This window comes from Urocampus carinirostris, chromosome 20, assembly GCF_059441175.1.
Source record: "Urocampus carinirostris isolate Australia breed hairy pipefish chromosome 20, RoL_Ucar_1.0, whole genome shotgun sequence".
Classification (NCBI taxonomy): Eukaryota; Metazoa; Chordata; class Actinopteri; order Syngnathiformes; family Syngnathidae; genus Urocampus; species Urocampus carinirostris.
In genome coordinates this window covers 20,378,904-20,523,082 of record NC_142368.1, presented here as the reverse complement: position 1 = coordinate 20,523,082, position 144,179 = coordinate 20,378,904, and the positions used below count along the sequence as shown (strand labels likewise).

At 40.8% G+C, this 144,179-nt stretch overlaps 5 protein-coding genes and 3 long non-coding RNA genes across 15 annotated transcripts in view; 6 read left to right on the top strand and 2 right to left on the bottom strand.

Annotated features, from left to right (window-relative positions):
- Positions 1-26,317: 26,317 nt before the first annotated feature.
- fam49a (family with sequence similarity 49 member A) lies at positions 26,318-50,128 on the top strand. Of its 4 annotated transcripts, XM_088324778.1 has the most exons (13): positions 26,318-26,450; positions 38,540-38,593; positions 42,715-42,794; positions 42,861-43,067; positions 45,028-45,149; positions 46,117-46,222; positions 46,284-46,420; positions 46,486-46,563; positions 46,632-46,748; positions 48,527-48,606; positions 48,716-48,842; positions 48,903-48,973; positions 49,113-50,128. In XM_088324778.1, the coding sequence occupies exons 4-13, from the start codon at positions 42,995-42,997 to the stop codon at positions 49,174-49,176; spliced, it is 975 nt and encodes a 324-aa protein (XP_088180904.1). In that variant the 5' UTR covers positions 26,318-26,450; positions 38,540-38,593; positions 42,715-42,794; positions 42,861-42,994; the 3' UTR covers positions 49,177-50,128. The 4 variants fall into 4 exon arrangements, with proteins under 4 accessions (XP_088180904.1, XP_088180906.1, XP_088180903.1 ...); XM_088324780.1 differs by lacking the exon at positions 42,715-42,794 and having other exon boundaries at positions 42,988-43,067; positions 48,728-48,842; XM_088324777.1 differs by lacking the exon at positions 42,715-42,794 and having other exon boundaries at positions 42,988-43,067.
- On the bottom strand, positions 47,648-53,654 carry fbxo16 (F-box protein 16). Of its 2 annotated transcripts, none has more exons than XM_088324775.1 (9): positions 53,491-53,654; positions 53,234-53,344; positions 52,013-52,048; positions 51,745-51,951; positions 51,519-51,680; positions 51,199-51,452; positions 50,754-50,868; positions 50,406-50,652; positions 47,648-50,277 (listed from the first exon to the last, which is right to left on the bottom strand). In XM_088324775.1, the coding sequence occupies exons 1-9, from the start codon at positions 53,521-53,523 to the stop codon at positions 50,207-50,209; spliced, it is 1,236 nt and encodes a 411-aa protein (XP_088180901.1). In that variant the 5' UTR covers positions 53,524-53,654; the 3' UTR covers positions 47,648-50,206. The 2 variants fall into 2 exon arrangements, with proteins under 2 accessions (XP_088180901.1, XP_088180902.1); XM_088324776.1 differs by having other exon boundaries at positions 50,406-50,574.
- A 966-nt stretch (positions 53,655-54,620) lies between these two features.
- fzd3a (frizzled class receptor 3a) lies at positions 54,621-79,542 on the top strand. The gene is made up of 9 exons (XM_088324432.1): positions 54,621-54,790; positions 55,852-56,249; positions 73,799-73,995; positions 75,291-75,753; positions 76,811-77,110; positions 77,910-78,161; positions 78,226-78,374; positions 78,810-79,040; positions 79,099-79,542. Exons 2-9 carry the CDS (start codon positions 56,049-56,051, stop codon positions 79,304-79,306), a joined length of 2,001 nt encoding a protein of 666 aa, XP_088180558.1. The 5' UTR covers positions 54,621-54,790; positions 55,852-56,048; the 3' UTR covers positions 79,307-79,542.
- Positions 79,543-84,433: 4,891 nt separating this feature from the next.
- Positions 84,434-102,053, top strand: LOC148346531 (uncharacterized). Its single transcript, XR_015848198.1, has 5 exons — positions 84,434-84,644; positions 87,197-89,628; positions 98,409-98,432; positions 98,839-98,910; positions 98,981-102,053. It is a non-coding gene; the product is annotated as an uncharacterized LOC148346531 (long non-coding RNA).
- cdc42bpab (CDC42 binding protein kinase alpha (DMPK-like) b) lies at positions 84,921-133,519 on the bottom strand. 3 transcript variants are annotated; one of them, XM_088324429.1, is made up of 44 exons: positions 132,483-133,519; positions 120,264-120,355; positions 116,956-117,039; positions 116,743-116,838; positions 116,043-116,191; positions 113,478-113,571; positions 113,193-113,393; positions 112,984-113,125; positions 112,770-112,879; positions 112,423-112,502; positions 110,650-110,828; positions 110,454-110,579; positions 110,232-110,365; positions 109,998-110,119; positions 109,694-109,814; positions 109,386-109,496; positions 108,986-109,233; positions 107,522-107,627; positions 106,552-106,676; positions 105,773-105,878; positions 105,534-105,682; positions 105,367-105,458; positions 105,025-105,101; positions 104,875-104,922; positions 104,400-104,438; positions 103,975-104,094; positions 103,391-103,474; positions 103,221-103,326; positions 102,988-103,124; positions 102,777-102,916; positions 102,620-102,701; positions 99,944-100,163; positions 99,813-99,875; positions 99,485-99,738; positions 99,288-99,412; positions 99,004-99,218; positions 98,830-98,927; positions 97,907-97,991; positions 97,708-97,831; positions 91,753-91,870; positions 89,496-89,613; positions 89,281-89,432; positions 86,954-87,028; positions 84,921-86,119 (listed from the first exon to the last, which is right to left on the bottom strand). In XM_088324429.1, the coding sequence occupies exons 1-44, from the start codon at positions 132,658-132,660 to the stop codon at positions 85,988-85,990; spliced, it is 5,457 nt and encodes a 1,818-aa protein (XP_088180555.1). In that variant the 5' UTR covers positions 132,661-133,519; the 3' UTR covers positions 84,921-85,987. The 3 variants fall into 3 exon arrangements, with proteins under 3 accessions (XP_088180555.1, XP_088180556.1, XP_088180557.1); XM_088324430.1 differs by lacking the exon at positions 104,875-104,922; XM_088324431.1 differs by lacking the exons at positions 86,954-87,028; positions 104,875-104,922.
- Positions 102,346-104,484, top strand: LOC148346530 (uncharacterized). 2 transcript variants are annotated; one of them, XR_015848200.1, is made up of 4 exons: positions 102,346-102,944; positions 103,007-103,133; positions 103,229-103,369; positions 104,417-104,484. It is a non-coding gene; the product is annotated as an uncharacterized LOC148346530 (long non-coding RNA). The 2 variants fall into 2 exon arrangements; XR_015848199.1 differs by lacking the exon at positions 104,417-104,484 and having other exon boundaries at positions 103,229-103,470.
- On the top strand, positions 105,086-108,392 carry LOC148346529 (uncharacterized). Its single transcript, XR_015848197.1, has 2 exons — positions 105,086-105,492; positions 106,568-108,392. It is a non-coding gene; the product is annotated as an uncharacterized LOC148346529 (long non-coding RNA).
- Positions 133,520-144,021: 10,502 nt separating the features above from the next.
- Positions 144,022-144,179, top strand: part of lft1 (lefty1) — a 2,989-nt gene continuing 2,831 nt past the window's right edge. The window contains exon 1 of the mRNA XM_088325159.1: positions 144,022-144,179. This exon is cut by the window's right edge and continues 113 nt beyond it. Within this exon, the coding sequence (XP_088181285.1) occupies positions 144,028-144,179 (152 nt within the window). The 5' untranslated portion in view covers positions 144,022-144,027.

Below are 144,179 nucleotides of genomic sequence, written 5' to 3'. Positions count from 1 at the left end.
ATTTTAGTCGACACTGAAAATATAGCGGGAAGACATTACTGGATTTTGAACTTCCACAGAGGACCGCGAGAGGTGCTCTCAGATAAGAACATTCCATCTTTTCCCAAAGCCCTCCTCTGAGCCTCCTGTTCTTATTAAATATTCAAGGTTACAAAAAACAGATCAGCCCTAAAGGGTGTGCTATCAAAGAACAGAAACATGCTTGACCAATAGCGACAATGATGAGATAATCAAAACAACTAACAACAGTGACTCAAAATAAAGAACTGGCACACCGTAAAATATTTATTGCACTCGTCCAACAGTAAAAACAGAACAAATATATCATTTATTTTATTAACCTACAAGTAAAACGCGCAGAATTATTTGAAATGTACTGTGTGTGAATATTGTGTGGTTTCAAACAATTTGTTTACTAAATAAAGAACGTTGGAGGATTATCCATAACCTAAGTTTGCCCTGCTTTTTGTAAGGGCAGCCATTTACTATGTCACAACTGTATTGACTCTCATTAGATAATGTGAGTGATTTCTCAAATTCTCGCCGATGAGAGCAAAAGAGTCCTCCAGAGGATAACAAAATCCTCCCCGGGTGGCCATAATTCTCTCTGATGAGGCTGTAAAAGCAGCAGTGAGTCAGACTGTGACTCATTTTAAGACCGTCCCAACTACTGTATGACTAAATGTCATAAAACACAATGTGCTTTCCCTCTGGTGTGTTTTCCAGGACGGTCATGTGAGCGGCGAAGATCTGCTAACTCCCTGATGGCACTGTTTGTAAACAGTCTGTATTTTTACTTCAAGTAAGACTGTGAGTATCTTTTTTTACCATGATTACAGTCCTGCACCAATGAAAATATAATCAAGAATATTATAAGGGGTATCTTATCTTATTAATAAATAGAGAAGGAAAAATAATTGATAATAAGAAACTGCTCAAGTTGAGTGCCCCTGGTAATTATGATCAAGAACATTATAAAATGTATATTGTTAATAAATAGGACAGGAAAAATAATTCATCACAAGAAATTGCTCATATTGAATACACAGACAAATAAGTCATGAAGAAAAATTACTTCAACTCTGCAGATAAAAAAGAAGCATGCCTTTGTGCACGGTTATACATTCGGTCGTCGCAAATCTGTCACGGTCGCCATGACGACCAGTATGCCACGCCCCCGAACTCAAGCTGAAGCAGATCAGCTGATTGCTGTTCTGCTATTTAAGGCTGGATTTTGGGTTTGGCGGGTGCTGGTTCATTACTACTCATTATTCACAGTCCCGGTCTGTTATGTCTTGTCCTGTTTAGTCTGTTATGCCTTGTCCTGTTTTAGTCTGTTATGCCATGTCCCGTTAAGTTCGTGCCGGAGGAACTCTGTATTGTTCTGTTTTGCCCCGGAGTATTGGGCGACTTTTATTTTATTAAATAAAACTTATGGATCGTCAACGCATTTGAGTTCTCCCTTCATGCCTCCTGCCTCCGTTCTGGTCCGGTCACCTTCCACGCCACCACGTCTCGTGACAGAATGAACCAGCCAACAATTGAACTCAGCGAACGATCCCAGCGCGACTTGGGGAGAGCTGGAGTGCGCAGTTTGGCAGGCGCCTACTGAGTTGGCCTTCCCTGCCCGTTCGAACCACGGCCCCGCCCGTCGTGGCCCTTGCTGTGCCTCGAATGGGGTCCCAGGAAGAATTGACGCCTGCCTGCCCGACTCCCGTGCCGATTGCCTGCTATTCCCTCTCCCCTGCGTGCAAGTCCGACTCCGACTCCCAAGCCTGCCTGTTCGACTCCCAAGCCTGCCTGTTCGACTCCCAAGCCTGCCTGTTCGACTCCCAAGCCTGCCTGTTCGACTCCCAAGCCTGCCTGTTCGACTCCCAAGCCTGCCTGTTCGACTCCCAAGCCTGCCTGTTCGACTCCCAAGCCTGCCTGTTCGACTCCCAAGCCTGCCTGTTCGACTCCCAAGCCTGCCTGTTCGACTCCCAAGCCTGCCTGTTCGACTCCCAAGCCTGCCTGTTCGACTCCCAAGCCTGCCTGTTCGACTCCCAAGCCTGCCTGTTCGACTCCCAAGCCTGCCTGTTCGACTCCCAAGCCTGCCTGTTCGACTCCCAAGCCTGCCTGTTCGACTCCCAAGCCTGCCTGTTCGACTCCCAAGCCTGCCTGTTCGACTCCCAAGCCTGCCTGTTCGACTCCCAAGCCTGCCTGTTCGACTCCCAAGCCTGCCTGTTCGACTCCCAAGCCTGCCTGTTCGACTCCCAAGCCTGCCTGTTCGACTCCCAAGCCTGCCTGTTCGACTCCCAAGCCTGCCTGTTCGACTCCCGTGCCGATTGCCTGCTATTCCGTCTCCCCTGCGTGCCGATTGCCTGCTATTCCGTCTCCCCTGCGTGCCAGCCCGACTCCGACTCCGCTGCCTGCCAGCCCGACTCCGCTCCTCCTGTTTTGCCGGTTCTGATTTTGACTCTCTCATGTCTTGTCTGTTTTGATTTTGACCCTCTCATGTCTTGCCTGTTTTGATTTTGACCCTCTCATGTCTTGCCTGTTTTGATTTTGACCCTCTCATGTCTTGCCTGTTTTGATTTTGACCCTCTCATGTCTTGCCTGTTTTGATTTTGACCCTCTCATGTCTTGCCTGTTTTGATTTTGACCCTCTCATGTCTTGCCTGTTTTGATTTTGACCCTCTCATGTCTTGCCTGTTTTGATTTTGACCCTCTCATGTCTTGCCTGTTCTGATTCCGCCTGTCCTGTCTGAATCGCCACTTCTGAACCTGAACCCCTGAGCCTGACTCTTCTGAATCTGACCCTCCTGAGTGCGACTCTTCTGCATCGGCCTGTCCTGTTTATCTGTCCTGTTTTTGCCTGTCCTGTTTATCTGTCATCCCCTGTCCAGTTGGCCACCAGACCCCCCCCCTGCCGAGCGCCGATTCCGATCCGCCCGACGCAGATGGCGTCTGCCTCTCCCCGTTCCTGCGTGTTCGGAGGAGGGAGCAGGGTTGCCCCAATCGCGATCGTCAACATTCCGGGGCGCGAGGTAGTAATTTTTTCTTTTTTTGGGACCTCGGGAGCTGTCCCTTAAGAGGGGGGCTCTGTCACGGTCGCCATGACGACCAGTATGCCACGCCCCCGAACTCAAGCTGAAGCAGATCAGCTGATTGCTGTTCTGCTATTTAAGGCTGGATTTTGGGTTTGGCGGGTGCTGGTTCATTACTACTCATTATTCACAGTCCCGGTCTGTTATGCCTTGTCCTGTTTAGTCTGTTATGCCTTGTCCTGTTTTAGTCTGTTATGCCATGTCCCGTTAAGTTCGTGCCGGAGGAACTCTGTATTGTTCTGTTTTGCCCCGGAGTATTGGGCGACTTTTATTTTATTAAATAAAACTTATGGATCGTCAACGCATTTGAGTTCTCCCTTCATGCCTCCTGCCTCCGTTCTGGTCCGGTCACCTTCCACGCCACCACGTCTCGTGACAAAATCCAGGTCAGAATGTGAAAATGTAAAGTGTTTCTCACAAACGTTTCTTGATTAAATGTTTTTAAATGTCTGAATTGAAGCAAAAAAACGGAATTGGCAGGGAGCCCAAGCCAATAGGGAAAAATATGATTTATTGGTTTGATTTTTTTTGTATCTGCCGATACAGCTGCCGGCACAGTGGTGTGCACAGTTCTGAGGTCATGGGTTCAAATCTAGCTACCAGCCTTAGTTTGAATGTTCTCCCCGTGCTTACGTGGGTTTCCTCCAGGCACTCTGGTTTCCTCCCACATTCCAAAAACATGCATTTGAGGTTAATTGACTGGTCCAAATTGTCCCTAGGTGTGAATAAGAGAGTGAGGTGTGTCTGTGTGCCCTGCAACTGACTGGCAACCAGTTCAGGGTGTCTCCTGCCCACTGCCCAAAGATAAATGTGACGGGCTCCAGCACTCCCACGACCCTTCTGAGCAGAAGCAGTGCAGATAATGGATGGATGTATAATCTATTAATAATAGAATAATAATGGTATTACCTTGGCAATGTATGAGGAAAAAATATATTCAATTTTTCCAACACAAATTTATGAATAAATGTTGTTTAATTTTAGAATAGATAGAATTTACTTTTATTGTCATTCTTTGTAACCATGCACACAGAACGAAATGTCGATACACCTGGCCCGTACAGTTAAACTGATGCAGCCGCAGCCAAACAGGGCGCCGCCATTTTAGACTCAACTGCTGTGTTGGGAGTCATTAGGTGACCAAACCCCCCAATTCCAACCCTTAATGCCGAGCACCAAGCAAGGAGGCAATGAGTACAAATGTTGTCAGTCTTAGGTCTGACTCGGCCGAGGATTGAACCAGCGACCTCCCAGTCTCGGAGCGGGCGCCCTACCATCTAGGCTACCGAGATAGTATACATTATTTCATAGACAAAAATCATATATCATGCCCCCCTTTAAGCCCTTAAGTTGACAATCTAGATAAAATAAACTATTTGATTTTGCATTACAGTTAAATAAATATCTTAAAAAAATAGCGCAAATTCAGAAAAATGTAAAGTTAATAAATGATGTTAAAAATTACACTTTAATTATTCAAAATGTACACAATGCAGTACATGTTTTAAGATAAATGTATTTTTTTGAGCATGAACCAGCGACCTCCCAGTCTCGGAGCGGGCGCCCTACCATCTAGGCTACCAAGATAGTATACATTATTTCATAGACAAAAATCATATATCATGCCCCCCTTTAAGTTGACAATCTAGATAAAATAAACTATTTGATTTTGCATTACAGTTAAATAAATATCTTGAAAAAATAGCGCAAATTCTGAAAAATGTAAAGTTAATAAATGATGTTAAAAATCACACTTGAATTATTTAAATGTACACAATGCAGTACATGTTTTAAGATAAATGTATTTTTTTGAGCATGGGGCCACAAAATGGACATTGGGGACCTAGGGTAGTACCAAAACAACAAATATTTTTGAATTTGTAGGTTTTTTTTTTTTGCTACATTTTTGTACAGTAATCCTGACTAAGAAGAGTTATAAGTTATTTGTCTCCCGCAGGCCATAGTTTGCTCACCCCTGTCCTATACTCAGATAAGGATAAAGGGAAATCTTTTTTCCGTTTTCTTTTGTGCCTCATTCTAATGGATACCCATTGTGTGTGCGCACGGTGCATACAAAACACAGAGACACGCAATCGAGAAAAATTTGCACAAAACAGCAGAGGGTGAAAAAAAGGCAAAGATGGCTTTGAATAATTGAGCCCGTCTGTTAAAAATAGGCAACAGAGACTTAATTAAATTTTCAAAGCCATCTCTAAAGAGTCCATGGTTGAAGGTTGAGAGCTGCCACATGCGGTTTTCAGACCTGCTTGAGCAATACCATTCGCGTTAAAATCGTGTTCATAACCTCAACAAACAGAACAGTAGTGGAATGTGCATAAAATGTATTAATCATTTAATTCATTTTTAATTGGTATGTTATGTGAGTGGCCCTGGATTTTTTATGAAAATGTTTATATTTTCTATATATCTTGTTAGTTTTTCATGGCTTTCATAAATTTAAATATCCTCAAGTTTGGTTCATATTTGTGATCTGTATTTTTTTCTTGCTAACCTAATGTCGCACGTTTTGGTTGTGTTATAGGCCAGATTTACGTCACAATTATCGGCCTTATAAAGAAAAAAAGACCTGATAATTAGTCACTGGACGCTAAGCTATACAGTGGTACCTCTAACTATGAATTTGATTCGTTCTAGGAGTAGCTTAGTTATCTGAAAACTTCGTAAATCGAGAGGCCTTTTGTATGCAAATGCACCAATCTGTTCCAAACCCCACAAAAGTACGGTTTGATATACAGTGGAACCTCGGTTCTCGACCATAATCCGTTCCAGAACCCTGTTCGAAAACGATTTGTTCGATCACCGAAATCATTTTTCCCACTAAAAATAATGTAAATCGTTTTAATCCGTTCCAACACCCTGAATGTTTACCTTGAATGTGTAACATAAACATAAAGCTAACCCAGGCTAATCGTACGTTCGCGTTATCGTAATCTTTTGAATAGGATTTCTTACCTTTGTGGTGGTCAGCAGAAGGCGCTCGCACACCTCCTTCATATTTGGCTATTATTTCTTTCTTAAATGCAATAGTTGTACGCACTACTTTTCTTTTTTCACCTGTAGCAACTTTGCTGCGTGCACTGACTTTCTTCAGAGGCATAATAAGGGGCTAAAACACCCGTACGCCGCTCAGCATCGCACCCTAGCGTACGCACTCACGCATTACCGGCGTTCGAACGCTGATTTTTTGACCGAACAGCGGAGCAAAAATTTTTCTGAATTTTGGGTCGGACACCGATTTGTTCGAACTGAGAGGCGTTCTAAAAGCGAGGTTCCACTGTATTTTGAATAAATCGTTAAAGGGCATCAGAACATAAAACAACAATAAATGTTGGAATAGGATTACTGAACAATAAATATAAAATGAGAAGCTTATAATGTAAAAAAACAAAGAATAAAGAAAATAATAACAAATATTAATTTACCTTTTTTCCTCATGTTTCTTGAAAAATCGATCCAATGACGTCTGCTCTTGCCGGCTTTTGCCAATCTGTCGAAAATGCACACGGCAGACATAGCAATAGCCTGACTTTTCAACACTTTGTCAGAGTGATTCCTTTCCACAAATTACAAAACTTTTGCTAAAAGGTCTTTAATTTGGGCTGATTGAATGATGGCTGTGTCTTGTCGGAAACCCTCCTCTTCCTCGTCTGTGAACTCTGAACTGTGACGGTGACAAGAACAGCATGCTGGGAGCACGCATGAGCACTGTTTGCCTGGCAGATTTGAGGCGATAGCCAGTGTTTTTATGTTTAGAAACCTCTGGGAGCTGCGAAGGGCAGCTCGTACTGTAGTGTAATTTTGACTTCCTAACTAGAGGCAATATTTTCCCATTTGGGTACTTCATAACCTGAAACTTTTGTATGTAAAAGCATTCATAAGTAAAGGTACCACTGTAATATTCAATCATCAGTTGTGTTAACTTGATTCTAAGCATATATGCTCCTCATTATAACATATTTTTTCTGCTATGAAAGACTTCCACAGACTTATTGGCTAAAAGTTATATTTGCCAAATGTAGTTTCCCCTTGAAGATTCAGCTTTTGTGTATTCTTTTTTTGTTGTTTTTTGTTTTTGCTACAATTGTGTGGAGCCAAGATAATGCCTCTTTTATAAGAATGATATCATTTTCTTAGCGAACGCATTTGTGACCTTAGTTGTATAATGTTTAGAAATTACGTATTTTTACATCATGAACACAGCTACAATCATGTTCACTTTCTTTATTTTTAAATGAGAGTGTTATGGTCAATGTTCCCTGTAATTTTCCACGGATCTGAGCGTTCACACAAAGTCGGTGAGCAACGCTTGAAACAACAGTAGGCAACAGCAATCCCAAGTGTGGCAACTAAGTCATTATCAAACATGTCCAAAACTTGACATCACGTTACATTTTGCTGAGTTTCCGGCAATGCAATTTTTTTTTTCATTTTTGAATGAATTGACTAATGTATTATTGCAAAGGTTGTACGGCCTACAAACGTCATTTGTTTTTACAACAGTTCTTTCACAAGATTTCCATTTCTTTTTTTTCCTGGTATCTTTTGTCGCATAATACTAACATTTTTGGGGGCTTATTTAGTCGGTTGCACGATACACAACTGTATTTAATCACATTTTTTAGTGGAAATACAATGTTGGCGACAAGATTGACTTGGTATAATTGGAAATTATTTGAATGCAACACAAACTTTTTCTTCTTTTTCCCTGTTTTTTTCTATTTGTTTTTAATCGCTTTAAAAAAATCTCATTGTGTTTATTTTTTCGTAGCTGTTACTTTTTTTCCTTTTTGTTCTCTATTTACTTTTCTTCCTTTGTTTCTTTCTTTTTTTCTGGCTTTTTTTCAGATTTTTTCCTTCTTTTTTCTCTTCCTTTTGTTTCCTTTTTCCTCAGCTTTTCACTACTTTTTCATTTTGGCATTTTTTTCTTTTTTGTTCTATTCCCCCTTCCTTTAAGTCATTTTGTGCATAATTTTACATAAAATTTGGTCATATAGGGATGAAAGAAGCAAAAACAACCTGAAGAGCCGTTTAGGACCCAAAGAGCCGGTTCCTTTTATGAGCCAAGCCGAAGAAGCCGGTTCTCGAAAAACTCTGTAAAGACTGACTTTACTCAACTTCTTTCTACTTCAACCTTGACTTCCAAATACCGCATTTAGAACACAACGTCAGGGGAACCCTTGTATTTTTACCTTCATGCACTGTAACTTTTACTTATTTCGCTTCTTAATTTGCATTTTCGAGCCCTGATTTTTGTGAGCTGGCTAGATTTTCTTGTGCGCGGATAAGCTCTGGGTAGTGTGCAGTTGCGCACACACGCAGCTTAGAGGGAACATTGCGCTGAATAGATTTTCTTGTGCGCTGAGAATGTGCGGGCAGTGCGCGATAGCAGCTTAGAGGGAACATTGGTTATTGTGCTTCTAACAATATCTTGTCGTTATAGTTATTACTGAAAAACAAGATAATTATTGGTTGGTTGGTTGGTTGGTTGGTTTGGTTGGTCGGTCGATCGATCGATCGATTGATTGATTGCAGTTCAAGCTCTAGTCTTTCCAACACTACTTTTTTTGTTGAATGTTATTGTAAACAAAAACAAGCATAAAACAAATTGGATTTTGCATTTTTTTTCTAACATATCACTCAGTTTAATAAAATTTATCAGTCTCGAGGTGCAGAGTTTTTTTTATTGGTTATTGGTATCGGTAGGTATCCCTAGTATGATGGCATACAGTGGAACTTCGGTTTTCAAACGCCTCTCAGTTGTCTGACCCAAAATTTCGAGAAATTCTTGCTTCGCTGTTAGGTCCAAAAATCGGAGTTCGAACGCCGGTAATGCGTGAGTGCGTATGCTAGGATGCTATGCTGAGCGACGTACGGGTGTAGATCGCTCTTTTCGTGACCAACTGTTATCGCGTGCGGACGTGCTTCGTTTTGCTTTCGCTTTTAATATAGGTGTACGAAGTGTTTTAGCCCCTAATTATGCTTCCGAAGAAAGTCAGTGCAAGCAGCAAAGTTGCTACAGGTGAAAAAAGAAAAGTTGTGCGTACAACTATTGCATTTGAGAAATAAATAATAGCAAAATATGAAGGAGGTGTGCGAGTGTCTGGTCTTGCTAGGGAATACCCCACCGTCCACCTACGCCTTCTGCTAACCACCACAAAGGTAAGAAATCCTATTCATAATTATTTTCTTTATCCTTTTTTTTATTTTTACACGTTCATGTTAGCGTAATCTTTCGTACGGAAGATTACGATAACGCGAACGTACGATTAGCCTGGGTTAGCTTTATGATTCGAGGTAAACATTCAGGGTGTTGGAACTAAGCCCAAAATTCAGGGTGTTGGAACGGAGCCCCCTTTCAAACAAACCGCTCACCACTTGTTGTGGAGACCCGGGGGCTAAATGACTTGTAAACGACCTGATTTTTTCATTTTTACACGTTCACGTTAGCGTAATCTTTTGTACGGAAGATAACGATAACGCAAACGTACGATTTGCCTGGGTTAGCTTCATGATTACATTAAACAGTCAAGGTGAATATTCAGGGTGTTGGAACGGATTAAAACGATTATATTATTTTTAATGGGAAAAATTATTTCGGTGATCGAACAAATCGTTTTTTTGAACAGGGTTCTGGAACGGATTATGGTCGAGAACCGAGGTTCCACTGTATTTGATTAGACTGAAGACTAATTACATCTCATATACTTAGATAATAAACTTATGGTTTACCTCGAGCTACTTTTTGAGACTTTCATTAGCTAGTGGTATGATCTTGCAAATGGCATATACTCTACTATTACAAACTTGTTTTACCTTCCTATACATCACAAGAATAGGTAAGGGCACGGGAAGGAAAAGAGAGAAAGATGAAGGTTGGCTGCAGAAAGGGGAATGCACTCAAAAAGATGGTATAGAAAATGGAATTGAAAGAAGTAACTGACAGCAGGGATGACGGAAGGGAAAAGCATACAGTAAATAAAGGAAACAAATAAGCTGAAGAAAGACTATATGTGTATTGGAGAGGAAAAGCCACGTGCAAGGGGGGTAGCCTGGCAGATCGTGTCTAGAGGGGAAATTGTATTGCTAAAGATTTATTGCTTCAAGCGTAATTGGGCTCAAGCAGTGCTAGGAGAGAAAATTCATTGAGGTCTACTCACCAGCGCAGTAGAAAGGATGCATGCCGCATGCAGCTCGGGTGCTTGCTAACCAAGACGTAAGAGATGCTTAGCAACTAAGCTATTTAAGATTTGGTTGTTTTGGTTGGTTTATTGTTGTTGATGGTTTTTTTTCTTACATTTTCCTGTACGTCAAAAATGGGTCACCCGTTTCTCAATTCCCGTCTGTAATAACGAACCACAGAGCTGCATTACCCTCCCACAAAACGTATCTCTTTTTGCTTAGTTTATCCGCTATAGGGCACACTAATGTCACTTACCAATAAAACCAACGCATTACCTTCAACTCATAATTGTTTTCATAATGTTTATTAAGGATTTTCAGATGACTCTGCACAAAAATATCAGTGGGCTGTTTGATTTTCGCTGGACATGTTATCAACCTGGTAATCGTCACATAACCCATATGTTCTCTTTCCAATAAGGACAAAAGTGAGCTGTAAAACAAAGGATGGTAACAACCAAACCCAAGTACAAAGTAACAAAAAGAAAAAGTGGCCTCAAAACATTTCACAAAAATATCAAAACCATGGCAATGGCAATGACCCAGTAAATAGAAGGCGCAGGAATAATGAGGTGCAAGTGTGGACACTGCTACCCAGCTGCTCCCCCCAGGTTGGCGCCCTTTAGAGGGTAAATGGTGTGCCAGATCCTGATACATTGTATTTACTAAATAGTATTATTTATGTTTTTTATAATTTATGTAGGCCGTGTTATGTCTAAAATTCTGCATATGAATAGAACTCACTTGCCCCCACACACACAGCAGTGTGTTTGAGAACTGCAAAAGGAGTTTAAAGGAAATCACAGTGTATACATGTTATTATCAAGCACCAACCTTGTAGAGTTGAGTTATAGGAATTTCATGTTTTATAGCAAGTCATTGTATTTCTCAGGAATGCTCCACCAGAAAAGAAAAAAAATGCATGCAAACTGTCTCTTTTGTGTCGTTCTAAAATCCATCTGTCAGTCCGTAGGTTTTGTGCATGTAGTTTGTGCCTCAAAAATAACAAACCTTTTTTTCTTATGCAGCAGAGAGGTTTCTCATATGAAGGTGTGCGTGCAAGCCCCACCCGCCACTGCAGTGCGATTCCACCTCTCTCCCTGACACGCAGCAGCAAATCCACACTGCAGAACTCGGCGGGCCTGGCTCTGCATACCAATCAGAAGCTCCGTGACTGGGCAAGACAGGATGCATGAAGCAAGGAGAGATGGGGAGATTGGGAGGTAATCAAAAAATCCCCATCACTTGTCAGCAGTTAGGCTAGACCGCTGCAGTTCATGAAAAGGGATTCTCCCTGGCAGGCTTTCCCTGTGTGGAAAAGTGGGGGTGATGAGAAGGGATTTACTCGCAGCACACGCCTGGTAGTCAGGTGCTTGCTGCTTTGTCTTGATAACGGCAGTTGCTGTTTCTAAAAATGGAAGCACCATTGATTGAAGTCTTGTGAGTGTGTCTGATGTTAGAAGCTTAGGGAGCGGTGACGCTCACCAGGAGCAAAGCTGCAATAACGATTGGCTTAATTAGTTTTTTGTTGCTATTTAGGGCCGGAAACCAAAGAACAGAATGTTCACTTTTAAGTCTGTCCGTATATATATTTTAACATTTATTCAGTAGAAAAAACTAAACGAGAAATTAGAAAATAATATATTGCAAAAGCGAGGTCAAATCACTAGATCATAATCCAGGGTAAGCAAACTAAGGCCCATAAAAAGAATAAAATTGTAACAGTATCATTAATAATGATAATAATATTTTACAGTGTTACCTCTACGTATGAACGTTTTAGGTTACGAACTGCCTGAACCGGAAAATATTGCCTCTAGTTACAATGATTGCCTCTAGTTACGGAGTCCAAAATACAGTACAGTACGCGCTGCTATTCCGCGGTCCCAGAGTTTTCTAAACATAAAAAAACGTACTTTCGCTTTAAATCTGCCCAGTAACCAGTGCGCATTTGTACTCCCAGCATGCTCTTTGTGTCACCGTCACAGTTCAGAGTTCTCAGACGAGGAGGAGGAGGGTTTCCAGCAAGACGCAGCCATCATTCAATCAGCCCAAATTAATGACTTTTTAGCGAAATTCCATGAAGTCTCAGAATTTGTGGAAAGGAATCACCAGGAAAAAGTTTTTAAAATTCAGGCTTTTGCTACGTCTGCCTCGCGCATTTCCGACAGATTGTCAAAAGCCGGCATTGGATCAGTTTTTAATAAACTCGAGGTAAAACGGTGAATTCATATTTATATTATTTCCTTTATTCCTTGGGTTTTTTTTACATTGTGTGCCTCTTGTTTTATGTTTATTGTGCGGTAAATTAAATTGATCATGTATTTGTTTCATGTTCTTAAATATCATGGTGTACTTATGAGTGGCTTGGAACGGATTTGCGCAATTACAGACAAAATGCATCTCTACTTATGAAGTTTTCAGGTTACAAAGTTCCCAGAAGCTCCCAGAACAAATTTAATTAGTAGAGGTACCACAGTATATGTGAAATGGTAAACAACAAAATTTATCATATGAAATGTGTTGATTTAGTGCCACTCTTGTCCCCAGTGTCCCCTACGTGTGTCCCCTACCATAGAAAATACAGTATATCGTATTTTCTGGAACTGATTATAAGGCGCGCCTTCACAATTTGTCTTTTGGAGGATATTTACATGAATAAGGTGCACTGGACTTTTCCGTTATAGGTCGGTGCTGTGTCTTGATCTCATTTCAGCATCATATTTGGCGCGATTCTTTGGCTCAAATCTTCTGCGCAAACCATTAGCACACTCACACTCAGACAAACCACAATGGATAAACAGGTTGCGGAGCTGTTAGTGAGAAAACACTGCAACACGTCAGAGTTTCGTACGGTAACCATAATTTCATCATAGTGTTCGTTGTAGCAAAATACTCAAACGCGACGCTATTTTAAAAATGGCGGGGAGGACAAATTGAACCTTTTTTTCTCTACTACCCTTTCTGAACAATCATTGGTTAGTGGTGCCCCAATGTAGCGCACCAATGAGTGGTCAGCAGTGTGCCAACATAGTGCAACAATCAGTGATCGGCAGTGATGTTATAAGTCCATGGTATAGAACCTCAACAGAGAGGGTTCTTAAGGCTGGGCTCCAAAGGACTAAGAACCAGTTATTTTTTTCATGATTGAAAACCAAAAAAGGCCAGGCGAGGCAAGGAAGGCCAGAAAGTGTAGAGGAAAAGGGGCATTAGAGCTCGGGTTGCATAGAAAAAAAAACCTGCAAATTGAAAAAAAAACCTTAACTAACATTAGGAAATCTGGTTTTACCTGTGAAATAAATTCATTCATTCATCAATGGCTAGTGTATGTAGTAGCATTTTATACTAATTTTGCATATCATGTCCTTTTTCCCCGGGTATACAAAGCGCTAAGGATTAGAAGATTCCTCTTCAAATTCATAGTAAATGTTTTACATGCGCCTTATAGTCCAAAATATTGTAATTTTCGTGTTCTTCACAAAAGGCAACATTCAAATAGTTGACTACATATTTTTGTGCTTGCTATTATTTTAACCATGTAATCATTCAAGACTGTATCGGCAGATACAAAAAAATCGAATGAATCCTTTTTTTCCTTTTGCCCCCACTCCTCTGCCAAATGTTAATACCCAATGCGTCCCATGACTCAAAAAGTTTGCCCACCCTTGCCATAACCCAATAGAACATGCATTTTACCTGTTAAAGTGGAACCCCTTTAAAAACAAACAAGAACTAAAATGGACAATAGAATTATCCTTGCTTTTCCAATACTTTTGTAGCAGACTATAAGATTCAACCTTTTTTTACCACACATAATAAAGTCAACAGCAATGCCGTCTGTATAAGTCAAAAGTAGAACTTGCTCTGTTCTTACAAGGTATCAATGCGTAGATGTAGATGGATGCTGACATTTGATAGCTAGCAGTTTTTCATGCACAGAAAACCAAGCAGAGTAATCCATCATCTGTAAACAACCAGGATGGCAGCAGAGATTCATCCTCATCAGCTACAAAGACCAAAAACACTTCGGTTGTGTTTTGCGAGGTAACTCTTTGCATAGGAAAGAGATGATAACCAATATGCAGTAGACCCCTGGGCACTACATTTATCTGTTCTGAGACAGGGATTACAAACTTAAATTGACCAATAGTGGGGATAGGAACCAATGCTCTTTAGCTAATGCCTTCCCAACCTGTTACCCCAGTTAAATTCATTAAAATAATACATAGATAGTATTGCTTACTGGTATTACTAACCCGCCATACCTACGAACACCACACACTTGGAAATTTGTTCCCGTGAAAGAATAGGGTGGCAGAAATGTTCAATTATCCCATACATTGCATTTACTTCTAAGCTATTTTGTTTGCCCTACAAAAATGTTTTTAGATCCATTTTTTTACTAAAGGAAGAAGACAAGTCTTAATTAAGACTTTGATTGCACAATTTGATCATAATCACAATCAACCACATGTCGTTTCATGTTTACGCTAATAACGGATAATTACAAACACATTTCGTGTAACGATGACGGATTTGGTCAACATATCATTGGAGCATGCTGTGCCCCTGTCACGATTTGGGGATGGACCCAAATGCAGGGAAGCAGGAACAGTTGTCACGGTTGCCATGGCGCCCAATTGGCCCCGCCTGTGTGGCGCCAGCTGCAGCTCGTTGACAGATTGGCTTTCCTCCTATTTAAGCTCAATGCTCTCACTCACCCTTTGTCAGTCCGTCAACCAACCTCTGCCCCGCAAGACGTGGGTTTTGACTCTGTCCGGTTTCCTGCCTGTGTTTCCTGTCTGGTATCGTTCCCATCTAGTTTGTCCTGTTTAATTTCGATATCCTGTTTCGATATCAATCCTGTCTGTCTCGTCCTGTCCGGTATCGACTCCATCCGTCCAATCTGCTCAGGGAATTGGTATCGATCTCCTAGGTCTGGCTTCTTGTCATTCCACGCCAGACTACTGCCTAAAGTGCATGACTCCCCATTTCCTGTAGAATAAAACGCTTGTGTGAGAAACTTCACCCATTTGGGTCCTGATCCTGTTCTGGTTCACAACAGACAATGTGTAATAAATCTTTAATCAGAATAAAAGGCTGAAAAAAAATGTTTTTACTACGTAGTGCTTAGAGACTGGCCTTAGTTATAATAATAGTGCAATGTTTGTGAATGGGAATCAAAAACAAAACCCCAAAATACGTCACAAGATATCTATTTACACAGTTTCGTGCAATAACATTTAACAGCAACAAAAACTAAAAAATAAAAATAAGTCATCCTTTTGGGGTTACATCAACTTACATAGTAAATCTACTCTATAACCCTAAAGAAGCCTTTGGTAAATGCATCTGTCTTTAGTTTTAGTCCTTTTAGGTACCCTTTATAGCAGGGGTGTCAAACTCATTTAAACTCGGGGGCCACACGATAGAACAAACATTCTGTCGGGGGCCGGACTAGTAGATTAAAGAGAAAGAAAAAGAGAGATGAAGAAATAAGAGAAAGAGAGAGGGAAAATGAGAGAGGGCGGGACAAAGAAAGAAAAAGAGAGAGAGGTTGAGAGCGTGAGAAACAAAATATAAAAAGTCGTGAGAGAGGGGGAAAAGAAAGGGAGAGGAAGAAAGAAATCCAAAGAGAAGTAGAAAGACAGAAGGAGAGAAAAGAGAAAAGAAAGCGCAAAGGGTATGAAGAGAAAAAGAGAAAAGAGTGAAAAGGAAAAAGGAAGTTAGAACAAAAGAGGTTAAAAGACACAGAGAGAAAGAGACAAAGAGCAACAAAGGAAGAGAAAAAGAAAGACACAGAGAGTGAAAGAGACAGAGTGGGAGAAAAGGGGTGGAAAAGAAAGAGAGAGAGAGAGAGAAATAGATACAAGTACAGTGTCTTCGTGAGAGGCACCTGGCTTTGGCAACATCAAGTTGACATATTTCAACCTGCAGCTTGTTTTTCTCTTGCACTTCTCTGAGTGTTGTCTCACGGGCCGGATTCAATCTCTTAGCAGACCTGATCTGGCCCGCGGGCCGCCTGTTTGACACATGTGCTTTATAGCAAGTAGAAGGATCGTAGGTCAAAATTATCAAAAACCTTTTTTTTTCCAATCACATGCAATTCACAGCCGCCACTTTACACCTGTGTTCTGCCTCATTTCTATTCATCCCTCGCAGCACCTCAGCACGGCTATTTTTCTACATTTAACCTTGAGAGCAAGAAAAGAAAACTCCGTGTTGAGGCAATTTTTTTTTCTGTGAAAAAACAACAGGAGATCAACCGCTGCCGCCGCTCTCCGTATTGTGGATTTTCATTTGATCGAACGGGGGCGGTTTGCCGCGGGCAGTTGTCAAGTGAAAATGCCATTTTGGAATCCGTTGAAAAAAAATGGCAAACTTTAAACAATTGGCTGGAATCAAGAACAGATTGGATCTAAATCAATACAATATTGCTTTCGAGTTCTCTTATTTAGAACAAATAAAATCCATCTATTTTATTTTTCAAATGAGAAATCACATTTTTGGGAGATTTTTTGTCAAGGTTGCCATGGCGTCCAATTGGCCCGACCCTTGTGGCGCCAGCTGCAGCTAGTTCACAGATTGGCTTCCCTTCTATTTAAGCTCAGTGCTCTCACTTTAACTTTGTCAGTCCGTCAAGGAACCTCTGCACTCGCAAGACGTGGGTTTTGACTCTGTCCGGTTTCCTGCTTGTGTTTCCTGTCCGGTATTGTTCCTGTCTATTTTGTCCTGTTTAATTTCGATCTCCAGCTTTGTTCCCGTCTAGTTTGTCCTGTTTTTTTTTCGATATCCTGTTTCATTAACTATCTTGTTTGTCCCGTTCTGTCCGGTATCAACACCATCTGTCCGATATCAACTTGGGCGATTGGTATCGATTTCGTCAGCCTCTGGCTTCTTATAATTACACGTTCAGTTATCTGATACAAGGGATAAAAGATATTTGAACTTGGAAAACTGGCTTGTATTCCAAATAATCAGGCAAAGTTAAATCTGTCAGGATCAGAACGGAAACAGGACCCACTCGCGTAACGTTTCTCACAAGCTTCATTAGAAGAAAGGGAGGGGGTTGCGCCCACGATCCGGGGATTGCCGGTCGCTCTGAACGCGGAAGTGGGACTTCTGTGGCGAGCGATGGCGGTGTCGGGAACGGAAAAAAGTCGCAAGCCAGGAGAGGAAAGTAGACGTGGTCGAGATCAAAAACGGATCGTTATTCGGGAGGGGAGAACATACGTGATCGAGATCAAAACAGGTCGTAAATCGGGACGAGAGAGCAGCCGTGGTCGAGATCAAAACAGATCGTAGCAGTAGACAAACAGGAGCAAAAAAACAGGACAGGCGAAAAAGGGCTTGCCGTGTAAAAAGAGAGATTCGCAGACGGACTGACAAAAGGGGACTGGTAGGACAGAGTTTAAATACTGACAGGGAGCCAATTCGTCAACAAGCTGCAGCTGGCGCCACATGGGCGGGGCCGATTGGGCGCCATGGCAACCGTGACAAAATCTTAGATGGTGAATTATTTATCATAAAATATTTGCAAGCCGGGCAGCACGGCGGCACAGTGGTTAGCGCTTGTGCGGCACAGTTCATGTCTCGGGAACCTGTTGTGGGTTCATATCCAGCTCCAGACTTCCTGTGTGGAGTTTGTATGTTCTCCCCGTGCTTGCGTGGGTTTCTTCCGGGCACTCCGGTTTCCTCCCACGTTCCAAAAACATGCATTTCAGGTGAATTGGCCGGTCTAAATTGTCCCTAGGTGTGAATGAGCAAATGAGCTGTCTGTCCCTGTGTGCCCTGCGACTGGCTGGCAACCAGTTCAGGGTGTCCCCTGCCCACTGCCCGGAGATGGCTGGGATGGGCTCCAGCCCGCCTGCGACCCTAATGAGGATAAGCGAGATGAGATGAGATTTGCAAGCCGTTCTCTCTGCTTTTCAAATACGGCGACTGGTGTTTGTTCGAAGAAATAAAAAATGGATCTCATGCTTAACTTTCCTTTCGCAAGAAATTCTCGATTCTGAACAGTGATTGGAGCCGCTTGATACAGCAGTTACATAATTCAATCGCAAAATGATATATTCCATGTATATTTCAAGCGTGATGCATTAATCACAAGATACAGTTGCCTATTACCGTTTCTGTCAGGGACCAGAACAAGCACTCGGATCCAATAGCGTCAGTTAAAGGATTTATTTGGACAAGGTTCGGTGGAGCAGGCTTGGGACGTCGTCTCTTGGTAGCTGAAAGCCTCTTTGGACGATATGGCAACTCCGTGGTGAAAACGCGTGACGAGTAACGTAGCAGGTAAGTCGGTGGCCGGGACGGAAGAGTAGATCGTAAACTTTTAACAGACAAGGGTCAGGCAACGAGAATCAGACTTGGAATACACAAAGGGATCGTGGTACCTTGAATGTTGGAGGCTCACTCAGGGAAACGAGGAGTACACTCGAACGTCCATCTCTGGACGCTGACAGCTTATGTAGAAAGCTTCCACCAATCAGGAAATCGTGTTCCAGCACACCAGCTGATTACCTCAGGTGGCTTCAGTTAGGTAATCACGACAGTTTCTTTCTTTCTGTTTTATGTTTTTAGAGTTAATGATCTCTGTAACGAGAAAAAAAAAACCTCCGATGAAAGACATAAGGCGTCTGTTGCATGAAGATAATGTAATTTTGTGAATCGAGATGAAGACAGGAATCTTTTTTTTTCTTCCACTCTTATCAGTGAGTCAGGATTGCAACACTTCCAAGTATGACAATGACTCCATGAATAAATATACATATTTTACAAGTGTATGTGTGAGCTGAATAATAATTTGCCCTAAAGATATCTCTCAGGCATCATCGTACGGAGTGATCCGATGTGGTTCAAAATTATTCACAAGGATACATAGCATTCTCCCCAAAAAATTATACTAATGATATTAATCTCATCCTACTGTCTTCCCTTGCCATTTCGCGGTTTGACTTTCGCATCCTTGGTGCAACGTGGATTTTTTTTTTCCAAATTATAGGTCCCACATATAAATATTCACTTCACAGAATGACAACCTGTCAGGACCAGAACGGAGACAGGACCCACTTGCATTGCGTTTCTCACAAGTTTTATTGGAAGAAAGAGAGAGGATTGCGCCCACGATCCAGTGATTGCTGGACGCGGGAAGCTGGTCGCTCTGAACGCGGAAGTGGATCTTCCGTGGCAAGCGATGGTGGTGTCGGGAACGGAAAAACGGGTCAGTAGCCGGGACAGGAGAGCAAAACGTGGTCGGGGTCGGAAGCGAGTTGTAAGCCAGGAAAGGAGAGTAGACGTGGTCGGGGACAAAAAGAGGTTGAAAGCTAGGACGGGAGAGTAGACATGATCAGGATCAAAAACGGGTCGAAGCCGGGAGCAAAAAAGTCAGGGTCTAGTGTTAACTTGCCTAGTGTTAACTTAGGTTCGCAGACTGACTGACAAAAGGGGACAGATAGGAATGGGTTTAAATAGGGACAGGGAGCCAATCAGAGTCCGAGGCAGTTGCCGCCAAAGGAGCAGGCACAGGTGATTCACATCAGTAATCATGACACAACCTCACTTTACAAGCGTCTTTACACTTAAACCAATCAGAGAACTGACTTTTGTTTCCTGGTTTCTGATTGGAGCAATCCTAATAAATTGTCTCCAAGACCACGGACAATCGACCAACCCTGAGTACATGTTATCTCCTAGCAATCTAATCGGAGAACAATCACAACCAACGTCATCTCGCAAATAGACGTCATTTCGACATTTGACTTTTGATGTTAAACAAAGGATGATTTATTTCATGTTGTTTACTAAAATCAACAAAGTACCGTGCTTGTCAGCCTCCCACACCTAAAGTCTGCTCCATTGCTTTGTCCCCACTGTTTCCAAGTTGTGCTCGTACTTGGCTTGCCAGAGGCATATACTTAAACTATGTATCAGACACGTCAAACTCAGCTCCAGATTCAGTCTTTATGTTCTCAGGTGGGTGGGATCACTAGAAAAGTGTAAATGCTAAATATTTAGTTTTGATTTTCAGTACTATGCTCATTCCACATGCATAGGGTTAACCTACCCTAAAAATTATAATCATGGTTGATAAGGGATCTTTTCTCACGACGGGACATTTATTCACTAACAATTAAAAAAATGATTTTCATGCGGGTCCTGTTTTCCTCTTGGTGTTTCCGGTCCGGTATTATTTCCATTTATTTTGTCCTGTTTAATATCGGTTTCCACTTTCGTTCCCGTCTATTTTTGTTCTGTTTATTATTCTCTCCAGTTTTCGTTCCCGTCTAGTTTGTCCTGTTTTATTATCTATCCTGTCTGTCCCTGTTCGATTCTGAACAGTGATTGGAGCCGCTTGATACAGCAGTTACATAATTCAATCGCAGAATGATATATTCCATGTATATTTCAAGCGTGATGCATTAATCACTAGATACAGTTGCCTGTTACCGTTTCTTTCTTTCTGTTATATGTTTTTAGAGTTAATGATCTCTGTATCGAGAAAAAAAAACGTCCGATGAAAGAGATAAGGCGTCTGTTGCATGAAGATCCCCAGTAGGGTCGCGGGGGTGCTGGAGCTCATCCCAGCTATCTTCGGGCAGTGGGCAGGGGACACCCTGAACTAGTTGCCAGCCAATCGCAGGGCACACAGGGACAGACAATTCGCTCGCTCATTCACACCTAGGGACAATTTGACCGGCCAATCAACCTGACATGCATGTTTTGGAATGTGGGAGGAAATACGTATCAACCCCATCTGTCCGATATCAACTCGGGCAATTGGTAATGATCTCATCGGCCTCTGGCTTCCTATCATTTCACGCCAGACTGCTGCCTAACTTGCATGACTCCCCATTTCCCGTAAAATAAAAGGCTTGTGTGAGAACGTCACGCGTTTGGGTCCTGATCCTGTTCTGGTTCATGACACTGGTGAGTTTTTTGTGTCATTCATCGCTTTACTAAAAGTACTTTGGGGCATAAAAATTCCCAAGGTGAGGGGAACTACGCGTGTTTATAGACAGTATTGAGCACAAAAATTGGGGAAATACTGTAATCTCATCCTCTTTTTATCCAGATGTTGCCCCAGAGGACGTTTGTGTCATGTTCATGGATGCTCTCGGCATCAAAGCGAAAAGGCGCGAGGGGTTATGACCCAGATAATTCGATGAAACAACATCAACACCCAACCATTGCCTCAAAGCTTCCCCGGCCTGCTAGATCTGAGAAATACTGGTTATTGTCAAGGCGTGTGCACGTGTGTGTCCATGTGCACGTGACTGAAGCCTAGAGCAATGTTTGTCTACAATACAGACAAGCTTCAATATTTTAGTGCTCAATTTCATATCATGTGAGGTATTATGAGATTTTTTTTTAAACATACCAAGGACCCCTTGGGGGGCAACCGATAATCGAAATATTTGTGTCATTATTGTATTGTTTATATATATTTTTTTACTTACTATCAAAGTTTTCGCCTCTCAGCGATAAATATTTACCTTTTTGTTAAAGTTCTCATCATACAAGATCAACTTTATGTTGAAATTAAATCAAATATTTGTTTATCTGACCTCAGAGATCACAATTTGATAAAGCCACAAATCCTTTACATTTATTATCCCATGCATACGTTAACCTTTATCCATTTAACCTTTTTTCATGTATTACTCTTTGTCCCTTTGGAAGACTTGGTAGTGTAGTAGTTTAAAGTCAGTAAGTCCCACCCAGTCAAGCATGCAGTAGGAAAACACAGAAGTGCGCTACTGCCACCTAAAGGCTTAAATTTATTAAATATCAAAATGTTATTATACAGAGAATAGATGCAGTGAGACGAATTTTCACCCAATAATTTACAGCAGTCCTATATTTTCGTGCATTTTTTTTTCATTTTTTCTGAGTCCTTTGTCCATCAAGAATTTGAAGTGTATTTGATCATCATCAATACCATTATTATTCTATTTTAATAGATTATCCATCCATTGTCTGCAACGCTTATCCTCAGTAGGGTTGCGGGGGTGCTGGAGCCCATCTTCGGGCAGTGGGCAGGGGACACCCTGAACTGGTTGCCAGCCAATCGCAGGGGAGACAGGGACAGGCAATTCGCTCGTTCATTCACACCTAGGGACAATTTGGACCGGCTAATCAACCTGACATGCATGTTTTGGAATGTGGGAGGAAACAAGCACGGGGAGAACATGCAAATTTCACACAGGTGGTTCAATCTCATGACCTCAGAACTGTGCCGCACACGTGGTAACCACTGCTCCGCCGTGCTGCCCATTAATAGGTTAATAAATGAATAATAATATAAGAATAATATTTCCTCCACTTGTTGCAGCAGTAATGAAGCACATCGATAGACATCAGTATTGTATGTCTAATTTTATCATTGACAGATCGGATGCTCTGAGCCGAATTTTGACCCCATTTTTACAAGAGTATATTTGTATGTATTCTTTTTCATAATGTGTTTGTAATAATCCTGTTTCAAGCATTTGAAAAGTAATATAACACATTATTATACATTTTAAAAGCTAATAACCATGATAATAATTTAAAAAATGTTTATACTGTAAGTTTTTATTATTAGACAAGCAGTACTTTTTGCCAGTAATAATAAAATACACCGCTAGGCGTCAGTATTGGTTAAACAAAAAAAAAACATTTTCACCCACAAGTATGCCATTTCATTTAAATACTATTTCAAACGGTCACAATTTTTTAAATCAGGAGACATACGTATTACTAACTCAAATTATTCCTTGAAAAGTAGGCAAAGTCTCAGGTAGCAAACACAATCGCCACATGGTTTTATTGTGTTGGAGTGTTTCTCATGTAAATGAGTGCTTACTTAGTAAGAGGACTATTTTATTTTGCTATTATGAAATGAAATGATCTGCATTTATGTAGCGCTTCCAAGTACTTCCCAAAGCGCTTTTCAGTGTTTTTCACATTTCCCAATAGCGGCCGTGCAGCCATGTAAGGCGCTAACCTGCTTATTGGGGCCATTAGGGGTTCAGTGTCTTACCCAAGGACACTTCGACATGTAACACGGAGGAGCCGGGATTCGAACTGCGATCTCTTGATCCCAAGACGAGCGCTCTACCTCCTGAGCCCCTCAAATGAACTTTTAAAGAAATACATCACGTAAGCTGTATGTGGCTGTTTTCTTTCTCACTTTGAGTAGTAGCACGCCACCGGCCACTTGGAATCACGCCATTAGATTTGGGACATTATGCAGTTTAATAGAAAAAACGGTTAGCTCCTTTTGAAAAAGCAAAGTCCCCATGTTTTTGCATTGCATACCCGATGGTAAAGTATGCACACACCATGTTCAAACATGTCCCCATTTGTGGGGGGTGGGCGATATGCTGCATGCCGATTGAAATTCTGACTTCAGCGTGAAGAATGGCAGTTATGCTGAGTAGAACTCCGCATGCATTTAAATCCTGAACACTGTTGGAATGCATTGCATAACAAAATGGTAAGATGAGGACAAATATGCCAATTATTGTCTTTATGGTTGTTATTATTCTTATCATTGTCTTTAAATATGAAAACAACCTAAAACAAAGATTAGCGGTCTCAGACAAGCAAATAAGACCATAAAAATATATAAAATGTATATTCAAGTGGTATTTCTTTATTTGTACTTTTGCACTATATTCCTACAAATTTAATTGCTCTATTTTCTGATATACATACACCATAGGCACTAAAATGTACTAAAATTGTCAGGACCAGAACGGAAACAGGACCCGATTGCGTAGCGTTCCACAAGTTTTATTGAAGGAAAGAGGAAGGGCTGCGCCCACGATCCGATGGAACAGGTCGGTAGCAGAGACTGGGGGAGCAAGGCGGGGTCGGAAACGAGTCGTAAGCCAGAACGGGAGAGTAGACGTAGTCGGGAACAAAAAAGGTCGTAAGCCGGGACAGGAGAGCAGGCGTGGTCAGGAATAAAACAGGTCATAGCCGGAGACAGACGGGAGCAAAAACGGGACAGGTGGGAGTCAGGGTCGAAAAAGCCTTGCCTAGTATACACTGAGGTTCACAGACGGACTGACAACGGGATTGACAGGACTGGGTTTGAGTGGGTACAGGGAGCCAATAGGAGCCCGCCGCGGTTAGTGCCAAATGAGAGGGCACAGGTGATTCACATCTGTAATCATGACAAAAATGAAATAAAAATACACTTAAAATAAGCACTTTTTTTTTTGCAAAATGGGTTGAGCCTTTTAAATTATTTTTTGCCTCGTTTTCTTTCAATTTGAATGATCGTCAACAATAACATACAATAAAATATTTATCTACAAAAACTTATTGCTTTAACATACAAAATTCTGGTTAAAAAAAAAAAGTCTGTCACGGTTGCCATGGCGCCCAATTGGCCCCGCCCGTGTGGCGCCAGCTGCGGCTCATTGACAGATTGACTTTCTGTCTATTTAAGCTTAGTGCTCATGCTTCCTTTGTCAGTCCATCAACTAACCTTTGCCCCGCAAGAGGTGGGTTTTGACTCGACCCTGTTTCCTGTTGGTATTTCCTGTCCGGTATTGTTCCCTTTTTTTTTTGTCCTGTTTGATATCGGTTTCCAGTTTCGTTCGCGTCTATTTTTGTCCCGTTTGTTTTTCTCTCTAGTTTTTGTTCCCGTCTAGTTTGTCCTGTTTAATTTCGATATCGTATCGATTCTATCTGTCCGATATCTACTCGGGCAATTGGTATCGATCTCGTCGGCCTCTGGCTTCCTATCATTTCACGCCAGACTGCTGCATAACATGCATGACTCCCCATTTGCCATAAAATAGAAGGCTTGTGTGAGAAACGTCACGCGTTTGGGTACTGATCCTGTTCTGGTTCGTGACAAAGACATTTTAATCACCTCAATCAGAAAGATAAAAGTCAGAACACGTGCCAAAACAGCTAGCCATAGCCAGTTTAGTAACTTATGTATAGCTATCAGTGTGGATAGCCCTCCCCCTGGTCTGTTTCCCCCCTTTTTTAGTCTGTGCCTTGCCATAAACATATTTTATTTCGGTTGCTATTTGTTACGCTTTTATTGTGTTTTGGCCATTGTTTATGTCTGTGTGTTGGATGTTTCCGATTGTTTAACTGTACACTGAATATGTTATACAGAACGTTTAAGCAGCAATTTGTTGCCTTGATAGTGATTTACAGATACAATTGCTGATCTTATTATCAGTATCAGCTTTTTATTATTGTTTGCACAATGTTGCTGCTAATCCTGGTAATCCTGGAAGAGGGATTACCTCTTGTGCTGTCCCTTCTCAAGGTTTCTTCATTTTCCTCATGTTGAGGTTTTTTAGTTTTTCCTTGACCTCATGTAGGTTTTAGATCAGGGGATGGTGTAATAATCGTCTGTGGTTGGCAATAATCTGTGGTTTGTGCAGCCCTTTGAGACTCCTTGTGATTAAGGGCGTCACAAATAAACATGACTTGACTGGACTTGACTGAGGTTTTTGAGTATTTCCTTGCCCTCATGTAGGTTTTAGATCAGGGGAGGCTGTCATAATAGTTATGTACTTTGCAATAATCTGTGGTCGGTGCAGCCCTTTGAGACTCTTTGTGATTAAGGGCGTCACAAATAAACATGACTTGACTTGACTAATGTCATTGCACTTTGTTCTAATGTATATATAACTTTGGCGAGTCTGCAAATATTGCCTGTATATCCTAGTACAGTATTCCCTATATATTACTGTATCGTCTCATCACGTCGTAAACAATGCACACAGCGTTGGAATTCACGACACTACATACTTCTTTAATCTGAAATCGACGAACCATGTGTTTTCTTGTGATTGCAGAAGAGTAAATATGCTTGCAAATTGGAAATTGAACTGAGAAAATCCAATTCCTCGGGGTGTGTAATTTGTGTTATGCGAATAATCCACTTGCACCCAAAGGCAAGCGAGCGGAATATAATTGGCTCATTCTGCACTGTCCCTATTATGGGCCAATCAAAACTTGAGTAGGCGGGGTTTAGTGCTCGGTCCCCCCCCCCCCCCCTATGTTTTCCTGGAGGCGGAGGGCGGGGCTTGTGCCGTGACTCAATGCTGCCCACACCGAGTTACCAAGGTCGCCGAAAAGGGCTACTCACGTACTTTTTTCGATTTTCGTACCTGCTTCAACCATACAGACACGGGCGCGGTGAGTTTAAGTTCTCTTTTGAGACACTTTCATTTGTGTTTGAACTATTAGGTTCGAACGAGCCGGCTATGTTTCCCCGCCTAGCCTCCTGCCTGTCAAATGAGCTCACATGGGAAGATGCCGGGCATGCTAGCATGCTAGCTTGCGCTAGCCTCCCAATGCCCTGCAGTAAATTTTATTCTAGAGCCCGATCGCTTTTCTTTTACTGATTCTGCCCTTTGATTACCTGTAACCAGGGTCTGTTATCTTTACAACCTTGTCACTGGGAAAAAGGAGTTCAAATATATTCATGTTTTTGATTTGTTTTGCAAATATTCCTCCTAAATCATATTTTTAATCTGATATCATTTAAAGCAGGTAATACTCATTCTAAAATGCTCGGTAATGGTGGTGCAGACGACCTGTTGCTGTGCATTAGAAAAGACTGCGATTTCTCAAAAGGCTCCAGTGTGTGGAGATGTATGACTGCAGCAGCTGTCTCTCTTTGTTTGTAAAAGAAACACATGCTTTTGCTACCTTCACGCTTCATCATTTGCAGCCCCTCGAAAAAGGACACATTGTCCATTTGTCACCATTTCAAAAAGTGTCTTCAGGTGTCAACGCTCCTGGACTCGACACACCCTTGCAAAGTGAGAAATTCCTCCACAAAATTCTCATCTGGCCTCTCAATGCCGCAGGGGTGACATGGAGCGCAGATTTCTTTACGGTGATGACTAAGAGGAAGAGATAAATCTCCAAGACAGCGTGGATTTTGGTTGTCTCAGCTAAATTACGCTTGTCAATCTAACTGCATCGGCCATGTTCTCTGACTTCCTCTCGCAGCCAGAGAACATGGTTGTTGGGATAGGTGCCAGTGATTTAAAGCTAGAGATGAACTAATTCATCGGAAAGCTTTTTAAATGGGTCTGAAAACCAACAGAAATAAATGATTGTAAGGCTCACATCACTCACCGGGCCAGAGCTTCGTGAACCTATTAAATCGTAGTCACCCGGACCACCAGGAGGCAACTTGAATCCATTCTTAGGTGCGGATTGCAAAGTTGAACTGCCACACAGCGGGGGACAGAAACCTATGGTAATTAACGCTTAACACTCAGTCCCCCAGATCCAAACATTATAATGACAAAATAGTTTTTCATAAGTAATATACGTGTATATGATTAAATAACATTATAAATAAACATACACATATAGAAAAATTAAATTTTATTTACCTTTGGTATAATTTGACTTGAGCTGGTACAGTGGAATGGATGGTGGATGCAGAGGAGGGAAGAAACGGAGGATTCAAAAATAAAACTAATATCTAAAACTTCTACTTTTGAGGATTGCCATGCCCGCAGAACACTTTGTTGCTTTAACTGCCTCCTTATACTTAATAATTGTCACAATCACAGATTGGTTTTAGGCATGCAACTCAATGAAGATTGCCATTTGTGTGCTTTCTTTGTATCCATGGTTATTGTGTTTTTGCTTCTCCTTTTAGCGTCATTTCGGACCTATAGCGAAAAAATGCAGTACAGAAAGAGTATTGTATCGCATACAAGATTATGAACTGAATGAGGAGATAAAGGTGTCGTGGGGAGTAGTTCAACAAACCGCTTATCAGCATTTACATGATTCCGGGGCGCAACCCAACACAAGCTCAGTATTTTATATAACCTCGACCAATAAAAGACTTAATGATGTAACTTGCATAATCATGCACGAACTCCCGACAGTTAGAGTTTTTGATCATGTGAAATAATTTGTTGTTGTAGGAAAAAATGCTGTAAAGAAGGACAAAAAACATCTTATTCCACTCCGTTAATTGAAAGTGTTGTAAGAAGGGGATGCCGTATCCTGGAATCTACTGTTTTTTTGTTGTTGTTTTTTTGCAGGTTTCTTTCCTCCTTTTTTGCAGCTCACTGTGAGTCTGCATCAGTTTTCTCACAGCTCTGAGTGACCATGACCAAAACAAAAAAAAACAGGATATAGCATTATCACACGGTCTCAAAGAAGTGATCGTTTTATCACGTTGGTTTTGTGTCTTGAAAAGCAGGGACTTTTACTTATCAGCACATTTATGACCATTTTCCTTTGATATTTTACTAATCTAACCAAATTAATCTGACATTTTGCAGTGTGCTCTTTTATTTTCTATTCCTTATTGAACAAAAATGTTCATTGGGAAGTCATGGAGAGATACTAGCATTAGCAGCTAGTAGCTATGTCCACTGTGTTCACATTAGAAGTTTAGGTCTGTAAAATTAGCACAAGCTATTGAATTACTTCCCATAAACTGCTAACGAGATGCCTGCTACAAGTGATGCTATTTGATAATGCGGCGAGCGAATTTATGACAGGGACCTGACAATGACAAGGGACCAGCTCGGTAGCCTAGATGGTAGGGCGCCCGCTCCGAGCCTGGGAGGTCGCTGGTTCAAGCCTCGGCAGAGTCATACCTAAGACTTACAACATTGGTACCCATTGCCTCCCTGCTTGGCGCTCAGCATTAAGGGTTGGAATTGGGGGGTTTGGTCACCTAATGACTCCCAACACAGCAGTTGGGTCTAAAAACCCGGCGCCGATCGAAGGCGACGAGTCACGTCGATAGCTTCGCGTGACAAAATGATTTCCGGTAGATATCATGTTGATGGTTGATACTGGCTGAATAATAAAAAATAAATAATCTAACAATCTCTTGTTATGATATGTTATGATATGTTTTACGTCCTTCTCGTTCTGATATTGATTTTCGGCCTCGCCTACTTCAAACCTTTCAAAAAACATAGGACCTATAAATATTATCTTGTTCCTTGTACTTAGACGAACAGGAACCCGTTCAATCTCACAATCTTCCAAGCAAGATTAATCAATCTGAGCTGCGGGTGAAGTTTATCTCATTAAAAGCTTAGTGTTAGTAGCTCTATAAATCAGGACTGGTGTTTTTGTTGTCCTGAGTCGTTTGTTATTATTCACTGTAGGCAGCCGTCTGTCACCTCCTGTTTCCATTCCCCTTCTGAGGAAATGACTCGCTGTAGTAAAGTGTGTGGCACTGTGACAATCAAACTGACTGCGTAGTGGCGGGTTTCTCTTTTACCCCCTCCCGAGCGGCTGGCCGCTTGCCTCGGCTTCCTGCTCATGTTTCACTTTTCTGCACCTTCTCGTCAAGCCGGACAACGGTTTCTCTTATGTTCTCCTTGTCCACTTGTGTGTGCATGCACTGCCATGTGTTTGGGTTCACTGGCTGCTTGGCTTATAGTCTACTTTGTAGAATTCCATGACTGGGTAGCTCAAAATTGGCTGCAAGAGTATTGAAGAAACTTTTCTTTTGTTTAATCATCCCATCCATCCATTACCTGCACCCCTTATCCTCAGTAGGGCCGCAGGGGTGTTGGAGCCCATCCCAGCAATCTTGGCAGGGGACACCCTGAATTGGTTGCCGGCCAGTCGTAGGGCACACAGGAGCAGACAATTCGCTCGCTCATTCACACCAAGGGACAATTTGGACCCGCCAATTAACCTGACAATTAACAGAGTGCCCAGAGGAAATCCACGCAAGCACGGGGAGAACATGCAAACTCCACACAGGAGGTTCGAACTCATGTGCTGCACACACGCTAACCACTGCGCCGTCGTGCTGCCCAAGAAAAACATTGATTTGAATAATAAAACATACATGAGTTATAGAAATCATCCCAGTGTAGTCTATTTACCGCACTGTATTGTTGGTAAATAGAGTATGCATGAAAGTATGCATGGGCTATAATTAATATGAATTCAACCCGTCGACCTCGTCCAATTACTCCCCTTATTATTGATTGCAATTCCCCTTATTAAGCATTAATGAACCTTACAAACGCAATGCGTCACCTATTTACTCACAGCAAGACGGACTGCATAGTATTAAAACAAAGATCTACCTATCTACCATGGTCATATCCCTCAAGAGGGGTGACCGACAGTAAGACAAACACATGCAATAACAAAGAAAATAAAAAATGGAAAAAAATAGCAAACACACTCTTCTGTTCAACACACTGTTCTGTTCAACAGCAGGGCCCGACAGTTTTCCCTGGTTTACCCCTGCCGCATCATACGGGTGCCCTACCCATCCCTTAGATCGCGCCCAAACATCCCACTATCCTTTCACAACACCTCTCCACTCATTCCTATCACCAACAACAAAGATAATTTGTGTAAATCAACAAGGCCGCAAAATACAGTAAAAAATAAATGCTTGATGGAGGATAACATTTTCTCTGCTACCAGTGAATAAGACAATCCGGATTAGACGAAATGAGAAAGACAAGATAAGTGTAAGAAAACAAAACAATTTTCCTTTTCTTTTTTAAGTTACAAAATTAGTACCAGTGAACATAATTTAAACTATATAACTTATAAATGTATAAGTTGACCGATATGTAAATGCTATGGATTTATCATTTCAGAAATCATCAATTTGTGAATTTCCTGTATTGTAGGTTAGAAATTTAAGAACTGATTTTGAATAACCCAAAGCTGGTTTTGTTTTCTTAAACTATAGTTAGTAACTAGTTAACAAAGTATTTACGGGTATTTTTTTTCTGCACACTTTAACTATCTGTTAAATTAGATTGAAAACTATATTTATTTGTGTGAAGATGTGATTTATTTAAGCACTGAAATTTTCTTTGAATACATGTTTTTCAAGCAGGAAAATAATAATAATCAATGAATGAATTCATACACCGTATACATATTTTTTGTTTTCTTTTTTCAAAAATGAATAATATTTCTTTGAATCGTGATAATATAGGGATCATAATTTTGTTTGGAAAACATAGTGTCATGCTATTTTTGCCCTACCACCCATCCCTATTGTGGGCCACTTTCTGATTGCGTCAAAATTAGTATTGCACATTCATATATAAAGTTTCTCTAAATAACATGCAGCAGAAACTCTTAACGCAATTGTTTTAACAGGTGTCACCCTTGTCTGCCAAGGGAATTGCCTATTTTGATTGTTAAGTCCCCAAAGTTTATTCGAGCAACAGTAGCTTGATGTTCTCATACACATGCATTGACTATAGCGCCCACCCCCCCATCCCACGTAGACATGACCCCCTTTGTATCTGCAGTCCTGTTGCCATGCACGACTCGGTGGAACACAAGTGCCATTGAGCGCCATCGGAGGAATTTTTATGCTGCAGTGGTCGCTAGCGGTCAGGCTAGTGCTCCTCCTCTTCAAATGGCAAACACCCGCCTTTACTTTCCCTCTCTTGCCGTGGGTTGTTTTCCTCGGTCTATTGTTCTATTCTGTCTCACCACGGTCTCCAACACACACATTTCTGTCCTCGTGTCCTAGCGCTGTGTTCACAAAAAAAAGCCATGCTATGTTGTTAAGGTACAACAGAATAAGTAGTCACCTATTTTCAAGATGGGAAAAGTAGTACAATAGGCCCTCGGGATACGGCTTTAATCACCACCTTAATTTTAATTATCTTCCTGGTTACGACCATGCAACTTAGCTAGGGCAGCGATTCCATACTTATCACATTTTTGCTACCCCCCTTTAGCATTACTGCAAGCCGTAGCAAATAAATACAGTACACTTATATTGTATCACCGACTCGTTAAGTCTTTACGAAGAAAACAGGATTTTTAACTCAATGAAAACGAAAAGGAATTGCGGGAGCGAGTTTATCCAAAAGCAAAGCTAAATTTTCATAATGCGACCAATAGTAGACAGGCATCTTAGAGATGCTGCGTGTTAATTTTAGAATTTTCTGGGCGTGCAAAATAAGTTGTTGTTAAAAGGATCTGTGTGGAATTTAGAACTTTTTTTCTTGCTATTGCCATCTCTTTGCAAGTGTCATCATTGCACCCTCTGTCAGCTCATTCATAATGCGTCTGCAAATACGTGCATTTCTTAGACATGCTCATATTGACTCTTTTTTTTCATCTTTCTTGGGGTTTGAGTGTGCGTTTGGAGTGTACTTAAGCAAGCTTTTTCTTTCTTTAACCATTTTCATCCTACACTAACAAATCTTTAAAAAAAAACACGGGGATGAGCATGACGTCACTCTTCAGCACCCTCCACCTCCTATTCCTCTTACTTAATGTGTTCTGCCCCGAGCAGCTTTCCTTAAAGTAAGATAAAAAAAGATAGGCACAGTGGAAAATAAAGCCTAAGAGCTTGTGTTGGGCATCGTTAACACATACTTAATAGAGAAAATGTTAATGTTGTATATTGGTAAAAAGGCTTTAAAAAGGAGCCATAAAACATCTTATTTCACACTGTAAGGTAAAACTTGTAAGAGGGGGGGACAAGTTGGTTGGTCCTTGAAAATAATCAAGCTTAATTCTAATAGATTATAATAAAAGAAAACAATATGAAAACATAATAAAGGTAAATGAAACTGTCCTTGCACATGGTTTAACAGCAGATTAAAATGAGATAGTAGAATACAGTAGTAGTACATGTGTCCTGAGTCATCACACCTGATTAACTTCTCTGTGATTCATCGAAAGCGTGTTATTGTGCATGAGTGTCTTATATATTCCAAACCTGGTATTAGAACTTTGCTGGGTGTATTAAAATTTTTGGCTGACTGGGGTGGCGTGTGAGAAAGATCGTGAGAGGAAATGATAGCGATTTCGAGACATGTAGAGCGGAGTAACGCCATTGTGATGTTGCAAGGCAGGTTTCCCTTTCTCACTCTTTCTCTTTTTCTCTCTCTTTCTATCTCACTTTCTGTCGCTAAAAAGCACCCTCCAAGCACCGATCCCGACCCTTGCCCATATTAGGGCAAAATGCAGGCAAACCTCTTGGCAAGCTACGCGCAACCCCCAATACGCCACGCTGTCACATTTGCTCCAGCAAGGGGAACCCAAGAGAGAGGTTCTGCTCCCCTAACCCAATTTCGTAGGCACACTTAGAAATTAAATTAAACATGACAAGCATTTTTGAGGAGTCACCACCTCATCATAGTTGAAATTCCTTCTGTATCCTCCAAGCTTGTGAGATGTGAACGACCAGTAAATGTCGACACGCAGACTTGTTCCTGTTGTCATAACAAGGCGTCCTCATTTTCTCACGGGAGCGCAACCGCCTTCCAGCCGATTGAGCCTTCATTCGATTTGACCCCTTGGCAACCCCTAGCCGTCAGAGTATGCATCTCGTAACGAGGCACATGGTCCTCTACTACCTAAACACCGGCCCACGCAATTATGTCTTGCTAGAGTATTGTTTACGCATAAAGAATCCCCTCGCGTGACCTAGAGCTCGACAGAAAGATAAATATAATGTGATTCCCTCCGCTGGATTTGATGCTCCATCATGTAAATAATTGATTTCAAACCTGAACATCCACAAACAGAACAGCTGTCACGCCATGTGACCACTATTCCCAATTCCAGTTAGTTTTACTTGGGTATTATTTCAATATTCCACAAAAAAATAAAGAAAAATATGTCCTCCTGTTGCTATTTTTTTCCCAAGTAATTGGAGTCCATACAATTTAAAACAATGGAGATAGATATTGCGCAATGCCACACAGGTTTGATCAAGGGTCTCAAATTTGCAGCCTGCAGGTTAATTGCAGCCCCCGGGATGATAGATTGAGGCCCCCGCCTTAAAATGAAAGTTTAACACAGGTGCAGCACTTGCAAATTATGGATTAATATGTTCCTGGTTGGGCAGCGTGTGCGGCACAGTTCTGACGTCATAAGATCGAACCTACCTGTGTGGAGTTTTCATGTTCTCCCCATGCTTGCGTGGGTTTCCTCCGGGCACTCCAGTTTCCTCCCACATTCCCAAAAACATGCATGTCAGGTTAATTGGCTGGTCCATATTGTCCCTAGGTGTGAATGAGCGAGAGAGTTGTCTGTCTCTGTGTGCACTGCAACTGGCTGGCATCCAGTTCAGGGTGTCCCCTGCCCACTGGCCGAAGACAGCTGGGATGGGCTTCAGCACCCCCGCGACCCTACTGAGGATGATTGGTGCAGATAATGGATGGATGTTCCTGGTTGATTTATTTTCATAGAAATAGGAAAAGATTTGTCTTTGGACCATGTTTTGAAAGGACATTGTAATAATTAGTGTCTCCTAGTGGTAAAAAAAATGCTTCATTCATTAAAAAAACAATGAATTGAAAAATGAGCAAAAAATACACAAACTATCATATTACCATTCATTTTTAAGTACTCATAGGTCAAGAAATGTGTACTTAGTTTACATAACATAAAGCTCACCCACAGGGAGCTAACATGATTGTCCACCATCTTGCTCCAATGTGTACCCCAGAAAACAAAAACATTGTGAAAGAATTGACAAAAAATACATGAGAAGGAAAAAATTGTGCAGTTTGGTCACTTTGAGTCACCAAGTTTGTAATCTCCCTTGTGCTTTGCAGCACTCATTTTTGGTTTCCCTACCCAATACAGTAAGATCTAGTGGTGAAATATTACACAGTGTCCTTTTAAAACAAAGTGAAATTAAAAAGTGCTATCCCGTAGTGCAAGAGAATAATATACAATAACATAAACCACCACATTCAGCTGTAATGGGTTTTTAAAAAAAATATCATGTAGACATTGTTAAAAGGATATTTGAGAACAGTGATTTGTCTTTAACAGAGGTTCTCTTGTGGAAAACCTATTTGGCCCAACCTCAACCAGACCCTTGCTCTGGTGGCCCTCAAGTAATTTGAGACAGAGACCCCTGGTGTTGATGAATTTATTTTTTTTCTGCCCGTTTCTCTTTTCGATGCACTCCAGATTTTGTCTGCCATTTTTATGATGCACCTGCTATGAAGACTGGCAGCTGTTCTTTCCTTTTATGAGTTTTTTTGTGTAGACGCTGAGTTTGAAAACTCCTCTGTTCAACTTTTTAGGAAAGTCATTGGCAGTCTTTATACAGGAGTAGAAGTCAAAGTGGAATATGGTACAAGGTTTCAGGAGTCAAACTTGCAATGATGGAGCATCAACTCGCTCCAATGCTCTTAGGTCCACCTGGAATATCGGTCGCAATTCTAAGAACCGAAGCGTGAGAGTGTGTGCTCCTCATCCAGGTGACATTTGTGAGACAACAGTGAGCAACTCCTTTTAAGGAGAGCATCCACCGTCCCTGTGGACCGTCTTCCGTTCGCGTGCATCTCATTTTTTCTGTCACAGGACCCAATTAGAAAGTATCTCCTGTGAGCGTTGAGAGGTTACCCTCTGCAATTAAATTTAAAACTACACAATCTTGCTGGTTATTTATGATTCATCGAGCTCAGTGATGGGCAAACCTTTGAATGGAAAGCTTTATTCAGGTAAAAAACCTGGCATAGGGGATGGACCAGGAGCTAATATAAGATGTATTTATCTGTCATGATTACCGATATGCATCACCTGTGCCCGCTCCTTTGGCGCCAACTGTCTCGGATTCTGATTGGCTCTCTGTCCCTATTTAAACCCACTCCGATATGTCCCCTTTTGTCAGTCCATCTGCGACCCTCAGTGAACACTAGGCAAGCCTTTTTTCTACCCCGACTCCCACCTGTTTTTTGCTCCCGTCTGTTCCCCGGCTTCGACCCGTTTTTGATCCTGACCACGGCTACTCTCTCGTCCCGGCTTTCGACCTCTTTTTGTCTCCAATTACGTCTACTCTCCTTTCCTGGCTTACAATTCGCTTCCGACCACGACCACGTTTTCTCCTGTTTCGGCTTTATATCCGTTTTCCGTTCCCGACACCGCCATCGCTCGTCACGGAAGATCCACTTCCGCGTTCAGAGCGACCTGCTTCCCGCGTCCAGCAACCACCGGATCGTGGGCGCAACCATTTCTCTTTCTTCCAATAGAACTTGAGAAAAACGCAAGGCAAGTGGATCCTGTCTCCGTTCTGGTCCTGACAGTATCTGCAGATAAAGTCTGGAAATCAGATTTCTTCGCAATACATAAAGAAAAAGATCATATAGACCTATACATATACATTTTTGGGGCATTTTTTTTTAATTTATACTCCCATTTTACATTCCATTCATGCAAAAAAATTGAAAAATAATAGCAACGACAATTTGTATCTATGAACCAATAAACATACATACATCTTTGTTTACAGTACATGTCATATTTCATTTGTATTTGTCTATAAACAGACCATTTAATCAAATTGATTTTGAAGCACTCAGAATTAAAGTCTTATCTCATCTCATCTTATGGGCCTTTTAAGCACTAAATTTGATGATATGCCTGAAAAAAGAAAATTCAATAGGACTTGCTTAAAAGTAATTTTTGTGTGAAATTTGATATTTTAAAAAATTCAATTACAGAAAATTACGCAGCCTTGAGGCAGTACACAGTGTTGCAGTGATGTCAAACTGGGTTTGGCTCTAAGGCCAGATTCAGACTTTCTGTTATGAGGCGGACCTGATCAGTGAAAGAATGTCAACTCCAAATTTTAAGCCTTGTTTTTCAGTGTTATGCTTTATCATTCAGCCTACATGAGTAACCTACCATACATTATATAAACAAGGATGACAATGGATCTTTTCTAAACACAACACATTATTCACAACCAGTGGGGGTAAAAACAATATTTTTATTTTTGGCATTGAATGTGTTAACTGGATTGTTTTAACAGTTTTATGCCTGAACCACCTCACGACTGTCTACTAGTGGTCAAGAGAGAGCGTTTGGTTTGCAATTATTTTAAGAACGATAATTTTTGATAGAAATTACTTAAAAACTCACGTCTTTTTTTGACATAATCCGAAATTAACCCATCTACCCTGTTCATATTGCTCAACCGGTGTGACTGGCAGCAAAAACACATACTCTGTGGTCTGTGCAGCCCTTTGAGTCTCCTTGTGATTAAGAGCTATACAAATAAACATGACTTGACTTGACAATAACAAAGAAAAGGAAAAAATAGCAAAAAACACAAAAAAATGACCATGGCCAACCCAAATGCCCAAACAAGTCAAGTCATGTTTATTTGTATAGCCCTTAATCACAAATAGTCTCAAAGGGCTGCACAGACCACAGAATATTGCAAACCACGGACTATTATTACACCATCCCCTGAGCTAAAACCTACACAAAGGCAAGGAAAAACTCAAAAACCTCAAAGTATCTATCTATCTATCTATCTATCTATCTATCTATCTATCTATCTAACAGTTAAGCACCTCGGCACCCAAGTCGGTCATGCTTTCGTCCCTCCCGATAAAACGGGACACAAGAAAGTGGCCATGTCACAACACACTGTTCTGTTCAACAGCAGGGCCCGACAGTTTTCACTGGTTTACCCCCTGCCGCATCATACAGGTGCTCTGCCCATCCCTTAGAACGCGTCCAAACATCCCACTATCCTTTCACAACACCTCTCCACTCGTTCCTATCACCTACAAAAGCTCTAGCTCTCACTATATTTAGACCTCTTTCCTCCAGTGCTTTCATAACACCATCCATCCATGTCATTCGCGGCCTTCCTCTTGGTCTCCTTCCATTTACTTCTGCTCTGTAGATCCTCTTGAACATTCGCTCCTCATCCATCCTCTCCCTGTGTCCGAAATTAATAGCGGGATCAAATACTCTAATCCAGCCTGTTTGACATTCCTGCATTATATATTTACAAGAGAAGACATAACTGTACCCCAGGGATGAGTGTGGCACCAAATTGACACAATTTTAACATATATGTATGACATTTTTGTGTGATGGACATGATTAAAGAGCCTGATAGGCACCTATGCGGCCCCTGGGCCGTAGTTTTCTCGCTTCTGAATTAGCTGCTATTGTCACCTTCGATGTGTCTCATTTCATCCCAGTGACCATTAGCAGCCCCACCAATTGATATTTGACACCCGTGAAGCCAGACAGGCTTAATCAGCTCTATTTCGGATACATCGGAGTCAATTTCACTTTTGAATAATTCAGCGATGTGCTCGTATGAGTCAGGAGAAAAAGGAGGAAGTGTGCACAGCTAATGCGGAAAGTCGATAGCGTAGCCACACTCACAGTCTGTGGGCGGCAGATACACACCAACTTGTTAAAGGCCCCCGCCGTGTGATTTGTTTTCTTTTCCAGTATCGTTTGCCCCCTTGCGACGCATTGATTTCAACTCTATTGTTTCGTTTCAGGGAAGGACCACGCGAATGGTATTGATAGCGACCTGAGTTCCTGCAGCAGAGAAGGTAAATCACTCATTACCCTGCAAAAATGTCCAATTTTCTGATTGTTTAAAGAGCAGGAGGTCTCGTGTGTATGTAAACATCCTTAACCCTCCACACTCAAATTTGTGGCTGTAAATAAAAGTGGCTAAGCTATCGGGTTCTATTTTTGCCGTCCGATGAATTTGGTTGCGGTTGCGCCATTTAAAGTGCTGTAGGGGATCTGTCAGGAAGGGATGATCAATTTATGCATAAGAAACATTATGCAAATATTTTGAAAATACTGCAATGGCATTTAGAATAGGCATACACAGGCAAGATAGTCTTTCACAGTTTTTTGTGCTTTGTGGCTTCATGGGAGAAACTGTTTCAAGCCTGTGAGTCTCGTCTTTTAAGGGACCTGTAGCATCCGCTAGCTGGCAACAGGTCAAAGAGTTTCTGGTAGGTCCTTATTACTGTTGTTGGCGATGTCCTCCAGACTGGGCAGAAAGCAGCCCAGGATTTTCTGCGCTGCGTCCATGACGCTTTCATAAGGTTCTCCTGTGTGATGAGTTGAATTTCCTTTTGTTTTGTTAAATGGGTCATATCACACTGAAAATTTTATTTTTGAAATGATTTTATTTTTCGATCCCCAGATACTCTACACTCCAAAATCTTATTCATGGTCACAGTGAAAAAACACATAAAAGAGAGCAAGTGATATGGTAATGTGGCGGCACTTTGATCCTGGGGTCAAAGTTTGAAGTCACGTTGGTAATTGATAATGAAAGAGGAACTGGTAACTCTAGAAAGTTCCCCTTGTAAGTTCGGGTGTCTCTCACGGGGTTTTGTTTGAAAAACTGTTGCCGATTGTTGATTTGATGCCCTTTCGAAAGGTTACGCCGCAAGATTGTGTCATGAGCTTAAGTGTTTTGTACTAGCAGGACAATATTGGAACTGATTTTGAGTTCAGGTGTTGTTTATAAACAGCAAAAACCACCACCTCCCTTTTTAAATCATTTGAGAATGCCTCCACAGACCTGCAGTGACATTGTTTCAGTTCCAAAAAGGCTGTTAATTTTAATTACGATTTTTAGGAAGTAACATAATAGCATTCCTATTTCGAAAGGGTGCGAGCCAAAACTGAATTTCGTTGCGGTTTGTTTTCCAGCCAGTTCAGTCAGATTTAGGGAAAGCCCAGTTGGTACCTTCTGGTTGTTAGAATAATGACGGGAAGTGCAGCTTCATGTAGCTTCAGGCTGTAGAGTACATTTGGAAAAGCACCATTTTTTTAAACAAACTTTATTCAACACTGCCCCCTTTAGTGTAAACAGACAGAATTGCATTATATATTGAATTTCCAATCCAGGGGTGTCAAACTTCATTTATAGTAGCATAACTGGCATCAAAAGTGTACCATCAGGCTAGGAATCTTTGAGGCTCACGATTTGATTATGACTCAGGGTGGTGTGATTTGATTATAAACCGATAATAAATGCTTTTTTTCTCCCCATTTCCTTTGCTTCCCTAAGATTTAACATCTTGGCGTGCTTGGTAACTGCATTTATTACTAAAGAAAACCAGAATATAATTAATTTAACTCCGGGAGACTCGTATGAATTGGATTGTCACAAATGTAAGTGTGCACGATGACTTCAGTAGCTGAAGCTTGTGCTCATTATTTATTTTTTCTATAAAAATATTCACCTCAATTTAAATTTGAATTACATGTCATGTTTTTTTCCAGAATAGAGCTAAAATATGTTTAAACTTCTGCAAATGTATTAAATCTGTATTATCCAGGTGCTCACCTTAAGTTTCCAATAACTGTTGGTAAATAAAGAACCTGAGTGCAATCGTACCGCCATAAACAGCGACTCTATGACTTCTATTATAAGTAAAATAACGTAGGAATGGTATCGCCTACCTGGGCTTTTGATGAATATGGCAGATTTCTTCAAACGCTTAATGGTTGATCAATGGTAGCCAGCAAATACAGCTGCAGTGGGTAGTTTGCCTAAGGAATAGCGCCTGACATTGCAGCATCCCTTGGACATATTTAAAACTGCAGTTTATTGGGTACATTAACACGCAAGCAATGATCTTATCGGGCCCTGAGAATTGCTAGTACTGTATTACAATTTTGTGAAGCCCTGTAAATGCGCACAGAAATCCGATTAAAGTCTTGGTCGGACTGAAAGTATTTAGATTTCAATGGTTGGTTTAGTCCTCTCAATTCCTAATAACATGTGCCTGCGTTTGAATAATTCAGTTGATAGTTTCCCTCATCCGGAAAGCCTCATATGTGTTGTTTGATTCTTCCAAGACATTTCATGGTTTGTTTTCTGCCCCCCCGGCAAAAATGACACAGGTGGATCTATCCATATACCTTGTTAGTTTATGTTATTGGCAGACCTACATCTTATGAACAGATTGGAAGCAGCAACGGCCAATTCTGGCATTGGACCGTACCTTTGACACCCCTGATTTTCATGGTAATCATATCCAAGATGCATCAGAAACTTGCAGAATGTAGCTTATTTGTTGCGTAATGTGAACGTGCGACGACTGAATAGCGAAGTTGATCCGGGTGGCGGCCCGCTGGAGGCGGCACACAGAAACACAGTGTGAGCGTCATGTGTGCACTGTAGGCACAGTGTCCCTTTTGTGGCAACATCTCACTATCGTTTGATTCTTCGCGGTTGTGAATGTGCAGTTTCATTCGGTCTCTTTCCATTCTAGTTACTCAACAGTTTGATCACCCGTCTCAATGACTCTCTCCACTTTTAAACCATGCCACGCCCGATATGACGTAGCGTCTCTTTCTGATGTCATGTTGGCGACGGTCGCGTCGAATTGCCACCTACTCACTTGTCTTTTTTTCACTTTCAACAAAATATTTATGTAGGTCTGTTTCTCTTTTGCTGGACTCTACTTGGTTTGGTTGAATCTCATGTAGTTTAGTCTAGTTGCCTGCAAGAACCACATGAGGTGCCTGAAGACCAAACATAGTGATGGTCTTTGTGATTTTCAAGGGAATTTGAAAATGAAAACAATGGAAAGAGTTCTTGTGAAGTTTGTTGTTTTTCCAAGAAACATTTTCTGAGGTTTTGTATAAATAATAAATCTTATTTATGAGGGGTGTCACTGAAAGCTTTTTATATGTATCCCATCAATTACCCTCTGCCTCATAATTTCTGTAGCCCAGAAGTGCACTGCAACCAAAAATATTGTCTCTATTGCCTGATTATTTTGATTATTTTCGTTTAACAATATATTTTTTCTTTTATAACAACATTTTTCAAACCTATTGTCTAGTAAAATGCAAAAATAATTCCCCAAATGAGCTAATTTATAGAGTAAAATAAAAGATTTTTCCTTATTTACATTAAGTCAAGTCAAATCATGTTTATTTGTATAGCCCTTAATCACAAAGACTCTCAAAGGGCTGCACAGACCACAGATTATTGCAAACAACAGACTATTATGACACCATCCCCTGATCTAAAACTTAATCGGGGGCAAGGAAAAACTCTAAAACCTGAACATGAGGAAAATGAAGAAACCTTTTGAAGGGACCGCACATGAGGTAATCCCCCTTCCAGGATGACCAGGCTGCAATGGAATTAGCAAAACTGTAACTATTGTTTTAAACAAATTCTAGTCATAAAAACAACCTGATTGGAGGATAATTTTTCTGTTATTATTATCATTATTAATAATATACATTTTTGTATTGAAGTACATTTTGTCTTATAGAGTTGCAAACAAAAGAAATTCCAAACTTTTTTAAAATCTATTTTTTGTGTATAACTCTATGAACTATTTTTTTAAGCAATTTGAAAAGATGAGTTTTTAATTTAGTTAACTTTATAAATATTTTTTATCTATTTTAAAATCAGCAAAATTACCTGCCATTATTTTTTCCTTTCAATTTAGGAGAGATTAAATTAAATATTAAAACATACTAGCTACACATTTGCTCAGTTTAGGAATTTACTAAAGAAAATACATATTACAGATGCTTGGATAAGCAAAATGATCGGCCAATTTGGGTAAAAAAAATTTAAACCAGTCTGAGAATTTAAGAAGTTAAATGTTGCTTTATTTGCTTCTTTTTTTTTTTTTGTTATATGTCATTTTTTCACCACTATTTTGCCCATCAGGTTGGCTGGAATGGGTAACCTGCTAAAAGTCCTAACAAGGGATATAGAGAACTATCCGCACTTTTTCCTGGACTTTGAAAGTAAGTCCGGCAGAACGAGTGATGCAGAACTGAGAAGGAGCCCTTTTTCTCCTTTTGTGTTTGCAGGTTTCGCTTTGGGCCTCCTCCGCTCTGACCCGCCGCTTCTTGCCGTTTCAACAATCCTTTTAACATAACTTATACTTCTTTTTCTTCCTCTGCCTGTGTGTCTGCTCTTTTTTTCTCTTTCTCGCAGACACCAAATGGGGAATCTGTTAAAAGTGCTCACTTGCACCGAGCTTGAGCAGGGGCCCAACTTTTTTCTTGACTTTGAAAGTGAGCATTGTTTATCTTCTTGCCTGGCCAAAAGTATATTTGTTTTATTTGCTTTTCTTCCAAGAGGTCACGGGTCAGCGTATTACTGCTAATCTCTTTATTTGGCTGATATATTTTTTTGGTCTGTTCATTTTGGCGTAACCTTCTTTTAAAGGTAAATTGACCACAAAATCGGGTTGACCCTTTACCTCTGCGTCTGCATATCCTCTTGTGCATGTGTGCACTAATCCAGTGTTTCTCAACCAGTATGCCACGGCACACGGGAGACCTTGTCTGGTGTGCCGCAGGAAATTGTCCAATTTAAATTTAAGCACTACAGTGAACATTAATTTACTGCGGGTTAGGGTCCAAAAGTCAAGTCGCATTATTTGCATATCCCCTAATCACAGTTTCAAAGGACTACGAATACCACAATTAGGTCTCTTAATCTGAAACCCGCATAAAAGGATCTGTGACTCGCGAAATTCATGTTATTTTTTACAGTTATTATAAAAATAAATACTCTTTAATACATTGAGACCAAAGAAGCGAAACCATCCATCCATTATCTGTACCGCTTATCCTCAGTAGGGTCACGGGGGCGCTGGAGCCCATCCCAGCTATCTTCGGGCAGTGGGCAAGGGACACCCTGAACTGGTTTCCAGCCAGTTGCAGGGCACACAGAGACGGACAAATCACTCACTCATTCACACCTAGAGACAATATGGACCTGCCGAATGTTAATTATAGAGTAAATAATAGAGCATTAAATGAATAAGAGAAACACATCATATCACCATTGTTAGATAAAGAGACTCATGTAGGATTCACCTTATACAGTCACAGGACATATTTTCATGAGAAAAGATAAAGTAAAATCAATGTGTAGCGTATAACAAAATCCATTTATTTCCTCTTACTATTGCTTCGAGCTGGTTGGTAATGCTGAGCGGTGTGACTAGGGAGAAGCTAGGGCACTCCTGACCTGATTTGACAAAAACGGGCTTGTTTCCCTCACTCATGTTTCCCTCTACACAGAGGTTCAGGAGTGTATTACCTTTTTAAACGTTGAAAAACGAACTGGACCAAAAAACAATTATTTTAAGATTAGCGTTGTTTAAAATCAAATTTTAAATGGGGAAAAAAAAATTTGCTTTGGGTTAAAAAAGGTTGAGAAACTCTACAGTATGTCACAAAAGTGAGTACACCCCTCACATTTCTGCAGAGGTTTCATTATGTAGTTTAGTTGAACAACAATGAAGAAACATCGCTTCGACACAATGAAAGTCTGCGTCAAGCTCATATAGTAGTGTCAACTTATTTTTTTCCCCTCAAAAAACTTGCTAAACCCCTGGTAACAAAAGTGAGTACACCCTTAGGTAAAAGTTTCTGAAGTTCTATATTTTGTGTGGCCACCATGATTTTGCAGAACCACTTTAATCCTCCTGGCCATGGATTTTGTTTACATACTTCTTTTTACTGTCAAATGAATGTTTCTTTAGTTAAACATTATAATGAAATCCCTGCAGAAATGTAAGGGGTGTACTCATCTTGTGACATACTGTAGTCATTGTCATCTTCCTCTTTGCATTTTACACATGAATAGAACTTGTTTGCCATATTGTGTTGTCTTTCGATATGGTTTGGCCAAAGATTGAAAATATTTTGAGACAGAATGACATCTCATCCATCATCTTTGTTTGGGATATGTTGTCATCATGGGAAGGGTTTTGAAATTAAAAACTAACTCTACTCACTATAGTCTGTGGTCAGACAGACCTTGCATTAAGTATAACTGTAATTTACAGCCGGATCACCCACAATTTGGGTGAAATATTTCCTGAAGTCTTTAGCAAAGGATGGTTATTATTCATCAGTTTTGATGACATAATTAAAAAAACTGTTTGGCCAAACTCAAATCAAAAACTTGGTTTCTTCCAACACCCAATATGCAGAACATAACACAGGCTTCAAATTTCAGATGCACAACCCACAGAAGGAGAGTGTGAAGTGTGGAACCAGGTAAATGCCGTTCTCCAGGACTCAGAGAGCATCCTGTCAGGTCTGCAGGCATACAAAGGAGCCGGGCAAGAGATCCGAGATGTGAGTACTTAACTACACAATATATATATTTTTTTTGTTTTTTACTGTTACTGAAGTACTTTTTGCCTATCATATCATTATAAGCCCAAGCAAGTAGTGGGCCTAATCATCTATTATAAATCAAAAGTGGCACAACTGGAGAGACTGCCATGTAGTGGTGAACTGTAGTATTTCAGCTTCCCAGTTCTTTATTGTCATTGATTAAAACATAGTGTATGTACATTGATTACAACGAAATTAGACATGGGACTTCAGGATGAACATAAAGATTCAATAAAAATACTTTAAAGTTTAAAATAAGATATAAAGAATTAAAATCGTTGGGTAATATTTTCAGGGTAGTAGTTGTATGTACATCAGAAAAAAAAGCAATTACATATGCATGCATTAATGCATTAGTAATAACACTGTGAGATAAAATATAAGAACAAAAAAAAATACATACTCGAGATGAGGACCATTAACAATGTTGTTGGCTCCGCTGTGGTAGTGATAGCCGGGAATGTCCTGGATAATAGGCAGAGTAGCTAATGATTTTCTGGGCTGTGCTGATGAATTAAATAATAATAATAATAATAATTTCCTTGTATTGTCATTCTGTGTAACAATGTACACAGAACGAAATGTCGATTGCACCTGACCCGTTGTAGCGAGCCGATGCAGCCGCAGCCAACAGAGGGCGCCGCCGACCACTTTTTAAGTCTTAGGAATGACTCGGCCGGGGCGCGAACAACCGACCTCCCAGTCTCAAAGCGGGCGCCTTACCATCTAGGCTACTGAGCTGGTCTATATGGATCCATGGATATTTGTGTTTTTTTTTTCCAATTGTTCTCTTTTTTTCTTCAATTTTTTAACTAATAAGATCAAAAGTTAAAGCTTTAACCCAGCTTTAAAGCTTTACCTTGTAGTTTAAACTGTTGCAAATTTCTCTTTCGGTCTCATTTGTTCTCATCCGGTATGTGTACAGGCCATTCAAAACCCGAGCGACTTCCTGCTTCAAGAGCGAGCCTGGAATTCGGTTTGCCCTCTTGTCATCAAGCTCAAGAATTTCTACAGTTTCTCCTTGAGGCTAGGCGAGTGCCATTGTCACGTGGTTTCGAAATCAGAAACCAACCATGGGGTTTTTTCGTGCAGAGAGGGCGCTGCAGAGTTTGCTGGAATCGCTGACGTGTCCGCCCTACACGCCCACCCAGCACCTCGAAAAGGAGCAGGCCTTGGCCAAGCAGTTTGCCGAAATCCTCCACTTTACTCTTCGCTTCGATGAGCTCAAGGTATCGCACGACGCACCTTGTATTTTGTCCTCAGGAGTTTGACTTCAGCCCTCATTTTATCTCAGATGAGGATTCCCGCCATCCAGAACGACTTTAGCTACTACAGAAGAACCATCAGTCGAAATCGGATCAACAATATGAATGTAACTCTTCCCAACCTACACCCAACACTTTTATTATTTGTTTATTTTCTTTTTTTGTGACTCCTCAGCTGGATATTGAAAATGAAGTCAATAACGAGATGGCCAATAGGATGTCGCTGTTTTATGCCGAGGCCACACCCATGCTCAAAACGCTTAGCAACGCCACAACCAACTTTGTCGCAGAGGTAAGTGAGCATTAATCGAATTATTTTTTTCAATTTGCAAATGATGTACAGGGTGTTTTGAAATTTTTTATATCCTTTGAGATGTAAATATCACTAAAAGTACATGGTTCATTATTTTGAAGATCATACAATTTATTCTTCCAAATCTGAGTGAGAATTTCAAAACATGCAGATTATGAGAATGATTTCTCAAATGTGCATCGCCTGAGACTCGTCATACGCCGAGTCGGTAATCTAGCTCCTGTCAAACACGCTGAAGCATATCTTGGGTAACGGTCTCCAGCAAATTTTTATTTTTATATCGAAATGATCTCCCTGTAAATTAGTACAGCAAGTGCTCGGGATCAAGAGGTCGCAGGTTCGATTCCGCTCCTCCGAGTTATATGTCGAAGTGTTCTTGGGCAAGAACCTGAATCCCTAACGCCCCCGATGAGCAGGTAGTTGCCTTGCCTGGCCGACGCTGCTATCGGTTAGTTGGTGTGTAAAAGGGAGTGTGAAGCACATTGTAAAGCACTTTGGGAGGTTCTCTTTGACTTGAAAAGCCCTATATAAATGCAGAACTTTTACATTTACGTGGGAATTCAAATATAGTTTACACTAATAAATTATAAATATTCAAAGTATACCACATTTTTTGAACCACTCTGTAAACTTTAGGCCTCACAGATGGTCCAGCGGGTACCAGGTGGCCCCCTAGCCTGCAGGTTCTGAAAAAAACTCACTCCTTTGTTTGATTTCTAACTGGAATGAGAAATCATTAACATGATCAGTGTCTTTCTATAGATGATCAATTCTTCCAAAATTATTTTTGAAAGTAGCTTATAAACTGTATGTGTAAATTACTTGGTGCCCTTATACAAGACAGAAGTTTTAGATAGATGGATAGATAGATACTTTATTCATCCCCGTAGGAAAATCACACTTCCAGTAGTATCCCTTGTTGTATGTTAACAGATTAACAGGATGGTCTGAGGGTGCTGTGTAGTTTAGCAACAGCGGAATGGATGACGTCACACGCTAGGCCAAAAGTTCGACGTCCCTGCGGAAGATGGAAATCTTTGTGCCCAAGGTTACACCACCTTGTGTTCACGTATATAGCGAGTCCACCTCCTCTCCGCTTCCCGCAAGCGTTTGTGTCTCTGCCCTAACAGCGCTGAAGCCGGGTAGTTCAACAATAGCGTCCGGGATGCTAGACGTCACCACATTTCCGTAAAACACAGCAAACTGCACTCCTTGTACGCTTTGATGTTTTTCACCAGCACAGCCAGTTCGTCGGTCTTAGCCCCGGCTCTGCAGCCACGATAGGGCCCCCTCATCACACCGGCACGAGAATTCTTCAGGGCAAGGAGTTGATTCCTCGAATAATTGCATTTTTGTGCGTTAAAACCCATAACCATAGGATAGAAAGTAATCCAAAGTGTTGTTGCCAAACGGCACGAAAAACACCGAAGATAGAAGCAGACAATTAAACCAATAAATCACAAAAAGAGCGAAATAACACGGAGCTGCTGGAAAGGCTGCCGCTCGCGGCGGTGCCTATGATTGTAATGATTATAATTTGTTTGTTGACTGAGCCTTTTATTACCCTTTTTCCAATAGTTACAAACTCATAATACCACAATAGTAACATAGTAAAAACATGATAACTTGTTACATTAAGAGTTATATAAAAAAAAAATAGAAGCCCTCCGCACTAATCAGTTTAAAAAAAAAAGAATCTCTTCTTTTAAATGGTGGGGAACCTTAATATATAATTTTTTTTTTCTTTACCTTTTTAGAACAAAACTCTTCCACTGGAAAACACGACAGACTGTCTGAGCACAATGGCCAGTGTCTGTAAAGTCATGTTGGAGACGCCGTGAGTTCCTTTTTTGAATTTGACAATCAAAACGCTAAAAAACCCCAAAAGTTTTATGTTTTTAAAAAAAAGAACACCCTCCTTCACGTTTCTACATCTCATCTTGTAGGGAATATTCTAGTCGTTTCAGCAGCGAGGACACGCTTCTCTTCTGCATGAGGGTCATGGTGGGCGTCATCATCCTCTACGACCACGTTCACCCCAACGGTGCCTTCAACAAGTCCTCAAAGATTGACGTAAGTTCCATGCGTCACTTTCAACGCCGCGAAGCCTTGACCATATTATTGTCCGAACAGATGAAAGGTTGCATCAAGGTGCTGAAGGACCAGCCCGCCGACAACGTGGAAGGTCTTCTAAATGCCCTCAAGTAGGTCGCTGTAAAGCTCATTTAAAGTCTGGCAAATGAAGAACAAATGGCGCTAAATTGATGTCGGGCCTGCCTATCTTGATGCATCTTTTCGTGAAAGGGTGTGCACACTTATGCAACGTGTTTCTCTCTTCATCAGGTTCACCACCAAACACTTGAACGACGAGTCCACGCCCAAAAACATCCGGACGATGCTCCAGTAACTCTGAAAAAGAAACGTAGAGGACGGCTGCTCTGACCTCCTACAAGATGTATATGTTTACATTATTTAAACAAGCTGTTCATTAACACTTTGTGTCGCCTTTCTCTCCAAGTTACTCCATGACGAAAAGATTAACAGCTAACTGAGCGTTCCATTTTCAAATCCGGCACCGCAAATGGTTAAATGCTTATTGCAGTATGCAATCAATTTGTTTCTGTATAAAGGCCAAAACATTGTTCTTGTTTTCATGTTCTTATTTTTACTTTTTTTAATATATTGATCAGTTGCCAGTTTGAAAGATGTTTTTCTAAGTTGTTTTAGTAAGAATTATTTGTAAATTATTATTGAGATGTTGATGTTTGTTTGTTTAACAATAATCCTAACATGTCATTGTGTTGCCTTAAAACTGGTCATTGTCTTAAAATGGAACGATGTGTTAAATATGACGTCGGAGGCCGCGAAACGATATATCAACTCTGTTGATTTCCTTGAACTCAACTTGACAATCGCATTATTAGTATTTGTTATGTTAAGTTCGCTTTTTTGTTCTTTTGCGCCCTTCTTACTCCACAAATTCAACGTGGCTACTGGGAGCTCATATTTTCACAATGCAAGTAAAATATACGACATTTCAACTTTAAAGCGCAAATATAATGACTACATAGGAACTGTAACAACAGATTAATTACATTTCCCACTCATTTTAAACGTCTTGTTCATTTCAATCACTGCCTTGTTGTATTTCATGTGTAGGTGCACAAATGAGCCATACATTTAGGATTTTATTTCTGTGACATACTCAAAAGCTCTCCTTTGGGCAACTACTGTGTTGAATGCAGAATCGGGACCCCATGTGCTATTCTTCAGGAATTTCTTTTGTTTATATATTTCTTTGGCTTTGTTTTAATGGAAAGGTTGAGTGAATCGGATAATAAAGGTGGTACATTTCTTAACGGGATGTATGATTGAGTCCTTTGTTAAATATGTGTGGAAATTGAGCTGTGCTTCCCTTAGTTTTCCTGCAGAGGGCGCTATGCGTCCGTCCACGATTGCGTGCTTGCCATTTGGTGCGTCCAAGGCTGGAACTTGAAAAGTGGTGCACCTGACAGAAGAATTTACAGCATTACAAACATTGAAGGTAAGGCTCTCACAACCTCAATTTAATAGTTTGAAAGTCTCCTGACTGACTCTTTTTTTTTTTTTCTCCTAAGGAAGGTGAAAGCGACTTACTTGGGAGGCTCCTATTAGAGCGCAGGGATGCCCTAACCGCCTCCGCACTCAGCCTAGGGACAGCTGCCCTCACCGGACCAGGCCGCTTCCCTGCATTCCAACAGGCCTGCTGCAAGAGCATCTCCCCTGCCTCATCAGTGGCTTTGTAGCTGTGAGCTCTAGATGCCCACTGTGGACGAGACTGTACGGGAGGATGAGGAAGAGACGGAGGAGAAAGGTGTAGTTTGGTGTTCGAGGTGAGGAACATCTAGAGGGAATATATTAGGATTATGAGTGTTATTAGTAAAATTAACGTGCAGATGGTTCAATGATAGCGGAGGTTACACTGGGGATGATAGGAAGCGTTACCAGAGATTTGGCTTTACGGAGTTTGTAGGTGCTCTCGGACATAGTTTTTCTGGTGCCATCGTCCGAAATTTTTGTCCTACTTCCACCAGAGCTTGTTCTGATGTTCTTTATCTGGCTGAGAAACATGGAAGTATTTTCTCAAATAAAAATATTAAAGGCAAACATCTGTTTTGAACACCCCAAAAATTGTTGGGTTAAAAATAAGCCAATTAGAGTCAAGTGGACTCATCCATTACTTAAGAAAGTTTCATTTCACTTTTTGGGGTTGCAATTCCACACCACACTGAATATTGGTTGAAATGGATCCAAGTGCCTTGTCCATTCACAACCCAGTTAGGGTTTTTTTTCACCCAAGGGTCCTTAAAGACTATCGTATTTTTTTCTAAAACCCACACGCCCAAGAAAATACAGCCCAAGTTCAGTGAAAGCACATTGAAAATCTTACGCTGCATTGGTTTGTCGGACCGGCTCGGCGTTGTCCAGGTAGTTAAAACGAAGGATGTCTTTGGGGCGCCTGTCTGAGTCTCTCCAAGGTGGAAGCCCAGTTAGATAATTCTCGTTTTCCAACCTGCTCCTTGACATACTTCCGATGTATTGATTGTTGGAAGCCTGAAGTTCCTCCCTCAAGAAGTCACCTCGCCACGTGTCCTCAAGCGCATCGCTGAGTCTCACAGGTGCATTATTTTCAACTGCTGTCTCCTAAAGATGGAAGATAAATTGTTTAATCTTAAATCAACAATTCAAACTAAGTGACTTTTTCCAGACCTCCCTGCCATGCAGCGTCTCATGCACTTTGTGGATATAGTGACTCTTCCACACGCCCTGTTCAAACACCGTCGGGGAGAAACTGAGGAACCAGCCCAGTCTCGAGCACTTGGGCATCCACAGCTGGTCCAGTTCTACGATGCTTTTCCAGTGCCAGCTCACCTGACCTCACAGGCACAAAGTTCACTCACTCATGTTTCGTCCTTATTTTTTTTAGATATCCTACCCGTGCACAGCGACAAAGGCTGCGCGGGTCCAAGTAGGAGAAGATGTAAAGACAAATAGCCCTGGGCAGCAGGCAGGTGAAGTCAGCCGCCAACAGAGGGAGCTGTCGACTCACGCAGCGCTCCACAAAACGCAGCTGCTCCTTCGAGCAGACCTTGAAGAAGTCTTGCAGGACTGACCTTTTCTGCTTGTCCGACCACCTGACAAACTGGTAAGGGTCCCATCAAAAGAAGGAAGATGATTGTGTAGCGCCGACACTTTCAACCTACCCACTTGGCCAGGAGGCTTCGGCGCTCCTCGAAGAGCTGAAACGGGCACAATTAGGAATGTTTCAATTCATTTTTGATGCGTTATGGACTCAGGACTGTCCCGTATTAAAACATCTCGGATACAAAAAAAACCCTCAAAAACTGCTGCCTTTCTTATTTTTATTCCGTTAAATATGAGTAAATCAGCTTACAGTATTTTAGATTCCATTTTCTCATGTTAAGGAGGGTGAAAAAAAAACCTTCACTGGGAGCATTTTTGCACATGTGAAAATAAAAATTGGCCTGTTATTCCCCCTTTAATGTATAGTAGAACCCGGGATACGACCTAGATCTTTCTGGAGTGGGGGTCACAAAGGGAAATTTTCTTACAGCGGGCCAAAGAAACCTACGCTAATAAGCTAATTCCTTTCAAAATCCTGGTAAATTAAATAAAAACTGTAAAATGATCTAGTATTATATGGGAAGTCTACCGCTTATGTGTAATAAGCACCAATTTGATTAAATAAAATATATTATTATATACCTTGGTGTGATGTGACCTTTACTGCTCCAGTAGGCTAGCAGGTGGATGAAGGGTAGAGGTATTGAAAATGCAACAGATTTAAAACCTTCCACTTGCGAAAATTATGTCCTTAAAAGATTTCCTTGCTATTTTTAATTTAAGTCACGATCGGGAATTGTTACGACAACTTGGCGAGGGTAGTGAGTTGTATTCCCATTCGGTATTATCGTAAGCTTCGTTTCCATGGTTATCATGTTTAGCTTCTCCCTTGAGCACTTCAAGCCTAAGTACAAAAAGTTCAGTATTGTATCGTACTTGTTCAGAAATAATCTGAGAAGCCCACAAGATTCAGAACTGAATCGAGAGAGATAAATGTGTTGTAGGGGAGAGTGTTCAGCCAATAGCATATCTGTATTTTCATGATGCAGGGACTCAAACCAATGGCAGACCAGCATCTTGTATGACGTCGACCAATAGCAAACAGGAATTTTGAAGACGGTACTCATCATATGCATGAACACAGAAGTTATAATTTGATAACTTTGTACATGCAAAATATTTTCTTGTTACTGTATCATGGGGTTGAAAAAAACACCCCATTCCACACTGCAAAGTGAAAACGTAAAGTCGGTTTGATGTATCTCGGGGGTCTACTGTTAATAAAAATCAAACTTAAAAAAAAAAAAAAAAGAATTATGTCTTTTTTGGAATGCTGTCACCTTGCTATTGGACAGCGAGTGGTTGAGCGGTGTCCAGGCGCTCATCTTGGTCTGCATTTGAGCAGGACTCGCCAAGGACCTCCCCGTAGCTTGCGGCATCTTCCTTCTCATCTGCAAGCCAAACAATGTGGGAAAAAGATGGAAAATTCCGACCCCTTGCTCCATGCACACACACCCATGTGCTAAGTGCGTCTTGTTACCATGCACCCACTCTCACACACGCACGACAACATACACACTCTTGCGATTGAACTCACCAACACTTCAAACGAATAGTATAAATCCAACATGTGCGCACAATGTTACTTCATTGACTTCTCCCTATGGCTTGAACATCCATCTAGCGGGGAACTGGGCTCTGTCTCCAGTGCGCAGTTGACATGTTTCTATAGTAACGGTGACTGTGCTTTCCATAGCTACCGGCGCGTATCTTACACACACTGAGGGGGTTGCTGCAAAGCAAAACACAGAGGGGGTGCACTGTGCAGCCGTCCGTGCCTCTAATGATGACAAATGTTGTACAAGAAGGCCTGACGATGCACGAGCGCTAATCTGCACTGATGGTGCAAAAATGGGTCGTAGGGTGGGGACCAGAATAGTTGGAGGAGCTAATATGAGTAAGATGTATACAGTGGACTCTCGCGAAAACTTCTATTTTCACAATGTCCTTACTCCACTGATTTGCATTCTGACTAGGTAGATAGTCTCTCGCTGTTCATATTCAAAGATTTTTACAGGTTTAACCAGGAGTGCCATGTCCAATCTCGTTGCATACAATGTTTCACCAATAATGGCAACAAAGACAAATTAATTCAATAATTGTATTTGTCATGTAAATGCTTGAGCCTGCAAAGGGGTCTGTTCTCTGGTTCCCATGTATAATGGAATATTTAATTGTATTGTAATTGAAAACATATAAAGGTTTCTATTTGACGGATTTCGCCCATTACAGGTTATTTTTGGTACGTATCCCCCTCGATAAACGAGGGCTCATTGTACCTTTAAAATGATCGTATTAGATTTACGTTGTTGTTGTTTTTAAATATTAAGTAATTTGTTTAGTGAGTTAACTGGATAACAGCGTTTAATATAAAATGTTTTTTTTATGTACGTGCGGGATAAGGCATTCAAACAAGAGACGCGGCTTTAACAAGTTTGCCAAGATTACACTCCTAAACGGAAACTCTAAACTTGTCCTTTCAAAGTAATGTGTAGAGGGAGTTCGAGTCTGAACGTGATTATACGTGATGGTTTCGTTGTTAAAGAGTAATATGTGTTGCTGAAATATATATTGAATTCTTATGTTGATATGAAATTGCTTTTCAAAGCTTTGTAACGTGATTTGTGGTTGTGTTTATGCTTTTAATTCCTCGCAAATTACTCGAATTAATGTCGCCATTAAATGTCGCTTGACACAGAGGCCGAAAGAAGTGGAGGGGGCATTTGCGGAGGGTGCGAGGAGGGTGAGGGTAAAGGGACCCCCGCACATTATTGTTAGCAACTCGAGAAGCGCAGCAGCGAGGATATCCCACGTGAAATTTTCATTCCCTTGGCCCGGTAAGCCTTCGAATGTTGTCCGGATTCTGTGTTCCGGTGGAGGGCGTCTCCATCGGTGGCCCTCTCTTAATTACACCAACTTACCTTACAGCCGTGGCGGCGGCTAATATAATAATTAAAAAGCTCACCCTTGCTAAAATATAAAATATTTATGTCATTTTCTATATTTGATTTTAAATGTTATTATTTTTTTACGTCTTGGACCGAAAAACGTGGTCGAATTGTAAACGAATTAACGACGGAGGATGAGCAGCGTGATGACCAACTTGTTAGCTAACGTCGACGCCCTTACGTCATCGTTTTCAAAATATCCAAATTGATACTAATTGTGATGTTTAACCTTCAATTTGCCTCACGACTATACATCCTTGTATTTAAAATGAAATGTTAGTGTTATTTTTGTGGCGTAAAACGAGTTCATCGATAACGCGTTTGCCTTTCGTATAGCACAATCGTTTTCAAAATAGCCACGCTGACGATAATATTAATTAAAAAACCTTCATTTTTTCTGACGCCTGGGTGCGTAATGTATTTTAAATGGGACAAAATTATGTTTACTTCGCCTAAAATTAGTGTATGTGTCACACGTATCGTATCACATATCGGTATCGTCTTCAAAATATATCGATAATCTTGATATAAAACCATCTTGTCTCACTAGACACCTTTGGTATTTGAAATGAAGTAAAATGTTATATTATTTCGCGCGAAATGAGCTTATCTGTAACACGTTTGTTTAACGTTCTGTATATCATCGTTTTCAAACTATCCATATCGATGATGATATGAAACCTTCATTTTGTCTCACGACTGGATGCCTTCTTTATTCAAAATGAGAAATGTTTCTTGGCGTGGAACCAACAGATCGGCAACACGTTGTCTATCGTATTGCATATTGCATCGTCGCACATTGTGAGTGTAAATCAAAGGATAAAACTGCCACTCAAAGCGCTTTAAAAACATTAAGACAAAATCCTCTCCTTTATCCTCCACCCCATAACCCGCAACACTTAATACACGGCATCTTTTTGTGTGTGTTTTTTTTCCTATCCTCATTCAAGCCCGACGTCATCAGTGATATTATAGTATTGAATCATTCGAGTCCTTTGGATCAGCATCCTCAATGACCGCAGCATCGCCAGAGCCAAAGCCGTCTCTTTGACAGCCATGGGCTGCTTGAAGGAAGACCTTAGGACCTTGTCCATCTTTTGCTGATCCACCTGAGATCCCGCATCTTCTAGTCCGATTGTCTCTGGTCATGGATCTCTTGTGGGCGCTGTCCGTGTCCATGCTGACGGCATGCGTGGCCGTCCCCATGGATGCGGAAGCGGGGAGCCACAGCCTTTTCACCTGCGAGCCCATCACGTTACGCATGTGCCAGGGCTTACCCTACAACACCACCTTCATGCCCAACGTCCTCAACCACTACGACCAGCAGACGGCCTCGCTCGCTATGGAGGTACGTGGCGGGAAAAATCTCTTTATTGCTAAAAAAAAGAAAAAGCTTGTCTGCATTTGTCTCATGTTCAGAATAGAATCGTATTTATAGTCATTAATTACGACGTAGTGTACATTGTTTACAACAAGATTCGACGTGGCGCTCCTGGATAAACATGTAATGAAAGAAAAAAGGGATTTTAGAATAGATAAGTAGTGGTTATAGACTGGTCTAAATTGTATGTAGAACAGCGTAATGACGGTTGCAAGCAAGAACATTGTGCAAAAAATAAATATGACTATTATTGTCTTTAGATAGCTGTGATATTTTTTGTTTTATCTAGTAAGATTCTGAGGTGTGAGATGGATTTCATTTTTTTCATTGACTAAAATATTGCAATGGAACAAAACAAGAAATATATTCGTCAAAATTTTAAAACGTAATACATATTTCAATGGTAAATGGACTGCTTTTTATAGCGCTTTTCAAGTGAAAACTGAAAACCTTCCTTGCAATGTGCTTCACACTTACCCGTTCACACACACACACTCACACAATGATAACGGCGTCAGCCATGCTTATCAGGGGCATAGAGGATGCGTGTCTCTGCCCAATGTCACTTCAATATTTAACTAATTTAATGAAGAAAAAGATTAATACAAAGTACTTTTCAGAGTATTGAATAAAAACGAAACAAAAGAATAGCAGCAGTAGCTCAGGATCAAGTGATCCCAGTTCAAATCCCGGCTTGTCCGTGTTACATGTCGAAGTGTCCTTGGGTAAGACACTGAACCCCTAATACCCCCAATAAGCAGGTTAGCGTCTTACATGGCTGCAATACAAGGCCGCTATTGGGAAATGTGAAGCACACTGTAAAGCGCTTTGGGGAGTCATTGACTTGAAAAGCGCTATATTAATGCAGATCATTTCATTTCAATAGCGACACTGTGTATAAATACATCTTATGCGAATGTTTAAAAAATTAAGGATTAAAGAACTGTTTTTGAGTTTTTCTTGCTCTCATGTTGGTTTTAGATCAGGGGATGGTGTAATAATCAGGGATGTGATTTTTCCGCTAATTCGCGGAATTCCGCTTTTTTATCTCCCAAAATAAAATTTTAAAATTTCCGATTTTTTAATTGGTAAAAAACCGATTTCGTCTCGACAGCATTCCATTTTAGTGTTTCCGCAACTGAAATGAAACGTACTTGCGGTTGGTTGAAGTCTCCGTGTTGACCAATAAACGCGCTTGTTATAAAGGCGTAAGAGTATGCCATTGTTCATTTCTCACACGTTTTTGCCGAGTGTTTAAAGAAAGATGTCCGAGATCGAACGCAAAGATGCTCCGCAAGTTAAAAGAAATTGCTAAGATCGTAAAAAACAAGTTTCGATCGGACTAGTTAGAGAAGGAATTATCTACAAATGTTGGTGACCCCGACTTGATCCAATGTAGCGAGCAGAGACGGGAGTCGTAGGCGGAGTGTCAAACAAAGGTGCCAACGAAAGCTGCTTTAATGACATTTAAACTGGCAATAACAAAACAAACACGAGAGTGGCTAGAACCGGCCGAATTAAGAGTCCCCCTAGGAACTCGCTAACTAAACAATGGTTCCGTGGGTGAATTATGTACAACCCACTACAGTACTTTAATTTATAGATAACATCTTCTGCTATAACAAAGACATTTGTGGTATGTTCTAATATGAGTTACTTTTCATTTGGTCATGATACGATTATTTGTTCATGAAATTTGAACTCTTCAACATGATTTATGTGTTAACTTAGTAATCACATGAGTTAGATATGATGATATTCTCAGTGATAGTTTTTAAAAGCAAAGGCAGTCCAATGTTTTTTAATGTGACTGATTTTGAGTTGACTTAAACTGTCATTTTATATGGGATAGTTCAAAATACATTGAAAATGTATGCTGTTGTTTTGTCTATTTCTTTGTCATCTGAGTGCATTGAAAGTACGTAAAAACACGGAAAACCCATGAGCTCCGGGGGGCTTCGCCCCACTTGTCCCCCCACCAGGGCACTGCCCTGGACCTAGCTGGGTGCCCGCGGCCCCCAGACCCCCGCCTAATTTTCAGATAATTTCACTTTGGTCAAATCACATCCCTGAATAATGGTCTGTGGTTTGCAATAGTCTGTGCGGCCCTTTGAGACTCCTTGTGATTAAGGGCGTCACAAATAAACATGACTTGACTATTCAGAGAATTTATATTTATATTAAAAAATATTTCTAGGTAACAGGGACGTTTCAGTAATATCCAGGTTTGTTTTGAGCACACATCTACCAATTGATGCACGTGTAAATTAGCGTTTAAAAGATGTATTGTCTGTTCATTAATCTGTAAAGAATTTGTCAATTTGGATTTATGAAAAAGTGAATTGCACATAATCCTCCCAAAAAAACAGACAAGAAATAATTATTCATATTTGGCTCATTATTTATATTCCTATTAGCAAAAAATTAGACTTTATTTCTCATTTTTCCTAATTAATACTTTCTTTTGACATCACATTTGAGATTTGTTTTTCAATACGCCTTGTTGGTCTTTTTCTTTTGAGAAATAGTACTTACTCTGTTAAAATAATGTTTTAGTATTTTTATTAAAGACCTCACCCAAAATTAGAAAAATATATTCCTTTAGGTTGATTAATTTTTTATGAAATACTTTGTTTTTTTATTTTTTTTTCAGTAAATTGATATTAAAAAATATTCTTAATTCATAGTCTGCTTACAAATTGCTAATACACCAAATTTACAAAATAATATACATATTAATATAGCATTACAGTTCCTACTTCTTGAGAGTAACTTTTCCTTTGTTTTAGCGCTACGCCAGCTACCTAGCAAAAAGCATAGTACGTACTTTACTAAGAATGTTATTGCTAAGCTATAATTTGTCTGTAAGGCGTACCTTAAATGATGTTTAGGCTTTTCGTTTGTGTTTGCATTGAAGGAATTATTTTGATGGTTTTTACTTAAATGAATTTATAGCAATGGCTTAAAACACATAATACACATAGAACCTTTTTTTTGAACGATTAATAACTGCCAGTCTCTATACATATAATCAGGTACTGTAGTTAAAAATCAACCCTGTAAACATCGTGCCTTATTGCTTATATGTTTCCAAACATACCGTCTCAAAGTGAAGGCCTACTTTCTTCTACGTTACCCAAAATTAATTGTTAATTTTACACCTTAGGGGCCGCAAGAACCATGCATAATTAAACGTCCCCGATTCGCATCATCCAAGTTGTCCTAAAGTCCTTTAAAGAGAACAAGTCGAGATCGAAATGCGTGCCGGCCTTCCTGTTTGTTTATTTCCGTCAATGGATTAACAGATGAAAATCCACAATTTATTGTTTTTCTTTATACAGGAGATAATCCTTACATTTCACAGCCGTAGCGCTATCAAGGAGCAGATGCGTCCCTTCGTTAAACAAATCCCTTGTTTGATCTACAACATGCATCCATTCTGAGGTGGGGATCTTAAAGTGAAATTGCTGTATAGCGAGGGATAGAAACCTTGGAACCCCAGATAAAAACAAACTACGGTATTTTCCGCACCATAAGGCGCACATAAAATCTGATTTTTTTTTTTTAAAAAGCTGACTATGCGCCTTATAATCCGGTGCACCTTATATATGGATCAATATTGAATTGCAAGGTCTCTCAACTAAGAGAAGCAGCCACTGACTCCATTTTTCGCGTAGAAGAAGTGCGCTGTGCATACTGGGAAATATTAAACAACGATTCTCTTTTATTTGTGCGTTTGTATAAAGACCCTGAAATGGCTCCTATTAAGAAACATGCTTACAACGCAGAGTTTAAACTTAAGGCGATCAGTCACGCAGTAGAACATGGAAATAGAGCAGCAGCAAGAGAGTTTAACATTAATGAATCGATGTTGCGAAAGTGGAAGAAGCATGAGGATGAGCTGTTTACGTTTTACATTTTATAGTTATTATGTTATTGCTTTCTTGTTTTGCACTTGTTATTGTTTTTGCAAATTACGAGTGTCACTATATTGCGATTGCACTAACGTTTAATTTACCATAACAGTATCAGACGTTTTTTTTGCGTGTTGACTAAATGGAGGAAAAGTAAAATGTTATGCCTTGCTGTTATTCACAGATGTTAAAGATGGGTCCCGAAAATGCTTTACCTCAGAGAAAATAATAAAACAGCTGTTTAGTCATTTTGGGAGTGAATGGAGTTGTGGAAAGCTTGTTTGTTATCTATTAATAAAGTTTGACTGACCTATTTGACTGTTTTGTTGACATTCCCTTTAGCGCGGCACCATCTAATGGTTGCATAACGTAACAACATCCTCTACTGTAGCCAAGTCAAGTCAAGTCACTGTTATTAATATGGCCCTTAATCACAAAAATGTCTCGAAGGACTGCACAGGATTACAATTACAAAATTGCACAATTACCTGATCTTAAACTAACATGCACTTATAGCGCCTTATAATGCGGTGCGCCTTATGTATGGAAAAAGTTTTTAAATATATCATTCATTGAAGGTGCGCCTTATAACACGGTGCGCCTTATAGATAGATAGATAGATAGATACTTTATCCATCCCCGAAGGGAAATTCACATTTCCAGCAGCATCCCTGAGCTGAGAACAATACACTAATAAAGCAAAAATAATACAATATACAAATACCCAGTGTGACGTGCAAATGCCCACTGTAGCGTGTTATATAGAATAACTAAATAGTGCTACGCAGAATACATATTGCAATAAGATTCGGTAATATGCAATGTAGGTGGTGTGGTTTACTGTGGGCTTTTACTCTGCCGGGTATAGTGCGGAAAATACGGTACTACTAAACTACTTTTAAAGGACAGTAGTATCAGTCTCTTGTCCTTTGTGTGCTCTTTGAATTTCAGGTGATGAGAACGTTGGTAGAATTAGAGTCTGGAGATGAATTACTTCTCGAAGTTATTTAATGGCAGAATATTCTGGACACCATCATGGCATAGAAAAGGCTACATTCAGCCATTGGTGTGCATGTGACATTTAAAGCAAGCTTTGTATATTTTTTCTGAGGCGTTGCAAAACTGTTGTTCAAGTTCTGGGTTATTTTCATCATTTAATAGATTTCCTGCTATTAGCCATTTTGACAACTTGCCACTGTGATCTTGTTGTCCTTGGACTTATTGACATGATGCGTTCTTGTGGTCAGCACAAAAATCTGAATATAATGCCAAAGTTGATACACTTCTTTTGTATTGTACAAAAAAACTACTTATGTGTTGTATACATGCAAATGATTAAAAAAAAAACGTATAGATAAATATACATATAAAGGAAAGATAAAATTTGATTTACCTTTGGCTAAGTGTAACTTAAGCTGGTAAAGTGGAGTAGTGGGTGGAGGCAGAGGAGGGTGGAGACTGTGAATTTAGACAAAAACGAATTTTAAAAATGTTCAACTTGCGAAGACATGCACTTAAAAGATTTATTTTGTTTAATGGCCTCCTTATTTTTACTCGATGGTTACGTCCATGCAACTCAGTGATTCGTCTGCCTTCTGGCTTCATTTCCATGTTTATCCCTTCAGCAACTACAGTACAAAATTAGGGTGTTGTTTTGCACATCGTTTTTAAAGAAACATTGTGGAAGGTAGCTCAGCCAAACACATTTCTAGATTTGCATGATGCCTTGACACAAACAAATGGCAAAACAGCATTTTAAAAACCATTGATTATTATCAGACAGCTGTAACTCGTCCTCTGCATAGTAAAAACTTTGTAAGGCGGGGATGCCGTATCTCAGGTGTCTACATTATCGTGTGTCAGCTTGTCCCACTGGCAGCTCAATTTTTATTTACCCTAATTATTCGTGCAAAATATGCTTTTTTTTACCTGGAAAAAAAACTTTGAGTGCGCGTTATAAACGAGTTTTTTTTTTTTATTACAAAGATTGATCAGTCAAAAAATACAGCTGACCACTATCGCATAACACTGGATGCAACGGCAATCAAACTCGGGTTGCGGCGGTGAGAGGGCCAAATCCTTTCTACTAGACCAGTGTCTCTCAACTGGTGGTCACGGGCCCGTTTTCAGTGAGTAGCAAGCATTTTCCTGGGCAAAATAATGCTGAGAAGAAAAAAGAGGGTCAATTACACTCCTTAACAGTAGTTGGTCTTTATGCCCCGCTTTATCCCTTCTACATGTCAAGCGTGTTTGAGAGGGACCACATCTCATTTTTGTGTGATTTTGTTGGTTTCATTTCCCTTTTTTGTCCGTAATAATGGGTTCCAAGAAAGTTCGTGATAAAGGGAACAAAAGTGCAAAACGGTGACAACAATGATCGAGTTGAAAAACAAAAACTATTGCGGTGTATGAAAATGTTGTCGAGTGTCTTCCTTTGAAGCGCTACCGGAAGGTACAGTAAATGGTTTAAAAATGATATAATTTTAACTTTTTACCAATATGTTAATCTTAATTAACTACATAATAAAATAACCTTGATATTTAGGTACACACCTTATTAATATTTTGCATTTCTTTTAGTATGTGGCTGTTTTAAAGCAGTTTTAGGGGGTCACTTATATGCTATTGATGTAGGCTTTTATGCGAGTATATACAGTACTCTAAGTTGTTTTGGTTTTTGGGGGTCATTTTGTTTTTGTTTTTTTAAGAGGTGAATATATTCTACTATGTCCTCTTTAAAAAGCTCAATACTTTCATTTAACACATTTCAGAAGTGGAGATTTCTTGATTTGGGTCTCAGCTTGTTATTAGGGTGGAATGATGGGTCCTGAAGTCAGACCATTTTAGAACCAGTGATATAGATGACATAGGAAGAGGTATTTTATTGTATCTCATTACCACACTATATTTACTCACGGTACCAGAGACAAATTAAAAAAAATGGGAAAACAGAAAGAGGTTCTGAAACATGTAAATAAATGCAATAAGCATGACGAGGGGAAAAAAACTGGTATATCTAGGTATATCTGATGATGAAACAGACTTTGAAGGACATTAAATATATAAATTCTTTCGATCAATCGACAGATTCACTGATGATCAAAAATCTTGTTTTTTGTCCATGCAATAATATTTACTATGTTATTATCGCCGTGTGTGGGACTCGGCCGTGTTCACTTTGAATTGTCACGCATCCGCAATAAGGTCTCTTTTAGAAGTAAGCCCGGAACGCTTTCCGCATTCATTCAAGTCCAATCAGCCCTGGAATCCCAGTTCATGGGAGAATTCAGACTTTTAAGACGTCGGCGACGGGCAAATGAGAACTGACAGATGATTTGGAAAGGAATGAAGTTCCTTAAGGAACTTAAACAATGATGATGAATGCAGGAGCTGGACCGGAACCAGCGCTCTTTGTCTAGAAGCACTTCAAGTATTGTGGCAACGCTTCATTATTGCGCTCCAAAGAGTGTTGCAGGAAAAGCAGCCTTGATGGGGAGGGGAGAAAGAACAGATCCTCTATATATTTTTTCAACTTTTTGGGCTGTTTTGATACAACACAACCCATTTTTTGAGTTTTTTTCTTAAAACAATTACAGTATTTAAAAATAAAAAGCTATTTTAGGATTTACCTAAAATAAATAATAAATAAATGTGACCAGAGAAAGTTAAGATTTGGGGGAATAAAAGGGTGTGTTAATATTTCATTTATCAACCAATATTTTGAATTGTTTTAAACACATCTTTTAAAATCAAACACAGTGGTGCAACGCTAATGAAGAAAGTTCTGTTTTTCTGCCTTAAATTTAAAAAAAGAATAACATTTATAATATTTAAATGTTATGATGTTTTTGTTTGTGTTTTGTTTGTTTTTTCAAACAAACCCATTTTATGAGTCGTGTTAAACAAAAAACTTTTTTTTTCTAGAATTCAAACTAATTTGAAACTAATTTTTGCTGTCCAAAACAAAATTTTGGCCTTTAAAAGAATATATATATATATATATATTATTTGGTGATATTTTAAGCTTAACAATTTTTGTAGTATTTTATTTATCTCATCTCATCTCATTAGCTACACCGCTTATCCTCAGTAGGGTCGCGGGGGTGCTGGAGCCCATCCCAGCAATCATCGGGCAGTGTGCAGGGGACACCCTGAATTGGTTGCCAGCCAATCGCAGGGCACACAGGGACAGACAACTCACTCGCTCATTCAGACCTAGGGACAATTCGGACCAGCCAATTCACCTGAAATGCATGTTTTTGGAATGTGGGAGGAAACCGGAGTGCCCGGAGGAAACCCACGCAAGCACGGGGAGTCTGGAGCTGGATTTGAACCCACGCAGTAGGTTCCCAAGACATTAACTGTGCCGCACATGCGCTAACCACTGCGCCGCCGTGCTGCCTTTTTATTTATCTATTTATGTTAAATAAAACAAATTTGAAATACATTTTTTGAGGAAAAATGAATTTTTATGTTTACACATATTTGGAAATATTATTTTTATGATTATAAATGTATTCATTTTTTACTACCAAAATGAACCTTTTAGTTTTTTTTTTTTTTTTTTTAATGTTCCAAGGAACCCCATTTTTGTGATTGGTTGACTCTTGAACTAAACTATGTTCTATAAATATTTTGATTTATATATATTTCAACCAAATGTTTTTAGAGAGCGGGGTTTTATATACGTAGTTTTGCTGTCTTTTGGGAGAAAAAATTAAAAGTTTATTATGAAATTCAAAATCTTTTTTGAGCAGGGGTCTCCAACATGGTGCTTGCGAGCACAAGGATGCCCCTTAAGGACAGCTGAGGTGCCCACGGTCCTGTTCTGTAAATAGCTCACTAGTGCTGGGTCATTGTGATTTTCTCGTAAAATGTTTTTTCTTTTCTTTTTGTTGACCACGTCTATTTAACCCTACTTCCAATATTTAAGCTGCAGGGTCTGCAAATTTTTGACAGCCAAATTCAAGCACTTTTTTAGGACATACTTAAAGAATTATTGTACTTCTCATTATCATTATTGATCCCACCAACACGAATAATGTATTTAAAGTGGGTGCACGCCAAATAAAATCAATTCATCGTTGGAAAGAGCTGTACAGAATTTGAAACTTTGTTACTCTCTGCAGCCATCTTCTGGCTTGTCATCATCAACTTCAGCATATTCACAATGCATGTGCAAGTACATGCATTTCTCAGACGCACTTGAATAAACCTTTTAAGCAGACAGGTTTTGTTCTTCTTCACTTAATGCGTGGTCTATCGAGTCAGACTGCCGAAAAACATGGCAACAATTTCTAGTGTTTACATGCACTTCTTCCAAAATTCAAGCCCTTTTTAAACCTTTACTACACAACATTAAAATTCAGGACCCGTATGAACCCCGAACCTGATGACAACACAGTAACAACGTATTGAAAACATGATACCTTGTTATTTTAGAAATGAATATCAAACTTGGTGCTCTTTGTGCTAATTAATAACTAAAAAGTAGCTCTCAGCTTGAAAAAGGCTGGGAACCCCAGCTTTAGAGAGTATATGATCATTTATATATAATAATAATACTCAGTGATAACTATTAATGTTGTACATGTGGCCAAACTGAGGGGTTCATAATTTCCATTTTTTTTTTTTGTGTGTATTCACCATTGACCGGGGAATGACCCGGCCTCCAAAGTGGGGCATCACAGTGGCCTTGGGTTATTTCTGTGCCACAAGGATACTACTGTCCCCGGGATAAGTGAGAGTGATGCCGATTTGACTGGCGTGGACAGAAAAGAGCAAAGAAAATGAATGAAATCTTTTCTTTTGAGCGTTAAGAATGACAAAACAGCGTGGCGGCGTCACGGACCACCGCCAAAAAACATGGCCGTCACTGTACAATACGTTCCGCAGAATGTAAGAGGATAGGATGCCTCGCCCCTTTATCTCCATGATTGAACATTCTCCGGACTTTTTAGAATACGTTCTTAGATTTTTTTGGACGATGTGCTAGAATAGGATGCGCCGCCCATGTTTCTCCACAATTAGACAATTTTTAGACGTTTTATATTCCGTCCCACATTTATTTACAATAGAATATATAATAATACGATGATCCGCCCCTAACTTTGTGTAGTAAAACCAAAATTGAATGCTGCAAAGAACTAGGAAGAATAATAAATTTTCTGGAAGTTTCACTATAAGTTCTACGATTTTAAGCGATGAATGATCTACCCCACCCCTTTTTCAATAAGTTCCAGAGTTATTGCCAATGGAATGGAATGTCCTGCCTCTCTTATTCCCGATAGTAAGTTCAAGTCCCATGTTTATTGATGAGAGGGCATAAAAAAAAAATGGGACACCCCACTCTTTTTTTCACCAGGATTCCACATTTTCTGGACTTTAATTATAAGTTCCACGTTTATTGATGTCGGTGTATATGAGAATGTTTGACAATAGCTCCCACATTAGTCGATAATGGGATGTATGAGAATAAAATCCTCCGCCCCTTAATATTCCACACAAGGTACATTTTCTGGACTTATTCTGATGAGTTCCAAATTTATCGATGATGGGACGTTTGAGAATAGGAGTAGGATCCCCCGCCCTTTTTTTTCTCCACGAGTTTGCATTTTCTGGACTTTCTACAATAGGCCCGCGTTTGTTGACAAAGGACCATAATAAAATGGGATGCCCCACCTGTTTTTTTTCTCCACGATGCTACATTTTTTAGATTCTAATACTAAGTTCCACAATTATCGATGTTGTAGTATATGAGAATTGGGTGTCCATTCCTACTTTTCTCCATAATTTTACATTGTTTGGATGTTTTACGATAACGTCCACATTTATTAATGGTAGAATATATGAAAATAGTATGCCCTGCCCCTTTTTTTAATTGATGATGAAATATTTTCTGGACTTTATGAAATGTTCCACGTTTATTGGAATTTAGAAGAATAGGATGTCTTGCCCTTTTTCTTCTTACATTTTCTATTCTTTTTACGATGTAGGTTTTAGATCAGGGGATGGTGTAATAGTCTGTACTTTGCAATGGTCTGTGCAGCCCTTTGAGATTCCTTGTGATTAAGGGTGTCACAAATAAACTTGACTTGCTTTGACTGAGGTTTTTCAGTTTTTCCTTGCCCTCATGTAGGTCTTAGATCAGGGGATGGTGTCATAATAGTCTGTAGTTTGTAATAGTCTGGTCTGTGCAGCCCCTTGAGAATCATTGTGAGGAAGGGCTATACAAATAAACAGAGCGTATAAGGATAGGATGCCCCACCCCAATTTCCTTCAGGACAGTACATTTTCTCAAGTCTTTTTCTGATAATTTTTGATTGGATTTATTGACTATGGAATGTATGCGAATAGGATGCCCCGTCCCTATCTCCTCCAGTATGGTACATTTTCTGGACTTTTTTCAGATCATTTTCACGTTTTTACCGATAGACTGTATGGGAATAAGATGCATCGCATCACCGATTCCTTTTTCTGGACCTTTAACGATACGTTACATGTTTATTGATCATGAAACGTATGAGAATAAGATGCCTTGCTCAATTTCTCTCTGTGATGCAACATTTTCTGGACTTTTCCAGCTCTTATAATACCATTTAGGTTCTATTCAGCTTTCATTAGTCTTTCTAGAGTTCTCCGTTGATACCCAGGTTTCGTTACCGTCACAAAATCACTATCATCGACGCCCTTCACGGCAGGCGAACCGGTTGGCAGAAAAAGCGCCCGTGCCGTAGTGAAGACATTTCCTCCGCCAAACGGACAAAAGGCAGCAACACGGTCTGGTAAATCCGAAGCCGGCGTGACCCGTCTTTTCAAAGGCCCCCTTGTTTTATTTAATGTCCGACAGCGTGTTTATTGGCCGAGGATTGAATGCCGGGCTCGTTTTTCGCCCTCGCCAGGTTTTCAGACGCTTTCTCAACGCTAAATGACGGGACCGAATCGTCCTTCAACTGCAAACACCCCCCCCCCCCACCCCATACTCCCCCTCCGTCTCTTTTGTCCTTCACCTCCCCCGCCCCTGTCGCCGTGGAAACGGTCCCAATTGTGTCCTTGACAAAAGGAGCCGAGGCTTTTTGGCCTCCCGGGAGGTGGTCGCCCCCCTGCCTTGCACCCTGACCTCCTCCCCCCTCAGAGATGCTACCCTGGTTGCCATGACGCTACAGTTTGAAATTTGAAGAATGGGGATTGTTTTTTCTATTTGTATTTTTGGCCCGCCAAGACGGTCAGTTATTAAAAAGGAATCGGCGCCAACATTTTGAATAAACGCAACAGGATTAAAGGGCATTAATAATTGATGCAACGCTGCTCTTAATCTTATTCTAATGAGGCTTCGGGGTCAATCGTGGGTCAGTCTCGGTCCTAAATGTTTTGTTTTGTCTAATCGCTATTTTTCTCCATCTGGAACCGGGGACCTAACATATATTTGAGATTGCCTGTATCAGGGGTTTCTAACCTTTTTGAAGCTGATTGTTACTAATTAGTCCAAAGGCCTACAAGTATGATATACATTTCTAAAAAAAAACGTTTTACCATGTTGTCACTTTATTTATGGTATTACATTGTTGTAATTATTAGTGTAAGTTAGGCTCAGTCAATCACTAAACATCATGCCAGAAAATGACAATGACCCGTGATATATTTTCAGAAACTGTCTGCAGGCTGTACCTGCTGTGTGGATTTTGCATGTTCTACCTGTGCTTGCCTGGGTTTCCTCCCACATTCCAAAAACATGCATGTCAGGTTGATTGGCCGGTCCAAATTGTCCCTAGGTGTGAATGAGCGAGCAAACTGTCTCTCTGTGTGCCCTGCGACTGCCTGGCAACCAGTTCAGGGTGTCCCCTGCCCACTGCCCGAAGGCACCTGCTATGGGCTCCAGCACCCCCGCGACCTTACCGAGGATAAGCGGTGCAGATAATGGATGGATGGATAAATACATTTTTGAGTTTGCGGAGACATTTGAAAGATAGTTTGCACTTATAGTACCCAAAGTTAGCGCGTGTGCGGCACAGTTCTGAGGTCATGAGATCGAACCTCCTGCGTGGAGTTTGCATGTTCTACCTGTGCTTGCGTGGGTTTACCCCGGGCACTCCGGTTTCCTCCCACATTCCAAAAACATGCATGTCAGGTTGATTGGCCGGTCCGAATTGTCCCAAGGTGTGAATGAGCGAGCGAATTGTCTGTCCCTGTGTGCCCTGCGACTGGCCGGCCACCAGTTCAGGGTGTCCCCTGCCCACTGCCGGAGGATGGCTGGGATGGGCTCCAGCACCCCCGCTACCCTACTGAGGATAAGCGGTGCAGATAATAGATGGTCTGCGGGCTACTCAGTTGGTTTTAGGGGGCAACCTGATTCCTACAAGCACCACGTAGGAGACCCCTGGTCTAGAGCAGTGGTTCTCAACTGGTGAGTAGGGACCCAAAAGTGGGTCGCGGCCCTGTTCTAAATGGGTCGCGGGCCTTTGCCTTGCCAAAAAAAAATGCAGTCAAAGTCAAGTACACTCCTTGAAAGTAGATGGCGATAATACCCTGCAAATGCAAGTTGACACCCACAATTTCTCACCACAGAAAAAGTTGGTAAAGTCTTACACATGTTGAGCATGGCTCAACACAGATACCTGTACAGCGGGAAACATAAAATGGGAGTTACTGTGGGCGGCAGTAGCTCAGGAAGTAGAGCGGTCGTCAAGAGGTCGCAGGTTCGATTCCCGGCTGACTTAAATGTTGACGCTAGGGCAAAACACTGAGCCCCTAATGCCTCCGATAGGCAGGTAGCATAGATGCCTCTAAATGGATAAAAGTGTGAAGTATATTGTGAAGTGCTTTGGAGGTGTTCAGTGACTGATAAACAGCAATATGCAAATGCGGTCCATCCATCTATTTACCTGATATGGATTTTATAATATCAAAGACAAAGCAAAGCATTTAGGATTTCATTAAAACTGCAGATAGTTGAAAATTCAAGGGACAGTGTGTATTATTTGACAACTACATGTCACTTTTGTGTAGTAAAACCAAAATTGAATGCTGCAAAGCACTAGGAAGAAACTTCTCAACCTACAAGCTACCAACCTATTTTGTTTATATATTTACATTATATATTGTTGCTTAGTATTTAAGTCAATATTGGGAGGCGTTAAGTATTAATATTGTTACAGAAATCATTTTGTTTCAAAAATATATATACAGTGTATATATATATATATATATATATTCATTCAATAAAGGTGAGAATTACATTTTTTTTCTTGATTTGGGACGCGGCTTCTAATTAGGGTGGAATGGTGGGTCCTCAAGTTGAGAACCACTGGTATAGCGCATGATAGACCTCATTTATAATCACTCGTGTGTCGTATTTTGTGTATCTCCATTGGTTAACTGAGACGTTTAAGCTATTAAGACATACTTTACTACAGTAAGGGTCAGGTTTATTCGATCATAAGTATAGGTCACCATTTTTTTAAAGAAAGTGTTAATGAGAGCAGCAATTCACTAAGTACATGATCGAATTTGTGAATTGCAAAAATATTTATATTTTCTCAAATCTTTATGAAGTTTTGTAATTACTGTATTTTCTGCAACATAAGGCGCACCAGATTATAAATCTCATGGAATTAAAACTACAGTAAAAGCTACCGTATTTGTGTATAACTTGCACTTTTTATACACTTACAGTATTTATTAGTGCAATGGTTAATCAGTTGCTGACCAAACATTGTATCTCTAAAAGAGATTGACGCCAAAACCTGACCACTAGTGATACAGATGACAAATGAAAAAGCATACAATTTTATTTCGTCACAGTCATTTTACTCACGGTGACAGAAACAAGTGTTAGAGAATGGAGAAAACAAAGTCGGCCTGAAAAATATGAATAAATACGAATAAAACCACGACGAGGGAATCAACTTTTTGGTGTAACTAATGATGAATCAGACTTTGCGTTTATTTATATATTTTAGGGTGACTAGCTGCTGTGACCCGTTGCGTACAATGATTTGGGATTATGATCAGCGATGTGATTTGATTGTTGCAAAAATATGGTAGTATACCATAATACCTCGTCTTGTAATGCACACGTAAAAATACTTTATACATTTCTAATCTTAGCCACCATAGTTTCCAGTATAAAAGGGTTTTTAGGTGCGCCTTATAGTCTGGAAAATACGTTATATATTTTGGCAGTTTTGTAATTATGTAAATACAGCTTACGTCACATTTTATTAGGCCGGCGGTGGGCCAGCTGCTTGCAGGATCGCTGTCCATTAACGTGCCCCTTCCCCCATCTCGAGCTCTTTGGGACGGGCCATATGCGCCCTCTTCGCCGGCTTGCGCAGTGGCTGTTGTGGTTAAATGGCTGGAGGAGGGGAGCGACTTTGAATAGCTGTTAAAAATAGAGCTGAATAGGAAGAAGAATATCACATAAGCTCGCCTTATACGCAGGTGCTGCTCGAAGCTTTTTAATCGTAATGAGGTCAAACGAATTTGTGGAATATGAGCAAGCGGTTGTACTGGCCGGGTCACTTTTGGTTTGTTCCAAAAAGGCAGAGGCGGCTTAATCTGTTTACGAAAATGCATCAGAGTAGAACTCCATACTTGACATGTACGTAAGCTAGATTTGCTATTCATGCTTGTGTATTTATTTTTGTTTAAGTGGTTTAAGAGTTGAAATTTGTTTTGGACTCTGTTGCAGCTCCTCCACCCCTTGAACAAACAGACAAATAAATTGCACCCTACCTTTTCATCGCCCTCCCCCTTCGGCCCTCCTGCCACTGTCTGTCATACGAGCTGTGCGTTTTGTGGGGGACCTGGGAATTTTGGGTGTGGCTGGAAACTGAAATCTGTCACCCAAAAGGCCGTTTTTTTAACATCAGTATGCATGTGTTAATGTTTTGTTTTTTATTACATCCGTTTATGGCTGTAGACGTTAAAAATTAAACTTGACTGGCAGGGGATGAACAAATGGAGCTATCTGCTAGCTATTATGTTATGTTCTTAATTAATGACTACAAATGAATGCTTGAATTCAATCGGTAATTGATATATTTAGTTGCTTTTGTGTTCACGGAGTGCCCTGGTGTCAGCCAACACCGACATGCTCCTTTTATGACTCCTTTAATGTCTATAAAGTGACATAATGTAGCGGATTATAAAATACCCTTTTTTTCTCAATTCGGCACAAATGTATACTGTTCCTCCCCACAAGCGTGCAGATATGTGCCAAAATATCCACGCGCCAGGATCTCGAGAAATTCATTTTTAAAGTAGACAGTTTGACCTAATATCCCAGAGAACTGTGACGTCACCCGATAACATCGGGAAGCAAAACGAACGGCGCGTCCCGTTGAAGAACACAGTAATTGTAGTAAACAGCGATTGCGTAGCACTCATTTCCACTTAAAGTATCGCAAGGAGACTGGCTGTTTTGTCAGAGTTGATCATCCAATGGTAAGTTTGACTGCCGTTCGGAACAGCGTGCGTTCCTTTTTTGTCTTCGCCTCATTTTAGGTATGTGATAGTGACTTTTTCTCATGTGTTTTGGCCGCTTGTCTTGCAAACAACATATAACGGTGATTAGGAACTCCTTATCCCGCGTTTTACGTATGTTTATAGAAGAATGTACGGTAATACACTCCAAAAACTGTTTTGTGTGTTACGGTATAAGCGATTATATACCTTTTGTAATCTTTTTACATATGTAAGGATGTAAGCAGTGTTGGGAATAACACTGTTATAAATGACACTGTTACACAACGGCATTATTTTTTAAGTAACGGGGTAATCCAACTATTTTTTTTTCTCCGTGACAATGCCTTTGTTGTTACAGACAGTCAAAAGTGGTTCGTTACTTTGGTTGCAGAACTACAACAGCGGCGTGCTCTCGCAAACCTAACGCCATGTTCAGTGGCGCAGTTTTCCACTCTCAGAATTATTTAAGTTACGTATTTTTAGATCATGTCACCATCAAAATATCAACTACATATAGTTGGATAGCGAGTACAAATATAGTATTTACATATGTGCCAAAAGAAAAGGCGAATGGGGGCTGAGTTTCGTGTCTATCCCGATCAAAACGTGTCTATGAGATGGCTCTTGGAAGTGAACGAATGGAGCCAGTCCCCTACCAATCAACAGCTGGTTCCCTCATGAAAAATATATAAATATATTTAACACAGATGCGGCGACAGGCGAAGTCTTCTCACAAAAGCTGAGACAAGGAGAGTTAACCGAGCGTATGTAGCACTTCATGGTGACCACGGAGGTAGACTAGCAAATAAGATGCCATAGATTATGATTGATATATACTCCTTTAAGTCATTTTTTATATATTATTGTCGTACAGTATTAAAGACGACGTGCACATTTCTAGACTTAAATGACAACACTTTTCCCCCCTTTTGTCAATATAATTGGTTCTCCGGTGTGCATAAAGGCCTCATCATGGTGAGTGGGTAGACCACGTCGGGGGTTGGAAAGATGATTGTTTTTCCAGCGTGGTGGACTTCAACTGTCGGACGTCATGCTTCGTTGCCCCTTTTGTGCGTTGCCGGTCCACATTGAGGACGCTCACGAGACGTTTCCTGTGTTTTTGTTTTTCTTGGGTAGCCCTTCCACCCCATGGTGAACTTGCAGTGCTCGCCCGAGCTGCGCACGTTCTTGTGCGCCGTGTACGCACCCGTCTGCACCGAATACGGACGTATGACTCTACCCTGCCGCCGCCTTTGCTTGAGGGCCAAAAGCGATTGCTACAAGCTCATGGAAATGTTCGGCGTGGGCTGGCCCGATGAGATGGACTGCCACAGGTACGACTTCCCAGTGTTTTCCATACTATGTATATAGAGTCTTCGGTGGGCCGCCAGGGTCTATTTGATCCCGCCATGGTGTCATTAACTAGAATATTGAAAAATATAGAATGCAGGGTTCGTACGGGTGCTTGAAATCCAATAATGCCTGGATTTCAATGTTTTGTGTTCAAGGACATAGAGATGCTTGAATTTTGGGCAAAGTGCTTGAAAATGAGTAAAAAAATTTCCATTGCCGTGTTTACTGACAATTTGACTTAACAGACCAGGCTTTTAAATGAATAAAATAAAATAAAAGGTTCATAAAAATGACTGTGATGGTGACTCCAGTCGTCATAATGGAGTAGTCATGTGAAGTGTTACTGCCCCCTACTGTCCCATCTTAAAGGACAGGTTCATAGGAATTCTGCTCTTTTTGAAGAAGAGGCCTTTTCTGCTCGGCTCATTGAGAACAGCCAGATCTTTTTGCTCCCAAACGTCTCCTCAAATTTTATGGGGTTATTGATAATAATCAATAATAATAAAACATTATGCACCAAATTATTTAGTAGTTACTAATTACATATGTTTTGTAGGGAATCCCAACAAAAACATAAAATAAATTATTCACAGATCTACAAAAAATTGTAAAATACAGAACCATTTTACATTTTTCCACACTGAACAAATTTAAAGTCAGACAACAACAGAAAATCCCTGAAAATGTAAAACATTAAAGTAGAAATTAAAAATATTAACCCTTCAGGGTTATAAATGAGTGGTAAAATGCAAAAACTAAATTTTTACAATTCTCTTTTAACCAATTTAGACACAGATTTTCTGAAAAACACAAAAACTATGAATTAAAAAAGGATTGAAAGATACGGCACTCTGCTTTGAGGCAACCAATATCATTTTTATACATACAGTACTTTCTTTTTTTTATCTTGTGTATCGAACGCTTATTACCCAACACCTATAGAGCCTTTTCCATGTCTGTAAACAAGTGGGTATTGAAGTTGTGTGTGCATTGTTGAAGCAGAATGGCAGCATTCATGTCAGTTTATAGCAGCCCATTGAAAAGATGGTAAATATTTGATAGGAACTGCGTAAAATAGTACAAAGTTTTTGCTAGTAATCAAAGCAAAAAAAATGTTCTGCACTGGATTTCTTCCTTTAGAGGTACTGGAAATATGGAAGATTTGGCCTTAAAAGTGCTTGAAACGTGCTTTGGCCATGAAAATGGTGTAGGAAGCGTGAGAGTGTTGTAAAACTTCCCCTCATTTTTTATTTAAATGACATTCTCTCATCTTCAGATTCCCCGACTGCGACGAGTCCTACCCCCGCACCGTGGACCTTCTCTCCAGTGCCGACACCACGGAGCCGGCTGCCCCAGTCCAGCGCGACTACGGCTTCTGGTGTCCCCGAGAACTGAAAATGGACCCGGAATTGGGCTATTCCTTTATGGGAGTGCGTGACTGCTCGCCCCCGTGTCCCCACATGTACCTGAGCCGAGAGGAACTGACCTTCGCCCGCTACTTCATCGGCGTGGTGTCCATCGTGTGCCTGTCGGCGACGCTCTTCACCTTCCTGACCTTCCTCCTGGACGTTTCTCGCTTCCGCTACCCGGAGCGGCCCATCATCTTCTACGCTGTCTGCTACATGATGGTGTCCCTCATGTTTTTTCTGGGGTTCCTGATGGAGGACAGGGTGGCGTGCAACACCGCGGTTCCTGGCAGGTTTCGGGCGGCCACCGTCACTCAAGGCTCACATAACAAGGTGAGGCCACACGGATGCCCGGCTAGAAATTAAAATCTGAAAGGGCTTTTCAACAAATTTGATATTTTCCACTACGGAGAATCATTAATATAAAATACAGTTAAATGTATTCGTAAACATTTTAATACATTTACAATGTTATCGCCGTCAAAGGTAAAGCATTAACCCAGTAGTTAATGCATTGGTGATGCTTCAACTCAAGCTGGAAAGCTTTAAAGATGCTTTTTCTGATTTAATAATTCTAAAATAAATTTGAATGTATCACAAACATTCATGTGTGTTGACCAATATCATGAAGGTCATTCTGTCAAAATTAGTTTCACTCCAGGGTTAACTCCAGAGTCAAAGATGCTTTAACTCCTAGTTGGAATATTCTTACAAATATCCTCAAAGTATGATGTCAAAGGGTTTAACTCCGGAGTTAATGATTAATAGATGCTTTAACTCGTGAGTTAAAGCTTTAAAGACGTTTTAAAGATGCTTTATATCTTGCTTTTAACCTTCTTAAATATGTTTCAATTGTATTTGTAGTCATTTTTGTCAAATTACAAATATCATCAAAGTAATTTTGTCACAGTTTAAGCTTGAACTCTGAAATTGATGCGCTGATGATGCTTTAATTCAGGACTTCATTCTTGAAAAATAATTTAAGTTCTGAATGGAACATTATAAAATATATTTAAATTGCATTGTAAACATGTCAACATATTTACAAATATCAAAGTAATTCTGTCAAATTGAAAGGTTTCACTCGCGAGTTAAAGCTTTGACTTCTTAACTTCTGATTTGAACGTTTTAAAAATGTGTTTTAATTGTTTTTGTTAAGATTTCCATATATTTACAAATATCGTCAAAGTAATTCCGTCAAAGTTTTACCTCTGGAATTAATGCTTTGAATATGCTTAACTTTTGACTTGAGTGTTTTAAACTATGTCAAAGTTAATGCTTTAACTCAGAGGTGAATGCTTTAAAGATGATTTAACTCAGGACTCTAAGCTTTGAAGAGGCTTCAGCTCCTTGCATTCACAATTTTTAACCCCAGGTTTTCCTTTTTCAGGCGTGCACGCTTGTCTTCATGGTCCTGTACTTCTTCACCATTGCTGGCAGTGTGTGGTGGGTGGTCCTGACGGTCACCTGGTTTTTGGCCGCCGTGCCCAAATGGGGCAGCGAGGCCATCGAGAAGAAGGCGCTTCTCTTCCACGCCTGCGCTTGGGGAGTCCCTGGCGCGCTCACCGTCGGCCTGCTGGCCATGAACAAAATTGAGGGCGACGCCATCAGCGGAGTCTGTTTCGTGGGCCTCTATGACCTGTCCGCGCTTCACTGGTTCCTTCTAGCACCGCTGGGCGCCGATGTGGCGGTGAGAACTACGCCCATCCCAGCCTACCCTGCCTCTTCCCTTTGACCCACCCGAGCTTCTCCTGCCTCTTCCCCCTATCGATCCTAAACTCCTCCTGCCTCCTTACCTTGTCCTTCTGCCTCCTTCCTCTTCCCCCTGTCCCTTCCGACCTCCTGCTGCCTCTACTCTTGTCCTTCTTGACCTCCTCCTGCCTCTTATCTGTGTCGCTCTTGGCCTCCCCTGGTCCCTCACGACGTCCCCCGGCCTCTTGTCAGTGTCCCTCCCGACCTTCCCCTACCACTTCCCTTGTCCCTACCGACTTCTTTCTGCCTCTACCCCCTGTCCTTCCTGGCCTCGCTTTTCCTCTTTCCCCTGTCCTTCCAGGCCTCTCTTCTCCTCTTTCCCCTGTCCCTTCAGACCCCTACTGCCTCTTCTTCCTGTTCCGTCTTACCTTCCCTGCCTCTTCCCTGTGTTAGTCTTGACCTGCCCCTGCCTCCTTCCCGTGTCCCTCTCGACCTCACCCTTCCTCTTTTCCTTGTCCTTCCTGACCCCCTTCTGCCACTGCCCCTGTTCTTCCCGACTTTCTCCTGCCTCGTTCCCCTGTCCCTCCTGACCTTCCTCTGCCTGATTTCCGTGTCACTCTGGACGTCTGCTTCCCTTGTCCCTATCGACCTCCTGCTCTCTTTTCCTACTGACCCTCTCGACCTTCTCCTGAGTGTTCCCCCTGGAGCCTTCTGAACTCCACCCGCCTCTTACCCCCGTCCCTCCTGGCCTTCCTGTCATCTTTTGTCGCTGATGAACTCCATCTCTTCTCCCCCAGGTGGGTGTGGTGCTTTTGCTCGCAGGCATTGCCGCCCTCAACCGGGTGCGCATGGAGATCCCCCTGGAGAAGGAGAACCGGCAGAAGCTGGTCAAGTTCATGATCCGCATCGGCGTTTTTTCCGTGCTTTACCTGGTTCCTCTGCTCACCGTACTAGCTTGTTACATGTATGAGAGCAGCCGCAGGGATACCTGGGAGACCACCTGGGTGCAGGACAAGTGTCGACACTACCACATCCCCTGTCCCTACCAGGTACTGCACCCGGGGGGACCGAAGTATGACATAAAATGATCTAAATTTGCTTGCCACGGAGCAGGTGGAGCAGAGCCGCCGTCCCGAGCTGTCCCTTTTCCTCATCAAGTACGTGATGATGTTGATCGTGGGCATCCCGTCGGTCTTCTGGGTGGGCAGCAAGAAGACCTGCTTCGAGTGGGCCGGCTTCTTCCACGGCAAGAAGCGCAAACAGTATGTAAAACGGCATTCCAATTTTGACAATTAATAAAAATGAAATGTCTGTCTCATTTGTCTTTCCACTACCTGTCTTTTTCTCCTGGCATCCCCTATTCTCTTCCCCTAACCCCCCTGCCACTTTCACTGCCCATTCTAACCTCCCCCTGCCTCTTTCCCCTGTTGTTGCCGCCAACCTCCTTGTGGCTTCCCCTTCTCTGCCCCTGTCCCTTCCGACCTTGCTCTGCCTCCTTCTTAACTCTCCCCTTAAATATTCCCCCTGTCTCTCCTCCTGACCTACCCCTGTTTCTTCTTCTTGGTCTCCCCATGCCTCTTCCCTGTCCCTTTCTACCTCCCCCTCTGTCCCTCTCGATTTCTTTCCGCCTCTTCTCTCTGTCCTTCCTAAACTCCTCCTGGCCCGCCTGTGCCCCCTGGCTTTTTCCCCTCCCCCAGCGCCATGGTGGATGGGCGTCAGACCCCACGGGAGCCTGACTTTGCCCGTTTGCTCCTGAGGGAAGCCCCAGCGCCGGTGACCAGGAAGTCCCGTGGAACATCCACCCAGGGCACGTCCACCCACGCCTCCTCCACCCACCTAGCAGCGCTGGACGAGCCCCCCAGCCCCGGCAGCAGCCGTGCCGGCTCGCTACGCAGCGCCCGATCCGAGGCCAGCGGCTACCGCTGCGGGTAAGACCTCTGCTGAGTTGCTCCTGTTCCAGATTTATTCAACATTTTCTGTCTTTAGATACACGGCCCCCATCTTGGATGACCCCTCCTCTTACTGTAGCATGCCTCACCTGGACAACTTGTCCCGGAGCAGACACCTCAGCGCAGAGCACCTGGACGGTCTGTTGCGGCACGGCTCCGCCCATTTGTTGGACGTCCAATCACGGCACGGCAGCTTTAGGGACCTGAGCCACGCTCCCCATGTGCTGGAGGAGGATGTTTCGTGATTGACGAGATGCCTTACAGGTTCCCAGTAAACCAGGACTCAGACTTGAAAAGGGACTTTTTGATTTTGTGTCTGAGCATTCCAAAGACTCAGGATTACTCTATGTAGGATTTTTCTGGATTTCGTTGCTAAAAAGGACAACTTGAATCGGACGTTGGCTGCCTGAAATGTTTCACGCTCTGTGAATGTTTTATCAAAGGACAATTCCAAATAAAGCGATGAGACATGGGGGCTAAATCCAAAGTCTTGCCTTACAGCCTCACTTGGTGGTTCATTTTGGAATTGCAGAAATGAACACAAATTAGGATCCCTATAAATCAGATTGCTGATCCAATCCGAATAGTAAAACCATTCTGTTGTATTCTGACAGTGATCAAGGTGACGTGAAAATGCATGACCGGATACGCCGCCGCGTGGTGAAAAAAATAAAACTCTTACCAAGAAACCGTTGCATGCTTTTATTGTGAAGTAGCAATCATCCGCATGGCCGTGCTCACCTCGACCTCCACTATTGTAATACCACCAAACCAAGGGCGTACAATTTGGCATTGACAAAAGGGACATGTTCCCCACTTCAAAAAAAGTTTCAAAATTTTTTTTCTTAAGTGGGGGGGGAAAAAAAACAATCAGCGTTTCGTTCATATGACCACGTGAGTTGGCTGTGCCCTAGTTCACGCGAGATTTGATCTGGCCCTAGAAGGCACCGGTAAAAATGGCAGGTTTCGCGAATTGATACTAATTATCTAATGTGGAAGACTCAACATGGGCGACTGTTGGATAAGCGCGTGAGGATGACATAAACAAAGGATATGAAGACTAGAAAGCGGTAAGTCACTTTCTCACTCGTGAAATAATTTGTAACGTTCTAAAGTCTATTGTTGATGTTAATAACAATGAGCGAAATTGGCATTTTTAAAATTTTGCGTACAGCTCGAATTCCTTCCACGTAGATCTTTTCCTTTTTGGGGCTGTTAGATTAGTGACAACATACGCAGTGACCCATTTTGACTATCTAAGAGGGTGCATTATACTTTGGTGCACTCCAATATGAGGAATAAAAGTCACTTTATCAAAACTGTGGGAAAAATAATAGTGTGTAAACGGGTCAAGAACGGAAAATGATAAAACGATTGCGATATTAAAACCTTGTACGAGCGTAGCATAGTGTCTAAAAATAAAGAACTAAGAATTTCCTTACGCCTATCAAAATACTCTCAATTCAACCGCATAAAATGTTTTTTCTTTAAATGCTTGTTTATATTCTCATCCTTTTACGAAAGCGGAGCTGGTTGCTAATGTAAACGTTGGTCTCATGTGTGATAGATAGATAGATAGATAGATAGATAGATAGATAGATAGATACTTTATTCATCCCCGAAGGGAAATTCACTTTTCCAGCAGCATCCCTAAGCTGAGAACAATCGAAAATAACACGGGAGCTGCTGGAGTGGCTGCCATTCGTGACGGCGCCGGAGAAACGATTCAATTTGAATCATGTACAAACAAACAAACAATTGAATCATGTACAACAAACAAACAAAATATTTATGTTTCAATAAGTGGAGTGTTAATAAAATGGGGGGAAAATAATTTCTGATACTGATATAACCAGGTAAAACTAATTTTAAGTTACCTGTCCAAATGAATGTTGTGCCATCTCACCTTTCCCACTCTCTCTGCTCGCTCCTGAAACTTTATCAAATAGTCCAAAATTTTACCTCATCTTCTCCGCTCACCTCGTCGTCCTCTTCTCCTTCCACTTCGCACTACAGAGACTTTTTAGCTGAGCCGTCTCTTATGACACCATCCCCTGATCTAGACCAAACTAATGCAAGCAAAAATGCAATGGCAAAGCAAAGCCACTGAGGAGCTAAACGATAAAATACGTCGGGCGTACAATTTAGAAAACGTCTCCGCCCGGGTGGCTGACAACTTTTTCAAGAAAAACTTTTTCAAATCAAACTTTTGCTTTATTCCGATTTAGAAATATTCGTTCGGTTTGGAATTTTTTATATTTCGGTTCGTTTAGCAATTTGCATACTCAGCAGCCAATGAGAAGCCTGCATCGAATGACTTCGTGCTTCCGGACTTTCCCGAGCCTTATAAGAGCGCGAATTTGCATGTCATTTTCCAAAGGAGACGCACAGAGAACACAAGAAAAATGGATAAGTGGTTAACAAGCGAGCCAAAACCTCAGCCCCAGAAGAAAGATTCAAAAGAAGCGAACAAAATGGATGACGCTCCAAAACGTAAACGTTGTATAATGTACAATATTTTTGTGAACTGAAAACTTTATTACATGAAGAGCATCGTGGAAGGAGGAGTTCACGTGGCTTGTAGCAGACGACGCATCGCAAACATTGCAGGAATGAAGATGAGTCAATACAGGGACATACTGATGGCAGATGGAAAACATGCCATGATGGTGTTGATGTCACGGTTTGCCGCAGAATGTAACGACTCTCTTCAAATGACCGTATAACTTCTTTCGCACGCACATCAAAATGTAATCAAAAAGTACTTTTTTTCCCTTGAAACCATTATATCATTAACAACACCTAAAATAATGTGAGTGGAAAATATTTTACGAAAATGTCAGTCTCGTGTTTGACGTAGAGTTTGTCGCAGAAAAATGACGTCTAAAATCCAAGATTTCTGATGCTGCATTCAGTAAAAGTGGGAAGTTTCACTTCTTTTCCTCACCTCCGACCAGAACATAACAGATGTACCCCGATTTAGCGACTCGGACACCCACTTCAAGTGTCATTTCAATTTCCTGGTTGAAGGTTGGAAAACCCCGGCAATCCACCTATCTGGTCCAATGTTCCCTGTAATTTTCCACGGGTCTGAGCGTTCACACAAAGTCTGTGAGCAACGCTTGAAACAACAGTGAGCAACAGCAATTCCAAGTGTGGCAAGATAATTATCAAACATGTCCAAAACTTGACATCACGTTACATTTTGCTGAGTTTCCGGCAATGCAAAAATTGTTTTCACTTTTGAATGAAGTGACTCAAGGTTGTACGGCCTACAAACGTCATTTGTTTTACAACAAATCTTTCACAAGATTTCCATTTCTTTTTTTCCCTGGTATCCTTTGTCGCATAATACTAACATTTTTGGGGGCTTATTTAGTCGGTTGCACGATACACAACTGTATTTAATCACATTTTTTGTGGAAGTACAATGTTGGCAACAAGATTCACTTGATATAATTGGAAATTATTTGAATGCAACACAAACTTTTTCTTCTTTTTCCCCTGTTTTTTCTACTTTTTTAAAATTCCTTTTAAAAAACTCATTGTGTTTATTTTTTCCTAGCTGTTTTTTCTTTTTCTTTATTTACTTTTTTCCTACATTTTTCTTTTTCTGGCTTTTTTCTAAATTTTTCCTTTTTTCTCTTCCTTTTGTTTTTTTTCTCAACTTTTCACTTCTTTTTCATTTTGGTATTTTTTTTCTTTTTTGTTCTATTCCCCCCTTCCTTTAAGTCATTTTGTGAATAGTTTTACATAATATGTGGTCATGTTGGGATTAAAAAAGCAAAAACAACCCCAATAGCCGTTTAGGACCTGAAAGAACCGGTTCCTTTTAGTGAACTGAGCCGAAGAAGTTGGTTCTCGAAAAACTCAACTGATTTTACTCAACTTCGTTCTACTTCTACCTTGACTTCAAAATACCGCATTTAGGACACGTCAGGGGAACCCGTGTATTTTTACCTTCATGCACTGTAATTAGCAATTTCGAGCCCTGATTTTTGTGAGCTGGCTAGATTTTCTTGTGCGCGGAAAAGCTCTGGGTAGTGCGCAGTTGCGCACACAAGCAGCTTAGAGGGAACATTGATCTGGTACCATCCAAGTGGAATATTCTTCCCAATTTTATTGAATGCATCATTAGTAACCGCAAAAGACAGTTTGACAGCTTTTGCAAAAGAAAAAAGTATATCAGTAAATTTATAAAATCATATAAAAATAATGAATAAGTACAGTATACTGTTTCCTCTGGGCACTCCGGTTTCCTCCCACATTCCAAAATCATGCATGTAAGGTGAATTGGCAGGTCCAAATCGTCCCTAGGTCTGAATGAGCGGGTGAGTTGTCTGTCCCTGTGTGCTCTGCGACTGGCTGGCAACCAGTTGAGGGTGTCCCCTGCCCACTGCCCGAAAATAGCTGAGATGGGCTCCAGCACCCCCGCGACCCTACTGAGGATATGCGGTACAGATAATGGATGGATGTTTGACATAATAGCCTTCCGCAGGATAGTGATGTAAAATATGACAACAGCTTTAGTATGCAAAAAAAACAAGCCGTACCACTTATCCTCATTAGGGTCGCGGGGGGGCTGGAGCCCATCCCAGCCATCTCTGGGCAGTGGCCAGCCAATCGCAGGGCACACGGGGACAGACAACTCACTCGCACACCTAGGGACAATTTGGACAGGCCAATTCACCTGAAATGCATGTTTTTGGAATGTGGGAGGAAACCGGAGTGCCCGGAGGAAACCCACGCAAGCACGGGGAGAACATACAAACTCCGCACAGGAAGTCTGGAGCTGGATTTGAACCCACGCAGGAGGTTCCCATGACATGAACTGTGCCGCACAAGTGCTAACCACTGCGCTGCCGCAGGATATATATAAATATAAATAATTTATATATGTAAATAAAAAAGAAGGCTACTTAGGTTATTCTTATTCGTTTATTTATTTTCATTTATTATGATTGTATCAACAAATGTTGAATTAACTTTAATCCAACTACAAAGGCAGAGTCAGCATTTTGCTTTTATTATTTCAAACGCATAAATCATCATGTAATTCAAATATATTCCAGATGGGTCACGACCAAATTTAAGCACTTTCAAAGCCAATTTTCCAATTTTTCCATGACCCCGCATCTTGGTCTCTTCATTTGACAAAATTAAAAGCGCATACAAACTAATACCAGCTGCTGTTAGTCGCACAAAGGAAGCAAAGCCACCAGAGAGCAGGCGTGTTGCCGTCATTTTTAAGCAACTTTTTATTTTCGTTAATGCGTGGTTTATCGAGTCAGTACTGCCGGAACACATGGCAATAATTTCAAACATTTACAAGCACTCGGCCCAAAATGAGAGGAAAGAGCGGCCCAGCCAGAGCCTTACAAACCTGGATTTTTATGTTATTTGTGAGGACTTGTGTGGAGGAGAGCTTCTCTCTGTGCCTTTTTTATGATCCACCTGTCATTGTTCTTTTTTCTTTGTGGAGGATCGGAATGCGCAAACCCAAAGAGCACACCAACCTGGGCTCTTTTGCAGGAGAGGGGGACAAAATCCATTGTGTGGGCATTCTACAAAGAACAATGACAGGTAGATCATTTTTTTAAAAGCCAGCGAAAGAGGCCCCGGCCTGAACCCAAATATACCGATTGACATTATAGGCTAGTGCTTAGGATTTTGACTCAAAATTCAAGCATTTTTCAAACCTTAAAATTAGAGCATTTTTAAGGATTACAAGCTGTCGTACAAACCCTGTATATTGTGTGACGTAGTTTGTCGCGGGATGATAATGTCATAGGCTTAGTTTCTTGCAGAAATGTTCATTGTCTGCCAATTTTGGTCAGAAAAATAAAAACAGATGACAGATTTCTCTTCGTAACAGCCCTCCTCTTTATTGAAATACATCGGAGTCCAGGTTAATATGAGTCGTCCACCCAAACGTGGCATTTCCTTTTGACCTTACACCTTAAATATTTTTTTTATTTTTGTGCAAAAAAACCAACAACAATCTACATCACCTGTAGTGGGTTATCCTGGGTAAAACGCCCAAACTGTTTAAAAAAAAAAAAAAAAAAAAGCAAATTCAAAGAAAAAACCCCTCTGAAACACAAAATGATTACATCCATAACATGCAAAACTGTACAAATTATTACAAAAACAAAAGTGTAGTGATATGAAAGCTTCAAAATCAAAGTGTAGATAAGACCTCACTGAAATACAAAAGGCATTTCTTTTCCTTTCCACAGCAGCCCAAAAACATTTCTCTTTTTTCCGCATTTTGCTCACGACCGTTTCCTGAGTTAGTCCATCGTTTCTTCGGGATCTCTATCTTCAAGAAAGAGTGGGAGGAAATACATTCCGCATGCTTTCATCTCAGTTTGTTAGTAAATCCAAAAGAAAACACGCGTGTAGTGGAATCGTTTTCAAATAGCTTCAACAGAGAGGAATGACGTTTTTTTTTGTTTCCGTGACAACCGCACTTGCAAAATGTGAGCGTAATAGCACGCCTTAGTGTCGTTGCGTTCGAGGACAGTACGAGAAATAAAAATGCGAGCTTGATGGATTAAAGTTTAAAAAAATATTTGACTAAAACCCCAAATTTCGCTAATAAAAGCATGAAAATAGAAATATATCCTCCCCCCGGTAGTCCTCTAAAGTTTTTCCTTATCATATATTACTCTACTTTGAAAGTATGTACATTATGGTTTTGGGGCTGGCTTTTATTTTGAAAGGGAAATGAAACATTGGCGTGGTTTAGTGTTTGGCAAGAGGGGCGAAATGAATTTCTAGTCTAAGATTTGATAAATAAATTAAAATATCGTCCCCTAAAAGTCAAACAGCTCCTATGTACATATACAAATCTGTTTGCTTTTTTCATGTATATTTGCATGTCAGTTGAAGGAGTGGGGATGCACAGTTTTTTGCGCCATGATTTATGTGTCCCATGTCATGCGGTCCGTACTCTCCAAGGACAAGGACTTGGTTTTGTGGGGAGAGGCGGGACTTGGGGGGCTGCTGAAGGTAGAACTGTTAGAGGCCGTCGAGTGGCGGGGGGAGTCCGAGTCCTGCGGAAGAAAACAAAAAGATGTTTTTCCTGTTGGTTTCGGTCTTAAAACTGAAAAACGGCCTAAAATAGCACCAGAGCATCGAAAGTCATGTATTTTGGTTTTAACCTCCTAACGGAGTTAGTGAAATATCAGGACGACAGAGCTCACCTGATTAAATGCAGCTTGAGCAAATTCAGGAAATTCAAATTTGTTTACAAGCCGCACCACAGTTCTTCACAAAAAAAATCAGCGGGGAAATGTCTAGTAAGTAACGCTTTGTGCCTTGATTAAAACACTCGTTTTTGGACTGTGTCAATCTTAATTAGATTAGCATGAACATATACGCAGAAGTGCCACAACAATATTCCCAAATAAAGCCGCACAACATTTCTTAATTATTAATTTTTTTTAAATTAGCGGGGGAATGTCTATGAAACACTTAGTGCCGTGTTTAAGACACCCACTTGTAGACTGTGTCAATCTTAATTTTAGTTTAACATATGCAGGAGAGCCAGAAATGCATTTTTAAAACCAAACCCTAACACAGTGGTATGATTAAGACAGCCCTTTAGTGGACTGTGACAATCTTAATTCAATTAGCGCTAACAAATAGGCAGGAGTGCCACAAAATCATTTCTTTCATTTTTTTAAAAACTCCGCGGGGAAATGTCTACGAAAGAAAAGTAACACTTTGTGCTGTGTTTAAGACACTTGTTTTCAGTCATCAGGGGGATCCCAGGGCAGATAGAATGCAGGATGGTGGGAGAATGTATCGTTTCCCTGAGAACTAAGAAGGGGCGGGACTTTGACCTGGCATGTAAGGGTGCAGGTCGCCTCTGTGCTGGTCATTACCTTCATTTTACTAAGCAAGGTCCGCAAAGCCCGTTTCAGATCGGGGGTCTTCTCCGACGGCGAGACGGCCTGCCACTGCAGAGGAAATTCAGACCGGCGTGATTTTGAGGGTGGGGGCGTGGCACTGATGGGTGATGGGGGTGGGCTCATGTGGATGGGGGGTGGGTCACCCTAAAGCAAACAACTACATGGCTTCCTATTGGCTGTGAGGCAGGACATGACAGGCTTTCTTTTCCCCAACAGGAAGTGGCAACAAAACCCAGTCAATGGAACACCGCGGGAGGAAGGGGAGGAGCATCAGCGTGACAACCGATTGGCAGTTTGGAATATGAGGTCATGAAAAACAACCGTCACCGCATGCAAGGATGGAATCACGTTTTTGCCCCCCCAAAAATAACATCTAAAGATGATTATGAATAGATTTGATTAAAAAAAATCATAACTCATTCACTGCCAATATACTTAATTGGAAAATGGGGATGGATTGACATCAAAAGCCATTAATGTCACCAAATTTGATAATGGACATCTATAGCATTCATCAGCAGTGGAAGAGTTAAAAGTAAATCCCATGCAAAAAGAGAACTGTTTTTATTTTTTGTAGCAACTTCACATTTTCATATTTTGTGCAAATAAGAATAGGGAATGATTTACACTTTTGCACTGCTAAAAATAACATCTGATTGGCAGAAAAAAATGTAAATATATTTGTTCCCATTTTGAGATTTTGTTTGGCTTTTCCAAATTAAATAAGAACATTTATATATTACTCGTGTTACCCTTTCCTAAATATTTTCTTAATAGATATACTTTCATTCTTTTATTATAAGAATAATGGTAAACCCTAATTTGAAACTTTAACCACTTTAGCCTTAAACCTTACCCTTAACCATAATTCTAAACATGAACCATACTTCCTAGCCCTAAACCCTAATCTTAATTCTTAACCAAAACCCTGACTCAAGCCCCTAAAGATAACCACCCTAATTCTATTTCCTAGCTTTAGACCTATATCCAAATTGTAAACCCTAAACCCCTTACTCCACTTCCTTAACCTAGTTTCCTCAAGTTTACGCTTAATCCTAATTGTAAACCCGATTTCCTAGCTTTAAACCATTAACCATAATTCCTAAACCTAGCCTTCTAAAGCTAACCCTTAGTCTTAACACTAAACACTAACCCCACTGCCTAAATCTAGCTTCTTCCTAACCCTCTTACTCCTAACGCCACTTCCTAAACCTAGGTCCCAATTGTAAACCCTTAACCATAATTCCTAAACCTAACTTTCTAAAGCTAACCCTTAGTTTTAACACTAACCCCACTCCATAACTCAACTTCCTAGCTTTAAACCTTGATCCAAATTCTAAACCCTAATGCATAATTCCTAAACCTAGCCTTCTATAGCTAACCTTTAGTCTTAAAACTAAACACTAACCCCACTTCCTAAACCTTACCCTTAATTTCTAAACCCCTTACTCCTCATTGTAAACCCTAACCCTAATTCCTAGCTTTAAACCTTGATCCAAATTGTAAACCCTTAGCCTTAACACTAAACCCTAACCCCACTTCCTAAACCTACATTCCTAAAGTTTACCCTTAATCTTTAGCTTTAAATATTTATCCATAATTCGAAACCCTTAACTACAATTCCCAAACGTAACCTTTTAACACTAATGCAAAACTAAACCCACTAATTCTACTTCCTTACCTTAGCCCCCTAAAGTATACCCTTAATCCTAAATCTTATCTTTAGACCTTTATCTAACTTCTAAACCCTTTGCCATTATTCCAAAAACTAACCCGAAATCCCTTACTTCACTTCCTAACCCTAGCCCCCTAAAGTATACTCTTAATCCTACTTCTATCTTTAAACCTTTATCCAAATTTTAAATCCTTAACCATAGTTCCTAAACCTAACCTTCTAAAGGTAACACTGATCCTAACCCAAGCCCCCTAAAGTGTACCATTAATCCTAATTCTAAATACTCACCCTACTTCCTAGCTATACATTTTCATCCAAATTCTGAACCTTTAACCATAATTCCTAAATGTAGCCGTATAGATATCTCTTAATCACTAACACCACTAAGTTTTCTTACTAACCATAACCTTCTAAAATGTACCCTTAATCCTAATTCTAAACTTTAACCTTACTTCTGAGCATTAAACATGAATCCAAATTATAAACACTCGCATAATTCCTAACCCTACCCTGAACTCCTAATCATAATTGCTAAACCGATCTTTGAATTTCTTGCACAGCCAAATTGTGGAGCTAAAAAAAAAACCATGGCTCCTTAAAATGGCTAAAAGAAAATGTCACTGACCTCTCTATCAAACTGTGACAGCGGCGCATCCCCTCCGTCCACGCCACCGCCCGACGACAGCGAGCTTTCCGAGGGCGACGTCATGGCCTGCCGCTTGTAGCTACCGCCCGACGTCTCGCGGCGAAGGGCGCTGCCGTTCTGAGCGGACGAACCTGCAAAAAAAGACAGCCCGTGGGAATTGGTCTCACCGGTTTGCCGCCGTGGCGCTCACTCACGTATTCCCAGTCCGCTGCTGGCGCTCATGGAGCGGCCCGGCTCGGCCCGGTTCTTGGCAATGGAGGGGATGCTGACCGAACCGCTGAAGCCGGCGCGGTTCTCTTGGATGCGCACGTTCTGAAATATTCCGGGGTGAGTACAAAGACTGCTCGCTATTTCCAGTTTTGATGATTGCTGGTTCACTCCTTCGCGGGTTGTCAATTAAATTGTCTTTATTTTCCTTGATATCAATGTATAGTTTATTGTGGGGGCAGATTATGTGTGCTGCATGTATTGGGTGAGCATGCCTGACTGTGATTGGTTCGTGTATGTTGTCAATTCAACAGCCGGGGCGGGCATGTGCAGTCTTGAATCAAGACTTACAGCTACAGCTAGCTTGTAGTGGCTCGTTACTTTTCACTCTTCTGACCTTCCTCAGATTTAATCAATGAAGTTATTTTCAATGTAACGGTTTATCGCCCACAGGTTATTATGTGTACCAAAAGCAACTCCGGCCTTGGCTGGGAGAATGCTAACACTAACAGCTAAGGCGGGGGTGTCCAAACTACGGCAGTTTTTATTGGCCTGCAGCAAATTCTGAAAATATACAGTGGAACCTCGGTTTTCGAACGCCTCTCAGTTCGAACAAATCGGTTCTCGACCAAAAATTTCGAGAAATTCTTGCTTCGCTTTTCGTTCAAAAAATTGAGTTCGAACGCCGGTACGCTAGGGTGCAATGCTGAGCGGCGTACGGGTGTAGATTGCCCCCACCCCTCGTGAAGAACTGTTGTCACGTGACCGCGCACTTCTTTTTGCTTTCGTTTTGAATATCGGTGAAGGGAGTGTTTTAACCCCTAATTATGCCTCGGAAGAAGGTCGGTGCAAGCAGCAAAGTTGCTACAAGTGAAAAAAAGAAGAGTAGTGGGTACAACTATTGCATTTAAGAAAGAAATAATAGCCTTCTTTCGAGGGAATAGAGCATGGCTTCTGCAGACCACCACAAAGGTAAGAAATCCAATTCATAATTATTTTCTTTATCCTTTAACCGCTCACCACTTTTTGTGGAGACCCGGGTGCTAAATGACGTGTAAACGACCTGATTTTTTTATTTTTACACGTTTATATGTTAGCGTGATCTTTCGTACGGAAGATTGCGCGAACGTACGATTAGCCTGGGTTAGCTTCATGTTTACGTTCATGGTAAACATTCAGGGTGTTGGAACGGATTAAAACGATTTTCGGTGATCGAACAGGGTTCTGGAACGGATTATGGTCGGGAACCGAGGTTCCACTGTAGTTGAATATGTCCCGCACATGGCGCTTGAGCTCAACTCTGTTGCACTTCTCAGTTAACACTAGATGGAGCCAGTAACGAAAAAGGTGCTTTTCCACCAATGCATTTTGGATACCCCTAACTGGAAAACATTGGAATTGTTTTTTTTTGCTTATTGAATTAACCTTCTTAACATTCATTTGAACTGTCATTGAAATTCAAAGTGTATTACTGTGTAACTTATTCTGACACAAAATAGATTGATTGTTAATTCTAAACCCTATCAGTGCAGATAAATGTAAATTTTGCTACTAAAAATAGGTTAACAACGAAATTAAGAGTAGATGACCGGCTATCAAACTAAATAATAAAAAAAAAAACATCCATCCATTATCTGCACCACTTATCTTCAGTAAGGTCGCAGGGGTGCTGGAGCCCATCCCAGCTATCTTCAGGCAGTGGGCAGGGGACACCTAGAACTGGTTGCCAGCCAGTCGCAGGGCACAGAGAGAGACTGACAACTCACTCATTCATTCACACCTAGGGACAATTTGGACCAGCCAATTAACCTGAGATGCATGTTTTTGTGGAAGGAAACCGGAGTGCCCGGAGTACACCCACGCAAGCACGGGGAGAACATGCAAACTCCACACTGTAAGGTTCAATCTCATGACCTCAGAACTGTGCCGCAGAAGGGCTAACTTGGAGAAACCACTACATTTGGGATTCTATTTTTAATAATTGCAGAAATTTGGCTCAAATGGAGGACACCCAATGCTAGCACGCAGACAGCCAGATGCTATTTAAATTCCCTATTGAATGAAAGAAGCCCTACATTTTTGTTCTACTTTTGTAAGATGACAATGAAACTATCCATTCAACTGCAATTATGTGTTGTACATTGTTATTGTGTTACAGCTGTATAGTCCAAGTTGCTAAGGATATCTTTCAAGACAAGATTTCTGTATTGGGTTTGAGTTTCTGATAAAAAATAAGGCATTTACCATGGGCAGGTCTTTTAGAATCTGGATGCCATCCCCTGGTCCCATGTGGGCCACGTGGTTGAAGTTCGTAGGGTTGGAGATGAGCTTGTTCCTCATCTCAGGATCGCGGAGCATCTCCCTGTCGTCACACAAAATCATTTTCGAGCAGGCGTTACATCCCAATTATCATTGAACAAATAGGACTGCAGAGCAACGATTAGTCAACGTTATTGACAAGAGTCGGACCGATATCTTTTTCAATTAATTTGAGGAGCCAGTTATTAAGTCTTGTGCCGCCAAGACTCTCTCTCTCTTGCTCCTACTCCTCACCTGCTGATTGGATAACTGGGGGCAGAGCCACTGAAGCAGAAACACTGCGAGCGGCAGCTCCGCTAGCTCAACTTTACATGCCGTGTTTGTGATAGAGAAGCGAGTTTGTGATTAAGAGATAGTGTAAAAAGTGTCTTGCTTTAGAGAAGTACGTTCAGGTGAAGAGCAATGTTCCTTCTAAGCTGCACGCGTGCGCAATCGCGCACTGCCTGCACATTCTCAGCGCACAAGAAAATCTATCCTCTATTGATGCATTTGGTTTTAATCAACTGGTTGATTTGTCAACCCATACTGTAAGTATGGAAACACGCTCGACTTGGTTCTGACTCGAGGAGTTTCAACCTCAAACATGACGGTGTTACCGTGTACTACAGTTATCTCGGATCATTATTTAGTTACATTTGAGGTGCTATCTAAATGTAGTACCAAAAAACTGAAGGGTTCAATGGACGCAATATAAGCACGGGCACAGTTTCTGAGCTCTCCGATATTCTTCCAGGAGCAGTTGCGTCCTTTCCTTCCTACATAGGCTCTATCGAATCACTCATAAATTAATTCAATGCTACCCTGGCTAGTGCCCTGGATTCAGTAGCGCCCATCCGGCTTAAATCACGACCTAAAAGACGCACGCCTTGGTTTAATGATAAACTAGATCCCTTAAACGAGAATGCAGGCAATCTGAAAGAAAATGGCGCGCTACCAAGCTTGAGGTTTTCCATTTAAATCTGGTGTGATAGTTTGTTGAAGTATAAAGCGGCCCTGGCCTCTGCAAAATCAGCCTACCTTTCGAAGGTGATTGCGTCACAAAAGAACAATCCCAAGGTCCTTTTCGACACTGTAGCATTGCTTACAAGGCAAAGGACTATCCCAGATAGCTTCACTCATTCTGCCCACGACATAATCAGGGATCAGAATGGAGATTTTCATTTTCAGCTGAAATAGCCAGGGTCCAGGAATAGAGCAGGGCGCATCATCACTTTTGCTGCTGCTGGACCTTAGTGCTGCATTTGACACAGTGGACCATAATATCTTGCTAGGACGGTTGGAAAAATGGATTGGTCTCTCAGGAAACGTCCTCTTATGGTTCAGATCCTACCTCTCAGATAGGACACACTGCGTTAAATATGGCAAATTGACATCTGAGCCCTTTAGTGTTACCTGTGGTGTTCCGCAGGGTTCAGTGCTTGGCCCCCTTCTCTTCAGCATTTATATGCTTCCACTAGGTGATATTATTCGCAAGTATAATATCAGTTTCCATTGCTACGCAGATGACACTCAACTCTATCTCCCAATGGAGGAATCGGCCACACTAAACTGTGGAAATTTGGAGGCCTGCCTCACTGAGATAAAAGAGTGGATGTCACTCAATTTCCTGCGCCTAAACTCTGAAAAGACTGAAATGTTAGTTATTGGTCCATCTAAGTCCCGCGACTTATTCTCTAAAACCGCTGTGAACATCGACCATTGCCACATCACAGAGCGACTCACTTACAAACTTAGGTGTCATATTTGACCCCGATCTGTCCTTTCAAACACATGTGAAGAAAATGACTAGAACCGCTTTCTTCCATCTCCGTAACATTGCTAAAATTCGTCCTATACTTTCTCAGTCGGATGCGGAAATCATAATTCACGGGTTTGTTACCTCCCGCCTCGATTACTTCTTCTACTACTTTCCGGTCTTCCGATGACCAGACTCGAGAGTCTTCAGCTGGTACAAAATGCCGCAGCGAGGCTTTTAACTAGGACAAAAAAGTACGATCACATCACCCCAATTTTGGCTAACCTGCTTGGCTCCCTGTTAGCCTAAGATGCGATTTTAAGGTTCTCCTATTACTATACAAAATCATACATGGACTTTCCCCCTCATATCTTTCAGATCTGATTTCCCCCTATGTCCCGGCCCGAAGCCTTCGTTCCGAGAGCGCCGGTCTCCTGGTGATCCCAAGAGCCAAGAAGTGTTCCACTGGTTCGAGAGCGTTCTCCATCCGGGCACCGGTGCTGTGGAATGCTCTTCCCCCTGAGATCCGATCTGCAACCTCAGTGGAAATGTTTAAATCTAAGCTTAAAACTCACTTCTACTCAATAGCGTACGAATAACCTAAACTTCTTATATGTAATAACTTGTGAAGCCCTTTGAGACTATTTGTGATTAAGGGCTATACAAATAAAAATGACTTGACTTGGCTATCCAGCGCAATGTTCCCTCTAAGCTGCGTGTGTGCAATTGCGCACAAGAAAATCTAGCCAGCTCACAAAAATCAGGGCTCGAAATTGCTAATTAAGAAGCGAAATAAGTAAAAGTTACAGTGCATGAAGGTAAAAATACAAGGGTTCCCCTGACATTGTGTTCTAAATGCGGTATTTTGGAGTCAAGGTCGAAGTAGAACTAAGTTGAGTAAAGTCAGAGTTTTTCGAGAACCAGCTTTTCCGGCTCGGCTCACTAAAAGCGTCAAGAAGAAGGATGCCTCTCGTCTCAATAAACTGGCTAGGAAAGCGAGCTCTGTTGTGGGCAAAGAGCTGGACAGCCTAACAACAGTAGCTGAGAGACGAGCACTGAAAAAGCTGAGGTCAATCATGGACAATCCATCGCATCCACTACACAGCATTATCTCCAGACAGAAGAGCAGTTTCAGCGACAGACTGCTGTTGCTGTCACTGTCTTGTACTACGGACAGACTGAAGAGATCTTTTCTTCCTCATGCCATGAGGCTCTTTAACTCCACCCGGCAGAGTAAAGGCCCACATTAAACCACACCACCTACATTGGATATTACCGAATCTTACTGCAATATGTATTCTGTGTAGCACTATTTAGTTACTCTATATAACACGCTACAGTGGGCATTTGCACGTCACACTGGGTATTTGTATATTGTATTCTTTTGGCTTTATTATTGTACTGTTCTCAGCTCAGGGATGCTGCTGGAAATGTGAATTTCCCTTAGATAGATAGATACTTTATTCATCCCCTATCTATCTAAAAGGAACCGGCTCTTTCAGGTTCTAAACAGCTCTTCAGACTGTTTTTGCTTCTTTCATCCCTATATGACCAAATATTATGTAAAATTATGCACAAAATGACTTAAAAGAAGGGGGAATAGAACAAAAAAGAAAAAAAATACCAAAAGGAAAAAGTAGTGAAAAGCTCAAAAATAAGACAAAAGGAAGAGAAAATAGAAGGAACAATCCAGAAAAAAGAAAAGAAACAAAGGAAAAAGTAAATAGAGAACAAAAAGAAAAAAGTAACAGCTAGGAAAAAACGAACACAATGAGATTTTTTAAAGGAATTAAAGTAGAAAAACAAGATCGTTTGTGTTGCATTCAAATAAATTTCCAATTATACCAAGTCAATCTTGTTGCCAACATTGTACTTCCACTAAAAAAATGTGATTTAATACAGTTGTGTATCGTGCAACCGACTAAATAAGCCCCCAAATATGTTAGTATTATGCGACAAAGGATACCAGGGAAAAAAAGAAATGGAAATCTTGTGAAAGATTTGTTGTAAAAACAAATGACGTTTGTAGGCCGTACAACCTTAAGCCAATTCATTCAAAAGTGAAAAAAAATGTTTGCATTGCCGGAAACTCAGCAAAGTGTAACGTGATGTCAAGTTTTGGACATGTTTGATAATGACTTAGTTGCCACACTTGGAGTTGCTGTTGCTCACTGTTGTTTCAAGCGTTGCTCACTGACTTTGTGTGAACACTCAGACCCGTGGAAAATTAGAGGAAACATTGGTGAAGAGTGATGGATTAGCGCTTATCATAACATTAGTTAGTCAATCAAGCGTGTGTTTTTATTTAGAAAGCGCATAAAAACATATTACAGTGGAAGTGATGAGCTCCTATCATAACATTAGGGCACAAAAGCTCAATGCACCAGCTACATTTAGATTTCCATGCACTATTTGCTTTAGGTTGGTTGTATTGACATTTATTTATTATAAAACACATCAGAGAGCTATTAGTTTTAGTTTTAATGTACCTTTTATATAAATTGCTGCTAGCCTAATTTTATTTCCTGCACTGTTTTTGATTTGTGTTGAATCAAATTATTTACTGTAAGGAGTTTCAGAGAGAAGTTTTATTTGAAAATCTATCAAATATTTTTTTTGCATTCTTCAAAACGTATTACACCAATTTAAGCTTTTACAACAAACGAATATCAACTCCAAATATCAGTTATTGGCCTCCTCCTAATACTAATAATCGACAAGCCCTAAAAATTGGTCGATCCCTATTATTGATTATTGGCGACTCTTGTCGCCAGACATTTTTTGGGAGTGAGAAATCTTACATAATTATCTCCAAGAAGATAATAGGGTCTGTCTCAAGTGGTAAAACAGAAATGAAAGGATCAACATCAACAAAGCGTTTAGCCTGGATTATGGTTAAGGGTTTAGAATTTTGGATAAAGGTTTAAAGCTAGGAAATAGGGTTTACAATTCGGATTAAGGTTAAACTTTAGGAAGCTAGGTTTAAGAAGTTGCGTAAAGGGGTAGTATATAGTGGTAGGACTAAGGGTTAGCTTTAGAAGGCTATGTTTAGAATTTATAGTTAACGGTTTAGAATTATGGATAAAGGTTTAAGACTAGGAAATAGGTTTAGAGTTCACAATTATTTGAGTGGTAAACTTTAGGAAGGTTGGTTTGGGAAGTGGGGTAAGGGTTTGTGTTTAGTGTTAGCTTTAGAAGGCTAGGTTTAGGAATTATGGTTAAGGGTTTAGAATTTAGGGGTTTAAAGATAGGAATTAGATTTAAGGGTATACTTTAGGGGGCTATGGTCAGGAAGTAGAATTAGTGGGTTCCGTTTAAGATTAGTGTTAGCTCTGGAAGGCTAGGTTTAGGATTTATGGGTAAACTTTGGAAACTGGGGTAAGGGGTTTAGGGCTAGCTTTACAAGGCTAGGTTTAGGAGTTATGGATAAAGGTTTAAAGCTAGGAAATAGGGTTAGGGTTTACAATCAGGATTAAAGCATAGATGCAAAGTTTGCATATCGTGGCAGTACCTTGGTGATGCACGAACATTTAAAGACAACAGTCAGACAGTTGAACGAAAGCGAACTGGACACTGTACATTTCTACGTGTATCTTTCGCTATAAAATAGAGGTGAGTGTTATTCCAGCCAAACTTATTTAAAATTATATGCATGCATTCCCAAGAGAAAATGTCAGTTGTTAAAACCAATTGATTTAAAACTGTAGAGAAAAGTTAAGTTCTTTTGTTACAGACTTAGCTGTTGACCACTTAATGTACAATTCTAAATGCAGATATTTAGTTTTATTTACTGTTCTACTACTGCTAACGAGCCTGTCCTTGGTTTATAGTTATATAGTTATATACCTCTCCCTTAAAGATTGGCAGAGGCTCCTTTATGGATTTGTTTTTACTAACCAAGTACTATGGTTTTGATAGGGCATTTTTATTTCATTTTTGTATTAATCTACAGTATGTTCAATAATAAGGTATTTTTCATTGTACCCAGTTTCCTTGTGTTTGTTATCACTTGCCTTAAATCAACTGCATGCTTAGTTTAAGAAAAAGTAAATGACCCAATTATTAGACTGATGGTTTCAATAGTCGGTGACAAGTCGACTATTACACTGTTAGTTGCAGTCCTATTAAACACACAAGTATCTAACCTCCTCTGCTGAAGTCGCTCCTCCTCTGGCACCCTGAAAGAGAAGCGTCTCTTGTTGTTGACGTTGCGTACCATCTGCTTCCGGCTGTTGTCCGACGTCTCTGGAACCACCAGCTCGTCGCCCTCTGCGACAAAACGGACGTGTTTACATCTGGGATCAAAGCTGATTGTTTTTATACCATCTGGAATAAACTACTTACCGGCTGTTTTGTTTCTAAAGTAGATGAGTCGAACGGTTTCCAAGCCCAGCAGATTGAGGGAGCCGTCCGCATTCAATGGTCGCACCTGGCGTCGAAAACGTGGACAAAAAAAATGAATTTCTATAATTTTTCCCCCCCATGATAGTAAATCTTTTTCATTTGTTATTTGATACATACAGTTGACATCCGGGATACGACATAAAGCTGTCCTGATGTAAGAATCGCAAAAGGAAATTGTCGTATGACGGGGAATAGAGACGAATTCGAAATTGCTAAAACATTCAGAACTCCCTACATCCCAGAAAAAAAACAATATACCAGTATAAAATAAGTACTACTTATGTGTAATACACATTAATCAAATGAAAGTATAAATAAGCATGTAAACGAAAAATGACACTTAATTTACCCAGTTATGTGATGTTACTATTACTTGAACAGTGAAGTTATCAAAGGGACAGTAAATTCAAATTTTTTATTTTTTGTACCGATCGTCTATTAGGTACGGCAACATTTCTCAGCAAGGGTAAGCATGCATGTGTTCTTCATATTTCAAACTTCGTTTCTATAGTTGTCTTGTTTTTTATTCTTACTTTTAGCATCATTGCATGTCTTGGGACCCATAGCTACACAAATTTGAGTTTGTTTCACTAAATTCCGAACTGAAATGTGTGAAAAAGGCAATGTGGGAGGGAGTTAAACCAATAGCATATCAGCGTCTCCATGATGCAGTAACTCCAACTGTTATACAACCTAACGCCGCAAAGTTTGAATCTTATACGTTTTTAGGAACAAAAAATATTTTTTTGCTGATGTCATATAGTGGGGAAAATGCTTGCATAACACATTGTAATGTAGAGACAAACCAGAGGTCTACTGCACATAAATAGTAGTACATTTGAGTCACATCATTCCATCCAAACCTTCTTTAGCGGGATGGTCTGAATCCACTCCATGGTGTTGACATCAAACACATCGACTGCGTTCTCGCTGTACACGGAGAGGTAAGGAGCATTGTAGCCTGAAAAAAGGGGTGAAAAGAATTGAATATCATTTCAACGTCTATTTTCTTAGCTGGCGTCCGACAGAACACATACAGGCACTGTTGGGCACGGCAGGCCACATGAGCTCCTGCTGGCGGGATCTGCGACCTTGTGAGTCTACGTAGACGCCGATGGCGCTGAAGCACAGCAACAACTCCTTGCTGGAAATCTCCACGGCACAGAGCGCATCCAGGTTCTGCTGGGGGATGAACGCCAGGGTGTGATCCTCGGGATGGAGAAGGCTGACTGGGGATACGTCGCCGTGCACGCTGCAGAGGTGATGAGATGTTTTGAGTCAGGAGGAGTTTGGATTCTGACTGGCTAAGCGAATTGAGTACCTGTAGCGGGTAAAGCCGGACTGGTAGCCCACATAAAGCCGCTCGTTGAGCAGACCCATCCACTGGACCAGGCCAGGAGCCTGCAGCTCCCGCAGCCGACGATGGCGCATTTTGCTCTTGTTAACCTGAAATGCGAGCAAGGAGGATATCATGTAGAAACAAAAATAAAACATTTACGAAATGTAGATGCGACGGACCTCGTAACACATGATCTGCCTCTTCATGGCCACGCACAGACAGGTGAGGGACCCGTTCTGGACCGACCCGGACACAAGCGTCTGACAGCCTTTGGTCTCAGCTAACTTAAACGAGTCCATCTCGCGGCCATCCAGCGCCTGTGAGGGGAAGAGGCGCACGTGCCGGTTCCTTCCCGAAATGACGGCAAGGAGCTGCTCCTGCGGAATCAAATCTACATGGTGCACTTTCTTATTGTCGCCCACTCGGATGATTTCTGAGGATAGGACCAGAATCAAAGATCAATCATCGTCTATAATGTCAAATGATTTGACGACTCGTCTAGCTCACCGTCTTTGGTTACGTGAATAACAAAAAGGCCTTCTTCATTCCCCAGGGCGACACGCTCGTGATCTGATTAGAAAAAATGAAAACTTTTTAGCACACCTTCACAATTGAAGCAGATGGTTTCAAATCCTTACCGATAATGGCGGCCGACTGCGTGGTCTTGATGAGCGGCAGTGTGCTGTCATAGGCCTCCTTGGGGACGTAGACGAAACGCTCCTTGAGCTTATTCTTTTTGAGGATGCGGTGGAGCTCATTTAGAAGCCCCACCCACTTGTTCCTCTCCTGGTCGCTGTCGGCCAGGATGAGAATGGAGGGTTTGTGACTGCTGGAGGGGGAGAGCTGAGACGCTGTCACCTGGACAAAAAAAAATGGGGGAAAATACCAAATTGCAAGGGTTTGGATTAGAAACACTGACACTGCATGCTAGACTAACTAAAAAAACAAATACACAACATCCGTTTTTGGGGGGAGCTATTATTTTTGTTTAAACCTTATTTTCCGCACTATAAGGCGCACCTAAAAGCCTTTATTTTTTTCAAAAGCTGACCATGCGCCTTATTTATGGATCAATATTAATTCGCAAAGTCTTGCAACCGCCGATTAGATTTTCCCCCGAATGCCAAGTAGTCCGCGGTGTATGCTGGGATTTATTTACCGGCGTTTCATTGGCTAACCAATGTGCAATCATCATTTGAATGGATCACTATTGGCTAAAGTTATTCGGAGGTCAAGGGGAGGATCCTTTTTATCATTTACAGGCTGGCATTGGCTTGAACGGCAAAACAAAGCCTGCAATTGGCCAAAAAAGACGTGTCAGTCAACAGTTGAATCGATCACTATTGGCTAAAGTTATTCGGAGGTCAAGGGGCGGATCCTTTTTATCATTTACAGGCTGGCATTGGCTTAAACGGCAAAACAAACCCTGCAATTGGCCGAAAAAGATGAATGCGTATAGCACGTGGCTGACGGCATACAGAAAGCATTTTTTTACTATCTTGTATTTGTAAATATTTTATTCTCCTGGATCTGCTAAACTCACGGATATAAAAGGACCACGGCTGCACATTATTATGAACACAACGACTTCAGTGAGCTACTCCGGCTATATATATTATCTCTGTATCTTGTTTCAGACTGAACTCGATGTTTCCGTGATAAGCGATGCAGATAATGGATGGAATGAATATTTTTAAATTAAACTCAATTCCAAGTGTTTATTGTCATATATACAGTAAAGTTGCGAGCGAAAAAGAAAATAGAAACTAAGGAATGGTTGGCATTTCTTGAATCCCAAGACTCTAACCTTCTGAATGATATTTGGAACGATGCATTTGAGTGACATCGTACGGACACCGCATCCGCACGTGTTCTCGACACGTATTTGCGTCTTTGCAAGCTTTCGGAATGTTAAGGGGGTAATAAATTTGACTGAACTATCTGACTGTTTTGTCGACGTTCCCATTGTAGCGCCTTATAATCCGGTGCGTCTTATGGTTGTCAAAAATAGGACCAAAAACTATTTTTTCGGGGTGCGCCCTATAACCCGGTGCGCCTTATAGTGCGGAAAATACGGTAATTGTAATTACGTTATATCGGAATCCTGAAGATGCTTGAAAAATCTTAAAATATTAAATTCATTATTCCAAAAATAAGGCCTTAATTGGCATTAAAACGTAAAAGTCTTAAAGAACATATAAGATTTATATTCGTCAGAACTAAAATGATCTTACATTTTTCATGCATCATGAAAAATAAATTCCTTGTGACTGTAGCAGAAAAGTTATGTAAAATTAGTAGTTATCTGCCAGTTTTAACTAAAGATCGATAATGTGCTGTAAACATCCATTTTATAGTTGTCATGCTATGTTCTTCAGATGTTAAGTTTTCAACTGGACTAAAATGTGTGTAATATATGTTTCAAAATGAAATAAAAATTTGTTAGTTGCCTTAAATTTGTGTGGTGTTTCTTTTTAAATTTGATTTTAAAAGGCATTGAAAAAGTCTTGAATTTAACTTGAATTGAGCTGTAGGAACCCTGTTATAAAGCGCTGTATGATGACAAGATATTGTAATAAGCACCATAACACTGACCTTAAGTGCATATGAATAAGATTATGGGTATGTTAATGTGAAAACATGTCTCTTCTTAACACTATGCAAGTGCCTCAATACTGAATGGCACAGATGCTTTAGCTAAAAAAATATCACTCATTCTTATCAAGTGGCATGATCTAAGCTGTGTACATACTGTATTATTCATGTTTAACACACACCCCTAATTTTTTTTATTAAAAATTGGTACGAAACTTTGTTGATTCCTCATTTCAAACCAAGCATTGAAACTGACAAATGTTGAATAAGTGCAGCAATGATTCAAATAGTTTTACTGTATTGTCAACGTAAACTATAAATACAAAACCAAGATAAAATTCACAATGCATTTATGTAATGGCCTTCAAAATTTGATACATTATCAGTTCAATGATAGAGATGTTACATTTGTCCTGTTTTTTTTTTTTTTTTTTAATATCTTTCAGGACCTTTTTGTTTTCTCCATTCTCTAAAATTCATCTGATACCATGAGTAAAAATAGTGTGATGAGAAAATCGAATGCCTGTTCATATATCATCTATATCACTGGTGGTTAGGCTTTGTCGCTCTCACCGCTGCGACCTGGGTTTGATTTTCGTTGTATCCAATGTTTTGCAATCGTGATCAGCGACAATTTTTGACCGTTCAATCAATCATTGCACAAACACGGTAATAAAACAAAAAAAGAGTCAAGATGACTATAGATGAGCACAACCTACCCTGAATATGCATGGGATGTCTTTGCGGCTGGCGTGTATGACATCAGAGGCCAAAACAGAACTGACTGAGAATTCTTCATCCCTGAATAGAAAATCAAAAGCAATGAGAGAGACAAGATCAACCATGAAACAGCATGTAAATTGCATACTCTCTTACCTCATGTCTATGACTTGACTAACAACAACACTGGGCTGTGTCGTCTTTCCTTCGCCCAGCTCATAGAGGAAGAGCTTAAAATCACACACCACCGCCATCGCCCTCTGCCAGCCTTTCTTCACTCCAGTCGGTTTGGGCACCTGCAACCCGGATAGAACGCTCCTGAAGGTCGACATCCATTTATTTGAGAGTGAATCACAAGCTCGCTTACCCTCACATGCCCTTCATAGGCAGTACCGATGCCCCTTTGAGGGTCGATACCCAGAGGGCCTTTGGTCTGATCTTGCGGAACGGGACAAACTGCCGGAGCCTTGTCTGCGCATGTTACGTGGCAGGAGAAGTTGCAGACTACACCAGGTAGAACAAGTTAGAGGATTGTTGTATAGTAAAACACTTAGTGTCATGTATAACCTCTTATCTAGTGCAGCCTCGTATTTCAATTACCTTCACAGGTGCAACCTTGACGTATGAGTCCCACCATGAGAGAAGTGCACTGGTTGCATTTAGTGGGGGTGCCAAATGACTTCACAACAAACTGATGTGCTTTGGGCTAAAACAAGAAAAAAGACGAGATGGAATGCAGTTGATGTCAGGTGTGGAGAAAAACGACCAACCTTAGGGGACGAACGCCCGATACTGCCATATCCTCCTGAGCGTATGGTTGGAGTGGGGATCGTACGAGGGGAATGGTCTATCAACTGCGAAATAAAATGGGGGGGGGATCAGCAGGGAAGTGCTTAAAATGTCCTGTCACACTGAAACCAAATCAGTCATGCATCCACATGGTTTGACCTGTCAATGAACTTGTAAATCAAATTTTGAAAATCAGTTGGTGACTAATCTGAAGATACTGTCACAATGTTACAAATTCAGCTGTTACTTAAATAAAGCTTCAATTTTAAATCATTGTTCCACTCATCTTGTTTTCCACAACAATTTAGATTTGCCCCTCTTCATGTAAAATACGTGATTGTGATTAAAAAAATAAGGCTCACGGGGACTATTAGAACAGGCTTAACAAAATTATAAATCTTGGGGTTTCTTGCAATGCTCCCTGTTTTCAATTCAAGCACAAATTAAATTCTGGTGACTTTTATCCTTATCACGAATATTTACTAAAACTACAACTTATCAATTGGTCCTTCAAGCCGGATTTGAAACAGCAACTGACTTTAAACTTATCAATTGCATTCCCCACCTCTATCGGCTCCATATCGCTGGCCATGGAGGGCGAACGTGAGCGGGACTTGAGTTGGGACTTTTGGTCGTCTTCCCGGGACGGCGTGTTGGAGGAGGTGAAATTATCCATAGAGTCCACCTAAGATACAGAATACAAGTTTATCAATATTTGCCTTCAATATTTTAGGGGGAATTGTTAGCTGTAATGTCTTTAAAATGTGGACATGAAGTTACTGCAGAGATGAATTAAAAAAATTATTTTTGAAGGAAAAACGTGCCCGTTTTGCCACTGTACACCTTCTACTTGTATTTTAACTTAATTCCCGCATATCTTTTAGAACCCTCAACAATAAAAATTGGCTCACATGCCTCCGTTACAGTATACATTCACAGAGACCACACAAAGGAAAAATACGCCAACCAAAGTGTTGATGTTGTCCTTACATGTCTGCCTTTGCTAGCCGAGCTGCCGGATGGCGAGCGCTGCAGTGGGTGAAGGGAGGCGCAGCGTGTGTGGCAGAAACATACGAGTGAGTGAAAAATTAACCCATTTTTTGGGAAGTAAACATCGGCGTAACATTTTTGATGGTGTGGTTGGACCCAAGAACATGGACGGGGTAGCGGGGAAAGTCAGTCTGCAGCACAAGGTCAGCTTAAATGATCTACAGCTAGAAAAAAGCAATATAGTATTTGTAAAAAAAAAAAAAATACCTGATCTTATTGGTGCACTCGAAGCAGGAACACAGACTGAATAATAACAATTGTCATGGCAAGGATCAAGAGAAGGACTTTTTCTAATTGGGTTTCTTTCTACCATTGCATGGGACTTGCATAGAAATCTAGACTGGCCTTCTGAGCAGTTAGGGAACAGATTACGACACAAACGCGGACTTCCATCCACCTAAGCTAGGAAACTTACGTCTTCCCAAAACTCAATTAAAGAAGATGAAGATGAGGAATAAGAGTCCTAAAGCAAGGACGTAAAAAGATAAATGCGGCAAGATGGTCGAAAAATCTCAAGCAAAAATATTGAGATGATGGAATAATAGCTGTCACATGCAACACTCACATCAAACTGGTCGAGCGTTGAGGTGGGGGCGTTAAGAAAAGCTAGGAAGGAATTTTGGGAATCCTGGTGCTTGACACCTGAGGACACACGGCATACAAAACAAGCTCATTTAACAAAAGAAAACTCAAAAGCTTCATGTGATCATGTTTAAATCATTTGTGTGTTAACTCCTGACTTCAAAAAATAATAGCAATTGATGGTTTTATTTTGCACATATTTCTTTGATCATTTGAACTCTATATTTTAGTCATAATGACTTCATTTGCATCATGTTCGTCACAGTCTTTGTCATCATGGCATCAGACAAAAATTGCGATTGAACATAACGACATATAATCGCACCTCTTCTTAATCGCAGTTCTTCCGTCTCTTTCTTCAGCCTATCGATCTCTGCCAGGAGCTCCTGATTTTTACTTTGCACATCCTGCAGTTTGCTGCCATGGGAAGAGACAAGCGAGATTTTACCAGGTGCGATCTTAAAGAGAAAACTCACCTGGAGGAAAACAAACCATTCGGTCGAAATGTTGTCCGCCTTGACCTTGTTGAGCTCGTCTTGAATGCCCTGTTTTGCTCTGATTTCGGCATCTAAGGCCGATTGCAGTTCTAACCGGGCGGACATGTCCAACTTAGCAAAGCGACGCATCTTCCAAGGCATGTCCTGCGGCAAATTGAGAAAAATCCGGGAATTAATGAGCATTGTTTTTGAGTTTATTGTGAAAGGTAAAACAAAGTCAAATTAGTGCTTTACAGTAGCTTTGGCTCCTAGGCTGGTGTTGCGCAGGCCCTCTAGCTCTTCCGTCATCTTTGTAGCCAAAGCCTGCAGGTAGCCGCGAGCGTCTTTTTCATCACTCACCCTGCGGGAGACACATTTCCTTTTTAAGGGACAATTATGATAATTCTCATCAATTTGCAGGGAATGATCCAACATTAAATTCCACTTTTCACTTGACCTGTTGTCACATCCACCAAGGGGCAATAAAAATTCCAAACTTGCCCTTTAAATTTGTGACTGGGTCCATACGCGTGTGACCGAGCAACTGGCATTGGGTCAGCTGCAAAGGGAAGCAATTTGAGAGCAGGAGGGCGGCTCATGATCCCCACAGGTATGCAAAAAATGCAGCATGAACAATGAGCTACAATCCGATACATTGCGCATGGATGCAAAAAAAAAAAAAAAAGGAATCCAAATAATAGGACATGGTAACAGTGATCAAAACTGCTTTGTAAAATGTTTACATGGCTAAAAAAGTAGAATAGTGTCTAATCAGAAAACAGTAGGAGTCAATCAAGTGCCCCACCTGGTGATCTTTCTCCTATGGTGGTCCAGTGCTTTTCTATCAAGGGATTTTATGAACACAAAAGAGGGATTTGTTCTGTAGCTATTATAATCTTGGACAGATCACATTCTTGGGAAGCCAAGAATTATATAGGTAGGGTTTTGATTTAAATGCGTGTGACTTGAGGTAAGAAAAGGGCCAAAGTACATTTTTATGTTCATTGCCTGTAAAAACTTGTGTATGATCTGACCATTGAATTATTTCAGTAATCTGGGCCTCCCAGTGAGCAACGCTCTCCTTTTTGTCGGACATCTCTCGCATTTCGTCCTCCAGTTGCCGGTTGGAGACGCTCACCTTCTCGAACATAGCCGTCAGCTGAGGAGAGAAACAAGAAGATGATCTCAAGAATCAGCAGCAACCGACAAAAAACGTCTGTCATTGGACCCAAATCACTAAATTGACTGGCATCATTGTACATCAAATATTTTGGAAGGTCTTGTACAAACACATAATTAACATTGTTTAAGGGCCATTCTTAATCCATTTGATGTGCGTTGTGCAAGAGGGTGTAACCATGGAGACAACAAAACACAAACTTCTATTGTTTAACAGAGTGCCTGACTGAGTGTGCACATTTTATTTCTGTCTGGTTTATCGAAGAGGTGTGACGTAACACGGTAATGTCAGAGGGTTTCCCGGCTCGGGAGCAATCAAGGCAAACTTTTTTTAGGGTCAAGGGGTAAACACTGACCGGATGTTAGCTAATTATTTTAGCTGGAGCATCACAATGGGGGAAAAATATGGAAAATTATCTTGCAGTTATAATGTGATGCTTTCTTTCGACCTGCAGTCGTCAAGTCTTGGCAAATGTGACCCGAGCAATTCATAACACATTTTCTTTGTAATCATTTCCACACTTCTTCCAGATGTCAAGAATACTGCTCCCCCTTTTTTGGATCTCTCAAGAACCTTTTTTGGGATTCAATATTAGAGTTTAGTGTCATTCCACCGCACGGGCGCTTCTCTGTGTGCTGTAGACCAATGTTTTTTTTTAATTTTTGGCATCAGGAGAGAGGAGGGGGAAGAAGTGAAGGAATGTGATAAAACATTTGGGCCAGCTCAGAGAGGTTTCCTGAGGTTATGGACTGATTCAAAATGGCTAAAGCATGAGATAAGCATGAGTTCTTTTGTTTTAGGTGCACCCATGGACTTGATCTTACCTTATCTAATTCGTCTGACAACTTTTTGTTTTCTTCAGTCAGTAGCACCTTCTCCCTTTCGTACTTCTGTTTGTAATCATTCTCAAACTCATCTCGCTCGTTTTGACTGTGGAAGAAAATAAACAGACTCTTAACTCGTCGGCCCCTTTCAAACAATTGGATGATTAACACTGCAGATTGGATTTAAAAATGAATTTGTTATGTAATTTCTTTGGGCGTTGCAGTATATAGCTTATCGACCTACAATATGTCATCTCTCCAAGACTTCAGAACAAGAGTTAGGTCAAGCAGAAGCCCTGCAATGGACCAGCTGGTGTACTAGTTTTTAAGTTGTCTAACCAACAAAGTTCACAATTTTTTCCCCTGATTACTTCAGGCCATAGTGCTACACTAATTGTGTTGCAACATTCAACAATTTTAAGTGTTTTCCTTCAATAAAGAAGTATTTATTAGTATTTTTAGTAACGTATTTCAGGGCCGGGGGAAAAAAAATGTAGAATTTTACACATATCTACAGGTAATCTATTCACGTTAACTCCACTCCAGATAAAATGTGAAAACTATTTGAAGGTTAAAGTAGGTAAAACTCTAGTGAGACGCAGCTCAAACTAAAACATATGGATTAGGAACTATCAGTTAAGATCAATAACTGAAAATTAAAAACAAACAAACACAGCAGGTGACGTAAAAATGTTTTCTATTTCACAGGCGAGCAAAACAATGTTTTCATGAGTGCCATTCCAATTAGGTTAGAACTTTGTGTAATTATTGAGGTCATTTTGTATCGTTTTCAAGTTGATACATCTTTGCAAATATCAAGCATATACGAGTGCCAGAAAAACCCAAATAAATATCCAAATTCTTGACTACATTTTACTTGACAGTGCTGTGTGATTCAAATTAAAATGCCAAAACAAAAATAAAAAAATTTAAAGTTGAGAATGGCTGTCAGTATTATTGAATTAACAATTAGGTTTCTCCCTTGGACCTAATGGATTAACCAACTGTACATGAACTCATTAGAAATGGTAAACATGGATTTACTACAGCAGCATGAATAAATAAGCCCTTGTTCCCCACAACTAATGCCAGAATCACAGTTTTCAGGAATTCCTTGGCGTGTGGACAAAAAATTGCTCAAAAGTGGGATTGTTGGTCCGTTTCTTAAAAAAAATGTATTCAGTTTTAACTTGATGTCATGCGGTCAAATCAATTCACAAAGCAGTTTTTTTCTCTGCAACGTGTAAAGCAAGGAAATGGAATGGATGCATTCACCAGACAGAGATTTAAATAAATATAAAAACATGTATTTTCACTTGGACAACTTATACAGACAGCTCTGCAAAACCAATACACATTAACACTGTAACAAAATCTGCACAAAGTTGTCACTAAAAAAGAGGGGGCATAAATCCAATGACAGTAAACACAGAAAAGAGGAAAAATAAGAAAAAAATGAAAGACCTCTCTCTTCGAGTCTTCTCGAGCTTGTCTTGGAGAATGTGGATTTCTTTCTGGAGGCAGACATGTTGGCTTTCAGCGTCGTGGAGCTCCTTGCGCAAAACCTTCAGCTCGGTGCTGTGTTGTGCCTCCTGACGTGATAATTCCTCCTCGTACTGATGGCTCTTCTTGTCCAGGTCCCCCCGCAAACGCCCCATTACCTGCGACGGGCCGGATGAGGACAGGCCGGCAAATGTGCCAATTTGTTTTCCCTGAGGGAGAAAAACGGTAACCTGAGATAAGGCGGAAGAAAGTCCCAACACATTCAGACTTAGTTTTAAGCTTTGTTTGTGTTTTTTAATCGGACAGGCTAACAAAATATGTGATGGCATTTTAGAGGCAAGGTGAAGTTCAGGACTCTCACCTTCAACTTTTGCAGCTCATCCTCCAGCTGGCGGGTGTACTGCTCATTACGTTCCTTTATCTTCCTCTCTTTAAATGCCTCTGCTGTGCACGTCTCCATCTGCGTCTCCATCTGATTAAATCCGTACACATTTATTAACATCAATGACTTTGAAAAGAGCTAATGCTGATTCATCACCAGCACGTTCCACACATGAAACAATGTATGTATATCTGCACAACCAATAGTAGGAGTAGTGGAGTGAATCCGGCTAAAATTACACAAGAGAAGCTCAGGTTTTGCTAGCTACAACAGGGAATCTACTCTACCTCTTTCTTAGCCTTCTCAGCCTTTCGCACCTCAAGGCGCATGGCCTCAATTTTCTGATTTTGACTCTCCATCTCCTCCACTTTGTCACGCAGCTGCCGAGACAATTGCTGCTTTTCCGACCTGTGTTGCGGGTCAGAAGATGCAGTTGATGCTCAAAGTTAGAAGTGTGAAAAGAAAATTCTCTATATTTTTTGCCTTAATTTGGTCTTTTTGGGCACTAGTTGTCAACTGTGTTTTATTGAAAACATATCAAAATAAAGTATATTAAAAATACATTTGAGTGTGTTTCTTGTGTGTCTATACCTGAGATCTGACAGCCCCTTGTTAAATTCAGAAAACTCATGCATCGCCATTTTTCTCTGACCATGAGCTTCTTTCAGGTCCTTTGACTGCAACTTTAACTTCTCATTGGATTCCACAAGGTCCTTGCCACAAATATGAAAAGTAAACGTTACAAAAAGATGCAATTGATGAGAGAGTCTTCATCGGAATACTGTTGTGGGAACAATGAGACCTGTTTTTATACTGCGGTCCTACCTTCATCAGGTCATCGTTGTCTTTGGTGAGGCTTTTTATTTGTTTCTCTAAAATCTTAACATGTTTAGATGAATCCTCAAGTTCTCTGCGAGCCATGGTCACGTCTTCGAGTTGTTTTTCCAGTTTGCCCGAGTCTGTCATACAAATGTAGTTAGTAAGATAAAAGTATAAAAAAACCGACTAGATGTACTATTGGAATTTAATTCTGCCAGTAAACCCTACCAGCGATTTGTTTCTTGAGGATGTCAATCTCAGTCTTAAGACTCCTGATCTCAACCTCCTTGTTTGCACTCAAAGGGCCTTCACTCATAGAAGGGTGCTTGTGTGTTTGGACCGTCTTGGTTAGATCTGTAATGCAAACAGATCCTTGAACTAACCCATTCAATCTGCTGTGTATACTTGACCTCTCCTCGTTCACCTTGGACTTTTCGGTTCAGTTCGAGTTTCTCCTGTTCCAGGCGGTGGATCCTTCTCTCGTAGGCCTCCATTGCAAGACTGTCCTCGAAGCCGCGCTGGACATTTTTGTCCAGTTTTGCCTGACCTCCCTTGCCTGCCTCAGCTGACAGCTGCCGGAGGCAACCCCTGTCAGAGAAGGAGCTGGAAAAGAGGGAAATTGTGGCTAAGCAGTCGGATGAGCATTTTGATGTGTATGTTTATAATTACCGTAAATTCCGGACTATAGAGCGCACCTGATTATAAGCCGCACCCACCACATTTTAAGAGAATAATCGCTTTTGGACTTACACAAGGCGCACCTGTATATAAGCCGCATGCGCCCACATTAAAACATGTAACATTATCACAAGTTTAACCCAAACCTGACTTTGAGTCCCGCGATTGTAACTGATTATAAAGTACACAGTCCAATAACCACAGCCGGCAAAATGACTGCAAAATGATACCGGTACTTAAGGTTTGATGCAGACGTGCAGAGTCCAGGTCCCGTTGAAAATAATCCAAGGAAAAAAAATGTATACTTCCAAAGGTAAGGGTGGGAAAAATATATATCCACTATTGTCCGCTGCGTCCACAAACACGTCTCACCTTTACTCCACTTCCCGTCAGCCCCCGTGGTTTTTGCCCCTTCTTTTTGTTTCGCCCGTGGAAAACATATCAGAATAAGTCTCTAAAATAAATACATTACAAAAATATACAGTTGCAAATACATATTATACACGGTTACACATATTTACAAAGAAAGACTGTACACTGAGTTTCCAAAGCTTTAATAATAATATTATAACTTTCATCCCAAACCGTGCCTGTGAAGGGTAGCAAAACGCTACTAGAAACACGCTCGCAACACAGTAAACGGCTCTGTTATAAAAACATACCGTACTTGTAGTATTGTCGAGAAAAAATGTTAAAACCTCACATTGTTTATTGGCTGTTAATAGTGTCAATAAAATTGTTCAAAAAAAACACCAGTCCTCATCTTCCCCCTTATAACTGATGTCATCAAAATAGTCTTCCCCAGTATGAGAAAGAGACTGTGGCATATAGACGTCGTCCCACGCTCCCTTATTCAAAAACACGCTAGCAACACGCTCGCAAAGTAAAGTTTACGTGCAGTAGCTCTGTTTCCTTCTTTATCGGACTGCTCGATTGCATTTAGCTTGAAAGCTGCGTCATGTGCCTTTTTTTTGCAAATTGCATGGTGAGGATATTTCTACGCTAATTTAATTTGTGCACAAGCTATGAAGTTGCAGTCTTCCTCGGCGCATATATTCCACCGGTCTAAATCTTACCTTCTGTACTGGAGCGCTGCTGGCGGATGTTAGAAAAATTACATAAATTGGCCGCATCACTGAATAAGCCGCAGGGTTGAACGTTTGGGGAAAAAGTAGCGGCTTATAGTCCGGAATTTACGGTGTTTGCACGTTTTATAGTGCAATAAAAATAAAGATGACAAAAGCATGATTTGACAAGAGTTCAGATAATTCAAACCAGGTAACATCATCTTTACGAATAGAGTTTGAGTAGTGGAAAAAGGTGAAAGAACTAGATAAACCGAGTCTATAGCGCTGGGAGAACTGCAGGAACAAAACAAGTGGAAAAGACCGATATCACTGAGCCTTAAAGAGATAAAGGCGTCTTTCCCACAAAAATAACTTATTAGAATGTGACCATTAATTTAGTAGGGAATATATTTTTCCATATACATTATACATCAATTGAACTGCTGACTTACCATTTACTAGTGTAAGTGAAGCCAACAAAGGGTAAGTGGTGTCCAGAAAAGGCAGTGTGAGAGGGAGGAGGCATGGTTTCCTGGAGGGAAAAAAACACACCCATGAGTTTAATGCTAAATGAAAAAGTTGTCCCTCCCTGTGCAGCCACTGCCTAAGAGAAACTCATTTTTAAGGAACCGGGCCAAGTTGAGGTCCACAACTGTTGGTCTAGACAGCTTTTTAATGCAATTATACTGTTTTTGTTTCTCTTGCCAGGCTACGTTGTATTGGCCTCAAATAAATTACAGATGACTAGAAAAACAGGGGTCTTCGAAAGACAATTACTTTTCAGTTGACCGACATTTACCGAGTTTTTGAGCGAGTCGTCATCCACATCAAAGTTGGAGGTATCTGTGGGACTGCTGACTTCAGGAATGTAAGGAGCTTCACACAGGCGGATATTGTCCCAGTTAATGCCTGAGAAGCAAATTAAATAAAAAATAAAAATGGGGAAAATATATTCTTACTGAGAAATGCAAGAGTTCTTAATATTAATGCTGTGATTTAGAAATCATTTGTACCAGAAAAGAAGGGATGCTGCTTAAAATCTTCAATCCCATTTTGTCCTATTCGGTACTCTCGACTGCAAATGAGCCGACGAATGAGATCTTTTGCTTCTTCTGAAACTACATATGTTATCTGTGGTGGGAATTGGAATCGCTCCTGGGGGAAAAAAAATCTTGATTAGTGCAAGAGTAAGTCAATATTGGTTCCTGTGAAATATTCTTACCTTGTGGTTCATGATTTTTCCATACGTTTCTACGAGGGACTCGGCATAGAAGGGAGTCTCTCCATATAGCATTTCATACATGCAGACACCAAGTGACCACCAATCACACTCGGGTCCGTATTTGCCTTTCCCGTCCTCCATGGCCTGGAGAATTTCTGGAGAAATATAGTCTGGTGTCCCCACAGCCACTGAGGACTGGACCTGCAGTGGCCAACGCAAGATAAAGTATGTCAAAAATGTTTTTTATTTTTTTGTTTGCAGCAGAATTTGGGAGAAATCTTATACCGTTCCATCCTCCATGAGCTTGAGGCAGGAGCCAAAGTCCGCCAAGCGGATGTGGCCATTTCTATCCAAAAGGATATTGTCTGGCTTTATGTCCCTTAAGGAAGATTGAGAAAGCAAATAATCAAATAATGAACTGAAGCAATAAAGCACTCCTCTAAATAAAACAAAGACAATTAAGATTGCAGCACAAATACCTCCAGCTGTGTACCCATGCACACAGACACATATCATCGACCAGCTTTCCCAGCAGTGAATGCTAAGCTAACTCGAGGCTAGCTACTCCAGTTAATTGGGCAAGTGTGTCACAGGACTCCTGTGGTCTTAAAGAGCAACCCAGGGACTAGAATAGAGGGAGGTAAGCTCTTCTAAGACACACCATCCATCTGGGAGGGCCATCTGGTTGCAGCCTGACAATAAACACGCACGCACGCACACTCACATACACACACACAGGAAGCCGCACAGACAAGGATGTTTCACATGGATTTCGGCAAGCAATTGTTCTTACTGTATGAACTCTGGTACCACTTGACACAGGGGAAGAACACTGAACGCTGTTCAGCGTTTTACTGTGACAAATGATTATTACTGTCAAATATTGTAAATCAGTGACTCAAATTCTCACATGGTCCTGATCAATAATAAAACAAGGCCTGATCAAGAACACACAGACAGCCACCCTCCACAGTAGTACTATTCCAGTCAAAACAGATCACTATCATCACACAAGAACTAGCCCATTATGCGACTAGAAATAGTCATCACAGATCTCCCACTAGCTGTCCACACATGGAAACACTTCCTAGGTCAACCCCCACATTGACTCTCTGACTCTGGCAGGAATGGCCTTTACACAAAGGCACACCCGACAGATGTGGTTTTAGGCAGCACCAAGCTAAAGGGAGTTTGGCTATTGACACATTTGTCAGCACCCTCTGTGAGGCCAGTGAACACTGAGTGGACACGTGCACACTCATTTGACTAAACCTCGTTTAGGATTCACAAAGCCAGATATTCTAACATTCAGTGTCAAACATTTATGTCTAAAGTTCATTCCAAACCAAAGAACATATATTCCTTTTTGTATTCAGCAGGAAAAAAAGCTGTCGATGCCATTAACTGCACATGATTCATCACAGGGAGCTTATGAATGGAGGCAGGCGAAAATGATGGCATGCCAGATCCACAAAAATTCAACTCTAACATCAACCTCATAATACCAAACACATCTGACCAATGCAGTATTTTATGTTCACTCTCTTTTAGCCCACATCAAGAGTATCCAGGTCTCATGGCTAAGAAAAGCTAAGAAATGGACCACAAATGATTCCAGAAGAATGTGAAATCATCCACCCCATTAGCAATTCCTCGGGGGCAGCCTAGTCAGAATATCACTGCTCTAAATTGGGACCAAAACCATGGCGATTGCAAATCAGAACCTAAAAGATCGTTGGGGGGAGAGAAAGTATTTTTTGGGACGGGGGCGCTTTTCCTGGCTTTTTAAATAGGAAGCAAGCATTGGCTCATGTCAACATGCCACTACCAAGATGAAAACACAAACGATCGTCTTGATGTTGCCAAACACGCATAAACGTGCAAGCTCCCATGTACGCATGTCTGCACACTTCCTCAAACAAGACCAGCCGGTAAAACATAAAACCCCCAGGGTATATATATCTCTTGCTGACCGCGTCTTTTACGAAAAATGTGATTATCTTATGAGAGCATGGACATAAAAGGAAGAGGAGCGGATGAGCTCAGGGTCAGTACATATAAAACGTGAAAGGGATTTGATGCAAAACACTTTAATTCCCTTACATTCATTTTCCCTGTGTATCAAATTCCTAACAGTTGGGTTATTTCAAAAACAGTAATGGGCTGGGGGCATTCCAATTTGTGTTACTGGAGAACAAGGATTGCACTAATAACCCCATGACAGACTGGAAATCGTCTCCTATGAAATGTCCTGTGCAGCTGTCACTCACTAAAGGACACAAGAGCCAAACACGAGATTTACAATCCCTCAGTGTGAAATTAGTAACCCGATGTTACTTCATTGTTGTGGTAAAGGGCAAGTAAGAACACAGAACTTTTCTTTTGTGACAAGGTCAATGTTAGCGTTTGTGGATAAGCCATACAAGTGTGCAAATACTTAAAAGCCTGAAACTTAATTTAAGCTTACTTTGTGCTAATATTGACAGCAAACTTGGCAAGCCCTCTAGGAAAATGTGAAAGTACTTTCCAGGCCATGTTTACATTGTACATTTTGTACTAGAGGGGGTGTTCACACTTTAAAAACAAGCTATATTGTTCAATGTATAGTGTATATTGAATAATTGAAATCCCAGTTGCAATTTTTAGTGCCAAATCAATTTTATGCAATACAATTTTGTCTGGTGTGGGATTCACCAGCAAATTTTTTGACCAATTTGATGGGAAGGTTTGTAGAGTACATCAACCTTCAGTCGTTGCCTAGTTCTCCGATTGAATCTGTGGCCGTGACTGTGATGTGTCCTATGAGAAGAGATGGGAGTTTCATCCGATGAAAGACAACTCGCTCCTCACCTGTGTACATAGTGCAGCTGGTGTATCGAGTCAATAGCGAGCACCATTTCAGCCACGTAGAATTTGGCCATATCCTCTGGCAATCGGTCCTCGAATTTACTAAGCAATGTTAGCAGGTCACCGCCCACGTAGTAGTCCATGACCAGATACTAAAACAACAGAGGTTTGTATTAATCAGTGACAGAAGATAAAAAAAGCAAGTCTTATTACTTGACAGTAAAGCAAGAGGATGTAGGTGATGCAAAAAGAGTTATTTCCATTATTAGTTGACTGGAAGGGCAGTGATGTCTTGTCTTAAAAGACTTTGGGAGTGTCTCGAGTGAAGTATTTGTTGTGACAATAGAGGAAATGGAATGGCAAGCAGTCCCGGCATTTGAACTCTGGGTCGCAGACATAAAGGATAGACGTTCCCTAGACTGGCAAATGAAGGCTACGGTGTCACAATTGAAGGTGTGCGAGTATCACTCTTTTAGATTAAAGTTACATCTGTGTCCATTGATACTTGCGTTGTTTGACTTCCTGCAATTCCTGGCTAGGGCGTGTGAATGTGCCGGTCAGCAGCTGCCCTATGGTGGCCTAGCCTTGCATTCCAAACATGGATTGCAGTATGAGTTGGTGAAAGTGGCAGATACTACAACTCCGTGCAAAGGGGCAAAAATTAGCAAAGACTGACTGTGACGCGGCAGTTAATATAACCTACCAAATTGTTATCGTCCTGAAAGGCGTAGTGAAGAGTGGTAATCCACTGGGAGTCTCCATTGACCAAGACATCTCGCTCTTCTCGAAAGCAGGCTGTCTGGAGAAAGAGAACACAGATTTTACAATCTCCAAAAGGACATTTAGACAACTGTAGGTGAAACAAGATTTGTGCTCGGCTGCGCCTCAACAGACTGTGACAATTGTTGAAACTTACCTCTGCTCGCTTCAGCATTTCCCACTTGTTTAGAATCTTCATGGCAAAGACTTTATCTGTATTTTTCACCTTAACGACTGCAACCTGTGCACAGGAGTGCAAGTGAAAATGAATAAAAAGTTTATAAGATTCACAATGTATCCTACCATACTTAATAGGTCTCTGGAGGGAAAACTAAGATGCAAAACTAGCTGTTAAGAACCACAATGCAAGCCCTGTTCTTCATATTATGTCAAGTGTTCTCTAAAAAGTCCAGAAATTAATACATTTAACCTGTTGTGCACATTCTAAAGTTTTTCTAGGGCTTTAAAAATCATTCAGTAGATAAATCAAATAGTCAAAGAGAAAGTATTACGTAGAAAACTAGTAATGGGATTAACATTGTGCTACTCTAAGTGGCTCACTTTATACTTTTTTTCTAAATTCAGTTTTACAAATATGACAATGTGAGACAATGTATGTCCCCCACTGAGGGGGGAAAGATAACGATATAAAGTTCTGAATTTCAAGGAAGGTTTTGGCCACAGAGACATGAAACTGCAAAACAATCAACAGGTAAAAGGAACTTTTGTGCTCATGCAATTGTTGGAAGGAAGTTGACTTGCACACAATGGAAAAATATATATTTATAGAAACTAAAAGCCATTTCAGGTGGATTGCCTCAAACATGAAAAACAAATCACTTCCTTACATTAATGGAAATCATGTAAACTTTTTTTTTTTTTTAGAAATTCTAGGGTGAGGTAATAAATCTGGTGTCTTTATTAACTCTTCTCCCTGAAATTCGATCTGCGAACTCAGTGGAAATGTTTAAATCTAAGCTTAAAACACACTTTTATTCTCTAGCATATGGATAACCTATAGTTTATGTTGACAATATCGGTATATCTTTGTATTATTTGTCCTCATGTAGGTTTTAGATCAGGTGATAGTGTCGTAATAGTCTGTCGTTTGCAATAATCTGTGGTCTGTGCAGCCCTTTGAGACTCTGTGATTAAGGGCGGCACAAATAAACATGACTTGACTTGTCTTAGAGTGTTAACAAACCGGTCTGCAATGTTAAAAAAAATACTGACACTTTCACCATTTTTGTCAGAGAAAAAAAAAGACCTTCTGAAACACACCATACAAAGACAGAACCAAACAGAAGCCAATGCGACAACCGGGTATGTAGTCTATTAAATGAGCGGGGGAATGTTGTTAATGCAATACAATAACATTCCTGCAGTGTTTGGATCCTTCCATAGAGGGAAGGGAGAAAGAAGAGATTTCGACTGGGGGAGCGCGCACAATCCTTGGCAACGCCTAACTGTTACTGGACTCTCATCCTCACTTAACTGGCTTCTTGTTCCCTTAACCCCCTCACATACCCCCATGAATTATCCAGTTATCTCTTTTTCGTAATTATTTGTTCAAAGTATACTCAATGGCATTTTGTTTACTGACTGAACCAAATTATTTGCCAGTGGTCAGCAAAAGTAATCTTGTTTGGATTTTTATACATAATTTATAATCTTCCCGGAGTCAGTCAATAAAATGATTCTCACAAATGTTCCCATCTTATTAAACCTGCTGAAATCCTTTTTGTTTAAACAATTGGCTATCCTTTTACATAAGCAGAATACAGAGTCTTGAAGGCATTATCTTGGCACGTGTGTTGGCAGTGAAAACACTCTTAGGTCACATCATCTCCACTGTTGAGAACTCCTAACTCTCATCTTTCTTTATCGCACCACACTCAGCCCCAACCGGCCCATTAATGCTTTAAAGGCAGAAGTGGGCCAGTGGTCCGTTCATCATATCAGCTCTGCAAACACGTGTACTTGAACTGTCAAAAATAATGAAAGTACAGAATCATAAAACTGTAAATTCAGAGCGCTCTTTAACCACTCTTGACGTCAGTTTTGTCCCGTTATTCTACATCTGGACAACTTGTCCTTTCCAATACCTTAAAGGATTTCACTCACAGCAGGGGCTCATTTTAATGTGATTTTATGCCTTTGGAAAATGTATACTCACTTCATCTATTAGCGTTAATAAAAGCTGTTCAAAAGTACATTAGTCTGGTATTTAATTGTATGGAACATACGTGAATGCATTGGCGTCTGACCAAAATGTTTGGGGAAAAAGGGCCTCAATAACCTCAAGTGTTCAAATCGCTGCTACGCATGCCACCAATTAGAGCGGCATATTATGATAATCAAAACCCTATGACCTCACAATGTGCAACATTTGGGTTGGCATACAGCATCATGGTGTGGTATGCTGGGTGCACGGCTGCAGACAGGAGGAACTTAGTGAGACAGTCACGCATCCCAGAAAATCATTGGCTGCTCTCTGCCCAGTCTGCAGAACATTGACAACTCTCACCATCAAAACGTTATCCTCTTCATTCTGGAGTTCCAAATCAGATCTCCATGGAAACAATGTACACTACGTAGTAATCAGTGACAATAAAGATAATTCTATTCTAATTCCGGTCACTGATAATGTGGAGGTAATAGCATAAAGATCAACAGGGGCCATGTTAATGCTGTCAATGTAATGTTAGGGCAATGTAGCGCCTTTTTTGCTAGTGCCAACATAACTCAGAACACAAGGCTGAAAAAAACGCACACAGGAGACACATGACTCATGCATGCACATTCCAGAGGTAGTTGCACAAGCTCCAGTTAAGGCATTGTATCGGTATTATACAAGCAACTGATAGGTGTGCCCACATATGTCTCCGTCAGTCACTGTTTTTGCTATTTTTTTAATCAAGTGACAAAGAAATTGAAATGTGACTGCTGAGTAATTACCCATCAGTTTGCAGATGCCTTTTCCCAAATATTGTTTGGATTCTCTACGCTCCGATACTGGTCCTTTTAACATTCCCTTGCATTGACATAATCAGCTGAAACCCAATAACAACTGTCTTCAAACCTCATATACATACACACAAACAAGGAAGCAAAAAAATGAAGGTGGTATTTGGCAGTAGGTTTCACTGGCACTGTAATCCTGGGAAGTGAGAAATGTCAAATGTCCTTTCATGAGTCAAGTCACGCTCGGGGAGAAGCTTAGTACACCACACTACTGCTGCAATGCAAGAATAAACAACCCAAAACTTTTAGTGTTTTAAATTCTAGGTACAGGCTTTTGGAAGAAAAGCTTGGGATCATATCGCAGAAGAGGTTTTTAAATGCTTCAAACGGACTCATGACACCTGTTTTCTAAACAAGAAAAGGGGGAAAACCATAATTGCAGGTTGTGAACGTCTATGCTCCTAGTTGGCGTTGAGTGCATGAATACAGAAGAAAAATTACCTCTCCAAAAGCTCCTCGTCCAATCACTTTAAGGATTTCAAAGTCTTCCTTGTGTAGCCGCATCTGCTTCACTTTGGATGTAAAGGGTTTTGCTGTAAGAATGAAAAAGGGAAAACAATACTTAGAAAGAGCCTTTTAGTTAATTCAAAGCCAGACAAAAATATTCATTTAATAGGTTTTTTTAGTTTAATAAATTAGCATTTATTTCATATTGTGACCAGACTACAAGTTTAACGCCAACAAAATTGGTTGCATTGATAAAATTATTGAATAGTTTTTGGGACCCAAAATATCAAATTTAAACTGGCAAGGCAATTAAGCCTAAAATGATGCTGCTATAATGTCATTGTACTAGTTTTCATGTCATTGCACTATATTCTCACAACAGAGGCTAGTCTGCAAGCAATACCATGGAAATGTTGCTAATGTTTCATAATATTCACTTTTTTTAATCACGTGTTTATCAGTGACATTAAAGACAATTCAACTTATAGGGATCTAAATGCAATAGGAACTTACAAAGAACAATGAAAATTCAGCAGTCTCTGATTTATTAAACACTATTATTTCACAGAACCACTAGTGTTCCGGAAAAATGACATTTTCATGCAGTGGAATCAGGGCAATGCCTTTGGACAAACTAAAAGTCAGTCAGTGCTCACTCTGAGAAGAGTCATGAGAAGGCTGAGATAAGAGTAGAATCAAAGTGTAAATATTAAATTAAAAAAAGGTCTATAAAAGTGAGCAATTGTGTAGCTATAAATATTAATAAGGTAAAATCAATAGACAGGCACAACCAAAACCAAATAAACAAATGTTGAGGTTTTGATCATTGGATTTGGAATATTGCAAGTGACCTAAAATACATTTTGAATCACCCAAAAACAGAAGCCCATCACATGGCAATAAACCAAAATGTTAAAGTAAGAGCACGGCTTTGATGCCAGATAAAGCAACATCAAAGTTGTATCGTAAAAAATATGATTACAGAAGAGTAACTGTTTTGTGGTTGGCAGCAATCCCATTCCGCTTCATGTGGCACAGTTGCATCATGTTTAAATTCAAAAGGGCTGCTGAAAAAGTCAAATCGAATTCATCACGAACATATGGAGTGTGTGATGTATTCAGTTTGGATTCCAATTTGGCAGTGCAGGGAAAAAGAACCCTAAAATTCGGAGGAATATATGCGATGAAAAAAGATGAACGAAGAATAGCAAGGCCCTGTCAGAATCTTTCCTCTTGTTTTGCAGCTAGAGTAATGTTGCGAGATAAATGATCATTGCCAAGGATGACAAATTTGATTTACTCACATTGTGTGGAAGTGAAAGTTCCGTTATAGCAGACAATCTTGGACACACTGTCCTGTTTTTGTCTTCTACACAGAACGAACAGCAAGGCATTCAACGATTGGAAAACTTAATACCTTACATCAGTGGCAGCATTTGACAGGAATGCTTAATTGCAGGGCAGACTGTTTTAATTCTACCACTTAAAAAAAACAATAATAATGATAGAATTTCCATTCAGATTATACATCAAAGTAGAAGAGCGTGTTCTTTGGGAAATGTTCCATTTTCCAAGTCGGGCCCTGTCAACACACCACACTGAAAAAATAATGAAACCCCTACAAATTGTAAATAAAGCAAAATCTCCTCCCCTGGGGCATCCTATATTGGCATAGGCCATTGGGGACAGCCATATCAATAAATGCGAGAAGTCCACATCAATTATTCAGCACTGAGCAGAAGGGTCGTACATGTTTATTGCCTCATTCCCACCATCAGAACGGTCATGAAGACAAATATCAACCTTTGACTTTGCTGTTGCAGTCCTCCTCATCCTGGTATAAGGAGAATTTTACTTAATTGGGAAGACTACTGAGCGACCACTTTTCGCACACAAGCATCTTTCTCTAAAAGGATTCGACAAGGTCGTGCTCATCTCCGGTCATATTTTTCATCGAAACGATTTTCAAGGCACAGGGTAAAGGTAATAGAACAAGTGAAAGAAAGACTACTTAGTAGCTGTCTGCTGAGTCAGGAACTCCCCTACATGGGATGTCTTTCATCTCTAAGCCCACAGGTCCTAGCCGCAACAAAGCAAACATGCAAATATGTGTGCACATCCACCCGATTTGAAATTCAGCCAGGCGAGTGTTAAAGCAACAGCCTCAATTGAACTAGTTGTTTGCACAAATCCATGTCCATTGACTTGTTTCATACAATTTATTATTGGAATTATTTCTTACGGGTGTGACGCGACAAACTAACCCACATTTAGGCGGCAATCAATGTGTCTGCCTTCTAGCCACTGAATCAAACATGCTGGGCTTTTTTTAAATGAAAAGACAAGCAAATGTCATCCAGTATGTCATCCATCTGAACATACTCGCAAAAAAACAGGTAGACTCAAAAATAGCAACAGTTGCTATGACAAGGTGTGTCACAAACCCCTGGCAATGATTGGGAAACTGTCAATCCAAGCTCTGAGCATGACTGAAGCTTTTTGTTTGCATGAGGTTTTGCAAATGAGTGTGCAGCTGGTGACTCAAGATTGGAAAACGACAACACGTCAGTCACAAGCGATTTAACGTATTGCACTCTACATGGGAAAGCCATCTCGGAGCAAGCATGCATTTGTTAGGGTTACATTTGCAATCTACACAGTGAAAAATACACAAGCACGTCGACCACAGACGCCAGCAAAACTGGAAAAACACAAGTGATGCCAAACTTATCCATGGAGTGCTGCTAAGCGAAAACCCAGACCATTTACCCGGCCTATCCATCCTTATCACAACTAAAGCCATTTTTGTGCTGTTTCAGTAAGTGTATTTATTTTGAGCAAATGGCACACTTATGAGGCATTCCAGTGCATTTTTCTTGGCTCGGTTTGGTTCAAGTTGGCATGTAAACGTAACTGATGTTTCATTTTCTGCACAGCACCGCATGCAACTCAGACTAGAGCGGTCAAAATGAAAGCGTGTACGGACATGTTTTTGTATGTAATTGTCAGTCTTTCGCAGTGCTGGGCTGCTTCAGTAAATCACTGGAACCTCTGTCAGGTGTGTCAGTAATGCAACGTTTACTTTCTGCCTTTATGTGGAAGGTTAACAAATTGCTTTCCTTCGTCTGTCATTAAAGATTTCATTGATTAAACAACACTTTAGTTTATGTAATGTATACTACCGGAAAGAAACATACATGACTAAAACTACAAAAAGGATAATACATGATTTTCTCAGTTCTTGCTGTCAGTCTATTCCAAAACATCCTGTTTCAAGTGAATTTCAGTGTAGTAGGAAAAAATATATGTGCATGCACATGTATTTATGCACATTACAGCACACACACAAATTTCATCAAAACACTGTAGTCAGAGATTAATCGGCCATGGTAACTTGTTGTTCAGTTACTCATAGATATAAAGTGAATGCCTTAGTTGCATGCATCCACACATTTCACTAGCATCTTATGTTAATGACAATATAGACAATATTGAATCTTGAATCGTGAATGTCTATGCTTTTGGAAAGCCACGTATGAGCCATACTTGTGATCAGACGGCACCCAGCAATAGAGCACACTTTGAGAGCGAACCAGCACAGGACTTTGTTGATATTGAGGCACGGCTTAATTAAATCCTTTATTTAGAAATTCCATTGGAAAGACAACTATGATGATGATGATGTCCATGGGGAAGTAGCTAATAGAACATGATTGTGGGATAACAACAAGAAGTTCAAGAGGGAAAGCACAGACAGAGTAGCCAAAGCCTGGGAAAGCAGTCGGGTTCAACTCAGAACACAATCAAACACTGGACGATGCTGAGTGCAGCATGATGAGCCAGTGAGACCAGTCAGCAGTTGAGCCAGTTACAGTAAGTGTCCAACCCTTACAACCGCACCAGTTCCATCGTGGAATGAAGGGACATCTGGAAGTCATCACGGATATTATTTACAACCACAGTGAGGTAACGACCCAAAAATGCACTTTTCAAGAGTGATGGGGGGGGAAAAGAGAGAGATGGAAAGAGAGAGTGACTTTTCAGTATTAGACATGAGTTGAGGAAGAATCCTGTGGATGGCTTTCCTCTTTCGGATAGTAGGAAGGAAAACAAAGAGTTTTCTTAAAAAAAACTTGTTGAGAAGAACATTTCAATAATAACCAATGGCTGCATACACTATTTCACGGAGTCGTTCAGCTCATTTTCCAGTACTACAATTTCCCAGAACACAACAATCCTTACAGATATATTTAGTAATGATCTAAGAAATCAGATTTAACCATATTATTTCCTTTCCCCCAAAAAATCAAAAAGGATTAATCCCAGCTGTATTCCTGTCAGGTCACATGGTCAGACCCACCCAGGGTGTCTATTAAATTTCCCTCTTATTTATCAGAAACATCTGAGTCAATTCAGTATCATGTTCCTGCACGTTCTACTCCTGCTATATGCTTGTGGTCCAATCGAGCCTCACACTAATCTTGGCAGGAAAATCTTCTGTTCTGGTCCAAATGATTTTTATGCCACTGTTTCTTCAGCCACTGCATTCACAAACACACCGAACTATTGACAGTGATATCCCTTCAGGCAGAGCCAGGGGGTCCAGACAGGAACCTAACTCGAGAGTTTGTAACGCAAAATATTTATCACAAAATCATCAATGACCCCTGGAATTAAGATAAGAGCACGCATACAACCTGACAGTAAAGACATTTTAACGCTAGACTGCACAGCAAATACATCAGAATTGTCATCCAGGCCTCAATCGCCCAAAAACTTATTTTCAAAAACTTCTTTTTAGCTGTGTTTTCACACAATTTCTGTATTGTGTGTTCATGCAAGTGTACTTTAAAACACCCTTGGAGCTTTTAAGTCGATGTGTTGGACAGACAGCGCAAACAAGATGATTTATGCAATCCTGAGTCAACATGACCTCATAATATGTGTGACTAAGGTGAGAACATCAGGAGCGTACTTGGATATGCTATCAGGTTGGGTTGGATTTTTATGTACTGTATCGTGAAAGTACAGTAAAAGCTAATAATACAAGTGCTGATAGTCACAGTAGAGATTATGACCAAAACCTCAAAGTGAAAATAAAAATGTATTCCAGAGATTTTATGCAGGATTTTTGGAACAGAAAAAGAATATATCGAATCAATCCCCAGAGTCTGATCGTATAAGTTTCATTAAGTGATTTTCATTCTACAGATGTTGCTGGTGAAACAGAAAGTGACAGCTGGATGACTCCGAAATAAGAACCATGAGGCCAAAATACATTTTCTCCTGAAGTCCCCAGGATTGAGTATCTTTATGGCCGCATCCAATTCTCACTTAAAGATCCAGGAATACCGTGCAGTTGAAATGTACTGTCACCTGGAAAACGTTGTCCTAATGCCCGCGGTTTAACAGGAAAAAGAACACTGCATATTCTGCTTATCAGAAGGTAAAAAATACTACGGCACCTTGTTAACTTCCAGAAAGAACAACTTCATAAAGTTTAACAACGGTCAAGTTAAAGTCAGCAAACACCAGTGTACACATCCCATCCATGTTCACAGCAACATGTCATAACATTGACGTCACAAGTTTCCAAAGCCCTTTCTGGGCAAGGCATCGTTATTCCACTGTTAATGGTGTGTATGTGTGTTGTAGGAGGGAGGGGAGGATATCTTGTTGTTACTATGTTACAGCACTCTGTGTGCCTCAAGTGGTATGGCCCCGGGACTTTGCACCATTTAAGGGTTTGAGTCCCATCGGGGCCAGCGGTTACTATAAATGGATTCACACGCATAAACTGGTCTTTTGTTGTGATTTTTGAGTTATAAGATTCGCAGTTGGGCATCTTTAGTCTAGGGAAGAAAAAAACGTTGATCATTGATTGACAGGATGTATCAGAGGAAGCGGCTATTTTATTACTCCTTATCATTTATTGCTATGCTTGCATAAAACAGCCAGGAAAATACAACATGATCCCTTTAGGAGGGATGTCCTCTCAGCTGTGGGAACAAACAAGTGTCTGGCACAGTAGCAGGCAGAGACAGAGATAACTGGTAGGAGACCAGTGACCTCATAGATAAGCAGATTGAGTCTGCGTGGGAGGATACAGTGTGACCCCATCCTGCTGTCTTAGTGATCGTGTAGCCGACATATGCAAAATTACACACTGGCCTTTCTCAATCTTGTCTTCTAAACGGCAAGACGACGGGCTGACTTTCAGGCTCAGCTGCCACAGCGCAAAGAATGGCGAAAAAATGTGATCAGAGATGCTTGGCTCTAGCAATTCGCTAGTAATCCGCTACAAAACAGTCTGCAATAAATACATTTCCTCGAATAAGGAACCAGATGTATAATTATTAGATTATAGAATAACACAAAACTAATTTGTTGACGTGTAAAAATTACTGCGCTCTCGTAATTATCCTCATCCGAAATGTTTTTATTTTATTCCGTTGATGCCAGAAAGAGCTGTGCACCTGTAAAAATGAGATGAATAATCCACGCAAAGTCGGGTTAACTTGCTAAAAAAAGTATTGTGTTTTTGGTTGATTTCTCTTGGACATTTTCTGGACAATCCACGTGCAGGAGACACAAGTCACTCCACTCTATAAAGTATATATTTATCAGAGAAATGAAATGACGGAAAAAAACCATGGCAAGGATGCAAAAGTCAAACCGTAAAATGGCAAGGGACTACTGTAGCGGGAACAGTATTTAAGGAATGTGCCAATGAATGAAAGCCCGGTCGGGCGTCATTGATCACCACAATGAGAGGCAGACGGACAGAAAGACAACACAGAATGAGAATGGGGGTGAGCGAGCACCGGTGGACAAAGAGGTCAATTCGGCCCCTTCAAAACAGCTGCTCTGCTCCCGAACGTTGCACCTCAGCTCCAAATTCCACAAGCAGCCCGGCAATGGGGGCTGCAGACTGAGTCAGCGCTTTTTACAAATAGAACTGAGCCCTCTGCTTAAAGCAGCCAGGAGATGCACACATAGAAAGTCATAAAGCCACATATTTGGCAGTTTGACCAAAAGTAACAAAAACAGTGCTTATTTAGCTAAATTATCTGGCGTCTGCCATATCAGATAATTTTGGTCATTATTTGTGAAATCAAGATGTTGCAAGAATCGTCATCCCTGCAGGTACCATAGGTAAACAATTCTGGTAACAAGCTTTGACTCTGAAACCTTTGAGAAGCACTGGTCGACTCTGTCGCATTTCATGGCAGCATAGTTTTTCCAAATTCATCACACAAAAATGTACCAGACTTGCAATTTCACAATTGTCATTCAATAAAAATACAACCACCACCCTTTGTTTGGGAAACCCTCCAGTTCTGCACGACACATTCTAAAATAGCAACCACAAGAAATGCAAGTCATAAGCTTTGAAAGTGAGAAAAAAATATATTCCCCAGCAGCTGTGGAGCAGAGACAAGCAGCTCTTGATTGGATTCCTTGGCATCCCTCGTTCAACCATAGCTGGGGTTTTTGTGCCTGCTGACAGATAAACATCCTGCAACAGGAAAGAGAAACAGAGCTGGAGGAGGAGAACCCAGAGGCAGAAGAAAATCACGTTATTTATGAACTTGACAAGGCCATGGAGGGCTCTGGCTTTAAGAGCCCCAAATAGGTTCCGTCCTTGATTCGAGACAGCAGTGGGTCACCTAGAAGTGGGACTCCCATGCTGACGTTTATAGCCATAAAAACACAGAAGATGCGCGGCAATTTAGGCTACCCTGAGAAACCCATCTCGCATATTAAAGGATTATCATGGCTTAAAAAAGGTTATCTGGAGATATAATAGCTTGTACACATGGTTTAAAAGTGATACTGGGGAAGCCAAATTGAGTTTGTGGCTGAATCCCAAGAAGCCTTTGGTTCTCTAATCCTTAGATTGAGAAGTGGGCAGAAAAAGTTTGCTACCAAACTTGCAATGTATTACATTGTTTTTGAATATCATTCAATATTTAATTTAGTTTGTACTAATACTTTTTTGCTCACATGACCACCACTGTAAATTTACAAAATTCAGACCAAACAAAAAATACAAATGTGCCTCATCTTTTTTTTTTCCTGCTGTGATTTGAATTGGATAAATTGTCAAAGTTTTGACACTCCCAACAACCTGTATCAACTATACACAAAACGTTTCGGTAGTGGAGCTGCAAGACAGCACGTGAAGGGAGTGGGGCGGACACGTGTTTTGACCGGGTCTTGTTGGGGCCTTGTGGCTCACTTGTTCGTTTTTATCATGTCTGATCCCATTTAATAAACACGTGTGAAGATTTCTATTTGTCCAAGGTTTTGTGGACAGTATTGTTGCTAGAGAATAAGAAGGAGGCGGGTGGGGGAAAAAAAAAAGAATTTAGCTTGTGACTTTTGCAAGCATTTGTCTCTGTCTAACACTGACAATACTTTCATTTCCCAGCTTGCGCTTCCTCTCCAACCAAATAAGAGACTAAGCTATGTGAAAGTAATTTTGCTCTTAAGGAGATGGCTGTGTGGTCCTTTGATCCTAAATGGATGGACTTTGTAGGCAGGGTTCCAAAACTTTGTCCATTAACCACGATGAAGGCATTCAAAAGGTTTCCCCTTTGATTTGTCACTTCTACGATAGGTTTGCAGATACACACAGATAAAAGACTTGCCAATTGGTGTTCCACATTCAGGAGTCATTTTCTAGCAGACATTTTTTCTGAATGACAAGTGTTTACTCGGCATGAAAAGAACAACTAAAGGATTTAGCATTTGCCAGAGTTCAAACTTTTCCTAAGCTTGGTGTAGACACTCTGCATTTTGACAAATTTCTGCCAAAGGTTTTGAATGAAGATAACCTCAGAATGACTCAGGCAGGGTGGCCACTGTGGTTAGGGGAATGCCCCTAAGCTGGTCTGCCCTAGCAAAACACACAACTCCTACTCCGTTTTTGACAGTAATTATTTAGAAGAAACTCGCTTCCTTGATAAGGTTTGAATACCAATCTAACCAACAAAGGCAACTGATGATAGCCAGCCGGTTGAGCAGGGGTCAAGCATCAAGGGACAAACGAGGCAGAAGAAGGACGACTAAGATGAAAAGAAAGATGGTGGGAATAAGGGGATGGGCAGGGGAGGAAAGGGGAATAAAGGGGAGGCATGGAGGGCTAGATGCCATTTGCGGTCAGGTCTTAAGGGTCCTGGGGGGCCTGGCTAATGACCTGTGCGCTGCAGCAAATCCTTTGAGAGTCGCAGAAAAGGAAGTCAAAGCCCCCTTCTAATGAGCCATCACAATTAACAGTAAGACTGCCGCTGCCAACAAAATATCCCAAAAAAACTGAGGGGACGTCTGAAAAGCTTAGCCACATCAGTTGATGACTGGAGGGAAAATTGTAATCAATTGTTGACTTTATATCAAATATATTTTAGGAAATATATGAGTTTCTAACCAACAACCCAAAAGAGCAATCATCCATTATGGATTCAGAGACAAGGAAACGACCACGTTAATGACTTCGATTGCTTGTCAACACCACCACAATGCCGGACACAAATGAGCACACAATGACACAATGCGATACAGCTGCCCCACTTCCTCCAATGACATCATGTCGACATTTAGTCCTGACTAGCTCACGGAGTTCTCTTGCTTTTTTCCTGTTCACTTTGCCACCACCATTAGCACCGGGCAGCCCGACAGGATACGTCAGGGCGGCCGGAGATTTTGTGAGGATGTCCTGTTAGGAAGATGGGTCTCAAAAATATTCAGGGCCCAGTATCATTGTAGTATTTTAGACCCAGTAATCTTAATCCTGCAAAAAGCAAATCATTGATCCCCAAAACACGTGATAAACCCTATTTTCCAACCAGGATGACTGAGTTAGTTTCAAAGTGGTCTAATCACATGCTTACTGGTGGGAGGCATAAAGTACAAGATGCCAGGAGGGCTGAGAGGGTAGCCTTGCATACAAGGCCTTTTGTTCTGGACGAGGTGGAACCAAACGGGCTTGACGTCGGCGGGTAGACCCACACCTCATGCCAGGAACCAAACTTGGAATTCCAATGGCTATAAGCAAAGGGACTCATAAGAAGAAATGCAAAAGTCAGCCCTGTGCATTAAATTACGATGTTACCATGAGGGGTGGGAATACAGCATACTTTCCCGTGTTCAGTTCCCCTGCCTGCTCATGCAAAGGTCTCTTTTCCAAGTGCAATGAGGTTGCTAAACACAGAGTGCACCGATTGAATCGTTTGTCCTCTTCTGTGGCTTGTTCACTTTCACACACCGTGGCAAGTTACTGATAGATCATAAAATGCCCACATGCCCAGGGACAGTGGTTTGGTACCACGAGAGTTTGGCTGCACATCCTTCAGTTGGCTGAAAAAGCAGCACTGTTGCGTTATTGGGTTTCCCACAGACCATCTTGAACCATTTTACAGCATGTAGGATTAAAGTGTGTTTATGCCGTCTATCAGATGCAGTCTGCTTTTAATAGGCTACCACTGTGACATTTGTATTGGAGTGGGAAAGTCGAAATTGGAGGCTATGAAACGTATGCAGTGCTTGTAATTTTTATCACAGGTGTACTGGTCATTTGACTGGGTGATAGAACATGAAACATGAGGAAGAAAATTGTGTCAGGGTAGACCAAACTAAAAACCACACAGCAAAAAGAATTCCATGACCATTGTGCTTTCTTTAATTATCCTGACATTTAAAATATGATTACAAATAAAGTCCCTGTTACAGCTATCACCTAAAATAACTGTTCTTCCATTGGATGTTTACTCTTACTGTCTGGTGTATGATTAATCCACATCCCCCTCCCTGTGAGGGGACATAGTTGTTCCTGCTTTCAGGGCTTTCCCAGACATGCAGGGCAGGCATGCTCTGGCAGCTAGCTTAAAAAGGTGAGTTGTTCACATTCCTGATTCTTGCACAAACCAAACTCCCTGTGTCTCAGGCATAACTTTTCTACACTAACCAGGGTGTGTGTGGTCCCCAAACTCAATGTGATGTTCTCTCCCCCTCTGTGGACTGTGCACACGGAAATACAAAAGTTAATACCTGTAAACCAAAATCATATCTCCCTGGTAGAAACTCGTAAGAATTTGAAAACAAGAGGACATGAGACTTGCATGAAATAATGCTATGTTTTCAAACAGTGGCAGAGCACAAAAATATGTAATTGTAAACATACAGTACATTGATAGCACTAAGAGAAGCATAAGTGACCTGACACGTGTAAGATAGGGGCTATTAAAAACATATACAATCACAGTATTCTATCAATGGAAGTTCGGCAACATTATTATGTCGTAATGAGTATCAATACGCAGACTAACTGATAGGTTAAATTATGAAGGACGTCATATAGACAACTCATTAACTAATGCGCTTATCACGCATTTGTTTTTTAACTGTTGTAACTTGAAATTTGCTGGTAAGATTACAATTTTCATTGTAAGCTTTTAGTCATAAAATGTCACCTTCCCTTGGTAAAAAGGACCTTTATTACAAACATGTTTTCATTTTCATCCTCTAATAATAGTCGTTTAATTCATATCAACAGGGATGAAAACTTAAGGGGGGCCGAGCCAGTGTCAAATGCATTTTATTCAATTTGGCTTGGGTCGTGCTTGGTGAGTTCAACACAATAAAAATATAGATTAATAAATTTAACTAATGAGCTTTTTAAGCAAAAAAAGAAAAAAAAAGAAAAGTTACTAAGCAAAACAGGAGACACCAAATAAGTCCATATTCTGTATAAGATGTGATTTCAGAGGTTTTTCTTTGTCTTTGTGAGAATTCGTGTCGAGGCAAAGAGTAGGCCAACAGATCCCTTTGATACTATAAAAGGAATGTGATGTTGGAAGGGAGGGCTAGTGCACAGCCAACATTAGAAGCCTATCGTCTTACCAAAAAAGAACAACAATGACCCGGCTCCTGCAAATCACTAGCAAATAGTAGTCCGGGATCACGAACATGGTGTCTGCGGGCACCATGTGGCTCCCTAAGAACACCTGAGTACCTTGCTCCCTGGTTCTTGAACTAGATCATTTTGTCTGCACAATTTTCTAGGAAATGTGATCTCTAACCCATGACTTGATCAGCGTCTTTAGACACATAATAAATTATTCTCAAACTATTTAAGGTAGCCCTAATTTAATAAACAAAAAAGCAGCTTTCAGCTTGCTGACCCTGTAGCAGTCAAAAACGATCTCAACTCACCCCAATCCAAAAACTCCAGGATATTTTTCTCTCTTCTCAGCGGAGAATTGTTGCACTCATCATAGAGACACACCAGGACGTCCAGAAGCGTCTCCACGCTGAGACACTGTCCAGCAGAGTCTGCAGGCCCGTCCAGAATCATCTTTTCCAGCTTCTTCAAACGCACCTCTCCCGACATGCTTGTCAAGTCCAGTTGATGAAAATCAGACGAAAAAAATAGGTATCTCAACTTGAATGAGTTTTTGTGTGTTGCCAACTTTTTTTCAAATGCAGGGAAGTAGTTGTGTTGCACGTTTACTCATGATCTAAGCTAAGGAAATCCACATTTTACATCCATTAGGGAAGAAGAATTTCCCCATGTTAACATTCCTGCAGGGCAAAGGAGAAAAGGCGACGAATCTCCAAAACATGGACGCTGCTCCTCCACTTGACCTCCCCTGCAAAAAGCAGCTTTATAAATTTGCCCTGAATGATCGTGTCCAAGGTTTAAGCTTCTCCATGTCTGCTTTAGCCGCAATGCTACAAAAGCCCCCCCCTCACCTCCCCTGCTCCGGGAATGCAAAAAAGGGTGACACGGGCTTAAGTTAGCAGTCTGCTTTGCTAGCTTTAGCCGAGTTGCTCGCAAGCTAGCGACGTATGTTGCTAAATGTCATCATTCCCCTTCAAAGACAAACCCTTGTCATGTTATTACATCGACTGTCACACGTAAAACGAGTCGGAGCCTTTAAACAGAATTCGTATTTTAAAAAATAGCGTCTTGTTTTGGCGACTCGGAACCGACTGTTCTTTAAATCCAGAGATGCCTTCTTGGGTCACTTCCACACGACGAGTTCGTAAAAAAAAGTTGTCCCTCAAAATGTAGCAAGTTTTTTCTTTTTCTCTCCAAGGTTACACGGGAGACTGTTTTCAATAAAAGGGGGTGAAAGAACCGTGTCCTGGCCGCTTCCGAACTCGGGACACAGCCCAAAGTCCTCCTCGTCCTCCCCCCGCCGGTAGCTCACTCGCTCGCCCTCTCTGTTGCCTTGGCTCAGCGACCAGAGACGTTCCAAACGTTGAGATGACAAACGCGTTGCATTGTGGGAAGCAAAACTGGCCCCGAAAGAAAACAACAACGAGAAATTTAATTAACGTCCAAATTTTAAACACTCGAAAGAAGTATTCAAAAACAAAATATGTATTTTTTTAAAACACATTAAAAACAAACAAAATACACTGGAGGTTGTTAAACGTAAAATCGGGTGCGCATGCGCAAACACGACGGCTCCACCATTGTGGTGTTTGATTTACGACCGCGCTCTTCTTCGTCTGATAATATCTTTGGTCGCTTTCTGCAGGGTACAATCCCAGAACACAGTCATGGCGCCCGTCGCAGCATCTGCTGTGCGGAAAAGAGGGCGGGGGGCGTTTGGATGGTGGGAGGGGGGCTGTAAAAATGTGAATGGAAACTGCGGGCTGCTGGTGGCGTGCAGCATTGCATTTTTTACGAGTGATTTTTTTAATGCATCATATTGCATTAGCGTACTGTATATTAGGGGTCCCAAACTCAAATTTACAGGAGACCACTGCATAAAACAAATAATAAAAAACGGCGGTGGGCGTTTGGGCCTGCAAAGCCTTCTCTGCAGACCTAAAATATCGAAATCATGAGGTGTTTGATTATATTTTGTCCATTAATACTTATTAAATAATTCCACATTTTCTGTCAGCTTCCACACATTGCTTCTCCCTGGTGGAGCTGCTTCCAGACGTGTGCTTTCATATTCATAAGCCTTTCACGTCACATTTTAGCCATCTGTAGTTGCTAGGCTCAGAAATCTACCCAGAGCTCTTCACAAAAATAATTTTGAAGTCTGTGTCCCGTAACATCAGTCTTCAAGAAAGCTGTTGGCTCAGCCAATAAGATTTCAAGTTGGTTTCTGGAGGTTTTCTAGCGGGCAATGGGGGCTATTATTGGAAAAGGGGCTTCCACCAAAGCGAACATGGCAACAGCCGTTAAACTTGAAGAGACTAAGGTGTACAAGGAAATATGTTGTTGATGCCCATCGCGTACCCCCTTCCTTTTTTCCTCCTGCACAGTCCGCATTGCCGACTTCCCGGGCAGACCCAGAGAACCGGGAGCCCGGCAGGTGCCAGGGTCGAACAAAATCACCTCTTTTCCACCCAAATCCTCACAAATCATAGAGGAAATTTAACTTCCATGGGCCGGTTCGTTCGCAAACAACATATCACTAATTCAGACAAGAGATCAAGGCCTAGGTGTAAAATCCACAGCCTACCATTGATAATAATAATGCCAACAATAAAGTCCTAAAAATGCGGTGCGTCGGGTGAGGTGTCCTTAAAAACTTGAAAGTAAAATATTTTCTTTAAGTATGTGTTTATAATGCACAACTGAGTTCAAAGAGCCCCTATACGTTTTTTCCCCCCACCGTGTCTTTCTGCTTTTATCTTACTTTTACCAAAACAGTTTGGGTCAGAACACATTAGGTAGGAGGAATGGGTGGAGGAGGGAATGGAGAATGACTTCATGCTCGTTCCCGTAGGATTTTTGTTTCTATTTGTTAGTGTACCATGAAAATGGTGAATGTATTAAAAGACCTGTTTCAAGTACAGTCCAAAGGCCAATCCAAACCCCAAGAAAGATGAAAAAAGTAGGTCTTATTCAAGCCGGTTTAAGAAATGCACATACTTGTACGCGCCACACGTTTGCTCTCCTGCCCCAGCCTTAGCGAGTAGAACATTTTCAAATTCCAGATAGGACCTTTGAGAAATGATGTGAGAAGAAAAATAAAATGAATACTATTTAGATTTAATTGTGTGATCATATTTACAAACCACTTTATGCATTAGATTGATGCTTTTCTTCCCTTTAAAACTCCTAATGATTTAAAAAATATACATATTTGGCCTCTAGACTAAGGGGCAGCACTCCTGTGTGGAGTTTTCATCTTCTCCCCATGCTTGCGTGGGTTTCCTCCGGGCACTCCAGTTTCCTCCCACATTCCAAAAACATACATGTCAGGGTAACATGCCGGTCCAAATTGTCCCTAGGTGTGAATGAGCGAGCAAATTGTCTGTCCCTGTGTACCCTGCGACTGGCTGGCTAGCAGTTCAGAGTGTCCCCTGCCAACTGCCCGAAGATAGCTGGGATGGGCTCCAGCACCCCCACGATCCTACTGAGGATAAGCGGTGCAGATAATGGATGGATGGGCTCTAGACTAGTGTTTTAGTCTAAAGCTGCTTTATTTTGAAACAGGACTAAGTCTTTGTGAGTGAATAAACCGGTTTAAACATCGCATTAGATTTCCGTTTAGGAAAATTTTGCCACTTCCGGTTTTAAACCAGCACAAGTTTTTTGTTTGTTTTTGATATTTTGGAAACAAATGTTTCGTGCTTAAAAATTGAGTCTTTGATCAAATCTACTGCTTTTTAAGGAACATGAGTGAAAGTTCTAAAATGAACTGTTTGCACACTGCTTCTTACTAAGTGCATCCACTGTCCTTTAAGCTTCCATTCAACAGTGATGGACCATCTCTTTCCCTCCACTGACAGCTCCTGGTTCCGCGTTTCAATTCAAACAAAATGTCTGACCATTGAATTGAAAAAAAACTCACCTCATTTGTTGAAACCCATTGTGTGATCCTTTGTTTATTGTAATTAATGGGGACCAGAAAGATGCACTCTGCTGGGCCCCGCTCACAACAATAGTTGACTGGGAATAATGGATCATGACCGCACGGGTTCTGGTAATTTAAGGCATAAAGAACGCAATCGTCTAGTACAGTGTTTTTTTGAGCTAGGGCACGTTTATTACATTTGAAAAACCACTAACCAAAAATGTTTTAAAATGACACTGAACAGTATGTTTAATTACAATATAATTTATGATACCCCCAGTTTTTACAGCACAGACTGTCATGATTACTGATGTGAATCACCTGTGCCCGCTTATTTGGCCCCATCCGCCATGGGTTCTGATTGGCTCCCTGTCACTATATGAACCCAGAGCTGTCAGTCCCCTGTTGTCAGTCCGTCTGCAAACCTCAGTGTATACTAGGCAAGCCTTTTTCGACCCTGACTCCCAACTGTTCCGTTTTTGCTCCTCTTGCTGTCTCCAGCTACGACCTGTTTTGATCCTGACCACGTCTGCTCTCTGTCCCGGCTTGCGACCTCTTTTTGTCCCCGAGCACGTCTACTCTCCCGTTCTGGCTTACGACTCGCTTCAGACCCCAACCACCCCTTGCTCTCTCAGTCCCGGCTACCGACCCCTTTTTTCCGTCCCTGACACCGCCATCGCTCGCTACGGAAGATCCACTTCGTTCGGAGCACAATCCGAGTACAAGAGCAACATGCTTCCCGCGTCCAGCGACCACCGGATTCCTATTTTCCTCCAATAAAACTTGTGAGAAACGTAGCGCAACTGGGCCCTGTTTCCGTTCTGGTCCTGACACAGACACTTGACAATGAAATAATATTTGCAGAAAATGATTCATAAATGTTTTATAAAATTCTAAATTTTGAAAAGTGACATTGGATAATTTCACACGGCACACCTGACGATCTCTCCCACTAGTGTGCCGCGGCACAGTGGTTAAAAATCACTTGTCTAGTAGGCCGCAAATGGTCCACGGCCCACAAATTTGAAAACGCTGCTTAAAAGTACATGAAATATGTCGGAATGCTTGTTTGTGTTGGAGCAAAACAACAATGAAACAACCATTTAAATTACTCACGTTAAAATCACATTATTCTTTTGCAGTGGGGAGGAGAAACAAAGCAATATTTGTAAATCATTTTTTAACCATAGAGAGCAGCAATATTTATGATCTTTTTATTCCCACTCATCACGGCGTCTGCTTTTGAAGTGAGACACTTATCGCTGCTCAAAGTACATCGATGAATGATTAACGGACTGCAAGAACAAGGTTTCGTGTTTGTGAATGCACGCAAGTCCAAAATGCACATTATGCACGATTGGCTTTCCTACCTTGGGAGTCTAAGAGATCAGTACGCGATCAGAAAGACATTAAATGCGTCATTTGACATGTGAGATTTATGTTTTGAAACTGATCTGCGAAGCAATAAGACATACTGGGATAGTTAAGAAGGCAATGATGTATAAAACTGTATTTGTCACCACGTGACAGCCCTAGTAAAATTTTAATGTAGCTCTGGTGGACTTCACAGGAGAACTAGGAGGAAATATTGCCCGAGTAGATATCGGACAGATGGGGTCGAACCGGACATGACGGGACAGACAGGATTGAAAATGAAATAGGATATCGAAATTAAACAGGACAAACTAGACGGGAACGAAAACTGGAGAGAATAATAAACAGGACCAAAATAGACTGGAACAAAACTGGAGAGAGTAATAAACTGGAAACCGATATTAAACAGGACAATATAAACGAGAATCACACCGGAAATACCAACAGGAAACAGGACAGAGTATAAACCCACGTCTTGTGGGGCAGAGGTTCTTTGACGGACTGACAAAGGAAGAGGGAGAGCATTTAGCTTAAATAGATGGAAAGCCAATCTGTCAACTAGCCGCAGCTGGCGCCACACGGGCGGGGTCAATTGGGTAACCGTAACAGAAATTATTGATATTAGAACCTGCCATTAGCCACTACTCACACCTAGACATTCACTCTCAAACTCTAGGTAGTGTCATATTTATCTGATTTAAAAATTATTTGTAGTTTTTTTAGTTTCTCACGATCTAATCACTTACTCTTTCCCTGGTATTTTACAAGGTTCGTATTGTCGGTTTCTTCTGATGTATTTTATCACTTTAGAAGGTGCAATGAAAATGTAATAAAGTTAAATGCCACTCAAATAAGATACAAGTTCCATATCTGGTGACCTCAAGTATCATTACTTCCGATTCTATGTGTCATAATCGAAATCTTTAGTTATCAAAATGCATCTGGACTTTGTAGACACATTTTTTTTCAGATGATAGATAGTCTCTCTTTATTATGGGAACATCGTTTTATAATCGAATTTTTATCATTTTATATCTTTTTTTTCCTTTTAAGTCTTTTATTCCATGTTGATCCTGGAGCGTCATATGTCATATGTCTCATCTTGTTACACTGTATTCTGTTTTACTTTACTTCTTTTTTAAGTATCACCAGGTTGTTTTCTCAGAAATATTAATTTGAATATTTCATAATAAAAAGACAAACGTGTTTACAGTTGAAAATGGATAGTTTAGTGTTTTGTAATTATTACTTCAATTTCCCTATTTTCCAGGTTTGCTGCAAGAGCGAGTAATGTGGCAGCGGCGTCCTCTAGCGGACATTGATAAACACTTACAATTGAATGACGTAGTGCTTTTTAAATAGTGCACGTTTGTTTTAGTCAGTTTCCCGAATACCGTACAGTATAGGGGATTTTCAGCAAAAAATAAAAGTGTCTACCAAAACGTGCAAATAATTAAAAGTCAATGCTCAAATCAGTCCTATCTAATCATGTCTGATCCCATTTGTCTTTGAAATCTCGCGTTGTGTGCACGATTAATTGAAATGCAATTAGACGCCCTCGACTGAGCAATAATTGTTCATCATAGGTCTCGTCTAGTCTGGCTCTTTCCACCTGTGATGGAGCGATCGATGATTATTGAGCAGTTGTTTGGATGGAAAGGTCTCTTGGGGGGCCCATTATGGTGCAAAAGGAGCGATCGTTCAAATATTTGACATTCAGATAGAAAGCGAATAATAATGATGATCAATTTGCACTGACCACCAGCGACAAGTTCAATATTGACTCTGCAGAGCCGGCCCCCGCCTCCACACAGAAGGGGGTGTTTTGATATCGGAGTTTGCGTGCATTTGCAAAAGCAAAACCTTCTCAAAAGAAAAAAAAAGCATCAATACTTTTGCAGCATTGGGGGAGGGAGGCAAAAGAGGACGCACAAATGGAAGAAACGACCAATAAATTGGACGCCTTTTGAATGCAAATGCTGCATGTTAATTAACACCTTCCTTGTTGATTGTGGGAGTTGCATGGCCTTTGATTGAAAAGAAATGGCACCTCGCAGCGTTGAAGATGAGGCTTTGAACTAAAAGGCAACTCGCCTCTGATTGACATGGGAAGGAAGCAAGACTGAGAAAGATCACACAAAAGGACATCATCCTTAGCCTTGTCATGATTAGAGAGAGGACAAATGTATTTCAGTGTGTGGCTCTTGACTGCACTCCAGACAACCTGATTGAGCACTTTGGGCCACAGGGGAAGACAAAAGGGGAGGGGCCATGCCACCCTCCTGATAAAACAAATTTGAGATTTTTAGACAGATTTTAAATCCAAAAGAACTATGTCTGATTACCTGAGGGAAAATTTAGGTTTGAGCAGTGTTTTTAACTCAACTGAAATATGTCTGGTTAACCATGCCAATATTTAAACATGGTCTAAGCAGTTCACACCAATTTTCTGCCACCAAGCATGCCATTCAAATTGTTTTGTGTATATTGGAGGACTGCTGTGAACTGTATTTCTGACAAACAATAAAGTCTCCTAGTTTAGAATTAGAATTGTCATTATTGTCATTGATGTCAACATAATGAACATTGTTTACAACAAGATTTGTTGTGGCATTCCAGGATAAACATGTAAGAAGAAAAAATAAAAGCAAAAAAATAGATATAAAATATAAAAGGTATATAAAGATAAGAAGAAAATATATATTTAAGTGTTTTAGGATATTGTGTGATTATTTAAAAAACGGTATATTGTGGTATTGTATCCATCCATCTATTATCTGCACCGCTTATCCTCAGTAGGGTCACGAGGGGTGCTGGAGCCCATCCCAGCTATCTTCGGGCAGTGGGGAGGGGACACCCTGAACTGGTTGCCAGCCAGTCGCAGGGCACACAGGGACAGACAATTCGCTCGCTCATTCACACCTAGGGACAATTTGGACTGGCCAATTCACCTGACATGCATGTTTTTGGAATGTGGGAGGAAACCAACGCAAGCATGGGGAGAACATGCAAACTCTACACAGGAGGTTTGATCTCATGACCTCAAAACTGTGCCGCACACGCGCTAACCACTGCTCCACCGTGCTGCCCTGTAGTATTGTAGTTTCTTACAAAATATATAACGTAAATATAATAACATATTTTATACTTATTTCAATAAGGGACGCTCATTTTCATTTATTATTTGAGATACCGTATCAAATATTTATCTTGATAGGAAATATTTTTTGGTGTCAAAAAACAAAATCCATAACATAAACATTGAGTATGGTGTCATACTGTTAACATGCCTACCAAAATGGAATAGTGATTCACTGATCCATCCCAGATTTTTTGTAAATTAATATAATCAAGTAATCATTCTTAGATAGTTGTAGTGAGCTTTTTTTGGCATCGTTTTTGTTTTCTTTTAATTCTGGATTTTATCAGTTATGGTTTTATTGTGTGGGCAGCACGGCGGCGCGGTGGTTAGTGCGTGTGCGGCACAGTTCTGAGGTCATAGGTTCAAATCCAGCTACCCACCTTCCTGTGCGGAGTTTGCATGTTCTCCTCGTGCTTGCGTGGGTTTCCTCTGGGCACTCCGGTTTCCTCCCACATTCCAAAAACATGCATGTCAGGTGAATTGGCCAGTCCAAATTGTCCCTAGGTGTGAATGAGCGAGCGAATTGTCCGTCCCTGTGTGCCCTGCGACTGGCTGGCAACCAATTCGGGGTGTCCCCTGCCCACTGCCGGAAGATGGCTGGGATAGGCTCCAGCACCCCCCGCGACCCTACTGAGGATAAGTGGTGCATATAATGAATGGTTTCATTGTATTCCATTTTGATGTTTTTTTATGTTTTGTTATACAGTACATGGGTTTGTGCAGTCATGTATATATAACTTTATGTCCACTTTTGTTCTTTTGTGGGTTTTTTGTGGTTCTCAAAGGCAGTGGTTTTCAACCAGTGTGCCGGGGCACACTAGTGTGCCGTGAGACCTCGTCTAGTGTGCCATTATTCATTATTCAGTATTTTTGCTATCTTCAGATGAGGAACTGTAATAGTCATCCAAATCAGTAGGTGGCAGTAGATTTTTGTATTCTTTTTATATACTAATTATCTGCTCATGAGGTAGTACAGTACATTTAATAGCTTCATTTGTTTAACAAAGCGGTTAAAGATTGCACTGTAAAAATAAAAACATAAATAAAGCACATCATTCTTTTCTTATTTTTATATACTAATTACCTACTTATGAGGTAGTACAGTGAAATATTTGACATAACTTCATTTTCAAACATTTTTGACGGACGGTGTGCCTCGGAACTTTTTTATAAATAAAAGTGTACCTTGATTCAAAAAGGGTAGAAAAAAATCTGCTCTAAGGGATGGCTACATTAACTTCTATTTCGTTACATTTGGTTTAATCCCAATCCTAATGATTACTGATCCATTTTTTGTTGAGTAATTTATATACATTCTCAAGCATTTTTTGGAATGGAAGGAGTTATTTCCAGGTATTTCGCAAACAAGTCAGTTCTTTTTTGTTGTGTAGTTTTACTGCTAAACTGCTATCGCTAGCACTGATGTTTCTGCAAAGACCACCGTGTAAAATATACCGCACATCCATTTTTAAAGTCTATGCCAAAGGGTCCGATTATACGCCCACTCCCAAGCTGCAGGCCTGGCAGTCATCTGTCAGTGGCCCTTCCTGTGCGCCTCTTGAGTCTGTCTGACATCTCCGAGCAAACAAGTGGCCAATACACAAAGCACGGGCCAGGCCGGGTCAGGCCAAGCCTAGCGGGCGGCCAGCGAGAGCAAGAGGGCCCACTTGTAATGTTTGTGTGACAAAAAAGCCAAGGCAAATCCTCGCAATGGAATCAGATAATCACCAACCTGTGAAGAGCCTGCCCCAATCCACATCCGTACAAACCCTCCCCCCACACCTCAACCACCCAGGATTAACTGTCTGTTTGGCTAATAATTTTAATCTACCGAGGAGAAGAGGTCCCCGAATGGGCGACAGGACTTGGAATCAACATCGAATCCTTCAACCCCCTTTCTTTACGTTCCCTCCAGCGGGGAAAACTTTTAATCCGACGTTACGGAGCGGACGAGCCTGTCCCGGGACGAAAACGACGTCCTTCCAGACGGCCGCCAGACTGTCGTCCGGTGGAATGTACGCATCAGAGATGGGGCCTTGTGTACAAAACGAGGCGGGCGCGGCAAAGTGGGGGCGCTAAGGGGCCGCCGGGGTCAAGACATGTCTGGGCTGCATCTGGAGAAGGGATGGTTCGAAAAAAGATGATTTGAACGGGTAGTAAATTAGCCACTGTGCTATAGGTAAACCCTAAAGATAAAAAATAACATCACTCTAAAAACACTTGGGTCAAAAAATGGGACCAACACAAAACTATTTTTGGGCTAATTAAAAAGAAAAAATACCTGGACTGTTTAGTATGAAGTTAACTATTTTGGGGGGTGTTATCTTAAAAAACACACTTTTAATAGCAGAATTCTTTGTACAGAAAAAATAAACCAAAGTTTTAAACAAACTTTGTGGGGGTTGTTCTTGAGAACAACATATGACACCGGGTCAAATCATGCCAAGTATTGGGTTGGTCCATTTGTGACCCAAACTTGGGTTGTATACAGCCCAACTGTTTTTAGTCTGAAATATTTTCTAATTAATACAAGCCTTCAGGATTTATCAGAGTCCAGTAAAACATATTAATAAGACGATGTAACAATATATGTAATTTTTTGAAATCCAAGACAAAAAAAAACAGCCCAGTACTGAAAATTGATTGTTCACTCTAAAAATGATGGGTCAAAAATAACCCCCAAAAATGAAAATAAATAAATAACCCAAATTTGGATTAAAATAAATGGAGCAACCCTATGTCCTCTCTGTTTTGCATAAACAACCCCCGATTAATATGTTGATAGTTAAGTTGTTTTTGTAAAGTAGAATTAAGCAATTTTTTTTTTTTTTTTTTTTAAATAACACTTCCCCAGGTTGATTGATTGCATACAAGACCATTTTGTTTGTTTTGTTAAGAGCATTATCTTATCAAAGAGGCACTAAGATGAGTCGATTTGACGCAAGGATTGGTTTGGTACCAATTCATACCAAAGCCTTTTTAGAGTAAAAATTAAATGATGCATTTTTTCTCATACACACACGCACACACACACCCAGACACACACGCACACAAATATAGCTATACATATGTTAGCGCTGCATAACATTGATACTGATACTAGACTACCCAAAGACCATAATTCAAGGGAAATTGTATTACAACACAGGTCAAAATATATTAAAAATATTAGTGATATTTGTATTTGATATTGGGAACTACTCGAGGATCGCAAACGTGAGCTGGTATCTGTCTGAAAAAAAAGTTCTATTGAACATCCCTTTGATTGTTGCTGTATGAAGTGGGAGTTTAGATATCCTGTTTGGATGGGGCACTGTGGCCCCCACCCCCATCTGCGAGGCACGCCACTATATAAATGGGGGCTACGGCGCAGCTGCTCGTCACATCATTTTTTACCACTCAAGATCTCATAATGGATTTCCTCCACGCTTGCGTCCTTTGCACAGCTTTCCTCGGTTTGACCACGGGTTTTACGCACCAGGATATGAAAGAGGCGCTCCTGCAAAAACTGGGTTTGGACGAGGTTCCCAACATCCAGAAGAGAGATTTGGAAAACCTGGTGGT

Bases quoted from the DNA above. Each gene is read 5' to 3' on its own strand.
- fzd3a (XM_088324432.1), top strand. From the start codon at position 56,049: ATGGATCTCTTGTGGGCGCTGTCCGTGTCCATGCTGACGGCATGCGTG. The intron at 56,250-73,798 runs GTACGTGGCGGG...TTTCTTGGGTAG, and splicing joins CGGCCTCGCTCGCTATGGAG to CCCTTCCACCCCATGGTGAA. The intron at 73,996-75,290 runs GTACGACTTCCC...TCTCATCTTCAG, and splicing joins GATGAGATGGACTGCCACAG to ATTCCCCGACTGCGACGAGT.
- fbxo16 (XM_088324775.1), bottom strand. From the start codon at position 53,523: ATGTTGGATTTATACTATTCGTTTGAAGTGTTG. The intron at 52,049-53,233 runs GTGACAGCATTC...TGCCCGTTTCAG, and splicing joins ACTCGCTGTCCAATAGCAAG to CTCTTCGAGGAGCGCCGAAG. The intron at 51,681-51,744 runs GTAGGATATCTA...CTGTGAGGTCAG, and splicing joins GCCTTTGTCGCTGTGCACGG to GTGAGCTGGCACTGGAAAAG.
- cdc42bpab (XM_088324429.1), bottom strand. From the start codon at position 132,660: ATGTCGGGAGAGGTGCGTTTGAAGAAGCTGGAAAAGATGATTCTGGAC. The intron at 112,503-112,769 runs GTAAATGTCGGT...TTTTCCCTCCAG, and splicing joins ACGACTCGCTCAAAAACTCG to GAAACCATGCCTCCTCCCTC. The intron at 105,459-105,533 runs GTTTGTTTTCCT...TTCCCATGGCAG, and splicing joins GACAACATTTCGACCGAATG to CAAACTGCAGGATGTGCAAA.
- fam49a (XM_088324777.1), top strand. From the start codon at position 42,995: ATGGGGAATCTGTTAAAAGTGCTCACTTGCACCGAGCTTGAGCAGGGG. The intron at 43,068-45,027 runs GTGAGCATTGTT...TTCAAATTTCAG, and splicing joins CTTTTTTCTTGACTTTGAAA to ATGCACAACCCACAGAAGGA. The intron at 48,974-49,112 runs GTAGGTCGCTGT...TCTCTTCATCAG, and splicing joins GGTCTTCTAAATGCCCTCAA to GTTCACCACCAAACACTTGA.